Below are 144,179 nucleotides of genomic sequence, written 5' to 3'. Positions count from 1 at the left end.
CATCCGGTATTTTTCTTTTTCTTTCTGGCTTATTTCGCTGAGCATGATCCCTTCCAGCGCCATCCATGTTGCTGCAAATTGCATGTGTTTATCTTTTTTGAATGCCGAGTAATATTCCATGGTGTACATGTTCCACATCTTCTTGATCCAGTCATCAATTTTTGGGCATTTGGGCTCAATAATATCTTTTACAGGTCCAGGAATCAATCTAAGATCATGTCTTGCATTTAACTGTCATGTTTCTTTCATCGTCAATCTAGAATAGTTTCTTGATTTCTTCATTGTCTTCTTGACTTGAGAGTTTTGAAGAGTACAAGCTGATTACCTTTGAGTATATTCCTTAATTCTGGGGATTAGTCTGATATTTCTGTATAGTTTATGCATTTTGGCAAGAATATCACAGAATTCTAGTTCTGCCTAGTCTTTAGGCATCACATGAGGAGGTGCATGATGTGGATTTGTTCCATTAGTGGTAATGTAAATGTTTGTTAGTTAAGATGGCCAGCTTCTCCACTGTAAAATAATTAATAATTATTTAGTGGCAAGAATTTTTGAGATCATGTGAATATCTTATTTATCTTCAAATTTTTGCCACTTAGCATACATTAACCATTCTAACCTGAATAAATTATTACTGTGATGATTACCAAATGAGGATTTTCTAATCCTATCATCCCTTCCAGGCTTATTAGGAAAAATAGAGTTTTTTTCTCCCCTAATAAAGAAGCAGTATCAGTATGGATACTTCTCTTTTACTTCTCTTTTACTTACAAGGTTGCAATCTGTTATTATCATCATTTTTTAAAAAGATTTATTTATGCATACAAGAACTGGGGTACAGGCCAGAGGTTTGGGTGGTGAGAGGATTCTCCAGAGACAAAGTGGGGAATAGAACAGGCATACTGACTAAAATACACTGCTGAGCGGAGTAGCAGGTGAGACAGGAGAGGTCTGCTGTGCCATGTGGGTATCTCCCTGGCAGGGGATTGAACTCGTGCTTCAGTGGCTGCAGATAGCTTTATAGGTTGTGTCTTAACACCTTATGCCCCCAGGGAGGCCCCTATCATCATTTATTTTGATACTCAAATTATCCCAGATGTGGCCAATAGCATATATCTACATGTCTTGCAGATACAGCCCATCATTTGAGCACTTGTTGACTTTCTGGGTTCACAAACTGTTACACATCTTGTGTTTCCCCTATCAGGAAAATATAGTCTTGAAGTCAGTCATTTCATCAAGAGCTTGATTTCTTTTAGTGAGTAATAGTATTTAGAAACCAAGAGCTAAAAATGCTCATTGTCATCTGAATGCCATTGTTTCTAGACTTGTTCAGCGAACAGAGCTCACAAACACAGTCAACCTCCATATCTCTCTCTCTCTCTCTCTCTCTCTCTCTCTCTCTTTCTCTCCCCCCCCCCACTACAATTCAGGGTATATTGTAGACTTCATAGTTTTCGTTGTTGCAACTCCCTTCTCTGACAGTGAGAATCTATAAGTATTTATTTGCTTATTCCTTGGATACCAGCCTTTAGCCCTTATTGGGCACCAGTGGAAAGTTCAGTTCCAGTGAAGGGGTAAAGGAAGAGAAAAGGCTCTCCTCACACTAATGTGTCAGAAACATAAGCAATTTATATTATTAGCAAACATTTATGTGTGCTCAACTATTTTGACCATGTTGTTCACAGGCCACTCATTTTCTTAAATAAAAGATGAGTTAAGTTTGCTTAAAGCTCCACATATTACCATCAACAAAGATTTTTTCAGTGGCATCTCAAAGTGGGGAGACATACTAGACTGTGAGCTAAATGGAGCTGGGTTCAATTTCTGTCTTTAAGACTTAGTGGAGCAACCTTGGGTAAATTTCCTAGTATCTCTGAAGTAGTTTCTTCTTCTGTAAAGTGGTGATGAGTGAAAGATATTATTGTTTTTAGGATTAAATGAGACAATGAATGTGCAATGGATTATTTCCAGAGAAATTGGATTTTGAGATTTTAAAAAGTGGAATAAAAACTGTTACTTAAAAGTTACAAGTGGGTCCTTCTGGTTAAGAAGGGAAGATTGGGGCCTCCCCTGGTGGTGCAGGCAGTTGAGCACAGCACTGTGAAGCTGTCCGCAGCCTCTGCAGTGCCAGTTCAATCCTGGCCGGCCGGTGAGGGTCCCACATGGCACGGTAGACCTCTCCTGCCTCGCCTGCTGCTCCCCTCAGCAGTGTATCTCGTCAGTCTGCCTATTCTGTTTCCCACTCTGGTTCTGGTGAATCCTCTCACCCTCCCATGCATCTGGCCTGTACCCTGGTTCTTGTATAAATAAATAAGTAAATGTTTTTATTAAAAAAAGAAGGGAAGATTGGATACACAATGGGAATAGATTGCCCTCTGTTTTGGAAAAGTTGCCCCTTGGTTTTTAAGTTATGCAAATGTTTACAAAGAATCCACCTATTGTTCTTGGGAGAAAAATTGAATACACTAAACTAATTCAAATATAGTAGGTTTCAATCAAGAAATTTTTATGTGTTTGGTAATGTAAATTGAGTGTTTCTTTTAGTGACCCTGACCGGGAAACTGCTTGTTCCTCTATGAATTCAGGCTGCCTTATGGCTATAAATTATTGCTTATTTGGGGACACCTGGGTATCCGACCCCCTCCCTGACCCTGCCCTGCCATTTGCTGATGAGTAAGCCTTGAGAACTGCAGGCGTGAACTTCACCTCATGCTGGAGGAGGGATGGTACACTCTGACAGCTCTGGGCTATTACACAGTAGTTTTTAAGGCTGAATAATTCAGAATGTAAAGTGCAAATCTTCTAAAAAGTGCAATCAAGAGAACATAAAGCACATTAGAAGCTTATTAGGGAAAAAATGCCTGTGAGAGAAAACGGGGAGGGAACCATGAGAGCTGGGACAGCCATTTTCCATGCTGTGGATGAAAAAGCAAAGTAAGTCAGACTACGGAGGAAAGACGAGGAGGCAGGTGCCATGAAGAAGTTACAGAGACAGGGCCTCCACGGTGGCGCAGTGGTTGAGCGCTGGGTTGCGAAGCTGCCCGCGGCCTCTGCGGCGCCGGTTCGATCCCCGGCTGCTCCCCGGCCACCGGAGGAGGGTCCCACATGGTGCGCAGACCTCTCCTGCCGCCCGCTGCTCCCCTCAGCAGTGTACTTCGGTCCTTCTGCCTGCTCTGCTCCCCGCTCTGGCTCTGGTGAATTCTCTCACCCTCCCGCGCTTCTGACTGTACCCAGTGCATGTATAAAACAAACAAACAAACAAACTAAATAAGGCATGCCTCTATAAAAAAAAAATAATAAAAAATAAAAAAAAAAAAAAGAAGAAGTTACAGAGACAGACAGTATCTGCCAGCCTAATCCCTTTTGTTCTGTCTTTTATGAGGTTGGGCTATGCTCTGACTCCTAGATTCTGTGAGATTTTTTTTTTTAATCTATCCAATACATGGCTTTTAAATTTTTTCTTAATTTTTTGGTTTAAGTTTATTTGATTCCTAAGACTGCTACATGAGGAAGAGAGTAGCTAAGGAGAGAGTAACAGTTGCTTCCTGATGCCAGATCATTGGTCCCCAAGGAGGGAGCTGGTGGGGAGCAGAGGGATCCTCTGCAGTGGTGATCCCATCAGGGTCCCCGAGACTATGAGGTGGGGAGGCCAGAGCAGCAGAATGTTACTGACTTAGTTCTGATCCTCCAATAGACAACCCTTTCTTACTGGGTCACACTGAAGAGGTGACTTTTGTAATCAGAGGGATGAGAATTGAATATTTGTTTTAGTATTGATACACACATGGGTGAAATTTGTCATGCTAGCTTGGGGAGACTCAAGCATTTGGGTTACCTAGGTAAAATGATTGCTTCATGAAAGGACTACAATTAGAGTTAATTATTTCTCATCCACTTTCCAAGATTCTATGTAATTCTATAAAATACCATCTCCAGGGTCACTAATTTCTGGAGCAATCCCTCCCGTACATAAAGAGTAATACAAACCTCCCTTGCTTAGGAGAACAAATTGCATTTTAGGAATTTTTGCTCTGATGTGGCTCACATTCCTTCACTGATTTTCATTAAAAAATGATCAAACCAGAGGATTCTAAAACATGAAAATGAGTTCCCAAATAAAAGTACTAAATGTTATCTGATGTTGGAGGGTGTGTGTTAGGGGTGGTGAAAAAGGGCACCAATACCCTTCCTCTATGGGTGAAAAATACCTTCACCCAAGCTGGTGCAAGCCATTTATATTTCTTTCTTTTTCTCAGAGTAGGACATAGACAAGACTGGAGAATAGCAATGTATGTTAATCAGAACTTGCCTGACTGCAGATTGGAGAATCCTAATAACCTAGTAAAGTCAAAGGGCATTTTTTGGTTCCCACAGTTGGGTGGTTTAGGGCAGGCTCTGGCATTAAACATAACTGGATTCAGGGACACAAACAATGGGGCAAGTCTTTCTCCATCTTTGTGCCCTGATTCTTTCACTGGTTTGACCTCATTTTTTCCAACTCCAGATAGGCCTCTAGGGAAATGGGCCTCAACACCTCCAATTTCACATGTTTCAAGGTTAGTAACTAAAATTATTCTCTCTCAATACCCATATGTCAATTTCAGGGGAGGATTCTGATTGGCTCAGCTAGGGTTATATGTCCATTCTTGAATGGCTAACTATTATGGAAAAGGATAGATGAAGGATAGATGAAACATTATTTAAGTGTTAAAAGTTATAGCTCACAGAGGCTAAGAGGCAGCATTCAATCTAGATTTTTCTACCTTTGGTCTTCTCTACATCTGTTTCTTGGGCTAATAACCACAGCTTGTGTAAGCAGATGAGAATTTTTTTCTTTATTCCTAAGCTCATGATAACAATTCTTTTGTTTCTATTTCCAGCATTTGAACTTGCCAGACTTCTTTGCTTAGTAATATCTAATAACAAATCATTATCTTTGGACTGGAAGAGACAATAGCATCTACAGTTAATATCCAAAGTCTGTGAGAAATGAATTTGTTTTTAATTTTGAAGCCCTAATCGAGTTTCTTTAACTTTCCTAAGTAGCAGACGGTTTTAACCAAGGGCTATATGGGAAAGAAGAGAGAACAAAGATATTGATTTAGCATTGTCTTTTTTACTTTATCCTTCTTGACTTGGAAAACAGAAAAGAAATGGAAATGAAGAGGAAAAGTGGGCAATTTATTTGCTCTCGCTCTTTTGACTCTTTGTATTGATGAAGGAAAGGAGTGAGTGTTCCACAGATGGACCAAGAGTTCTGAACATATCTGGGCTAAAGGGAGGGTAATAGATAATAGGGTTTCTCATTCTGTAATTCTCAGGTAGAAGAGTCTAGAGAAGTTGCTCCATTTGGAGGTGGCTTGCTTGGATCTGTTATGAACTCAGTGGAGAGCATTGTTCATGAACAACAAATCTTGGATTGCGGTGGGTACCAGAATCATCTAGGGATATGTGAGGGTGTGTGTATCTGTCCTATTCCTCCAATGTGTCTGTGGGACACTCCTTTGTACTCTGGGACCTAGATAATCCTTACATTCTATGAGAGATCATTGTTATTTGGGTTTCATCTCAAGTCCAAACATATGCTTAACACTTGTAGTTAATACCTATGGCAGCACTATTATCTGGCTAACCCAACCACAATTCCTAACTAACTTTTCTCTTGCCTACTTCCCATTATAGAGGCTGTAAAAGCAAACGATTAACCTTCTGACCCCTCAATTCAGCTAGAAGACTCAAAGAAAGTGTCCCAAGAGGCTTCTAAAATTGTTTTCCTCTAACTGATAATGAATAGAAGTACTGTGAGAAAGGACCTCTTAGAGAAAGCAAACATAGAATGAGAAGTCCAAATATCAAGGATGGCAGAGTGAAAATTGAAAAGAGCTAGAATCTTTGAAGGCATCAGCTGAAAAAATCACCCTTTGACAATCTTAACCTTTTTGTTATATTAGAAAAATAAGTCCTTATTTATTTATACTTCTCCACACATTTACTATTTATACTACTCTTCATTCCTTTGTACAAATATCATTTTTCTTCTGTCTGTAAGATTTCCTTTAACCTTTCTTTATTTAAGAAAAAAATTTGTTTATTTATACAAGAACTGGGGTACAGTCAGAGGTGCTGGAGGGTGAGAGAATTCACCAGAGACAGAGTGGGGAGCAGAACAGGCAGACGGACTGAAGACACTGCTGAGGGGAGTAGTGGGCAAGGCAGGAGAGGTCTGCCGTGCCATGTGGGTTTCTCCCTGGCCGGCCGGAAATCGAACTGGCACTGCAGAGGCTGCCGACAGCTTCACAGCATGGCGCTCAACCCACTGCGCCACTGGGGAGGCTCTCCTTTAACCTTTCTAATAGGCATGTCTACTAGTAAGAAAGTTTTTCAACTTTCCATGTATGAAAAAGTATTTTACCATGATATCTGAAAGGTATTTTCACTGGGCGCAGAGAGTTTAAGACAGAATTTTTTTTTCAATGCTTTAAAAATCTTACTCTGCTAACTTCTGACTTTCATTGTTTTCAAAGAGAAATCTAATGTCATACTTATCTTTCTCCCTCTGGCTTCTTGCATAATTTTCTCTTACAGGTATTAAGCAGTAAGAGAGGTCTGCTGCACCATGTGGGTAGTTCCCTGGCCAGTTGGGGATGGAACTCGTGCTGCAGAGGCTGTGGATAACTTCACAATGCTGTGCTTAACCCCTTGTGCCACCAGGGAGGCCCTGGTAATTTTTTAATGGGATGTCAGGCATTGTATATTTTACCTTGTTTCCTGGATAATTTTGCTTTCCAAAAAAATTTTTCTTGAGCTTTGTTCTGGAATAAATTTAAGTTACTTTGAAAGAATTGAATCTTTTCAGGTGTTTCCTTAATTTTGTTAATAACTTAAGGTTGAGCAACCTTTAGTCTAAAGTTAATTTTGGCTCACCTTTTGAGGCAATACCTTTTGAGTATGCTCTTTAATGCCCCATGTATTGCAAGATTTTTCCGTTTTGACTGTTGGGAATATGAAGTATTCCCAATCCCCTGTGAGCTTTATGAATTCTTTCACCTGCTTCTTTCAGATGGCTCCTTCCTTTGTCTTGGATAGTCTTCTCACATGTATTTTCTTTTCTTTTTTTTTTTTTTAAAGATTTATTTTATTTTATGCATACAAGAGCTGGGGCACAGGCCAGAGGTGTGGAGGATTAGAGGATTCACCAGAGATAGAGCAGGGAACAGAACAGGCAGATTTACTGAAATACACAGCTGAGAGGAGCAGCAGGCGAGTCAGGAGAGGTCTGCTGCGCCATGTGGGTTGCTCCCTGGCTGGCTTGGGATCGAACTCGTGCTGCAGAAGCTGCGGATAGCTTCATAGGTTGTGTCTTAACCCCTTGCACCAGCAGGGAGGCCCCTCACATGTATTTTCTAAAGATTAACTATTTGAAAACTCAAAGGCAATCCTCTACAGATCTCCTGATCTCACTTTTATTGCAGCTGACTACTTTCTGGGATGGCAGCCTCATACTTTCCTATATTTGCAGCAAAACTCCCTCAAATCAAGGAGACTGTGGACACTTTGGGTTCCTCACCCATAAACTGGCAATGAGTGAAGGCAGCTGTAAATTCACATCATTTAGTTTCCCTTCTCTCGGGTTTGGATAATGTCATGTTCAATGTTCAAAACAGATTGTTTAATATATTTTGTCTTAGCTTTTCATTAGCTTTTAGGGAAAAGGGTAAATCTTGACTCTTTATTCTATCTTGGTCAAAATTAGATGTTAATTTCTTTTTTTATGCTAGTCATAGTTAGGTTTTTTGTTATTTGCAACTAAAACATTTGCATGAATACATGCAGTCATTTAGGTGGTTAATATATACCCTAACTAAAACATGATCTTTATTGTTTATCAGAACAAAGAGTAAAACAATTTAAATATCGATACACTAAAGTAATTATAATTAAAAAGATTATTATAATTATCACTATGTTTGACACATTGAAGGTTTGACATATTGATGCAATGAGATAAGAAAAATACATGGGAATGTATTAGAAATAAAGTGACAAAGCAAATTAGATTTTCATATGATATGATTGCACAACAAGAAAATCCAAGAGACTACCAACAATAAACTTGATTTATAATTAAGAGATTTATCTTATTGTAAATTTAAAAAATAGTTTTTCTTTAAATTGTAAGTAATTTCTGGGTAGGGTAATAGTTATCAGCAAACCACAAATACTTAAAAATAAATTTAATAAGCTAGATACATCTCTGTGTAAAAAAGCAATAAATTTTATTGAAGAAACACAGAACAAAATCTTTATAATCATCACACAAAAATTCACTCTTGGAAACAATTTCCAACCATTTTTGATTGTGGAACTTAAAGATGTTTTTTCTCAAAATCTACCTAACTGCAAAACTGATCAGCTAAAGTCTGAAAGTGATCTGTTAATAAGAAACTCGTGGGGCCTCCCCGGTGGCGCAGCGGTTGAGCGCTGGGTTGCGAAGCTGCCCGCGGCCTCTGTGGCACCGGTTCGATCCCCGGCTGCTCCCCGGCCACCGGAGGAGGGTCCCACATGGCGCGCAGACCTCTCCTGCCGCCCGCTGCTCCCCTCAGCAGTGTACTTTGGTCCTTCTGCCTGCTCTGCTCCCCGCTCTGGCTCTGGTGAATTCTCTCACCCTCCCGCGCTTCTGACCGTACCCAGTGCATGTATAAAACAAACAAACAAACAAACAAATAGATAAATAAATAAGACATGCCTCTAGAAAATTAAAAAAAAATATTTAAAAAGAAACTTGTACCTGGGTTCCCTCGATTTTGCTCTAGTGCACACCCAACATCCAACTGATGTCCTCATTAGCAGCTTTTAGCACGTGTGAATGATGGCCATTATGGCTGGCGAATGCTGAGTTGCTGGATGCTATGCAATCAAATTGTGTAACATACTTACAGTTAACGGTTTAGTTGGCAAACTGGACAAAATAGAAATTTAAAGAAGACACTAAGGTCTCCTAAATGAAGTAGGAAGTGGTTGACAGATCAATGGGTACTGTGCCTTGTGCAAACATTTTACTAAATTTATGAATTTCAGTATTTTTCTTAAGTGAATTTCTGAAAACATGGCATTCCTATACCAGCCAAGGAAGTTTTCTTTATAAAAACACAGACGTCAGGCCTCCCCTGGTGGCACAGCAGTTGAGCACTGGGTTGCGAGGCTGCCCCCAGCCTCTGCAGAGCAGTTCGATCCCTGGCCACCGGTGAGTGTCCCACCAAAAAAAACCCCCAAAAACCAAAAAAACACACAGACGTCCACACTATAGCAAGTATTGTTCTGTAGATGGAGTGGGTAGCTACCTAGGTTAGCATTCCAGATCTTGGATTGATTGCATCAGAAATTCAGATTCTTTGGCCCCATTACAGACTGAGATAGAGTGTTATGGGCAGTGCCTAGAAATTGCTACAACTTCTCTCAATTGCTTGTGAGATGCATGTGAGTTTTAGTACTGTCTGGAAGACTCCACGAGCCAAATATTTTTCCTGTTGTCCTACCATGCTGTCTGAAATTCTCATATTACCCTAAAGGTACTGAAGGTTATAATTAATGTGCAAATGTTAGCAATGTGTGTTAATCAGGAGTATTTCAGTTGCCAGTGACAGAAATCCAACTTAAGCAAACTGACCAACACAAATGAGGAGAAAATTTTCAGTCATGACTTGCTCCAGTGACACAATTGATGTCATCAGGGACTTTCCACATGTTACACAGCTTTCTCCACTTAATGGGCAAGAAAGCTGTTATCAGGCCACAGTTTATGATCAGGAGGGAGGGGAAAGAGATAGAAAGAGGGTAGCTATTCTAATAACTCAGCATGAGCTTTCCTTTCTTAAGAGTCTCTGGACAACCATGGATCTCATAATTATCATTGAATTGGAAAAGGGATGTGGTTACATGGAAAAAAGCTCACAATCACTTATCATCAGGGAAATTCAAAGTGAAATTGAAATACAATATTGAAATGCAATATTGCAAACCTGGGAGAAAGGCCTACAGCAAAATGACCAGAAACAGTAAGTGCCCACAAGAATGTGAAGAAAAAGGAACACTTGCACATTGTTGGTGGGAATATAGACTGGGCTTGGAAAGCAGTATGGAGATTTCTCAAAATTAAAAATATACCTACCATATGATCCAACAATTCTGCTCCTATCTACCTGAAGAATGCATACACACTAATTAAAGTGATAGATGCACTCCTATGTTCACTGCAGCATTATTTGTAATAGTCAAGTTATGGAAACAACCTAAGTGCCCAAGGACAGAGGAGTGGATTAGAAAATGTGGTAAATGTACACAAGGGGATACTACTCAGCTATAGAAAAATAAAAAAACATGAACTCTTGCCATTTGTGACAACATGCATAGAACTGGAGAAGATTATGCAAAGTGAAATAAGTCAGAAGGAGAAAAACAAATACCAGGTGGTTTCACATATCTATGGAATATAGAGAAACAAAACAATGGGTCAGAAAAAGCCAAACCAATACACACCCTGGAAAACTGACTGGAATCTAGGTTGCAAGAAGAGGAGGGGAGGAAACTCAATAAAAGGAGGCATAATGGAGTAAGAGGGAGGACTGTGGATGACTTGGTGGTAGGTGTGGTGTAAGGCTATGCATCTGAGGAGATGTAAGCCTATCCCTCTGAATCACATGCAGTATTATATACCAATGTAACCACAACAATAGAAAATAAAAAAATGCAAAAAAAAAAGGAAAAGAAAAAAGCATTGTGGTTAGCCTTTGAACATGTCAAATAGGTCCTCTTAGCAAAGAAGGATTTTTATCATCAAAGATGATACAGGTAAGTATCTGAGGAAGGCAATGGTCTGAAAGAGGCAAGGAAATAATCAACATGGATTAGTTGTTCTGAAAGTGGGCTAGATGTCCCTTCAAGTCCTTGAGACACTTTTTTTTTTTTTAAGATTTATTTATTTATTTATTTATTTATTTATTTATTTATTTATTTATACAAACACTGGGTACAGTCAGAAGCGCAGGAGGGTGAGGGAATTCACCAGAGCCAGAGCGGGGAGCAGAGCAGGCAGAAGGACCGAAGTACACTGCTGAGGGGAGCAGCGGACGGCAAGAGAGATCTGCGCGCCATGTGGGACCCTCCTCCGGTGGCCGGGGAGCAGCCGGGGATCGAACTGTCGCTGCATAGGCTGCGGGCAGCTTCGCAACCAGAGGCTGCGGGCAGCTTCGCAACCCAGAGCTCAACCGCTGTGCCACTGGGGAGGCCCCCCCTTGAGATACTTTTAAGGGGGCCACATTCCTTTTCATAAAAGTGTTATTATGTTATACATAATGGGATGCTGTTATTTTATTTTATTTTTTTAAAGATTTATTTATTTATACAAGAACTAGGGAGCAGGCCAGAGGTGTAGGAGGGTGAGAGAATTCACCAGAGACAGGGCGAGTGGCAGAACAGGCAGACGGACCAAAAAACTCTGCTGAGGGGAGCAGCGGGTGAGACAGGCAATGGCTGCTGCACCATGTGGGCTTGCCCTGGCCAGCTGGGAATCGAACCCACACTGCAGAGGCTGAGGACAGCTTCACAGCGCTGTGCTCAACCTGCTGCACCACATGGGAGGCCCAAGGGATGCTGTTATTTTAAAATGAATGAAGTTTTACCTAATTTTTAGAAGTAGTAAATATTGATAAATACAATTATATAAGCTAAGTTGTTTGGGCTCCTCAATAATTTCTTTTCTTTTTTTTTTTTTAAACCATGAGTTTTTTATTTTTATTTTTTAAAGATTTATTTATTTATTTATACAAGCACTGGGCACAGTCAGAAGCGCGGGAGGGTGAGAGAATTCACCAGAGCCAGAGCAGGGAGCAGAGCAGGCAGACAGACAAGTACACTGCTGAGGGGAGCAGCCCGCGGCAGGAGAGGTCTGCGCGCCACATGGGACCCTCCTCCATTGGCCGGGGAGCAGCCGGGGATCGAACCGGTGCTACAGAGGCTGCGGGCAGCTTTGCAACCCAGCGCTCAACCGCTGCGCCACCGGGGAGGCCCTCCTCAATAATTTCTAAGAGTATATAGGGATCCTCAGGAAAAAAAAAAAAAGAGAACTGCTGGCATATGCAAAAAAGTAGCTGTTCAACAATTTGTTATTCAGTATACATTTGGGTTAATATGGGGTTTGCAGAAATATTACTGACTAAAGTTCTCTGAACATGAAAATCTAGAAGGACTGGAAGTTACACTTGATTAATTAAGAAAACCCATGGAAATGATGAAGATAAGAGGAACTCACCTCTAAACAGCTTAGAAAAGATTATCCTCTGATTATTCCTTTACTGTTATAAGTACTCAAAATGTACAAATTAAAGTTTACTGGAAATGTTTATAAGATTGAATTTGCAATTATTTTCATAAGAATAGCAGGATAAGTTAATAAAATATCAGATTAAGCAGTAGCATGGGAAAGTTAGAAGAACTATTACATTAAAAATGGATTCCAAGAAAAACGAATTCATGTGACCAATCAAAATACATATAGAGAATTTATAAACTTTTATTTATATAGCCAATATTTGGAAAGAAATCAAATATCCACCAAAAGTAAAAAGGATTGTGTTATATTCATGAGATAAAATTGTAGCAATAACAAAGAATAGACTATTGTTAGACATGAACATATGAATGAATCTCACAAATATAATGATGAGTAGAAAAAGGCCACATTGACAATACTGTGTGATTCCATTTCTTTTAATTTTGAGACTAGGCAAAACTAATTTATGATGATGATAGAATTCACACTAATGGATACTTTTGGGGAAGGAGTTTATAAACTATCACCATGCAACAAATTACCCAAAATCTTAGCGGCATAAAACAACAAAAACATTTATTATCTCACATAAATATCTGTGGGCCAGGAATTGGAGAATAGTGTACCTAAGTGGTCTGCTTCCGAATCCACCTGAGGTTTGCAGTCAAGGTATCAGCCAGTCTACAGTCATCTGAATATTATTTTAAGTAATATTTTTCAAAAAAAAACAATGCCTCTCTTATACTTGGTGCTAGACTGGTCTGTCTGTCTTATTCACCTCTTCTGTGCACCTGGCAGAGTCTGGCAAACAGGAAGCATCCTGTGTCACCCTAGTCTCTTTTGGTTGCAAGTAAAAGAAAATCCAAATCAAACTGGTCCAGTACCACAAGAGGTATTAATTTGCTCAGTATGCTGGTTAATGTTGTACCAACTAGACTGTGCCATGGGATAACTAGATATTTGGTCAACATTATTCTGGGTGTTTCCTTGAGCGGGTATTGGCACAAGATTAACATTTAAATCAATAGAGTGAGTAAAGCAGAACTCCTCCTCACTGCCCCCAGCATGTCAATAGACCTGAATAGAACAGAAAAGATGACTCTCCCCTGAGTAAGAAAATTCTTTCCTGCCTGCCTGTCTTCCAACTGGGACAGCAGTTTTTTTCTTGCCCTCAGACTACAACTGAAACATGGGCTTTTCTTGGGGTTTGAGCCTGACGGTCTTTGGACGGGAGTTATACCGTCGGCTATTCTCAGACCTTTCGAATTGGATTGGAAATAAACCATTGCTCTCTTGGGCTTCCAGATTGCCAGTTCATCCTGCAGCTATTAGAAACTGCCCTCCCCCACAATGACAAGTCAATTCCTTATAATAAATGCCTTTGGTTCCTATTGGCTCCTATCTGTTTCTTAGGAGAATCCTGACTAATACACTGAATAACTGAAAAATTCTAGTATCAGTCTGTTTTCAGGTGAGGATTACGTTAATATAAAATTTACATTGAAAACACCTCTTTCCTGTCTGTCTCTCTCTCTCTCCTTCTCTCTCTCTTTCTCTCTATCCCTTTAATTTCAAGCTTCTTATGCTGTTCCCCTGAGTTCCAGATTTTACATCATGCATACAAAATGGCTATAGATGTTTCCCATTTTCACATCATACTTTCCTAAGGAAAAGAAAGCAAGTTTCTGGTAGCTCCTGTACTTGAGTGTCACTCTTTCTTAACCATGGACCAACTAGATTAATTTCTCATTCTTGAATCCATCACTATGACCAGGTGGAGAGACTATTGAATGGTTCACGCCTGTCAAAGACTACCCTTGGGGCTCTGTCCTTGTGTATCAGAAAGGGGCAAGTGCCTACATCAGGAAAGTAAAAGATTTCCTAGGGCTCTTAGTTTAGTTTCACAGGGCAGAATTTATCACCATCCTGCAAGGATCCTTGCAGGATCCTTGACCATCCCAGCTATGAGAGAGTATATTTTGTGTGGACAACCGGTACTTTTATACTAACAACAAAAGTGGAATTACTATACTTGGTTCCAACAATGTGTGGCTCATCATTTAAGTTTGAGTATGGGCTCACTTTTTTTGGTCATGTTTGCCTCCACTGGCAGTTATATTTTCTAAATATTACATGTGATATTTTCTAAATATCAATGTGACATTGACAGTTCTCCATCAAAAAGTGGGGGGCGGTGTCCATGCTTCCTTCCTGGAATCTGGACTGGTCTGTATATGACTTAGGTGGGAAGTGATATTTGTGAATTGCAAGGGTAGGTAAGGAAGGTGATACACTACCTAACTCCTGCTCTCTTGGGAGGTGTGCCTTTGGAGCTCTGAGCCCTGCATAAGAAGTCTGGTACTTTCGGCTGAACGTTGCCAAGATGGTATTTAGGTGCTTCATGGAGATCGGTCAGGTGGCCTGTGACTCCTTTGGGCCTCATGTTGGGAAACTGGTCACAATTGTAGATGTTATTGATCAGAATAGGGCTTTGGTTGATAAAGATTGGATGCAGGTTCAAATGTGTGAAGCTCACTGACTTCATTTTTAAGTTCCCAGACTGTGCCTACCAGAGGTGTATTTGACAAGCTTAGCAGGAAGCAGATATCAATTCCAAATGGGCTGCCCCAAGATGGGCCAAGAAGATTGAAACCAGAGAAAGGAAAGTAAAGACAACAGATTTTGATCATTACAAAATCATGAAGCTAAAGAAAATGAGGAACAGGGCCTCCCCTGGTGCCGCAGCGGTTGAGTGCTGGGCTGCGAAGAAGCTGCCCGCAGCCTCTGCAGTGCCGGTTCGATCCCCAGCCGCCGTCAAGGGTCCCACATGGTGTGCAGACCTCTCCTGCCATGCCTGCTGCTCCCCTCAGCAGTGTACTTCGTCAGTCTGCCTGTTCTGTTCCCCATTCTGGCTCTGGTGAATTCTCTCACCCGTCTGCACTTCTGACTGTACCCAGTGCTCGTATAAATAAACAAACAAACAAATAAATAAATCTTTAAAAGAAAGAAAATGAGGAACAGAATAAATGAGCTTGAACAAACTTTAAAAGGCACCTCTTCTGAAAGTTTCTTCCAAAAAGCACTTGTTGCTAAGGGTGCAGCTACAGCAGCTGCTGCAGTTTCCAGCTAAAAAAGATGACCACTGCAGCCAAGAAGGCTCCAGCCCAGCAGGTTTCTGCCCAGAAAGCTGCAGGCCAGAAGCAGTGCTTCCAAAAGCTCAGAGGGGGGGCCTCCCTGGTGGCCCAAGAGGTTAAGCCTCAGCACTACCAAGCAGCAGACTTGCCTCGACTGCTGCTCCATTCAGCAGTATATTTCAGTAGATCTGCCTGTTCTGTCCCCAACTCTGTCTCTGGTGAATCCTTTCACACACACCCTCCCCCCACCTCTGGCCTACACCCCAGCTCTTGTATGCATAAATAAATAAATCTTAAAACAAAACAAAAGTTGGGCCTCCCTGGTGGCGCAAGGGTGGTGCACCACACTGTAAAGCAATCTGCAGCCTCTGCAGCATGAATTTGATCCCCGGTCAGCCAGGGAGCAACCCACATGGCGCAGCAGACCCCCTCCTGACTCACCTGCTGCTCCCCTCAGCAGTGTGCTTCCGTCAATCTGCCTGTTCTGTTCCCCACTCTGTCTCTGGTGAGTCCTCTCACCCCATGCATCTCTGGCCTGTACCCTGGCTCTTGTATGCATAAATAAATAAATCTTAAAAAATAATAAAATAAATAAAACAAATCAAAAGCTCAGAGGGGTCAGAAAGCTCCAGCCCAGACACTACCTGTTATAAAGACATTTGGCAAGGAAGTGTAAGTGCACACCAGGCTATTATAAAGTAATAAGAGCCCCCGCCACCCCCACTCCCACCCCCACCCCCGTGGCGCAGCGGTTGAGCGCTGGGTTGCGAAGCTGCCTGCAGCCTCTGCAGCGCTGGCTCGATCCCCGGCCACCGGGTAAGAGTCCCATGGCGCGACCTCTCCTGCCGCCCGCTGCTCCCCTTAGCAGTGTACTTCGTCAGTCAGCCTGCTCTGCTTTCCCCTTTGGCTCTGGTGAATTCTCTCACCCTCCATGCTTCTGACTGTACCCAGTGCTTGTATAAATAAATAAATAAATCTTTAAAAAAAAAAAGTAATAAAGGTTTTTTTTTTTGGCACACTGGCTAATCTAAAAAAACAAAAAAGTCTGAGTCCCCTGAAACCACCATGCTTGAGAGACATCGGAGGAATTACATAGAAATATTATAGAGATGCCTGAGAGGCTCTGTCTCATTCAAGCCCCCAGCTTTTCAAGTGTTTCCAGCCCAGGTGTCAGATGTATGAGTGAGGAAGTTCTGAGAAGACACCAGCTGTCCTTACTATCAGACTGCATCCTCTTGAGAGATACTGAATTACACCTTCTGGCATAGTCACCCCTTCTGTGCCACTGAAAACGTGAAAGAAGAAAGGATTATTGTTTTTAGACTAATTTATATGCAGTAATAGAGACTAATATATATATCTCCATAATATTGGATTTGATAAGCTCAAGATGAAGGAGAGAGTGCCTACTAGGCAGGCAGCCAAAGGTGTTTGCCCCTCTCATAAGCAATAAATGTTTGAAAACAACAATTCAATGCCTATCAAAATAAAACTCCAAGGCTATTTTTCAAAGCATTATTTATAATAATGAAAAGGTGGAGACAGCTGAAATTTCTAATAATAAGGTGATGTTTAAATAAATTATTATTCTTACAAATTCAAATATTATATGGCTATAAACTGACTATAAAATCATGTATTGAAAACTATCCAATGCCATAATCATATATTCTTGATATAATACTCTTAGGTAAAAATAGCAGGTATTAAAGTAGAATACTATAAAAGGGCAAATTTTATGGCATGCAAATTATCTCAGTAAAAACTTATATGAGGAAAAAAACCACAAAAAAATATAAGTAGAAAAAAGACTGAAAGTGATAGATCAAAGTGTCATTAGTAGTTATCTCTGGGAACTAGAATTTTACATAGGTTTTAATAGTCTTTGTAGCTTTCTTACAAAATGTAGAATGTTGAAGTGCAATAAAAGGTGAGAAAATTGGAAAAAGTATAAAGCTGAAAATGATTTAAGTCCACGTCGAATTTTTAAAAAAACTGTTCCAAAATGGGGAAGAATAAGATGATATGGCAGTTATATTTTTAACTTTGTGAGGAACTCTTTACTGTTTTCCATAATGACTATCCATTTATATTCCCAACACTATATAAGGATTCACTTTTCTCCATCTTCTCACTGACAGTTGTAGTTTTTTTGAATTTTGATGACAAACAAGCCAACAGATGTGAGGCAATATTTCATCATGTTTTTGATTTGCATTTCCCTGATAATTAGTGATATTGAACACCATTTCATATACCTGTTGGTCATTGTACATCTTCTCTGGAAAATGCAGTTCCATTTCTAGGTATATATCCAAAGGAAATAAAAGCTAGCTCTCAAAGAGATATCTGTACTCCATGTTCATTGCAGCATTATCCACAATTGGCAAGGCATGGGGGAAAATCTAGGTGTTCACTGAAGGAGAAAGAAATGTGATACATACATGCACACACACACACACAATTTAACTTTTAAAAAAGAAGGAAAACCATTTTCAATAATGTAGATGAATCTAGAGGACATCATGCTAAATGAAATATGTCAGACACAAAACATAAATATTATATGATCTCACTTAGATGTGGAATCTAAAAATGTCAAACTCATACAAACAGAATAGAAGAGTGGTTACCAGGGGACCAAGAAGAGGAGAGGGTGATGGGAGAAATGTAGAGATGTTGGTAAAAGAGTACAATCTTTCAGTTATAAAATAAATAAATCCTGGACATGTAATGTACAACATGATGACTATTGTTAACAATAATGTATTGTAAATACAAAATTTTCTAAGGGAGTAGATGTTACGTCTTCTCACCACACACGCACACACAGGCACACCGTGATAACTATCTGAGGTGATGGATGTGTTGATTAGCTTGATTATGATAATTATTTCACAATGTATACAAATATATCAAAACATCACATTATAGACCTTATGTGCACAACTTTTATTTGTTAATTATACTTCTAGTAAGCTGGGGGAAAAAGAGAAGAGAAGAGGGGCCTCCCTGGTGGTGCAAGGGGTTAACCACCACATTATGAAGCTATCTGCAGTCACTGCAGCATGAGTTCAATCCCTGGCCAGGGAGATACCCACATGGCCAGTAGACCTCTCCGGACTCGCCTGCTGCTCCCCTCAGCAGTGTACTTCGGTTGTCTGCCTGTTCTGCTCCCCACTCTGTCTCTGGTGAATCCTCTCACTCCCTGTACCTCTGGTCTGTACTCCAGTTTCGTATGCATAAATAAATCAATCTTTTAAAAAAAAGAAAGAAAAGAGAAGAGCCAATTGTTTTCAAAGAGATGGGGGAAGTGGTTGTGGTTTTTGGTGGGGTGGAGTGTGGTATACTTGCAATGTTTGGGGAGAAGAAGGAAGGGCTATTCAGGGAGTCACTGTGTGATACTGATGTGGGGACCTGTGGGGAAGGGACTGGTGAGGTTGTCTAGATAGAGAAGGTGCATCTGTGGTGATTTGGGGATGCAATGTACGTGCAGAAGTAGTAGTTTCAGCCATGAAGTCATGAAGTGTTCAGAGTATACTGAGTTGTAAGTAAAACCTTAGACCAGCCCAAAAACTGATCAGGAGGAGAACACAGAAACCTGGAGTGAAACTGAGCATCCTAACTAGATGTGGAAGACTCAGGTTTTATAGCCAGGTCTGTCTTTGACTAAAATTTCCAAAAATTATAGTCACACTGACAGTTACTACTACATCTCTATTTTCCAGTCTGTGTAATAAAAGAGAGCTGTTCTTGTTTTCACCTACTTCAGGAAATTGCAAAGGATTTAAAAGAATCAAAAGTTTCCATATCATGGAACACTATATGAAATACCACCTTAAAAATCTCTTTCCCAATTATTTGAGAAATGCTAATTTTTTTAAAAGATTTATTTTTTATTTATACAATAGCCAGGGTACAGGCCAGAGGCGCGGAAGGTTGAGAGGATTCACCAGAGACAGAGTGGGGGGCAGAACAGGCAGATGGACTGAAAGCACTGCTGAGAGGAGCAGCGGGCACAGCAGGAGAGGTCTGCTGCGCCATGTGGGACTCTCCCTGGCCGGCTGGGAATCGAATCCGCACTGCAGAGGCTGCAGAAAGCTTCACAGCGCTGTGCTCAACCACTGTGCCACCAGGGAGACCCAAGAAATGCTAAATTTTTATATATCATATATCGTTCCTGTCATTCGTGTCCTTCAAACTAATTACAAGGCTAAGATTGTACTAGCCACAACCACAAGCAAATGTCACACAGTCCTTAACTGCTGTAGGTTATAATTTTGTGGAAATTTACCTTTTCCTTCTTATCTTTGAGTTGTATGAACCTTCACATTAGTCTGACTACACTAATCGCTGTCCTAGAACAAACTCCCAACCGCCATCCATGTCTTGCTTATTCTGGAATGTCTGCCTTCTTTTTCTTTCTTCCTTTTTTTAAATTTATTTATGCATATGAGAATTGGGGTACAGGGCAGAAGTGTGGAGGGTGAGAGGATTCATCAGAGACAGAGTGGGGAATAGAACAAATACACTGCTGAGGGGAGCAGCAGGCGAGACAGGAGAGGTCTGCTGTGCTATGTGGGCAGCTACCTGGCCAGGGATTGAACTCGTGCCACAGTGGTAGGTTGAGTCTTAAGCCCTTGTGCCACCAGGGAGGCCCTGGAATGTCTGCCTTCTAGCCTGCCTAGCCAAACATTATTCTTCCTCAGTTCTATTGTTCCATACACTCTTTCTTATCATCAGGCAAGTGATCTCCTCCTACTTGGAACTCAACCATATGGTCTTCACCACAACTTTGTAACTTAGTTTTATGATGGTTCTTAGTGCAGCTAGGAATTGACCCCTCTCTCCACTGGTAATGTTTTCTGAGTGCTTATTATGTGTTAAGTCCTTTGCAATCAGTGACATTGAAAACATTATTATCCATGCTTTAGAGATGCCAAATGTCAGATTGAAACCATGTGGCTAAGTGTCTAGCTATAGGTCTGGGGTTCTATTGCTTTGTAAGAATAGCAAAACAGCTATTGGGGGACATCTAGCAGCCTCTGCCATAGACAGGAGAGAAATATAAAATGGTCAATGCAATGAAAGGACAATTAGAAGTGCCGTGATGGAGAAAGGGTTGGTATAAACACCTTAGGCCAGGGTCATGTAGTGGGAAATCTCAAAGAAAGGACTAGAAGAAGTGGACCTTGTAAGTAGGCACATTATATTGTATTGCTTTGTGATAAATTACCACAAATGTATTATGTCACAATTGAATAGGTCAGAAGTCCTGAATGCTATGACTGGGTTCCCTGCGTAATACCATAAAGCTAAAATGAAGGTGTTGATTGGCTTGAGCTCTCATCTGGAGGCTCTAGGAAAAAATCTGCTTCCTATATCATTCTTTTTGGTAGAAATGAGCTCTTTTTTAAATAAATTAAATTTTTTTCTTACGTCAACATGGTCCCCATAGTTCAATGAGTTCTTGATGTTACTAAATGAGGTCACTGTTTTTCTTTGCTTTCAGTCAGTTTGGGGCCACTCTTAGCTTCCAGAGGCTGCCAGCATTCCTTGACGTGTGGCCTTCTTTTTTTTTAAAGATTTATTTATTTATTTATACAAGCACTGGGTACAGTCAGAAGCACGGGAGGGTAAGAGAATTCATCAGGGCCAGAGTAGGGAGCAGAACAGGCAGACTGACGAAATACACTGCTGAGGGGAGCAGCGGGCGGCAGGAGAGGTCTGCACGCCATGTGGGACCCTCTAGCAGCCAGGGATCGAACCGGCACTGTAGAGGCTGCAGGCAGCTTCGCAATCCAGCGCTCAACTGCTGCGCCACCGGGGAAGCCGGACATGTGGCCTCTTGCAACAACAACTCATCCAGCAACAACTCATCAAGTCCTTTTTGTGCTGTTAATTTTTAACTTCCTTTTCAGTGACCAACTGGAGAAAATTCTCTGCTTTCAAGGGGCTCACGTGATTCTATCAGGTCTACATGGATTTTCTTGTTACCTAAAGATCAATTGTGTGATACAACACCTAATCATGGAAGTGAAGTTCATTATATTTACAGTCCTTGGATAGTATGAAGGGTGTGAGATATAGGTGGACATCTTAGTATTTTACCTACCACAGTGGATAAACCTTAGACAAGCAGTGAGACCTTCCAGGTTGGAAAGAAACGTAGGTAAAGATCAAAAGCGAAATTCTACCAGAGATTTTTGAAGACTGTGAATATCTGTTTGTGAGAGTTTCAGTAATAATAACAATAATAATAGCTCCCCTTTACTGAAGATCTCTTGGGTGCTTTACCCAAATAGATTCACCAATACTACACCCATACTTTGAGGGAAGTATTATTCTACATTTACAAAGAAAAAAATTCAAGAAAGACTACTTGCCAGAGTTCTATACCAATCATGTTGCAAAGCTAGGGTATGGTTCCAAATATGTGCTCTTTGAACTGTTTAACCCATCTGTGTATGGGTCAGGGTGGGGACGTGGAAGGAGGTAGATTGATCCGGGCCAAGGCTGTTCAGGGCATTGATGTTAACATAAGTTAATGGATGTGATGGAAGATTTTAAAGGTAGAAAGCGGGGACAGAAGTGGATATATATGTGGTAGAGGGGAGCATGTGGACTGGATATCCAATGTGGTATTTTAGGAAGGTTAGCCTGACTAGTCAAGAGTAGCCTGGATTACAAGATTGGAGTCAGAGATGATGTGTTACAGCTAAAAGACTATTTATTGTATGATGAAGTTAATTTTCAGGAAATTCAAGGGACAGAAGAACATGTTAAACTGCATATAAGAATACAATTAGCAAAGTGGAGGCAGAGTGAGAATTGCAGGGCGAAATTATATATAGTTCCATCACCCAATGTTACTATTATTAGTATGAAATAATGAGCAGAGAAAACAGCTGTGGGAATCGTGGTAGGACTAGACAAAAAATGATGAGAGTCTCCATAAGGAATGGGAGTTTCTAGGGAGTTGTTTAGTAATTAAGAGGCAGTCATGGTCAGATCTTAGCTAACTGTGTAACTAGGGTCATGTTCATTCGTGATCAATCAGTGCAATCGTGTTGAGCCTGCACTAAGAAGAACTTCCCATTTAGGGTCTAACATTTTGCAGTCACTGACTTGATTCTTAATAACATTATCTTTGAGTGTGTATTTTTGTTAAAGATTTATTTATTTATGCATACAAGAACTGGGATACAGGCCAGAGGTGCAGGAGGTTGAGTGGATTCACAGGAGACAGAGCAGGGAGTGTAGCAGTGGGCAAGACAGGAGAGGCCTGCCTCCCCATGTGGGTATTTCCCTGGCCAGCTGGGGATCGAACCCATGCTACAGAGGCTGCGGACAGCTTCACAGCGCTGCCCTCAACCCTCTGCACCACCAGGGAGGCCCTGAGTGTGTATTTTATAGGAAAAATCTAAGGGAACAATGGGTCATGCACCAAAGGCTTAGGGTTTCGGTATTTGTATAGTTCTGCCTCCTATCACCTCCCTTGAATGGGTTCTCAGCTGTCTGCTGCTCCAACTTCTGGCCCCTAACCCTGCTCAGCCTTCCCATCCTTGCCCCTGTGGGAGTGACCACAGTTGCTCTCTGCTCCACTTTTGTGTGTGCTCCTCATGGTGTCAACAGATAAAGCAGGACCATGACAGTGCCAGAGCATGTTTGCAGTTGACTCAGTGGTGGTAGTCTCTTGCCTTCCCTTGATCGAATTATTGAGCGACTCTAAGTGCACAGGTTGCAAAAACCTTTTGAGGTTACCCATTTATGGGTTGGGGAAGGCAAGCCTGTGGAAAGGGCTTCTTGCCCCTAGTCAGTCCAGCAGCTGGCAGGAGGGGGCTCCAGTTAACTGGTAGGTTTCTGTTGGGGGTGGTCTGCATATCACCAAAGGATTTGTCCTGCCCAGGGAGTACAACATTAAATAGCAAAGAAAAAAATACTATGAAAGGTTGGCAACAAATTTTACATGTTATTACTTTTAAAAGCCCTTTTCCCTGCTTTTATGAACAGGGGAATTTGTGTTTTATTTTGCGCTGGGCTTGACAAATTGAGTATAATCTTAGACAAACTGCAGAACTTCAGTTTCTTGATCTGAAAAATGGGGGAGAATAAAATAGTATATACTGCATGTGACCAATTTAAATAAGAACTTTCATAGTGCCTGGATCTTAGAAAATACCAAATGTTAATGTAAAATAGAGAACTATAGAAATGCCTATAAGGAGATAAAAGTAGTAACAAAAAAAACTGACAATATTAAGAAAAGGAAAGATGCAGGATTTGGCAATATGCACAGAAGAAACGGGATATACATTGCTGGACAAAGTTAGCTTCAAAAATTGCATAGGGAAACACACATAGTAACTTCTTGCAAAATGTGGGATCTAGAAAAATATTTTCATTGACTTGGGCATCTAGTGCTTGAAGACATCAGTGAAAATGTTTTCTTCTTGAAATGGGGAAGCTTGATCAAAAGAGAATTTAAGGTGAATACATTTATAATATGCCTTCCACAAAGCATGCTGTGAGAGGATTTGGTAGTTTAGTATTATTTATGAAAATGTAAAATGTGGGCCTCCCTGGTGGTGCAAGGGGTTAAGCAGCGCACTATGAAAAAATCCACAGCCTCTGCAGCACAAGTTGGATCCCCAGCCCACAAGAGAGCAACCCACATGACGAAGCAGACCTCTCCTGTCTTGCCTGCTGCTCCCCTCAGCTGTGTATTTCAGTCAATCCATCTGTTCTGCTCCCCGCTCTGTGTCTGATGAATTCTCTCACCCCTTGCATCTTTGGCCTGTACCCCAGCTCTTGTATGCATAAATAAATAAATTAAAAAAAAAAAGAAAATGTAAAATGTATATACTTTTGCATTTTCACTTCCTATCTAAATACAGAGGTGCACAACACAGATGCAAGGACCTAATGTTCCTGCAGAATTGATTTTTAACAGTGGAACACAAAAACCTACATTGGATTTTGCAATGTAAATGTCCATTATTAGGAAAATGGCTCTATAAGTGTGAATGCATACCGTGGACTACCAGCAGCCATGAAAAAGGAGATCCACCTGTATTTTCTTTTTCTTTTTACACCTGTATTTTCTATAGTGAAAGATAACCAGGGAATTTTAAGGAGAAAATATAAAATTCCAGGAAAATGTTTAATCCCTTTTATCTAGAAAAGATATATGTACGGAAAATGGTTACTGTCACTGTGTCTCTCCCAGGAGAAATAGTGGAGCGCGTGTGAATGAATGGGAATTTCATGTTTCTCTATGCACTTGTTTGAATGTTTTATCAAAAACGTTTTGCTGGATCGCTCAGAGGAAACTGAAAAAGTATTTTGTGGGCCTTCTGTGAAGGCTAAAGTTGAGGAGGTGGGGAGACCTCCGGCCTCTCGGTCTCCTCAAACTCAGCGTTGCCAGAGGTGAGGAGACCCCGCCCCGCTGAGGTGATTCTGCGGAGGGGCGGAGCTCCGCCGGGGCGGGAGGCGGCCCCCGGGGGCGGGGCCACCGACTCCAACCGCACGCTCGCTCCCACCACCATGCCCTTATAAGGAGCGCCCGGCGTTGAGCTCGGGAATCCGGTCGCTATCCCTGCGGCGCAGCCCCAATCCCAGGCCCCTCCCTTGGGAATGGGGGCGGGGCGGGCTCTTGGCGGCGCGGCGGCGGGGGCGGGGCATATAGCACTAGGCCCAATAGGAGTGGTGCCCAGTGTCTCAGCGGCGCTGTCATTGGGCACGGCGAGGCGAGGAGGCGGGGCACCCTAGAGGCTCGTTACGCCAAGGGAAGCCCTGACTCGATAGTCTCTCTTGGAGTCTCTCAGCGGTTTGCCGGCCGCGCGGTTCCCTGTTCTGTGTAGCCCGCGGTTCGCCGCCCCGCTAGCCGCCGCGATGCCGGTGTTTCACACGCGCACCATCGAGAGCATCCTGGAGCCAGTGGCGCAGCAGATCTCGCACCTGGTGATCATGCACGAGGAGGGCGAGGTGGACGGCAAAGCCATTCCTGACCTCACCGCGCCCGTGGCCGCCGTGCAGGCAGCCGTCAGCAATCTCGTCCGGGTGAGTGCGCCGGGCCTGAGGTGTGGAGCGGGGGCGGAGACACCCCAGGGGTCCGGGGCCGCCACGTCGCGCCCCTTCACCCTCGGGCTGCCGGTGTCTTTGCGCGTGGGCTTCGGAGCCAGATGGCCAAGGGTTCAAATCCTGACTCCCTCGCTCGCACTGTGACCTTGAGCGGGCTCCTGAGACTCTCTGGGCCTCAGTTTCCTCACCTGTGAAGTGGGGGCAGTCATAACCATGCCTGCTTTGCGGGTCGTTGAGAAGATTCCGCGAGGTGGTAGTTGTGAAGTGCCTAGTGCAGTGCCTGGCCCACAGTAGGTGCTCAGTTAACCGCAGTTGTGGGGATGCGTGCTGCTCCTTCCCCTCAGCGTGCTGTCTGTCCACGTTGACAGCCTTGCTGTAGGCTCCTTTGCAGCTTTCCCGAGTCTGGCCAGTGAGCCGGCGGGCTCTCCGACTGATTCCTTTCAGGGATTTTTTATTTGAGCCACATTCTTCCTTCTAATACTTCTGCCCCCACACCCTGACACTTGCCTCACCCGTCAGCTCTCCCGCGTCAGGCCCTTCTGTCCGCTTGTCTAACTCGCCGGTCACTCGCCTGTCTGTCTCCTCCCTTCCTGGGCATTCTACTTCTGCTTACACCTCCGGCACCCTGAAACACTGGAGAATTTCTTTATGCTGTAATTCATGACGGCGAGTCCCTTTCCCGCTTTCCTTTAATCCCACTGCTGTTCATTTTCTTCCCTCTCGTGGAGATTGCCACCTGGCTTTACCTGCTGTCAAGCGGCTTCCTTCCACTGGGGTCTTTCCAGACTCTCGGGCCCTCCTCTTCAGCCCCTCCTCCTGGCAGGAAGCAAGATGGAGCTGCTGGGAGAGGCCTGTGGAATCTGGGACCCGCGGGCTCCTGCTGAAGGGAAAGATCTGGCGTCTTTTCCCCAATTCACAACTTTGCTGGGTGGCTAAGGGGCTCTGCAGATTCCTGTAACCCACAGCTGTGACTAATCACTGAGGTGGCTCCTGGAGGAGGCAGAGCCCACTTCTGAAATGGGAAAAATAGGTGCTGTGATCTATCTCCGAACGCCCCTGGCTAATATCACACATTTCTTTTCCGTCCTCGGTGGGTGACTCAGACTGCTGCTGCTTGTGAGGAGCAACTCTGGAAAAAGTTCATACTGCTCCCCCACAGAGCTGTGTAAATAGTGTCTGTCAGGGTTGTTGGGAGGCAACTGTAGATCTGGGTGGGGCTTGGGTTACTTATCTGATTAGAGCACTTGAATGCACTAGAGGCACTTGGGCAGCTGAAAGTCTTCCTTAGTCTTCAGGGACCTCTGAACTGTCTCAGGCAGTTCAGGAGACTGGTAGCTAGGAAAACAGGAAGACACTACTGACCAAATTCCAAATCTGCCTTCTCTATAGACTTAGTAAAAACCTATTCCCTAGGAATAATGATGTGTTCAAAATGTCTGGTTCCACATTGTTCTTGTTCTTTTTGTAATTCATTTAAATCTAAGACTCCAGAGTACATTCTTATGTAGTGTTGTCTAACATGGCTGCATTCCAGGCCTCCATTTCTCAACAAATAGGAAACAATGTAAAGAGACAAGGTAATAGTGTCCCTCCATGGAGTACTTCAGGAAATGAAGTCTTAAAACCACATGTTGCACTTGGAGCAGAACTAGCCTAGTTTAGGGATTGCTATCTGGGTAGGCTGTGTAGAGAAATGTTATTTATTAGCTTCAATGCCATGAATTAATAAGAATTGAATGTTTGCAGTATAGGGAGCTTTGCAGTAAGCTCCCTCAGCTTGGGGTGTTGTTCTCAGCTTGGGGTGTGCATCAGAATCAACAGTGGGACATTTTAGAAATAAAGACGTTCAGCCCCCACGCTGAAGTTGCTGAGGAGCTCTCCTGGGGTCTTTGTATTTTTAATAATCCCCACAGGTGATTGTGATATGCACTCTCAGGAAGCACTCTGACAGACTCTGTGAGACAAAAACTAAAGAAATAAGTCCACTCAGAAGCCGATAATAATACATATAGTTACATACCAGTACCAACAAAGTAAGAGACTAAATTGGTGGTAGATATGAATTAGCAGAAAGAAAGTTGTTGGGTTTGTGCTCATAGATAGCCAGTTATGAACAAAATTACCCATGAATAAGTTACTTCCAGGTTACAGCAAGATTGTGTTGATTAGCTTGGGAAGCAAGTTGGAGAGAAATTGGAGATGCTGTAGTCAGCACATGAGATGGGCAGTTTAACCCTAGGTTTTAGTCAGTAAGATGAACGAAGAGTATAGGAAGAAAAGGGTGAGAATAGTGTGTGAGGGACTGTATAGGCTGTGTTTTGGGACGCCTTACCCATTGCTTAGAATTCTCAATGACATTTGAGGCCCTTGTATATATGCTGCTGAGTATTGTGATGAATCATATACATGTGTCAAATTCCCAACTAAGTTGTGCCTGGAGAACAGGCCTTGTTTGATATTTATTTATATACTCCCCAGTTCCTACCCTCACCATTGCCACACAGTATGACAATTGTTGAACAAAAGAAGGAGTTATGAGAAGGGAGGTGAATTAGCAGACTTAAAATTGGTTGCGCATAAAGAAAATGCAGGCTTAGACTTTGGGTATGGCAGGAAAATGAAGAAACCATGAATTAGAAATATAGTAGGATTATTAGAACTTCTTAATAGAACACTTAGTTTTGCTAGGATAATATAGTGTTACTATAACAAAACTGATTTTTGAACAAATACTCTGAAATTTTTATAGTTTTCTTTCAATATCCTTGGGAGGTTCTGTCTTTATCCTTGTGCTTTGAGAATTTCTTTCAGATTATGTATGTCAAAAATCTTGTTTTATTTTGGTCAAGTAAATTTGATCTCAGTGAGCATTCATTAGCCTTCATAATTTTTGTACCACTCTTGAGTCCAAATGACTTTTGGATATTTCCAAAATTAAAATTTGCCAAATGAAAAGAAAATTCTCAATTGTTCAGCAGTCATCCTCCTATCAAATAGGTATTTCCTGAGAGCTCCCCTTAACTATCAAAGCAATAAGTGTGATGCTGGGCAGTATATGTATAATATTGGGTTAAAAGTTCTAAGTGGCCCCAGGAAGTGAACTGCTATGAAAGTTCAGAAGAAAGTGAGATTACCTTTGATGGGAGCATTGGGAAGACTTCATGGAAAATGTAACATTTGAGCTGACCTTAAAAACAGATGGGATTTGGAAGATGTAGTAAGAAAGATATTACAAGAGTAAAGAACTACCCAGACAATGGCTCAGAATTAGGAGAATCTGAGGACTAAGTTTTGACTTAGGGTATCATAGGGTAACTACTTTTTGGGAGGCAACACTCATCTGGATGTGTCATTTCACAGATATCATTAAACAAAAGTAATTTGATCATTTTATACACATATAACTGAGTCATCACTTTTACTCCATGCTGGGGGGCCAGAAGGGAGGTATAGAATGAGAATAGTTACTTACATGTCCTTTTTTAAGTTTGGGATTCTCAGTAAGAGCATTAAAAATAAAACAGCTTTGTTGAGATATAACTCACATGCCATACAATTTATGCATGTAAAGTATACAATTCAGTGGTGTTTTTTTTTTTAGCATGTTGACAGAATTGTGCAATCACCATTGTGATGTAAATTGAGGACATTTTTGTGCCTTCAAAAAGACTCCTATACCCATTAGCAGTCATTGATTTTTCTCCCATCCCCTACCTTCCCAGCCCTAGGCAACCAGCAATCTATTTTCTGTCTTTTGCGTTTGCCTATTGTGGACTTTTCATCTACATGGAAGCATAAAATGTGTTTTTTGTGTGTGTCTGATTTGTTTCACTTATCATGTTTGCAGAGTTCATCCACGAGGTATTAGCTGTATTCTCAATTGTATCAGAACTTTAATCCTTTTTATTGTTGAATAATATCCCATTGTATTCCAATAGTAAAACAAAGAGGTAGGCTAAGATAGAGGAGGGTGAGAAAGGGAAAAATAAAGGAGGGGTTTAGAAGTTCCAGGGATGGGACTCAGTGAGCAGTGTCGCAGAGTGAGAAGTTTTAGTCTCCCTGTCTTGTACCATGGTTTATAAATTTTCCTTTTTTAACATTGAAATGGTTCATAGAAATCTGTCAGTCTTTGATGTCACTATACTGCCTTGCCGGTTTTATTAATGGGGTTTCAGGCACTTTACCATCTCTATTGCTTCTGAGGGCATATGTTGTAACTACTCCTTGGGCTCATGAAATATTTATTTTGGGAGATTTTATGGCCATGACTTTTATGAACCTTACCCATTTATCATACCAGCTGTGGGACAAATAACAGTGTTGTCTTCATGCTGATAGATGGGAAAGACTGTTCTGCTCTTAAGAGATCAGCAATTAATTTTGTCATTTGTAAATTTTCAGTATAAACATCAGAAATCATTTTTGCTTTAATTTTGGTTGATGTTAGACTTATTTCAGCTAAAATAAGTTAATTTGTGTAATAGGCCCATGGGTGAATTTTTTCTTCTTAATATTTTTATATATTTTTGAATCTTTAAAATGAACATATAGTTAAGGAACAATAAAGTAAGTAATACAACATATAATCCTTTATAGTTTATAAAATACTTTCAGTATATATCCTTTTAACAATGCTTTAAGGTAGGTATTTGCTGTAGTCCCAAATGTACAAATGAGGATACTATAGAGCCGAGAAATTAAGTCACCTGCCTGCAGTGTCACACAGCTTGTCACAACTTGCTGTGACACACAGCTTGGTGGAGGTTGACTCAAACACTATTTTTCTTACTCTGGATCCTCTGCTTTTTACTCCACCATTCTATGTCTACTTAGAGCAGAGTTGATAAATATCAGTGGAAATTTTCCACTTAGAAACAGCAAGAATTCTGTTAGTCATATAGTTTCTATTTGTCCTAGACCTGGCAAGACAATATGTTTAAAGCCTGGTTTTGGCATGACCTGCATTAAGGGCTTAAATGAAAAGAATAATGTGGAGGTAGGGTTGGGTTTTATAGTCTTACTCGTTTTTGCAGCTTTTCCTTTTTAGAAAACATTAAGATTAGGCACTGATAAGCACAGAAAGTATGTATGCCTGCAAAACAGATAAAGACTTTTTATAGGATATATGGCCATTTACCTTGAGGGCTAATAGAACTGAACAGTGTTTAAAGCAGGGTTGTAGGATTTCTGTATTTAAATAGTATTTAAAGTAGATTTTTAGATTCTTTAGAGAACCATGAAGTTTCATTTGAAAAATTTTGTCTATAGATCAAAAGAGATTTGAAGAATGAGTCATGTGAACTTTGTTCCAATAATGCTTAACATTTACTCATGGCAATCAGAAGATTTTTGGAGATTGTATGTTTCTACAACTGTTTAAAATTTTAGTGGAGTCCCAGTTTAATATTTGTTTATAACTATGTTTACATAGTGGAAAATTAGGCTTTTCTAAAGCTATTTTATAAATAGCACTGGTTTAGTTCTAAGTGGACTTAAGAAAAGTTAGAGTAAACGTCTGTGATGTCAACCATTACATAGGTGATTTCTTTTATTACAGTCCAGAAGGATAGCATTCAGGCAACTACTTTTTTAGGAATAGGACTTATTTAGACTTAAATATTTTAGGTCAGTTTATTTTAAAAAGTAGTTTAGTCATTATATACTCTTAATTACTGGCCATTTGCAGATACATATATACAATGCTTATGTTTTATATATATTACAACTGAGAAGGTCATTACTTTTAAAATCTGACAATTCCCTAGCCTTTTACTGTACACATCAGATGGGGGGAGGATGGGAGTAGTATGGGAATATTATTATCTTCAGGCTACAGTCCAACATAGTACATATGTGCACTCTTGTGGCAGTCTTAATACTTGGCCAACGTTGTTTTTTTTTTTTTTAAAGATTTATTTATTTATGCATACAAGAGCTGGCGTACAGGCCAGAGATGCCAGGCGGGGCCGGGGTTGAGGGGGAGCTGGTGAGAGGATTCACCAGAGACAGAGTGGGGAACAGAACAGGCAGTCTGAGTGAAATACATTGCTGGGGGGAACAGCAGGCGAGTCAAGAGAGGTCTGCTGCATTAATACTTGGCGAGTGTTGTAGTTTTCAATAGCAGGGATCATGTCTTCTGTGTTCACCCATTTATAGTATCAGACTGGTTATAGGTGTGCAATGTAACTTTTTTTTAACTACATGAACATATACATAGAATTCACTTTTTAATGTACAAAATATTATAGTAGGAATTTTTGTGCAATGATTATTTTCCCAGTCCTATCTTCCAGTTGTCTGGTACAGCCAAATGTGAACAGTCTCATCAAATTTATAATGGATTTTATCTGAAAGAAGTAGAATATATGCTAAGAAGGAGGAATGAATGGCTAACCGCCCATTGGTTGAGATAACAAAAGTGTTCAGGCTATTTTGGGTTGTGGTACTCTGTTTCGGAGTCATTTCAACTATGCAGGCCACTTACTAAATTCATAACATGAGAATATATTGCTTCCTATCTGAAAGTGACATTGGATTTTGCATTCTTTTAAAATTAGGAATGTTTTTTTTTTTTTTTTTTTTTAAAGATTTGTTTATGTGTGCAAGAACTGGGATACAGGCCAGAGGTGCAGGGGTTGAGAGGATTCACCAGAGACAGAGTGGGGAGCAGAACTTGGCGGATTGGCTGAAATATACTGCTGAGGGGAACAGTAAGCGAGATAGGTCTGGAGCGCCATGTGGGTCACCTCCCTGGCCAGGGGATTGAATTTGTGCCACAGTTGCGGATAGCTTCATAGTGCTGCATCTTAACCCCTTGTGTCGAGAGGGAGGCCCCCAGGAGTGTTGTTTTTTTTTTTTTTAACAGTTTAGACCAGGTGTTGATACATTATTTTGAGCTCTGCTGGTTACTGGGTAGTATCATACTATGACTCATGCATTCCTCATTAACAAATCTTTATTTCCTTGAACCATATAGCAGGAGACAAAGATATGATAAAGTTGATATACTGCTTTTTTTGTTTTTGCCTAATGTGGATCCAACCTTTTCATTGAACCTTATGTCATGGTGGTGACAATGAGGTATGTTTTTACATAATAAATCAGCATTAGGGCAGAATCAGAAGAAGTTGCAGTCCTTAATGAGCAGATGTAAGAGATGAGCTGGTATTACAGCAAGGATTCTCTCTAGAATAATGCCATGTGCTCAGGACTTTTTCGACGAGCTCATACTGTTTTAACACAGTTTGCACATATAGAAGAAAATTGTTTTAAGACAATTTGCACATATAGAAGAAAACTTAAATTTCTGACTTAGCTTTTTAAAGTTTCAACAGTCTTAGTGCTATGTAGTATACATACTTCATTGTGCGCTTTAAGGAGTAAAGTTCAAATCTGTAATAAGACTGAGACATCCAGAGAAGAAAGTTGATAGACTGAAGGAAGGAACTCTTATTAGAGGCTTTCATCTATTCCTTGTACACTGGACCTGTAGAACTCTTATTATACATGTTTAGGTATATTGGGCCACATAGTTAAGTTTAGATAACGTAAGTTTTGAATTATATATGTGGCTGCGTCTTTGTTTTTCTTCAGTAAATTCAGCACTTACTCAGTTTCCATTAGAATTGGTTATGGAGCAGAAGGTTGCCTTCCCTGTTTTTTCTTAACTATTTACAAAAAGGTTTATTAGGGAAGGAAGTTGAGATTCATTTGTGTATTTATCATAAAGTATTTTATCCTTCATGTAACTCTGAAAATAATAACATTAAATAGTATACTATTAGCAATAATTTTGTTTGCTCATGCTGACTCTTTATATTGTCTTTGAAAAAGAACAGTTTTTCTGGTTGAAATTTCTGTTGAAATTTTTAAAAATCTATGTTTAGTCACAATTTTCTCTCAGTGGTTCACAAACTTTCAACTGTTTGAACTTGATTTGTCTTTTACTCTCTTTATCAAACACAAACTTGTGGTCTTCTTGAGAGAAATACAAATTTAACTATATATTGGTGTACTAATTCTCATCTTCTTTCATCTTAAAAAAAAATCTTTAGTTCATCTTCCTGCTCTGCTCAAAAGTTTCAAAGAAAAGTGAGGAAACTTGGTGCTAAATTATCACACCCCTGGGCCTCCCTGGTGGCGCAGCGGCTGAGCGCTGGGCTGTGAAGCTGCCCGCAGCCTCTGCAGCGCCGGTTCGATCCCCGGCCACCAGGCGAAGGTCCCACATGGCCTGCAGACCTCTCCTACTGCACCCGCTACTCCCCTCAACAGTGTACTTCCTTGATCTGGCTATTCTGCTCCCTGCTCTGGCTCTGGTGAATTCTCTCACCCTCCTGCGCTTCTGACTACCCAGTGCTTGTATAAAAAAAAAAAAAAAAGATCAAGCCACGTTTCTTTATTAAAAAAAAGTAAAATAAATTATCATACCCCAAGTTTTTCTCTGTCATGTGTTGCTAGGAAGCCATACTCTACTTAGTAAAAGTGTTGTTTTGTTAAGTGCAGAATGAAATAACTTCAAAATAATGGGCTAGATCCTGAAAGAACTTTTAATCCCAGCAGATCTGGGATCTTTAAATTGATTAAAACTATTTAAGAATATGCATTATGTGCAGACAAAGGATAGTGTATGATGGAGTAATGAAACAAGGGGGCTGGTATAGTTAGACATAGGAAATTGGTGATTCATTGCCTTCTTTCTAATTCCTTGGTAAAAAAAATTTGTAGGTTTTATGTCCTTCATGCTGGTTCACCTCTCTTTAGATGATTCATCTGATTGTTTTGATTTCCTTTTCCCTCCTTCTCAACTTCTCTAGGGTGTCTCTCTTTAGATTGCTGGGTTTTGAAGGGTAAGAACTTATTTTTTTTATTCTTTATATTCTTGGTGTTGTGCTTATTGCATTCCCTTGCTGATGGTATTCTTTTGATAAGTGTATTGTTCTTTGGTAATTGCTGTATCACCTAGTCATCTTAGGCTATTTCATTGTGGTGAGAATAGCTGACTATTTCTTGCCTTCCTTGAAAGGTGTGATGTTCTTTTCCTGTCTTCATGTGTGGCTATTTACAAATGCCTGTGTAACCAAAGAGAGAACCAAAGGTTGATAAATGACATTATAGTGTGTTAGTTACTCATTGAGACTGTTTTAGATCCCCCCAAATTCCCTCACGTCTATCAAAATTCAGCTCATTGGATTGGTATTAGTGTGTGTGGGGGGTGTGTATACAGGATGAGAGGCAGTGAATCTTAGAACTAAAAATGTTTTGCAAATATTGTAAAGTTGCATAAAATAGAGTCTTTTTGGCCCTCTGAGAGAATTTCCTACTGGTAAAATTTACAGCTGAATGACTTTTAAAGGGAAAGTGGTTGCATTTCACTGTAGCTCTTACCACAGCTGGCAACAATCCAAGTCAAAGTCATTCCTTCTTTTGAAATAAGCTTAACTTATTCCCAAGAGTAAACTTTCAGTGAAGAAAGAGAAATGGCACATTTGTTCTTAAGAGTTGAGAGTTGAGTGACCTGTATAATCTAGTTTCCTTATATTTTTTAGTCTTCTATCTGCCTCTACCCATTCCTTGAGCTTGGGAAGTGTTTCCTTTTCTTAAGTTTTGGGTAAGAGTTTGAAAAGAATAGATATTAAATTTTCTGTTAATGTTTGGTAGACCCGCCATTGAAACTGTCTAGTCTGTACTTCTATTTTTTTGGTAGATTTTTGATTACTTATTCAATCTCTTTAGTAGTAACTAGTCTAGTCACATTTTGTATTTCTTCATGATTCATTCTTGAAAGATTGTATGTTTATATATTTCTTCTAGTTTGTTCGGTTTGTTGAGGTATAGTTGTTCTTAGTAGTCTTTCACAATCCTTTGTATTTCTGTGTATCACTTGTAACTTCTCTTTTATTTCTGATTTTTTTTAAATTTGAGCCCTCTTTTATTCTTGGTGAGTTTAGCTAAGTGTTTTTTTTTCAATCTTATTTATGTTTTCAAAGAACCATTTCTTAGTTTCATTGCTCTTTCCTATTGTCTTTTTAGTATCTATTTCTGCTTTGATCTTTATCATTTCCTTCTTTCTATTAACTTTGGGCTTTGTTCTTCTTTCTCTGGTTCATTTATGTATGAAGTTAGGTTGTTTATTTGAAAATTTTTCTTGAAGTATATGTGTATCACTAAGAACTTCCTCTTAGAACTGCTTTTATCACCTCCCATAGATTTTGGGTTGTTGAATTTCCATCTTCATATGAATTTCCATTTTCATTTGCTTAAGGTATTTCTTTTATGGTTTCCTTTATTTCAGTAGTGTGTTGTACTCTCACATAATTGTGATCCCCCCCCCAATTTTATTCTTCCTTTTTTTTTTTAAAGATTTATTTATTTATATAAGCACTGGGTACAGTCAGAAGCACAGGAGGGTGACAGAATTCACCAGAGCCAGAGGGGAGAGCAGAGCAGGCAGACTGATGAAGTACACTGCTGAGGGGAGCAGGGGGCGGCAGGAGAGGTCTGTGTGCCATGTGGGACCCTCACCGGGTGGTCGGGGATCTGACCGGTGCTGCAGAGGCTGCTGGCAGCTTTGCAACCCAGCGCTCAACTGCTGTGCCACCAGGGAGGCCCCCCCAATTTTATTCTTTTTTTTTTTTTTTTAAAGATTTATTTATTTATTTATATAAGCACTGGGTACAGTCAGAAGTGCGGAGGGTGAGAGAATTCACCAGAGCTAGAGCTGGGAGCAGAGCAGGCAGAAGGACCGAAGTACACTGCTGAGGGGAGCAGCGGGCGGCAGGAGAGGTCTACGCGCCATGTGGGACCCTCCTCTGGTGGCCAGGGAGCAGCCGGGGATCAAATTGGCGCTGCAGAGGCTGCGGGCAGCTTTGCAACCCAGCGCTCAACCACTGCGCCACTGGGGAGGCCCCCCCAATTTTATTCTTATAATTGATTTCTAGTTTCATACTATTATGGTCAGAAAAGATTATTGCTATGATTTCAATCTTGAGTTTCTTGAGAATTATTTCATGGCCTAACATATGCCCTATCATGGACAATGTTCCATGTGCACTTGAGAAGAATGTGTATATAGATGGATAGAATGTTCTCTGTATATCTATTAATTTCTCTTGGTCTAATATGTCATTTAAGACTTATGGTTCCTTGTTCATTTCCTGTCTGGATGATCGATCTGCCCAGGTGTAAGTGTGGTATCAACATCTCCTACTATTATTGTATTACTGTCTTTTTCTCCCTGAAGTCTGTTAATGTTTGCTATATATGTTTAGGCTCTCCTATGTTGGGTACATAAAATTTTACAGCTATTATATTCTCTTTTATTGACCCCTTTATCATTATGTAATGTCCTTCTTTGTCTTTTATTGCAGTCATAACTTTTTTTTGTTTGATGTAAGTATTCTATTCAAGCTTTTTAAAATTACATTTGCACAGAATGTTTTTTCACCTCTTCATTTTTAGCCTGTGTATCTTTATCTGAAGTAAGTCTTTTGTAGGCAACATATGAATGAGTCATACACACACACACATGCACACACACACACATTCAGCCATTCTGGAGTTAACTGGAAATTTTAGTTCATTTACAATTAAGGCAATTATTGGTAGATATGTATGAATTAACATTTTGTTAATTGTTTTCTGGTGTGTTTTTTTTTTAGTACCTTTTTTCTTCTCTTGCTCTTTTTCGTTGTGGTTTGATGAGTTTCTTTAGTGTTACTTTTAGATTCCCTTTTTATTATTTTTGTGTATCTACTATAGGTTTTTGCTTTGTGTGCCTTTGTCTCCTGTCTATGAAGTGTCCTGGGGGTGGAGCTTGCCAATAACACCTTTTGCAGTTGTTACAGTCCCATGGGCCCAGGAACACAAAACCCCTCATCAGGGCCAAGCAATTAAAAATTCAGTTATGCTACATGCAAACATAGGGGACAGGGCATGACCAGGCTTTAATGTGGCTTTTCCTGCCACTAGCCTCAGCTCCTCCCCCCTCCTGCCTGTCTCAGCAGGTTCAGCATTGGAGTGCCACTTTTCTGCAGGTGTACTTACCAGCAACGTGGGGTGGGGGGGAATGGGGGAGTGTGAAGAGAATGGTACCACCAGTGTCTCTGTCCCCAGAGAAGGTGCCAACTGACCCCTGCCCCATGGCAGTTATTCTAGGATGAGCAAATGAATTTCTTTCACACAGCCCTGACACTTTTCAAACTGCTGCCTCTGCTGGATCCTGGGATGAGTGAGTCTGTATTTGGGCACTTTCCTCCCCAGTGGCGCAGCGGTTGAGCGCTGGGTTGCGAAGCTGCCCGCAGCCTCTGAGGCGCCGGTTCGATCCCCGGCTGCTCCCCGGCCACCGGATGAGGGTCCCACATGGTGCGCAGACCTCTCCTGCCACCCGCTGCTCCCCTCAGCAGTGTACTTCGGTCCTTCTACCTGCTCTGCTCTCCGCTGTGGCTCTGGTGAATTCTCTCACCCTCCCGCGCTTCTGACTGTACCCAGTGCATGTATAAACAAAAACAAACGAATAAATAACTAAAAACACATGCCTCTTTATAAAAAGAGTTTCTTAGTTCCTCACAGCCCATTGATCCCTGGGTGTACATATACCACCTTGGTTTTCAAAGCCAGATGTTTCAGGGCCTACATCTCTCCGGTGTAGGTTCCAAGAGGTGGAATATGGGTCACAAACTCCTTACTCTTTGGGGAATAGTTCAGGGCTTGTGAGATCCTTTTCTTCTGTGGGTTAAGACACCGGACTGAGGTGGGGATGGAGTGAGGGGAGTGTGATTCTTGGTAAGACTGTGTCTCTGCCTTTCTTACCTACCTGATGTGGCCCTTCTTCCCTTTGTTGTAGAGGAACTATGTAGCTAGTACAAGAATTCTTTTTTGGAAGGAAATGTTCCACATGTAGTTGTGTATTTGGTGTCATAGGAGGAGAGACATTAAAGTATTTCTTTGCCGCTATCTTACCTCTGGATTTCTGGTAGAGATTGTATCTATGTAACATTGGGGAAATTATTCTATTTCTCATGGTTGTCCTCTGTAACACAGAGCTAACCATAGTATCTGCTCACAGTGTATTATTTATTATGTGGATTAAGAAGTTTATAAAAATGTTTCAAATTATGCCTAACACATGACTAAGCACTCAGTGAGTGTCAGATATATTAATATAGTTTTCTGTGATTTTTTAAGTTGTATTTTAAACGTTAGTCTAATGAAAAGGCAGTGTTGTTTTTTTTAAAAAATGTCTAGGCATAACATCTTTTACTCAACAAGGCAAAGTGCCAGGGAAAGCTTTCAGTAGAATTCCATATGTTATGGAATATACAGTTTTACCAACTGTCGGGAAAATATCACTTACAGTTTAGCTACTTAAGCCTTTGATTGCCAGTTTCCCCTGATTAAAATCAGACATCTGAATTTTTAATTGATATGTCTTTTGTTTGGAACAACAGTGAGTGGAAAAGAATATTTTTTTTCTTCCAATTTAGAAGCCAGAATTGGGCCTTAGAATTTGGGAATTTATCCCAAACATTTAAAAAGAAAAAAACTGAAGGGACAATCAGGCCCCCCGCTAAACTAATAAGATGAAATCAACTTTCCAGGTAGAGTTGAGAAGTATGATGCATTTGTGAAATAGAATTCATCTAATTTTGGAAAAGTCAAATTAATTTAACAATTATTTAATGACCACATGGCATGCCAGACAGTGGGTGAGCTTAGTACCTCTTGCCTGAAAGGAGACCTACAATCTCATTCAGATGTCCTCCTGAGTAAAATAAAAATCATAAAATACTTCTAATTCCATTTTTTCCTTACATATAGTTGTCAAAGATTTTGTTACTACTTCTTTTTTCACTCCACAAATTAGAAACCATTGTTGTCTTATACTCCCCGCCCCCCAACCATTTCCCCACATGTTTACACTTTCTCTGAGAGGTAAGAGAAGTGATGAAAAGATCTTCCTTCTAGGCACATTTCCCTTCTTCTTTTACTAGTATTTTTGGTGGGGTCTTTGGCAGGACACTCTTAAGTTTTTATTTGTCAGAAAATATCTTTGTCTTTTTCTTTTGAAAGATAATTTCATTCAAAGATAATACAGTGGGCCTCCCCTGGTGGCACAGCAGTTGAGCGCTGGGTTGCGAAGCTGCCCGCAGCCTCTGCAGCACCGGTTCAATCCCCAGCCGCCGGGCGAGGGTCCCACATGGTGCGCAGACCTCTCCTGCCGCCCGCTGCTCCCCTCAGCAGTGTACTTCGTCGGTCTGCCTGTACTGTTCCCTGCTCTGGCTCTGGTGAATTCTCTCACCCTCCCGCGCTTCTGACTGTACCCAGTGCTTGTACAAATAAATAAATAAATCTTAAAAAAAAAAAAGATATTAAAAAAAATAATACAGTAATTTTTTCTCAGCCCTTTAAAAACATTATTTGTGTTTTCTACATTCAAATCAGCTATTAATTTTGATGTAGGTTTTGACTTTTGGTGTTTTTTTTTTTAACTTAGGGTTTTTTGCTTCTCTGATTTCAAAGGTTAATTTCTTTTATCAGACCTATTTTTAAGATATTATTTCTTTGAAGTTTTGCCTTTCCCCTCATTTTATTATTTCCTTTTGGAACTATAAACTGTGGACTTTTTCACTCTATCCTCCAACTCTTAACAGTTCATATTTCCATTTGATAATATCTTCAGCTCTTCCAGTTTGTTATTCTCAGGCAGCTGTGTCTGATGTCATTTAATACATTCCTCCATCCAGAGGTTTCAATTTAAATGACAGCATATTTTTACTTCTAGAATTATGTTTGTATCTTTTTCAAAATCTTAGCAGCTTTAATAGTTTCTTCTTTCATCATACTTCTTTTTTAAGATTTATTTATTCATGCATACAAGAACTGGGGTACAGGCCAGAGGTGTGGGGGGTGAGAGGGCCCACCAGAGACAGAGTGGGGAACAGAACAGGCGGAGTATTGAAATACACTGCTGAGGGGGGAGCAGTGGATGAGTCAGGAGAGGTCTGCTGTGCCATGTGGGTAGCTCCCTGGCCAGCCAGGGATTGAACTCGTGCGGCAGTGGCTGCGGATAGCTTCATAGGCTGCGTCTTAACTCCTTGCACCACTAGGGAGGACCTCATCATACTTAAAGTATTTTTTTTTTAAGATTTATTTTATTTTATGCATACAAGAACCGGGGTACAGACCAGATGTGCGGGAGGGTGAGAGGATTCACCAGAGACACAGTGGGGAACAGAACAGGCAGACTGACTGAAATACACTGCTGAGGGGAGCAGCCGGCGAAACCGGAGAGGTCTGCCACTCCATGTGGGTACCTCCCCGGGTGGCCGGGATTGAACCTGGGCTGCAGAGGTTGTACAACTTCACAGCGCTGCGCTCAATCCGCTGCACCACGAGGGAGGCCCAAGTATTTTTTTGATCCTCATTTTTGTTGGTTTGCTCAAAAACATCTTGGAATGTGGAAACTATAATTTTAGTATCAGGGTGAGAATAGAAAGGCACTTTTAAAATCTGGTGAAATGCCAGGATAATATTAAGTGTCTTGGGACTAGGAGTTTCTGAGAATTATCGTTTTGTTTCTTTTTTGAGATTTATTTTATTTATACAAGAACTGGGGTACAGGCCAGATGTGCGGGAGGGTGAGAGAATTCACCAGAGACAGAGCAGGGAACAGAATAGGCAGACTGACTGAAGTACACTGCTGAGGGGAGCAGCGGGTGAGATAGGAGAGGTGTGCAGTGCTATTGCTCCGCAACCAGCGGGGATCGGGTCAGCCGGGACAGAACCGGCACTGCAGAGGCTACGGACAGCTTCACAGTGCTGTGTTCAACCGCCTGCACCACCAGGGAGGCCCAATTACCATTTTTTTGTTTTGTTTTTAATTGTGGTGTTATATATAACGTAAAATTTACTATTTTAACTATACCTAAGTATACAGTTTATGGTATTGAATATATTCACTTTGTTGTGCAACCATTCCTGTTGAACCTCCAGAAACTTTTGATTTTCCCCAACTAAAACTGTATTAATTAAATATTAACTTTTCACTTCTTCCTCTCCTGAGCCCCTAGAAACTGGTATTCTACTTTCTATGAATTTGACTTCTCTAGATACTACATATAAGTGAAATCAGACTATTTGTCCCTTTGGGATTGGCTTATTTCAATAAGTATAATGTCTTTAAGTTTTATCTGTGTTGTAGCCTGTGTCAGAATTTCCTTCTTTTTAAAGGCTGAGTAATAATGCAATAATAATATTGTATGCATAGGTCACATTTTGTTTATCCATTTTCTGTGAGTGGACCATTAGGTTGCTTCCACCTTTTGGCTATTGTGATTAATGCTGCTATTTTATCATACTTTCAATGCCTGCTGTGGCCTGGACTCTGCCCCTGAGGGGTAGAAGCTTCTGGTGAATTAATGTAGGACTATGAACCCAGCCTCTGATGTCAGGGAGCAAACATGTAACCAACGTAGGCCATAGTCTCTTTGCAGAATATGGTGGGAAGACCGTACAGGGAGTTTATTCTGTCTTACAGAGGCAGTATTTGAAGCATGAGAAAGTATGCCATCCAGAGAAAAAATAGCAAAGTTTTCTGTGCAGAGTGACTGCAAAGATACAAGGGTGATGAATATGTAATTAAGGATTGGGGAAACTTTAGAATGACTGCTAAGGTTGATTGTGCTACTTGTGAAGAGACTTACATGCCATATTAATCAATCAAAAAAAGTCAACTTGAATTTTTGAGTAAGTAAAAAGATTACTAGTTCAAAATGGAAAAGGTTCAATAAGGCACATAGTGATTAGTGTTTCTCCCATCCTGAACTCCATTTTTTCACAGTTACATAATAGACCATAGATGATTGTAACATAATTTAACTAGCTTCTTATAGAAGAACTTTAGGTTATTTGTGATCTCTTGCCATTTCAGACCATGTGACAATGAATGCACAGGTATGTCATTTTATGCATGTGCAAGTGCATTTAGGATAATTCTCAAAAAGCAGAACATTCTAAGTAGAGGATGCTAGACAGTTTAAAACAGAAGTTTTAAACTGAGGCATAATATAGATGGTGTTAGGTTTTGGTAAGATGACCCTGGTGGTAGTGAGGAAGATAAATTGGAGAATGAGCCACAGGAGTTGTCAAATCATCCATCCATGAGATTTAGTGAAGGCTGCCTTCAAGCTGGGGAAGTGGTACAGATAAAGGACAGCCTCTTTGTTACTTAATTTACATTTGGGTTTATAGTGTTCTCAATTTCAAAAATAGTATAACAAAAGAGATTTGAAAATTACTAATTTTTTTTTAACCCTCAGGGCAACGCTAATGTTGTTATTAATCCCATTTTACAGGTGAGGAAAGAAGAGTCCTGAACTAGTAAGTGACAGGACCAGAGCTCAAGCATTTTAAATATGTAGATGATTCACTCTGAAACGTAAGATAGAAAACCTATAATTGTTATCATATCTAAAGAGTTGTCAACAATCATTTTATTGAAGTTATATATTACGTAAATCATGCCCATATCTTTTTGAGCTCATGTGGAAGAAAGAGAAATTGAATACAGTGACTATTAATGCAGATCTGCTTATAAAGATCTTGGAAGAAAACAGAAAGAAAAGGTCAAGTTTCTAGGGAGGTCTTTAAGGGAAGGGTTAAAATTGCCCTTGAACTCATGTATACCAGTGTTTTTTTTAAACACTCCAAAATCTATTCCTGCCTAGCATGGGCAGATATGCTGCTAAGATGTTATGTAAAAAACAGTAGGGTGATACAACACTAATGATAAAGGACTGATCACAAAAATCTACAAAGAGCTGATGAGACTCAACAAAAACAAAGAAAATAATACAGTCAAAAAATGGGCAAAAGAGCTAAAAAGAAACTTCTCTGAAGAGGAAATGCAAATGGCCAACAGGCATATGAAAAAATGTTCAACATCACTTGTAATCAGGGAAATGCAAATCAAAACTACAATGAAATACCATCTCACACCAGTGAGAATGGCACATATTAAAAAAACCAGCAACAACAAATGTTGGCGAGGAAAGGAACTCTCCTGCACTGTTGGTGGGAGTGCAAACTGGTCCAACCACTATGGAGAGCTGTGTGGAGATTTCTGGACCTACTAAACATAGAGCTTCCATATGATCCAGCAATTCCACTCCTAGGTATTTACCCAGAGGGCACAGAAACATAAATTCCAAAGAGCACCTGCACCCCTATGTTTATAACAGCACTATTTACAATAGCTAAGCTTTGGAAGCAACCCAAATGCCCAAAAATAGATGACTGGATCAGGAAGATGTGGTATATATACACAATGGAATATTACACAGCATTCAAAAAAGATAAACACATGCAATTTGCAGCAACATGGATGGCGCTGGAAGGGATCATGCTCAGCGAAATAAGCCAGAAAGAAAAAGAAAAATACCGGATGGTCTCACTCATAGCAGGAATCTAGAAAACTTAAATAAGGGACCAGGAAAAAAGAATAACCGTAAGAAAGAAAATATCAAAATCAACAAGCAACTATGAACCAGAGACACTCTATGGGGGGTAGAGGGAGGGGAAAGGAGGGCTTGGGGTCAAAATAGGGGGGTTGTAATTGTATGGGGAATATAAAAATAAAATTTAAATAAAGAAAAAAAAAACAGTAGTGATAGATTTAGAATGATTCCATTTTGTATAGTTCTGTAAGTAGAAGACCATCTACCGAAATGTGGTGGGATTTTAGGTTTAAATTTTTTGTTCTTCTTGCCATAATTCATCTTTTGCCCCTAATAATGAACATTTATCACTTTTGAAGTAAAATAGGTCCAATATTTTCCACATCATTTTGTTGTTATGCTTGTCTTACTACCTGGAATTACCCTTCCTCTCTGGTTAAAATGGGCCCAGCACTGATGTCACTTTCTCTGTGAAGCCCCTTCCAGGCTTCTTAGTTGAAATTAATTAATTTCTCCCATTACTGTGTATGCATAACATTTGCTTATGTTTCTTATCGGACATTGTGAATCAGAACTACTGTGTGCACATGTCTGATTGTACCCCTTCTTTCTTCAGCCCCACTCAGCTTCCAAATTTGAGTTCAAGAAAGCCTGTAGTGCTCCCCTAGTGTGGGATTACTCACACTTGGTAGATACTCTTATGTTGAATCTGTTGTATTTGCAGCACAGCAGTTTAGACAAGGTAGATATAAATTCTGAGTCACAGCAGAATGATTTAACATTCTGAGACCAGTGATATATCTGTGTACATCAGATGAATACTCTTTCCTAATTTGAGAAGGTTGCTGAAAATGTTATGGAGTCAAAGGGGCCATAAATAAATAAACATCATCTCTAAAACTGCCATATCTGTTGCATCTCTAAAATCAAAATATGAATGCTGCCTTTTACCTACTATATGCTGGAAAATTCTTGTCTTTGATTTGGAAGCTACAACTTGGACTATTCATTCTAAAACTTCCATGAAAAGGCAAATTCCTCAATTAGTTTACTACAGTCTGATGGCACTAAGGAATGGGATTGTAAAATCTCCTTTCCCCCTTTTTCTTGTCTGGAAATTGACCTCTTACTTTGTTTGCCAGATAAACCCTTTTCTCTTACTTACTTTTTTCAAACAATGTTGTGTTTATCTTTCCTTCCATATTTTTTATTCTTTCTCAAAGCTACCAGTCTAGATTACATTTTTATATTTTCTATCTAATCTGTTGATGGTTATCTGCTAAACTCACTCCTACACATTATTGCCAAGTAAATCTAAGTACAGCTTTAATCTCAACACTTTGCTCAGAAATCTTTGCCTTCTTCCATTGTCTTCTAAATTAATCTAAATTCCTTTTTCTAGTTCTTGTGGGCTACTACCCTTTCTGTTCTTATTTCTCTGTTGGAGTGGATAAGTTAGCAAGCTACTGCCTGTGGGCCAAATTTTGTACTGTCTAGGTATGAATAATATTGTTTACCTTTTTCAATGTTTGGGGCAAAAATCAAAAGAAAAAGAACATCTTGTGCCTCATGAAATTATGTAAAATTAAAGTTTCAATATCCATAAAAGAGCTTTATTGGGATACAATCATGTGCATTTATTTACATATTTTCTATCACTGCTTTCATACTACAGTAGTGTTGACAGGGTTTTTTCACCTATCTGTACATCTTGCTCATTTTAGTCTGGAGAAGTTAGGACAGACCACATGGCCTACAAAATCTAAAATATTTACTGTCTGGCCCTTGATAGTAAAAGTTGCCAACCCCCAACTTAGAGTCATTTAATTGGAAATAGCCTTCAGAGATGTTCTAATCCAACTCTTTCATTTTTAAAATGACAAATTATACTTTCAGACATAATCAACAATGTTCTAAGGGAATACCTTTGGCAGTGAAAAAGATAAAATCAGAATACATTTCTGGTCCTATGCCACTATATGGCCCCTCTCACAAATCCTGTATTAGCCTAACAAGACTCTCAGTGTCTCATGGGCAGTTTTCAGCCCTCACTTCTGTTTTTATGTACATTCTGCATTTCCTTCCATCTGAGATAACCTCTTCCATCTGAGATAACCTCTTCCCTCCAGAAATTGTATCTTTATGTTAAGGGTCAGCTTAGATACTGAATGAAGACTGCCCTAATCTCAACAACTGGTTGAGCTTTCTGTCTGCCAACTCCCAGAAGTGCTGTTATATCTCTCTCTGGGCACTTACCGGAATCATCTGTATAGTCCTGATGCTATTCCAGGTCGTGTGCTCCCTAAATGTGCATATTTGTGTGACCTGAAATATTACCTGTATATTGTCTTACACATAAAATTCTCCAGGACATCATAAAGATTGAATAGTAAGATGTCAGGATGAAGAGATACCTCCAGTATCTCTAATTTACTTTTATTAAAAAAGAAAGAAAATACTGAACACCACTGAACAAGTTTTTGATGGATCTGCTATACAGAAGAGTTTGTAGTTAGTTTACTTACCCCATATCCACCCACCAGTTGATGAAGTACATACACCCTGGGGCGAGAACTTGGGTTTCTCTCAAATAATTGATGATTATTTAAACTTTTAGTGTATTAATATTAAGTTTATAGAAACTTAACTGCTCAGTTTGGGACTTTCTCCCAAAACTCTCAGTTGGGAAAGTTTTCATTTATGAACCAAATATAGACTTGTGCTGCTCTGTAATGAACTATTAGGAGTCAACTTGATATTTAATAAAAACTGAAGAGGAAAGGATAATAGGACCAGTAATGTATTCTGATTTTATCTTTTCCACTGCCAAAGGTATTCCCTTAGAACATTGTTGATTATGTATGAAAGTATAATTTGTCATTTTAAAAATGAAAGAGTTGGATTAGAACATCTCTGAAAAAAAGTATAGATATTTTGCCAGCATTGTGTTTAACACAGCCTCTAAAATAACAGTAACAATTACTCTTGACTTAGACCAAAGCTATGTCTAATCTATTAATGTTATAGGAACAGCAGCGATGAAATACAGTCTGCAAAAGGCACAAATACAAGTAGTATTGCTGGGAATGGTTGACAGGCTTTATCCCCCTATCTGCACATCTTGGTCATTTTAGTCTGGATGTATTGCAGCTGTTCTCTTATTTCACTTTTCAGACTGAATTTGTGCTCAGTCTGTATGTAGTCACATGAAATTAGGTTTCTAGTGGTTGAGGAAAAAAAAGATAAAAACATTAAGGAGAAAGTCTAAAGGTAACCTTGGAGATTTATTTAGTATAGATACCATGAAAGAAGAGTCTTTTTTATGAGGATTTTTTTTTTTAAGATTTTTCTATTTATTTATACAAGCACTGGGGTACAGGCCAGAGGCGCTGGAGGGTTAGAGATGGAGCAGGGAGCAGAACAGGCAGAAGGATTGAAATACACGGCTGAGGGGAGCAGCGGGTGAGACAGGAAGGTCTGCCACGCCTACGAGGATTTTTTAATGGCAGCCTTAACCATTTGACAGAGCAGTATTATAAAACATTGAATTTCCAGTTCTGGCTATTTGTAAGAAATGTGTTTGTAGCTTGAGCTAAGAAACAGAGTAATTTTGCTTATGGCCCTAATTTAATAGGTCAGAATGTTTATTATAGCCTGGAGTGAAATTCAATTGCTATATTATAAAAGTGACTGAATAATAGCAGGATGGCTCATAACATTAGTAAAGATACTTAAAGACTTTGTTGCTATTTCAAGTTCGACTCCAACTATAATATTAAAAAAAAAAAAAGTTCCAGCCAGTCCTGGCTCTATCTTAAAAAGTTAATTGTGGCCAGGTTGATTCAGTTGATCATTCCTAAGCTAATAATAGTTAAGGGAGCGGAAGCAGCAGAAAACCTAGTAAGCTTAACTGACCTTAGTTGTGGAAACTTTATAGCTTCTGGAAAGGAAACCAGAATAGTAATTTGTATATCACTTGGTCAGAGACTGCATCCTGATGGTTTACATTTGTCTATTGTGAACTTGAAGTTTTTCTTGTTCTTGCTATTTGATAGAGCCATAGAGTTATAGAGTCATGTAGCATAATAGCTGAAATCATTTGATATCTTTGAATCCCTCTTCTGTTTTTCAAAACATGAAATACATAGTGGTTTAGAATTAGAGGTTGTATGTGCTGAAGGCAATACCTCTACCTGATTTTTCAAAAAAAGATTTATTTAATTATACAGACACTGGGTACAGTCAGAAGTGTGGGAGGGTGAGAGAATTCACCAGAGCCAGAGCGGGGAACAGAACAGGCAGACTGATGAAGAAGTACACTGCTGAGGGGAGCAGTGGGTGCTGCCGGCTAGGTCTGTGCTCCACGTGGGACCCTCGCCCTGCGGCCGGGGATCTATCCGGCTCTTTGCAGCCCAGTGCTCAACCACTGCGCCACCAGGGAGGCACCAACCTCTATCTGATTTTAAGCAATCAGTGCAACTTCTCTTTACTTCTGTTCTTCTGTACAATGAGATAGTAATGGTACCTACCTGTAGGGTTGTTACAAGGGTTTAATGACCTATAGCAATTGCCCAATTAAAAAAATATTGAAGGGAAAATGGAAGTCATAAATACTGCAATGACAGAGAGAAAGAAAAAGGGACTAATGTTTATTTAGTAATCGTTATCTTCCAGGCCCTGTTCTAGGCGATTCACAGATGTATTAGCCTTGAGAGAGATTTTACTTTTACCATTTACTGATACAGAGGCCTAAAGAGGTTGTTATTTGCCCAAGGACACAGCGTTAATAATAGCAGAACAAAGCGAGATTCATTCCAAAGCTCTAATTCTTTTCTTACCACTGGTACCTTTCTGCTTGGGGGCTAGTTTTACTAACATAAAAATGGGTTGCATTTTAAAAATTCATTTACAAATTGGTTTGGAGTTATTTTTCCATAGGGATAATGTTACAAATGGTGGCTACATACTCAGGCTTATCTGCAAAAGCTACAGTATAACTAAAATAGTTTTAAAAAAGCACCTGCAATTCTAGCTATTAAAGCAGAAAAACAATTATAATTCTGTGGAATGATAGTACTTTGAGAAAAGCAGATTTGGTTAGAGGCCAATGAGGAATAAGATGCTGGGAGCCTCTAAGGCACTTTACAGAACTAAACATTTGTAGCACAGAGACATTATTTACATTGCTACAGTTGTAGCACAGAGACATTATTAGAATACTTTGATAGTGTACAAAATACATCCACTTATAGTATTTCCTTATTACTGGCTGAGACAGATAGGATAGGTGGTAAAGTCGACTTAATTTCCCTTGCAACATTTAACTTACTTTTTTTTTCATGTTTTTGACCATGATATTTTAAATGACTTGCTAGTCACCTTAAAAAGGTCATAGTGAATTAATTTACAGGTATATTGAAGAAAGAATGAAAATGAAAGAACAAAAATTTGCTGAGTTAATTGCACAAGAATAGAAGGAATCAGAAGGTGGTTGAAGAGTATATGTGTGCAGATATCAAAGTGGCAGAATTATATGTTACTCTGTTTTGTTGGTTATCTTTCTCAATCACTTTTTTGATTTGAGTTGACACTTACTTTCTGAGCACTTATGTGGCAGTCGTTGTGTGTCATGGCTGTGAGGGAAAAACAGTGTTGACCCTACCCCTAAGGAATTTGTTCTCTATTTGAAGCACCTACTAAAGGTTACATTCAGATCATGCAGTAATGTTTTCCTTCCCACCAGTATTTTTGAATATGTGGTAGTTATTATAAAACTAGTGAGACTAATACTGAGTTCCCAGTTAAGTAGTATCTTAGTATTTGCTTCCACCCCCCAAAGGAAAAACTAAGGGGGATTAAGTGAAAACCAGTTATTTTATTTTCCCATAATAATTTCTTAATTTCCTGTCACTAGAGGCAGAACTAAAGGGTAAGAATTAGGGGAACTTTATGTTACATAGCATTTACTTATGTATGTTTGAAACAAAAATGGAATTGGAGTGTAGAAAATAGTGTTGTCATTTAACGTCTTGCTTGCAAATTAGAAAGCGCCCTTTAGATACAGAAAATGAGCCAAATGACTTGGATGCAAATTCAAGTCTGCAATTTTTTAAGAGGACTAATCTCTGAGCCTCATTCCTAAAGTGAAGACTTTGGTTTAGATTGCCAAATTCTTTTTCACTTTTTCTTTCTATTAAGTGAATGGAGGGGCCTCCCCGGTGGCGCAGCGGTTGAGCGCTGGGTTGCGAAACTGCGCGCGGCCTCTGCGGCGCCGGTTCGATCCCCGGCTGCTCCCCGGCCACCGGAGGAGGGTCCCACATGGCGCGCAGACCTCTCCTGCTGCCCGCTGCTCCCCTCAGCAGTGTACTTCGGTCCTTCTGCCTGCTCTGCTCCCCGCTCTGGCTCTGGTGAATTCTCTCACCCTCCTGCAATTCTGACTGTACCCAGTGCATGTATAAACAAAAACAAAACAAACAAACCAGCAAACAAATAAATAAAGCATGCCTCTATTAAAAAAAAAATAAAGTGAATGGAAGGAGCTTATCTTGTATTTTGAGAGTTGAGGAGAAAGTGGGAGGTGGGGAGAAGTTCCCATGCTGATGACCTGCTTTATTGTTAAACTGATGTCTATCCGGAGCACAAGTGTAAAAGTGTGTGATGTCTACAGAAGAATCCCAGGTTAGGGGGAGAATGAAGTATTTGCACATTGGAAGCTTGCCCATAGTATCTTCACAAATACTGATCTGGTGAGCAAGGCTGCTCTGCTAACATTTATCTAGCCTTAATTGATACACTCAGTCTCATGTTGGGTTAGAATAAACAGCAGCTGCCAGGGCAGCTTAGCACTAGTTCTGAGGAAAGTATATTCATCAAATGAACTTGCTTGACATTAAAACTTGCCACCTACATGATTTATATGCTGTGTAACCCATTTGGTTGTGTTCTCATAGATGCACATTTAAATTAAGTTTTTGGCAGTTGGTCAAAATTTGAATCTTTTAGGACTTGCAGTTTCCTTTTACTTTATAGGTTGTTACTGACCAAGAATATTGTTGATACATTTTTATAATTTCAGTCTATTTTTCTCATTATGAAGGTAATATATTTTTTTAAATCTGGAAAGTACAGGAAAAGATTAATAAAGAAAAAAATCTGAAATTCTGCCTTTCATGTTGTGTTTTCTTTTAGTCATATATATGTAGGAGGAGAGTAGGATTTTTCATTATTAATGATACGGCTGGGACATAAATAAAATATCACATGACACTCATGATATTAGGAACCTTGACTAATGCATTATGCTGAAGAAGGAGCCCCCCCCTTTTTTTTGTAAAATCAGGGGCACAAACTCAGATGCCTGCGGGGCCAAAAAGATAATATGTGGATTAAGCTGTAACAGGACATAGGGGAGTGCTAGGGACTGTGGTAAACTGAAAAAAAAAGTGCATGCCCTGGTTGAAGAAAGCTGTACCTGTCTTTAGCTTATTTTGCCATATGGAAAGAGGGCTTCGTGTTACAAGATCTTTCTGACTTTCATTAAAATCTGGAATCTGTGTTTATTTTTGATGTGAAATTTCCCATTTGAAAAAATTACTGAGCAGGCCAAACAAAACAGGTTTGTGGGTTACACTTGGCCCATACACTGCCATTTTGTCATTCCTGACATAAATGCTTCTCAATATTTCTCATAGTTCTCACAAGAAGAGCACCTCTATAACGAAAATATTTAGAGAGGGGTTGAATAATGAATTTCTAAGGTGGCTTTAGAAACTTTTCACTCTCTATACATAATGAGAGATTTTCCTATTGTAGGAATGATAAATACCACGAGGACTAGGGGTGACATAAATGAGTGAAAAGGCCTGGGTGTTAAAATTATAAGGAATGATGTGGAGAGTATAGTCTCCATATAGGACACTTAGTTCTCAGCAAACTGTTTCCTACTGGAATGCAGATCTAATGTAAACAAATCTTTTAATATTTCATAAGATGATCAGAAATTTGGATCTTTGTGAAATGTCTTGATTTATTCATTTATTTTTCTTAAAGATTTATGTATTTATGCATACAAGAACTGGGGTATAAGCCAGAGGTGCAGCGGAAGGGGATGGTGAGAGGATTCATCGGAGAGAATGGGGAGCAGAACAGGCACATCCACCAAAATACACTGCTGAGGGGAGTAACCAGCGAGACAGAAGAGGTCCTGGCTGTCCCAGAATGGAACTCATGCTGCAGTGGCTGGCGATAGCTTGATAGTGCTATCTTTAACCCCTGTGCCACCAGGGAGGCTCCTGAAATGTCTTGATTTAACACAAATATATGAACCAAACAAAAACACCATGGTCCAAATTCTTCACAAAGGCCAGCAGTTTGCAATTCATAGTCTTGAGCACTATTTCCCAAAGTATGTTCTACAAATCCTAATTCCATCATAGGTTAATAGATATTAAGAATTAAAAAATTCTCCGTCAAAGGAATTTGGAAAATGGTGGATTAAACAAAAACAGACTTCCTAACTGAAGGTTTTAAATATACTAGTATACTTGTAAATTCTTAAGATGAAAACTATAGACCCCACAGTTTAGTTGTATCTGTGTCTCCATTTATTACTCCACCATCCTTCTCTCTCTGAGGAAGAAGTGGTCTTCCTCCTGCTAACGATTACTTTCTCTACTTGGTCTCCAGCATCTATACCTGCCTTGAAGAGGTATAGATGTTGCTTCTTATCAGTTAGTCTATCAATATGTTAGATTCTTATCCTTCAGTCTATCAATATGTTAGATTTTCTCCTATCTACACAAAGTAATAACCCTTTCCTGACACCATATAAAAAATTAACTCTAAATGGATCATGGACTGAAATGTAGAAACTAAAACTGAAAAATTCTTGGAATAAAAAAGGAATAATTACATTAGTTAGGAGTACTAGTCAGATAATATAGTACAAGTGCAAACAACAAAGAAAAATAGATAAATTCAACTATCAAAATTAAAAATTTGTGTTGCAGAGAAATTCACCAAGAAAATGAAAAGCCATCGCACAGAATGGGAGAAAATATTTGCCAAAGACATATAATATAATTAAAACATAGGTAAGGGATAAGAATAGACATTTCTACAAAGAAAATATACAAGTGATCAGTAAACAAAAAGATGTTCAGCATCATTAGCGATGAGGCATATACAAATCAAAACCACAACCAGATCCCAGTATACTAGTGTGGATTCCTATGAGCTGGCTATGAGCTGGCTACTAACCCATCACTCATGGGCAACTGTGACCTCTTTGCTATCTACAAATCAGAGCAGAGCATTCCTTGACTACATATGGAGTATAGCCCGTATCTCAAGGCAGACCCGGGAATGCCTAGGCTGCTGTTGATCTGATTACGTGACTATCTCCGTGGTGGTCTTGGAATAACTCTGCCTGTGATAATACTTTGCTGACGCAAATATCTCTTGACACATAATCATGATATCCCCTTCTCTGTTCCTCGTAAAACTTTGTCCCTCATTCCAATCCCACCCTCCAGACTTATTTCTCATACCATTGTCTCATGGTCAGCTTTTACTAGCCTGTCTGCTTCCAATAAATGGCACAAGAGCTGCTCAGGTAGCAGAATTCTTGCCTTGCGAACCTGCTCCACGACTGCTGTGTCCCTCATCGCATTCCAGCCGCAAAGGGGCAACAAAGTTCCTGTCACAACACATCAGGGTGGCTATTATAAAAAAGACAGTAACAAGTATTGCCAAGAATGTGGAGAAATTGGAACCCTAATACATTGCTGGTGGGAAAGTTAAAATGTGCAGCCTCCATGGAAAATAGTGTGCCATTTCCTCAAGTGGTCAAACAGAGTTACCATATTATCCAGCAATTCTACCCTTAGATACAGACTCAAGAGAAATGAAAACATATGTCCATAAAAAACATCTACATTATTTATAATAACTGAGAAGTGGAAACAATCACCATATCCATCAACTGATGTATGATAAAATGTGGTAAAACGGTACATTAGACTATTATTTGGAATATTATTTGACAATAAAAAGAAATGAAATACTGATGCATGCTACAGCTTAAAAGAGGATAGTCAAGATCATATATATTCAATTTATATCAGATATCCAAAATAGGCCAATCTATAGAGGCAGAAAGTTGATTAATGTTGCCTAAAGCTGGATAGGAATGGGAAGAGTTGGGAATAAATGAGGGGGGATGAGAGCCAATGGGTTTCTTTCTGAGGAGATGAAAATATTTAAAAACTGACTGTGGTGATGTTGCACCACTATGAATATACCAGAAACTATTAACCCCTCTGTGGTAGTTGACACTACTGACTGTTCTTTCACTGTCTTGAAACTCTGTTCTTTTGCTTTACCTGACATAGTTCTATTTCCCTCCCTGCCCGCCTTACAGACGTTTCCTTTTCAGTTCTTTTTACTGCTTGCTCTTCCTTTAGCCATTTATCCATTGGTGGCATTGTTCTCCAGTTCATTCATTTTCTATGACTTTTAGAACTACTTTATTGCTTGTTACTTTCTATTGTAATCTAATCTATAATTTCTTCAGCCCAGACAAGTAAACTAAGGAAACATCTTTTCAGTTTATTGAAGATCAGCCTGTCTCCATATGAACATCCCATAAATGTTAACTAGATACCCTCCAGTTTTTCTTCCTGTATATTACCTGTATTAGCAAGTCACTTGATCCAGAAGACTAGGAGCTACCTAGATTCCTCCTTTACCCTGAGCATGGAGTGTAGTGTCATGTAGATGTATCTCTAACATCTATCCTCAAAGCCTTCCAAACTGCCCCTTAAGTTCAGTTTTAGTTTAGCTTTCAGTAAGACTCTAAGCTCCATGAGATCAGGGGCATTTTTTCCCCATCATTTTCCACAGTACTTGGCTTGTGGTATGTTATATAAATATTTGCTGACTGGATAAATGAACTAACACATAAACTTGTCTTCCTAGTTTTCTTTGTTCTGGCTCATATTTGTGCCTGAATCTTTCTAGTTGAAATGCAAGTCTAGTGATATCTTTTGCTTAGAACAGTTAAACAGTTTGCATTACATAGAGAATAAATCTAAATTTACTGTATTAAAAGGCTTTCCATGATGTGACACCTTTCTGCATCGCCAACTTCCTGTCTCTCTCATTAATACCTATTATTCCAATCATATTGATCTGTATTCCCCCAACTGTCCTTGCTATCACATATGCTGTACCACTAAATGGAAAGCTCTCCTTTCTTTGAATCTCATTACTCCCAGAGAAGTCTTGGTACCCTTCCTAGAATTATCTTTTCCTCTGGGAAACTTCCCCTACTTCACTAACATAGCTGATGTGGATGTAACTCTTTTAGAACATTATTAGTAATGATTTCTTTAAATGTTTGCCTTGTTTTTGAATCACAAGGCCTGAGTCTCACTTTTGTATCCCTATTACACACAGTGTTGTACATAGTTTCTGCAACATAGGGAGTAATCAGTAAATGCTTGATTAAATGAATGAGTTAATTAGAAATCTGGTTAGAGGCTACTAGTTTTCCAGGATACAATGCTTTTTATTTTTTTAAAAAGATTTATTTATTTATGCATACAAGAGCTGGGGTACAGGACAGAGATGTGAGGGTTGAGGGTGGGGGTGAGAGGATTCACCAGAGACAGAGTGGGGAACAGAACAGGCAGACTGACTGAAATACACTGCTAAGGGGAGCAGCGGGAGAGACAGGAGAGGTCTGTTGCGCAATGTGGGTTGCTCCCTGGCCAGCCGGAGATGGAACTGGTGCTGCAGAGGCTTCGGATTGCTTCATAATGCAGTGTTTAACCCCTTGCGCCACCAGGGAGGCCCTATAATGCTTTTTAAACATGACTCTGATATGAATATACAAAAGGTAGCAATGTGGGGGCGGATAGATAGCAAAGCCATCAACAGTGCAGGAAGACTGTCAAAAATTTTGCGGTAGTGGATCTTATACATTATCTTTGTATGGCCCAGTTTGGGTAGTGGACACAATTACCTATCAGAATGTCTGTTCACTATAATGAATTGATCAGCCTAATACTTATGCCATAAGAAACATTGATTTGAGCCAAATTAAGGCAAATTGCTACATATTCCCTTGTCTTGTAACTATCAATTAGTAGCTTGGCCCACCATAATCTTTTTTTTTTTTAAAGATCTATTTTTATTTATTTATTCATATAAGAACTTGCGTGCAGGCCAGAGGTGTGGAGGATAAGAGGATTTACCAGAGATGGAGTGGGGACCAGAACAGGGGGATTTACTGAAATACACTGCTGAGTGGAGCAGTGGGTAAGACAGGAGAGGTCTGCTGTGCCATGTGGGTTAGCTCCCTGGCCAGGGGTCAAACTCATACACTGGCTGGCAATAGCTTGATAATGCTGAGACTTTAACCCCTGCACTACCAGGGAAGCCCACCCACCATAATCTTAACTGTAAATTAAACTTATATTTTCATCATCTGTATCTTAAATACATTAACAATTTTTGTTGATTACCACCTCTCTACCACCTTTTAAATATAATGCTCTACAGTGACCATTTGCAGTGTGCAAATCAGTAACACAAATCCTCATTGTCTTTTGTCTTTTTGTTTTCTTATTCTGAGATTAGCTAAGGGAGACATCTATATTAACATATTTTTTAGTCTAGGTAGTGACTTGTATCAGCCAAGCCCTTTTATTTGCTGGAAAGAAACCAAATGCCTCTACATTACTGAGCCAAATCAAGTAGATTGTGATAAAAGGAGTAATAATAACAACAGCAGAAGACAAAAGACCCCTCACACAGAATTTTGAACTTAAGTCACATATTGCACAAAAGATATTTAAATTAACTACTGAACAAAGTAAAAGCTGTTCAAAAGAAACTGGGCTTTCTGCCAAGCCCCTTAAACAAGCCCCCAGGCTTCCTACTCTTTCACTACCATTATTTCTGTTTATATGGCTAAGGATGCTTTCTTCCTTACTCTCTTCTCACCACCTAGCGGACACATAGTTGACACTTCCTGTTTATTGAATTAAATGGAAATTGGAGTTAGAGAACTAGAGACAATTCTCTGAAGCAGAAAATAAATAAGAAATAATTTTAGTAGTGAATATAACCAACAAATCAGAATTTCAGAATTGGAATGGTTTGGAAGCAATAAAATATATTTACTATAAAATTAGATTACAGCAATAACATCATTTTGCTCAATGGCATTTTGTTATAACTTTAATGAGAAAATTGATTCCTGGTTAGGATGACTGTCTGTGTAGATTTTGCCATTCTTCCCATTCTGCATGGATTTTTTCCTGGTTACTCTTGGTTTCTTCTCACATCCAAATGATGTGTTGATTGGGTTCATTGGCCTATCTAAATTGTCCCGATCTGAGTGAGTGTGGTTGTGTGTGAGTGCACCCTATGAAGGAAGGGCATCATTTCTGGCCATTTGAGATCCTGAACTGGACTAAATGGGCTAGAAAATGAATGAATGAACGCAGGTGAATGTTTACTATTAGAGGTGTTTTGGGTCTTTATTTAGAAGTTTTATTGATATTTTTGTCACCAGAAACATGCTTATAGGAGCTTAACGCTTGTTTACATCAACTAGTTTATGATAAAATTGATTTTTAGTATGTCTTTTCACTTAACATCACAGTTTCTAAGAACCTGTGTGTGAACCTTTAATGAGTACTTTGAGTTTTTTTAAATGCTAATGTGTAAAAACTTCTCAGAATCTAGACTATTGCTTAAACTTATTTGTCATTCCTTCCTCTGCATTTGTTAAACCCTTTAACATCCGTGTAGTTTTTTTAGAAAGGCATATAATTTATTTTAAGATGAAAAAATTAGATATCTACTTTAGTTGAACCTCATAATCATAAAACATGTAGCTAAATATACAGGAAATGAGAGCTTTTAAATTTTAATTATTAATCATTGTATTCTTTGTCTTGTTCCCCAAAAGAATTTGAGGTAGTAAATGAGATCTTAAGATAGAAAAGATAAATTTAAAGATAAGTTTTCTGTATTAGCTGAAAATGAGTTTTGTCAACCCACAGGAGACTAGTAAGGAAACACTTAAATAGGATTGCATAGTGATAGAAGAAATATTTAATAATTAAATGACATTTTGAAGCTACATAGCCATTCATTAGCTAACCTGGAGCTGGAAATCAAGTCACAAGTTCCTGTGCATGAGCTGTTAACATGTATATGGTAAAAACAGTTTTAGTAAGCCATGTGTTTTGATGGTATGGTGCTGCACAGGTTTGAAAAAGATTTATTAAGACTATTACTCATCTGCCTGCTTTTGTAGCCTATATTAGGAATCACATGCTTTTCCATTCTATACTAAGACTGACTTGAAGGAAAGTTTTTCTACAAGCCATAAAGATTCCTACAAGTTAACAAAGAGTATTTTGTGAATTAATTCCTTTCTTAATTGTTCTGCTCTATTTTTATTTGGAAAAGATGGGTGCTATAGAAACTTTGTTTTGATGGTGTGGGGAGAGGGAGGAAAGTAGAGGAAAGTCCATTTCCTGTCATCTGGTTGAGGGCTTAAAAACACAAAGCTATTGTCTTTGGTTCTCCTAGATAGGATTTGCCAGTTGTTCATAAATAGGAGATGCCTTTCTAGTCCTGTATCTCTTTAGAAGCTGGCCTCTTTGTACATTCTTGACTAGATACTTAAGTGATAGAATCCTGAATTAGAAAGACCTAGAAAAGAGAATAACAACCTTTGAATAAATGGGCAGATTAGGTTACATAATCCTCTATGTCTTCACTTGGCAATCAGTACCCTTCCCAGGCTGACATGAGCTTTCTTTTCTAACCTTATTTGATTCCTTTGCTGAAGCCATACCAGCCTGGTTAACCATGTGCTGAAACATTTGGAACCTGAGCCCTTTTGACTTGGACTGTATGATTCTTCTTTCTCTCTGCTTGGCAACTTTTGTTTCTCCAGGTCCCAGGTTCCTTCTGCTGTGAAGAGATCACATAGTAAAGACAAAAATTGAAGATTGATCTAACAGTTATAAGAATAGTGATTGAGACTAGAAAAGTCTGAAGGCAGGAAGGACAGTTTTAGGAGACAATTAAAGTTCCATAGACCTGACCTGTCCAATATGGTAGCCACTAGCCACATGTAGCAATTTAAATTAAAATTAATTGCAGGAAACCAATCTGAAAAGGCTAGATACTATTTGAATCCAACTATATGACATTCTGGGAAAGGTAAAACTATGAATCCAAGAAAAAAATAGGTGGCTGCCAGGGGCTTGGGGGGTGGGGTGGGATGAACAGGGAAGAGAGATGAATAAACGAGCACAGTATTTTTAGGGCAGTCCTCTGTATGATACTATATTATACTCTGGTTTCTCTTCAGATCCCATATATCTTTCGCCTTTTACTCTGTATGATACTATAATGATGGATATATGTCATTATATATTTGTCCAAACACATAGATTGTGAAACAACAAGAATGAATAGTAATATAAACTATATAGACTTTGGAAGATAATGGTGTGCTCTTGTAGGTTTATCATTTGTAACAAATGTACCATTCTGGTGGGGGATGTTTATAATGAGGGAGGCTGTAGTATGTGGGGGTGGGGTAGAAAGTTATGGGAAATCTGTCTGCCCCTCAATTTTGCTATGAATTTAAAACTGTTCTAAAATTGTCTTAATAAAAAATTTAAATCAAATAAAAGTAATCATTCAAATCTGAAGTTGTATTAGCCTTGTTTCAAGTACTTAATAACCACGTGGGCTAATGGCTGTAGTACTGGGAAGCAAAGATTACATAGAATATAAATAGATTATTTTCATTACATAATAGTCTATTGGAAAACATTGTCAAAAGTCAGTTCCTCAAGTAAAAATGGCATTCATTCTATATAATGTTTGTATCGTGCCTTAAAAACAGGACCATTTCATTATACCTGATTCTAGGCTGAATGTATTGAAGATCTGTGTAATTGTGAATACTATCATTGCAAGCATGAATGCAACTTAGAATAATGAAATCAGACTTAGTGCCTATCACTTAAATACTTTAAAATAGCTTTTGAGTAAGTAGTGAGAGAGAGAGAGAGAGAGAGAAAGAGAGAGAAAGAGAGACTATTTCTCTTTTCCCTACCTTACAAAAGAGACATAAATAAAATAATTTTTTAGTAATTACCTGTACTGCAGTTAGAATGTTTGCTATTTGCAAAACTGCTTTAATGGTTTTGCTTGGTGTATTCTTGATTATTTTATTTTCTGATGGTAGATCGTTGCCATATATCAGCATTGAGGTCTTTGAAGACATTTCACTTAATTGATATAGAAGTCATTTTTTATTTGCATTTTTTCTTTGCTTCAGTTAACTACCCATCTCCCGCCCTACACAATCCAACAATAAGTCCTGGTAGTTCTTCGAAAAGAACTAACTCTCCATTTCCACTCCTATATCTTGTTTTAAGTCATTGCCATCTTTCCCTGGAATACTGCAGAAACCTCCTAACTAATCACCCTGCTTCCTCTTGCCCCCTGCAAACACTTTTCCATGTAGCAGACAAAGTGAACTTTTGAAAAAGATGATCTCTTCATGTCATTATATTGTTTATCTCTCCTTCTTCCCATTATACCTAGAAAAGATATCAAATACCCTAAACTGACCAAAAAGATGCTTTGTGTTCTTGCCCTTACAACTTCATCCCAACCACATCACCCACACCTTACCCCCTTCACTGAGCTCCAGCCACTCTGACCTTCTCAAGTTTCCTTGAATATACCCATGCTTTCCTTAGAGCATCTTACTTGCTTCTCCTGAATCATTCAGCTTTACATGAATGGTCCTTCTTACCCTTGATTCCGGTGTGATGTCCTCAGAGGTCTTGTTTGTCTGTTTCTATAAGTAAGCTTCTTCTGCTTCCTCTTATTATTACTCTTTATATCATCACTTTTATCATTATATGGAGTGACCTTGTTCATTTAGTTACTTGTGTACTCTGTATTCCTACTAGAATATAAGCTCCAGGACAGAAGGAAACTTATTTTTTTTTCCCCTGCTCTATCCCAGGACCTAAAACAGTGCCTGGTGCATGTTATTGTACTGAATAAATGTTCAGTTACACCAAATAGCTGAAGTATTTTCCCTCTCTGCTCTCTCTTCCCATATATGTCTATTAGGAATCTCCATTTGTCTAAATGTGACTGTCCTTCTAGGCCCTTCTTACTTAGTATGAATTAGTGACTTTGTTGCTGAAATTCATCTTCATGAAATCGTGGCCCACAACTTTTTGAATGGTTGATTTTAGTTGGAAAATAGAGTGAACAATACATCTGGAAATATTCTGTCATGTTTTGATCTGAGAAACTCTAGGGAACCAGCTGCTGATTTGAAAGCCTTTTATTATGATACAGACAGTCTATTGTCTAAAAAGCTCTGGCCATTATACAGTTGTGTATGTGTGTTGCTTTTTTTCTACACTATTAACTTGAGAGAAAAGACTTGTATTCATAATTTATGCATAACTTGTCTTTCCTGCAAATAGTTTATTGTATTATTTTTTTAAGCTGGTTTACTGTGCGTTTAGAGATTTTTTTTGCCTTGTTTTTCTTCTTTAAACTCAATCAAAAGTTAAACAAACAGCAGGATTGAGATGCTTTCTGCTCTGAGTTTTGAAAATTTCACACATTTCTGAACTAAATGTGGCTTAGAGATATGAATTAATATAGTAACTTTATATTAATAAAATAGGTGAATTTCACCACTCACTATATTAAAGCTTACTTTATATTAAAGCTTACTTTAATATATTACTATATTATAGTATTTCTTTTACTTTTTTATTTTTTTAATTATTTTTAAAAAAGATTTATTTATTTATTCATACAAGCACTAGGTACAGTCAGAAGCCCGGGAGGGTGAGAGAATTCACCAGAGCCAGAGTGGGGAGCAGAACAGGCAGAAGGACCGAAGTACACTGCTGAGGGGGAGCAGCAGGCGTGGCAGGAGAGGTCTGTCGCGCCATGTGGGACCCTCGCCGGCGGCTGGGGATCGAACCGGTGCCACAGAGGCTGTGCTCAACCGCTGCGCCACCAGGGGAGGCCCTATATTATAGTGTTTCTGTACTATGTGATGTAATGAAAGAAAAATTGAAATCAAAGTTCTTCATAAGGATGGTTTTGAAGAAAGTGAGTATATGTATCATTTATGGTATAAACATACACAAGCTGGTTAATGTTGTTATATGGCGCGAAGGAAACTTGGACACCAGGGCTAACAAGAAGCAGTTTTGTTGCACTGGTGCTGACTCAGCAAATTTGCATACAAAGACTGAACCCCATTTGCAGGAAATCAGGTGCTTATATACACTTTTAGTTTCTACAAGGTTCTGGGTGGGTTTGTATTGGCAACTGTACATGGTCAGATATGATGTGGCTACATACCAAGAAGTGAGGTGTATGGTTACATACCAAGGAGTGAGTGAGTAAAGGGTCAGTACTCGTTGCCCCCTCCCCACCCAGGTCCATCGTGCTGAATGATTATCATCTGACAAGATTCCTAACAGGGACTAAGTTGCATACCAGGAACTGAGCAAAAGGTGATCACTCAAGACCCCCACGCTACTTACCTCATGTCACCATGCTTCAGTGTGACTAAAACTTTTCACCATTACTATTTGGAAGACATATAAAATGAAAAATAGTTACTAAAATTGTAGGTAGGAAATAATTGTACCTAAATAACCCAAAGTAATTTTTTAATATTGCTTTTAAAATTATAAATATTGTGTATTCTCACATCAGAAAATACAAACCCCAAATTTTGCAAGCATTAATATAACAGCTGTTAACATTTTGTCTTTCAGTTTTGTCTTATACACATAAATTTTTTTGTTTGTTGTAATCATAGAATAGTGTGTTTATTATTATTTTATTCCTCCATCAAATAAAATGTGCTGTGATACATTTCTCCATAGTTCTGAATTTCTATAACTATTGTTTTAACAGCCCCATAGTACTCAATCTAAAGGTATCTCTTAATTTATTAAATTGTTCCTCATTGCTGCATGTTATTTTAAAATTTTTCTGCTTTTATAAATGCTCACGATGCAGCGTATTTTTGTGAATCTTGTTATTACCGCATTTGGTATTATTGCTTATTGGTATATTTTCATACGTGAAATTCCTAGATATATTTTTGAGCACATACCAGCAAATGATTTTCAAAGAGTATACCAGTTTACACTGACACCAGAATGGAATAAAATTATTCTGTTGTAGTGTTCAGAATTATGTATTATTTCTTTTTAGGTTGCTTCATAATTAGGGGAGGAAATCATGTTTTAATGTGAATCTATTTGATTACTTACTAGAGTAGTTGTATTTATGTTTGACTTCTAGTTTCTGAGTCATAATTGTTTCAAATATATTTTACCCAGATCCAATAAAATCTTTTTTTTTTTCATTTAGACATTTTATCCTACCTAATTTGATTCAGTTCTTGGACTCTTTTGGATACATAGTAGTTTGTTACTTAAAAACACATATACATATATTCTCAGTCATGAATAGAAGTTTGATTCCTTATGTTTAATTACTCTGAAATTTATATTTTGGAAAGTATATGTTTCAAATATGCTTAAGAATACTTTCTAATAGTCTGAGAGTCTGTATTTGAATTGTGGCTTTTCCCCCCCCCATAGGTTGGTAAAGAGACTGTTCAAACCACTGAGGATCAGATCTTGAAGAGAGATATGCCACCAGCATTTATTAAGTGAGTAATTAAAGCATTTCACTATTGTTAAGCATAATTGTACTCTTGTTAGGAAAGAAAAGTAACTGATTGCAGGAGCAGCTTATTTTTTTCAAATGTAAAACCTGATTTGAAATTTCAGCTGTTCATATTTCAACACTCATGTTTCCTACTGTTCATTTTATTTATTGCTATTAGGCATTTTTGGCATAATAATTTTTAATGAAATCATGACTTTGAATTTTTATTTTTCAGAATAAGAAGCTTTCAGAAACACATTCTGACCTTAGTGTATGTGAATCTGAATTGTATATACCAAATACTTTTGTTTGAACATAAGGGGATAACAGTAGATTTGAATTAAAAAAAAATAACATTTAAGTAGCATTTTAAATTTGTTTTATTTACATATTGCCTAATACTCCTAAAAATAATGTCTAGGCACTTTGGCCTTCCTGCATAAAAGCAAGCAGAGATAATAACATTTAATTAGTGAAAGCACCTAAGGTTCTTGATTACATTATCTTTCATTAATAGCTTTGTTCTATATGTCAGTCTAGCCCTAAGTAAAAGTAAAGACTGAGGCAGAAGACAGTAAAAAAGTTACTGTCTATACATCTCAGGAAAAATAAGTCTATTCAGTTAAAAAAAAGAAAACTGGCAAAGATTTGATTTAGCCCTTCAACCAAAAGGATATTTAAATGGCCAATAAACCTATGAAAGATACCTTTCTCATCAGAGAAGTGCAAATTATTTTAATATAAACCCCTCAATTAAGAAATCTGATAGCATCCATTGTTAATGCAGATGAAGAACAATTGGAACTGTCATACACTTTGATAGAACCACTTTGCAAAAACAGTTTGGTATTAGGCAAGCAGAAGATAGGTGATCCCATTCCCAGGTGTGTTCCCAAGCGAAATTTATGCCTATGTATATAGGATCCATATACAAAAATATTGATATCAGCATTGTGCATGTTGACTCCACTGTTCTATCTAAAGTGGAATAGATAACAACAATCATGGTAGAGTCAGTCAGTAATATAAAGGGATGACAGTTTTTCACAGTAAGATGTTTCATTTTGTGTCATGTGAATTTCATGTCAATTAAAAAAAATGAATTTTTGACATAATCGAGGGAATTGAATGATAGATTTAGAGATTCCATTTATTTAAAGTTCATAAGCATGTAGAAATAAATGATATTGTTTAGGAATGCCCATTTTTATAGCAGAAAGATGAAGGTAGATAAGGAAGTAAGTGGTACCTGTGGGAGAAAGGAAGATCATTGTCTCAGGGAGAGGCATGTAAAGCTTCCAAAGTGCTGATATGTTCTATTTTTTGATATAAGTATTGAGTTACATGGGTTGTTATTTTGTAATTATTCATTATGTTGTAAGTTTGGGCAATTTTCTGTGTTAATGTTCTGTATCACCATTTTAAATAAAGCAAGAAGTGTCCTGTATTTTAATCCTCCTTATAGTCTAATTTTCATTGAAGAGAGGCAAAATTTCCACCATTTGATGTCTTCTTATTTCCATCTTCTTGAGGGGGTGCTTCTATAAACTATGTTTCTATTCTACAAAATGTTCTTGTGTTAGGGGAACAAGGTACAGAATCATCTGTTTTTTTGCAGGGACTGTTTTTGTGGTCTTAATCCTTAGTTTGGTCTTCTGGGCATGGAGCTTTCCTTTCCCCAGAACTTTGTAGTAGCCCAGTTACACCACATCAGTGATACAGCAGCTCCAGTCTTTTTTTTTTTGGCAGCATTTACCTGAGTCTGTTCACTCTCCACAGTCCACAGTTTATCAAGATTGACAGTGGGCAGATTCTTCTTTAAGTGATAATACTTCACACCAACTTTCCCCAAGTAACTTGGGTGATATTTGTCAAAGTTGATCCTGTGGTGATGCATGCCACCAGCATTATCGGCTTCCTGGGTGCTTCTGGTGTTTGCCAATGAGGCCATGGCTGTGGCTCATGTGGTCCTGAAGTGACCCCAAAGTTTCCAGATCTTCCTCAGTCTGGATGGCGTGATGGCAGCCAGAATAAAAGAGTGTTGTTGACTGAATTGTTTTGGGGTGTGTGACTCTATAGACATGCATGTAATGGAATATTATTCAGCCATAAAACAGAAGGAAATCATGTCACTTGCAGCAGTATGAATGGATCTTGAGGGCATTATGCTAAGTGAATTAAGTCAGACAGAGAATCATAAATGCTTTGTGAGCTCATTTAAATGTGGAATCTTTAAAAAAACACAAAAAACTGAATCGATACAGAGGATAGGTGGTACCAGAGGTAGATGTTGGGATGGGCAAATGGGTAGAGGTGAAAGAAAAACATCCAGTTATAAGATGTTCTGTATTGTATGATTAATCAGTTAACAATAGTGTTAACTATATATTTGAAAGTTTCGTATACTTCTTGTGTATGTGAAAGTTACTAAGAAACTAAACCTACTAGCCTTAGTTGTTGAAGGGAATTCTAAACAAATGTGGAATTAATGAAAGAACTAGAAACTTGTCACTGTACAACTCTTAATGAAACAGTCGATTTAGGTAAGGATCATCAATGGGTGAAACCATTCAGAAATTTTAAACTTTACCATAAAATAGGGAAAATGCTTTATCTTCACCAGGAATCAGGGGAAACGTCTTATGATCAACTGAGAAAATGTACTCAGCAATGTTTAAAAAATATGTAATTTAAAATGATATACTCTGAAATGTTACTTAAAATAGCTTAGCATACAAAGACAATATGGCTGTGGTTTTCAGCAGATTTGGGGGCAAATAAGTTGTTCTGCAAGTTAAGGCATGAGGGCTCTGTATGTTTTTCTTTAGAATATAAAATGAAGCAAAACATAACTTTAATAGATGCCTTGACTTGAAGCAGGAGAGAACATAAAGGGAAACAGATGGAAGCAATTAATGACATCCTTGGAACTATTGAGTAGGACATTCTTTTGGGCTGTTTGGTTGATGTTTGGAAGTTTCCAGGACATGGTAAACTGAAGAATTCTTTTGTCATCTACTTTTACAAGGATTTCTAAATAGTGTCTACTTAGGCAATACTAAAGAATAAAATGTATTTAAACATTTTTATTTTTAGATCAATCTCTATTTGTAGAATGTTAGATTGTCAGTACTAGGATGAAGAGAAGGCTCTTGGCCTGCAGATAGATTTATAACTAAGCAATCTGATATATATCTAAAGATTTTTCAGGGAAGAATGTGACATTTTCAGGATTTGGGGAGATCTCAGAATCAAGTCATGGTCTATTTGTGCAATTGGCAATTAAAAGAATGGGTTTAACATAAGTTAAAGATTATATATTTGAGTTGTAACTGTCTATAAGGGACTTCTAATATCCAGGTAATTCCTTATTGTGAAAGTGAGACCCTTTTTAATATAGAGCAAGATTTGCATTATCACAGGAAGACTTTCTCTTGGGTAGAGCTAAGTTATCTGACCCTTAACTGTCCTGTCAGATAGAAACAACGTACAATTTGCTAATTTTACCCAAGATTGCATTGTAGACACACTGTTGCATAAGAGGTATATGATTGCATGACTGCCTTACAAACTGCCACCCTCTTCATAAGCCTCAGGAGTGCAACAGCTATGTTAAAATAGGTTTAGGCAAACTCCACAAGAAGTCATTTGTTCTTTTAGGGAATGTCAGCAGGAGTCATCTTCTGTAATCCATGTTTATATTTTTTGCATCACCTTTGTCAGTCATCACCAGGCAGTTGCTGCAGTAATATTTATGTATAGCTGATTGATTATTGGGCTAGACACACTTCTGTATCTAGCATCCTAAGTGCTATATAGAATAAGTTCTTAGAGTGTAGTATGAATGATAATTTGTAAGATGTACGTTTCCAATGCTTGGAAATGCTTTCTTTTTTGAAAAAAGTAAGTTGAAATATTCAAGGTTACATTTATAATAACATCCCTCTCATTCTCACTCAGTAGGTATTTTTTTTTATTTGTCTTTTATTGAAGTATAATATTTTCATTTGCTGCTTCTTATGCTTTCTTTAGTGAGGGAGAAATTAGTGGAATTGTAACTATTATGGCTGGAAACTGCATAACCCCAAGTATAACCATCGCAGTATGTCATATATGTGGGTTTAATTTTTCTGTATATCAAGGGGCAAAACTGTTGCTACAGCAAAGATTTCTCAAAATGCTTTAAGAAGTTTCAAATTAAAAGCTATAATACAGACTAACTTTAACTATAATAGTAATCCAGAGAAAGTAATTCCGTTATAGGTAGGAATAGTAGAAAGAAACTTTGTGTGGTAAGTGGGATTTGGGAGGATGGATTAGGGGTAAAGGAAAGTACTTTGGATGAAGTGAATGACATGAGCAAGTCATGGGGGCTGTGAAGGGAGAAGTCATGTTGGGAGTAGTAGGAACTATACTTAGGAAGATAGGTTGGGCCAGGTGATGAACACCCTTGAAAGCCAGGCAGAGGGATTTTAAGTTGGACAGCAGAGAAGCTTTGCAGATCTTGAGCAGCAGAATGACAAGATGAACGTGGTTTTTCAAGAAGATTCATAGCTAAATACAGAATGACTAATAAGTCCTAGTGAAGGAGAATAAGCTGTATGTCAAACCAACCATTCATTTTCTGTCAGTGTGGATTTGCTTTAAATTGATTCCTTATAGGTGGAAAATGTTTCTGGCAAACTTTTATTTGCCTTGGAAAATTGGCTTTTGCAGTAGACAGTGGCATTTCATTCTTATTTTTGCAGTGGAGCAGCAATAATAAAGAAGGCAGTTCTTGAACCTTATCCAAAGGTGTTAAGTATCTAAACATATCAAAAGGTGTTACTTGTGATGTATGAACTCCTTAGAAAGGACATAATGCACATTGTCTATTAGCAGGTGAATGAATGACAGATTCATTCAGAAAGCATTGCCGCTTTCTGCTTCAGTGTTGCTCTTAAAAATCAGCAAAACTTGGATTGATTCACCACCTTAAACTATTTTTGAAACATAGTGTAATGTCTAGGCCTATCGAATAAAAATGTGTTCCAAAAATAATATGTGAAAGGGTGTATGTACTATTGCTGCATGCTTGCCGTTAATCATATTTCCTGTTTGTCATTAGTAATCATATTTCCTTTGAAACTGCCTTGTTTTAATTCTTAAACTTTGTTAAGCACGATTACAGTATATATTTATATTATTTTATCTTAATTGATATTCACATAAAGAAGAAATTTGGAAAGGATTACAACATGCTTACAATTAATTTAGATCGCTATTGGCATTAAGTAGTAGCATTATATTCTTACATCTCCAGTCCTTATACTTAACTTTTTCTTTACTTATGATCTTGACCACTCAAATATAATTTGTGGCCAAATTTGTATTGTTAAACACTTGTCAGTGAAAGTGCCCAGAATATCTTTTTTTTAAGATTAATTTTTTGATTATACCTTGTAATGTACTTTTAAGGCTGTGTGATTCTGCTTTTTTTTTAAAATTAAAATATTTTGTAATCCTTTCCATTGCTATTATAAGAAAAGATATTTGTTTCTTAACATAGATGACCATGTTTCTGTGAGATAATCATTCACATCTGCCAACTCACTTGCTGCATTTTCTAACCCAGAGCAAGCACTCACCTTTTCACATTAAACATAATTGGATACTACTGCTTTTACAGATTTTTTTCTAACAAAAATTATTTGTGATGTTTTGAATCTTTTCAATCCTGAGCTACAAGTCATTTTATTATCTTGGAGAAGAATTCTGGACACACTGGTATGGATTTAATCCTTGATTTATATACCCTTCATGATTAAGAAATAAACATCTTTAAATTTGTAATACTGTGATTTCCATTGTCTGCAGAGTAATCAAAACCACATGACTGAAGGAAACTCAAGGGACCAAAGGGAACTCACATTTATCGAGTAGCTATTCTTGGCCTAGCTACTTACATATTTTTATTTTCTCATGTAATTCTGAGAAAAAAGGGAAAAGAAGATATCATGTTATATGACTTTGAACTATAGTATAAAGCAACGGTACTAAAAAGAATGTGATATTGGCATAAAAATAGATACATGGATCAATGGGACAGAAACAAAAACCCAGAAATATATCCACATTCATGTTGACACTTAATTTATGATCACCATACAATGGGTGCTGGAAAGCCACATGTAAAAGAGTAAAGTTGGTTCACTAACTCCATGCACAAAACTAAATTCTAAATGGATTAAGATTCTAGATATAAGACCTGCAACAACAGAATTTATAGAAGAAAATATTGGTTATATGTTCTGTGACAACAATAAAAAAGATGTCTTTGGAGATCCAACCCCCATGGCAAGGGAAATAAAAGCAAAAGTAAACAGTTGGAATTACCTCAAGTTAAAAAGCTTTTACACAGCAAAAGAAAATACGGAATGGAGAAAATATTTACACAGTATATAACTGACATGGGGTTTATATAAAAAACTTGTAGAATTCAAGAGTGGAAAACAATTCAGTAAGTGGGAAGCGGATCTGAACGGGCATTTTACCAAAGATGATATCCCGAAGGCCAGTAGATACCTGGAAACATATTTTTCATTGTTCCTAGTAAGAGAGATGCAGGTTGAATCTGCACTGAGGTACCAACTCACACCCTGAGAATGGAAGATGTTAAAAACACCCCAACAACAAGTGCTGGAGAAGATGTGGAGAAAGAGAAACCCTATTGCACTGTTTGTGGGAATATAAACTGGTACAGCCTTTATGTAAATCTATCTGGATTTACCTTTAAGAAATAAAAAGGAGAAATCCCAGCAATCCTATTCTTGAGCATCTATCCAAAGAGTATGAAACTATCAATCCAAAACAACTATATGTGCTACAATATTTATTGCATTGCTATTTACAACAGCTAGGGCATGGAAACAACTTAAGTGCCCACTGATAGAGGACTAGATCAAGAAGATATGCTATATCTATGCTATGCTGTCATTTATAACAAAATGAAAGGGGTTCAAAGGAGTTAATTATCATAGAACAAACCAGAATGACAAAAAGACATATTGAACATTTACATTGTGGACAGCTTGACAAAGTAAAATACTTATATAAAAACTAGTAGACATTGATTAAAGGAAATGAGGTTTCTGAGGTTAAAAGGAAGGCCAGAGGAAGAAAGGGTCAAGGGGACATAAGTGATGGTGGCGCAGAAAAAAAAAAAGAGGTACAAGGATCTTTTAAGAAGACATCTGTGCTGGTGTCCATACTATGATGTATTACATATGGATGATTTTTTTTAAGTAATTCACTGTAATAATATATTGAACACCAAATATCCAATATCAATGGAAGCTTATTACTTCACTTACATTTTTTTCTTTTTTTGTGTGTTTAAGGGCATGAATTTTATTTTTTTATATTACTTTTTTAAATTTTTTATATCATTGTTCATTTTTAAACAATATTTGCTTCCCACCACCCCCTCAGGTGTAGTCCCCATAGAGTTTCCTTCACCAGTGCACCTGAGCACCATCACCTCCATCCCCTGTGTTCCTCCCTCCCTCCCTCTGATCCCTCTCCCTCCTCCTCCCCTGCAGGATGTCTCTGATTTATAATTGTCCGTTTTTGCTTTCTTGTGTTTTGTACTGTTACTGGTTTTTTTACACTGATGTCATTTTGGGTTCCCCTATATTCCTGCTGTAAGTGAAACCATCCGATATTTTTCTGTTTCCTTCGGGCTTGTTTCACTGAGCATAATTCCTTCTAGTTCCAACCACGTTGCTGCGAATGTTATGAGTTTATCTTTTTTGATTGCTGAATAATATTCCATTGTGTATATATGCCACATTTTCTTGATCCAGTCATCTATTTTTGGGCATTTGGGTTGTTTCCAGATTTTACCCATTGTAGATAGTGCTGCAATAAACATAGGTGTACAGGTGTTCTTTTGAATCAATGGTTTTGTGTCCTTTGGGTAGATCCCTAGGAGTGGAATTGCTGGGTCATATGGTAGCTCCTACATATGGATGATTTTAAAGTGATAGGCCTGATGTGAAAAAGAAGAAAAGGAAAGGAAACAGGTTTTACAAACTTCAGTTCACACAAGGTTACAGTTAGCAAGTGGCAGGACAAGTTTTTGATTGGTGATTTTTTTTTTTTTTTTTTTTTTTTGTGGGACCCTTGCCAGCGGCCAGGGAACTGGCGCTGCGGAGGTTGCAGGCAGCCTCACAGCCCAGCGCTCAACTGCTGCGCCACCAGGGGAGGCCCTTGATTGGTGATCTTAAAGCTTTCAAATTCATGTTCTTTCTAAATATAAATCAGTCATATCATTGCTCTTTTTTCAGGTAATGGACTAACTTTATACTACTCTTACATAATAACAATTTACAGTTTTCCTCTGTATTTCCAAGGAAGGACTATTACAGATGTAATTTGTGATGTACTTTAGTGTCTTGCACTTTAGTGTCTTCTTAAGCCTTTAAGAAATTAAAGTCCTGGCACGTAGACCTCTCCCGCTGCCCGCTGCCCCCCTCAGCAGTGTACTTCGATCCTTCTGCCTGTTCTGCTTCCTGCTCTGGCTCTTGTGAATTTTCTCACCCTCCGTGCTTCTGACTGTACTCAGTGCTTGTATAAATAAATAAATAAATAAATAAATCTAAAAATAAAGAAAAGAAATTAAAGTCCTAACATTTTAAAGTTAAAAGGAATCATAGGAATTATTTAATCTGTTTTATTTTATAGGTGAATTGAAGTTATTTGTTACCCCAACTATAACATACGTTTTAAAACCAAACAGAAACACTAAAAGCAATTAGGCACAAATATTCCCTTAGTTATAACTTTTTTTTTTTTTTTTAAGATTTATTTATACAAGCATTGGGTACAGTCAGAAGCGCGGGAGGGTAAGAGAATTCACCAGAGCTCAGAGCAGGGAGCAGAGCAGGCAGAAGGATCTAAGTACACTACTGAGGGGAGCAGCGGGCGGCAGGAGAGGTCTGCGCGCCATGTGGGACCCTCCTCCGGTGGCCGGTGAGCAGCCGGGGATCTAATAGGCGCTGCAAAAGCTTTGCATACCAAGTTAAGAAGTTCTCAAGGTTTAAATTTTTTTCACAGCTATTTAAGATTATTTTTAAAATCCTTAGTGGAAACAAAGGAATTTTAGAAGAATAACTCCATTCTTGAATAACTTCCATGCGTTGGGTATTTTAAGTTACATGTTTAATTTGCTTCATCTCACAGATCAGGAAACTGAGACCCAGAGAAGTTCAATAAAAGCCTGCTTAAAGTTTTCCTTACATAAATGGCAGAGGTAGAGATTCAGACCCTGAATTCTCTGATTCCAGGGCTGCTTCATTCCAGTTTTGCTAAAATTTCCACCTCACACTTCATTATGAGAATCTCTTCTTGTAATGTAATAGTAATAGGCTTAAAAGATTGAGATAATATATGTGAAAACACCTGGGGGGGAAAAAGACATTTAGTGGTCATTAGTTTCCTTCCTTAATTTCTCAACCTTTTTTCTCAATAATTTTCTTCAAATACAGTCAGTTACTCTTTAAACTTTCCTCAGAAAATTTCCCTTAAATTATTTCCTATAGTGAAACTTCAAAAAACAAAGTCATGATTGCTTTTTTTATTGAATGCCTTTTCTGTTTCTATTGAGATAATCACACAGTTTTTATCCCTTACTCTGTAAGAATTTGTCTGGTCTACTACATGAATATAGATTTTCTGATCATGAGTTATCTTTGGATTTCTATGATAAACCCTACCTGGTTATGATTTTAAAAAGAAAATACAGTACTAAATGCAATTTACTAATACTTTTGAAGGAATCTGCTTCATTTCTGAGGGCTCTTGATCTGTACTTTTACTTTCTTGTCCTGTTCTAGAGTATTTTTGCTATCAAAGTTATTTTAGCTTCATAAAATGAGATCTTTTCCCTAGTCTTGGAGACAGCTTACATAAGATAAAAATCATCTGTTCTTAAGTGTTTGGCAAAACTTACATCTAAAACTCTCTGGGTCTGGTATCTTTGGAAGAGGAGACTTGATTACCTATTCAATTTCCTATTACCTAATTCAGCTTTAAAATTCACTGAGTACCCATCAACCCTTGCATGTACCGTCTTCCCTCTTGACCTCCGCACTGATTCCAGGGGTGGCAGCAGTCTCCCATTCGGGGTAATGGATGTCCTTTGGCCCTGCAGGAAGCCCAAGATGGTCAAAAAGAGGACCAAGAAGTTAATTCGTCACTAGTCAGACCGATGTGTCAAAATTAAGGTAATTGGATGTACAGAAGTTTCAAGGGCCAGATCAAACTTTTTATAGCCTTTTTAAATTTCTAGTGAAGTACCATTGTTTTATCCCTGTTAATTTTCGACAGTGTAGAATTTCTTCCCCAAGTGTGGTCACCATAGTTGTCCACCATAGTCCATTGTGCCCACCACCCCAACCCACATAGCCTGTTTTCTTTGAACTGTCAGTTTATGATGATTGAGTTATGTTGAAATCTATAATTATTATAAATTAGTCAATTTTTTAAGTTTTAGCTTAATATACTTCAAAGCAGTGTTGCTAGGTGTACAAGTGTATGATTCTTCTGGGTCCTGAATTCTGTTATTTTGTTGTTTATTACCCCCTTTTTTGTATTATTGTTAAGCCATATTCTATTTTTTTCGTCAGTTTTCTTCATAAGTGAAAATATTCTCTTATTGTACCTATTTTACTTCATTCTGTTTTCAAGTATTTATATCTCTAGCTCATTACATTCTTCTGTAGAATGGTAGTGTCGGCTTTTTTCAGCATAAAGACCTTCCAAAAATAATAGACTTTTTAAAATTATAAGTTGATTAATCAATTAAATTATAGGTTGATACACAAGATTCAAAGATACAATGAATTTGTAATATTTTAAAATAAATTTTTATTAGAATAACATCAACATACTTTTGGAAACCATTAGCATTTGTAAGACACTTACATGTGCATTTATTCTGCTACAACTTTAGCATGGGACAGAGTAACTGATGGATCTGTAGGTAGCAGAATTCTTGATTGTACCTTGCAACCTCAGAATCTCCCCTCCCTTCACAGATGTCACATTTGAACAGAGGGTGAAGAAAGTAGGGAAAAGTGTAGGACTAGTTATTCAAGCTTTAAAGAATATGTGACTCATAGTCTACCTTTTAAATAAGCTGCCTACCAAGATTTAAGGAGCTCGTGGCTAGGGTAGCAGTATTACCTTGAATCTCTTATTCCCAACATGCTGTCTCTCCTTCAGTTCTCTCTTGGTTTAGGTAGAATCCTGTTTTGTTTGAAGGTGAAGTTGAAACTAGTTGCATATCTTCCTAATCTCATCTGAAACAAAAAAAATCTAGTGAGCTTGTGGTGTTTATATTACACATTTTAACAAAAAGAGTGGTATTGCCCTTACAGGGCTTTGGATGTTTTCAGTATGACTCATTGTGGTTTTTAGTCTGGTTTTGGGTATACACAGGTAGTGGACTTTGCTATCCCTGAGTTAGGACAGGGAGAGGATGAGTCTTGTAAAAACTGGGAGCTCTGGGTTGGAATAGCATATTTTAGTGTTATCACACAGTGTACACATGGGTGAGTCCGTGCTGTTCACTTGCTACTTGAACAAGATTAAAGCTTGTCATTGTACTCTGTGTTCCTGACTCCCTCCTAAAAACTGTAACTATGTTTGTAGCCTTCACTCAGGTTTCTAGATGACTAATGGCTGAGGATCCTTGACCTTTCTCAAAATGGCAACACTAGCAGCAAAGCATATTGGCTACTACTTGGATGCCAAACAATGAATCCCCTTTTACTATTTTAAACTAAAATTTGTGTCAAACGACTAGCATATAAAAGAAAGTGTGATTTGCAACGCTTTCTGAGTCTTTCAAACTCCTCATATTTATTATTTAAAAAAAATCATATATGGACACAAAAAGGTCTGAGGATGGAATGAGTTGATTGTAGAGGCCATGATTCCTATTTCAGGGATAGTAGAAAGGCTAAATTTTTAATTATTGATGCCTGAAATTTCATTGTTAGCTCAGGTTAAAATTTAAATACTTAAATACTTAGTGAAGGGAGAATTTTTGAGTCCTAAGCAGTCGTTTTCACTCATCAGTCCTTTGGCTGAAGATAGACCGTAAATATTGGAAAGTAGAGAATTTGAGGGCCTTCCCCTATCCTCTGCCCTCTCATTCAGTCCTTTTATTTATGAAGGGCCTGGACTTTAAAATTATCTTCAACTGATACCAATATGTAGTCATAGAGAAAAAGAGAGTGTCTTAAAAGATATTTGTCATGTAATTAAAATTATTAAATGTAAACCCTTAAATATACCATTATTTTAGTACTCTTGGCATTTCTTCATTTTAAAATATGGTAGGCTACTCAACCATGGAAATTGATCTGGGCCTTTCTTGATCTCTGAGAGACTGTACCCACATGGGAAGGAAAGGTAAGATAACAATATTGCCTGCCAGATAATCATGCCTGGGCCAGCATGGTTGAAAATGGACTTGCTGGTTGCAGTGACCACAGTGGGAAAGTCCCACTCACCTGCAGATTGTGTTCTCTTCCTTCCTTGCACCTGTTTCTTTCCCATCTCCCAAATGTTGTCTGGACTCTGTGTGGTCAGTTGCACTTGTGGTCTGACCAACTTTCTTGAAAGGAGAGGCCCCTAGACGCTAACACTTGTTTCATTGGGTATGTTCCAGAAGAACTCAACTTCTGTGAAATCAGATTTTCCATTATTAGCAAACAGAAACAGAGACAGATAGACAAAGGGAGAGGATTAATCCATCAGAAAAACAACTCAGAGAGATGCTTCGAAGAGAATCATCTTTGTAAGTAGGGCAGAGCTTCTGAGGGCAGATGCTGTGTTGTCTTTACCTTCGCCATCACACCTTACCCAGTCTCTCAAGTAAAAATGACGACTCCCACTTTTACATCCCCTTATGAATCTGTTTTCCTCTTATTAATTTTCTTAAATAAAAAAACTTTAGTATAAGCTTAAATGGTTTTGATTAGAAATAATTGAAATCACATGGAACTGAGTAGTTTGGAACATTTATATCTTTGACACTGTGTGAAGTTTTATGGTGTAGTTCTGGGAAGAATAGATTAGTGGGGGGCCTCCCCAGTGGCGCAGCAATTGAGTGCTGGGTTGTAAAGCTGCCTGCAGCCTCTGCAGCGCAGGTTCGATCCCCGGCCCCCAGGTGAGGGGGTCCCACATGGCGCGCAGACCTCTCCTGCCCCCGCAGCTCCCCTCAGCAGTGTACTTCGTCATTCTGCTTGTTCTGCTCTCTGCTCTGGCTCTGGTGAATTCTCTCACCCTCCCGCACTTCTGACTGTACCCAGTGCTTGTATAAATAAATAAATAAATCTTAAAAAAAAAAGAATGGATTAGTGGGTTATGAATGGGCATACTTAAGGTTCTGTGAAACTATTGTTGGTCCATTGATCTAAAACGTAAAACAAATTAAGTTTGGTTGAATACTTAAAGGCAAAAAGAAGCCTTCGTCTGTGCTAGTGGGTTGATCTAAAGTATCTCAATCAATATTACAATTATACAATACATACAGTTATTTAGAAAACAGACCTTATCCCTACTTTCATTCTCTAAACAGGTTTTTTAAAAATTCAGATTTGTATTAAAAAGTAGAAGATAACTTTAAGAAACCACGCAGCCTGAATCTTTAAATAAAATCTCATTTTCTACGGACAAGACAGACTCTTTCCTGTTTCTGACCACTGGTTAGTCATGGTGAAATTTATTTGACTTTTAAGAATGCCATTAAACTTTAATGTACATATCAGATATCTTAATGTAGAAAAGTATGATGCAGTGTTTGTTTTGGCCTTATTTTACCATACAAGGGAATCATTAGTGGAGAATCAAATTGATTCTTGTAAAGCTTTTTTCCATATCATTTTTTTTTCATGTTTCCTTTCTTCATGATGGTCATTCCAACTACCATTGTTTTGTAGTTTTCCAAATTTGGAAATACTTTTGCAGTAAGTGGGTCCTTGCGAACAGTATTACACAGCACTTGCATTCTGTAAAGTTTATGTGTGTTTGCTATCATTTTGTCAAGCTTCATGTAACCTAGAAATAAAGTCAAAATTGTGACTTTATGAAGTTAATGATTTTTATCGACCAGATGATTTCATTATTACCTGTATTTGGTGGACATCAATTCATTCAGTAAATATTTATTGCAGATTAATTTTGTGTCAGACAGTCTACGTTGTGTATACATTGGTGAACAAGATAGACAAGATTCTTGGCCTAGCTGTGCTTATAATTTTGTGGGTGATAGGGAAAACTAAATTGAGAGTGTGGTGCGTCTCATGGGAACACAAAAGTTGAGGTACTCAGATTTGGGATAGTTTCCTGAAGAAAGAGTGATTTAAAAGTGCATCTAAGAGAACAAGTAGAGTTAGCTAAGCTGACAGAGGGGAGGAGAGAGGTACTTCACCCAGAGGGAATAGCTGTGAAAAACCTTAAGGCGAGAGGTCAATGTTCTTGAATTGGTGGTCTTCAACGAGTGGTTGGCTGTCCCTAAAGGACTTTGGAAATACTTCTCTTAAATATTTTAAAGGTTTCACTTAAGCATTTTAATATATTTTTAGTTGCAAGGCATATATTTTAATCATATTATACATTATATACATGTCTTAAATATATTTCCTTGTTAAATTGAGTATTTTGGACGTGGGATTTTATAGTTTTCATTAAGTTTGAAAAAATTGTTAATTGGAAGTAGAATGAGTTAATAAAATTTGGTATATTCATAGAGTAGAATGTGATATAGTAGCTATACTTACCAATACAGTGAATCTCAAAATCATAATAATGAAAGAAGACATCATAGATGCATCCTTAACAGTATGGTTCCACCTATTTAAGGTTCTAATATAGGTAAAATGAAGTAATATATATTGCTTAGGTATGTATACATACATAGATAATAAAAGTATGAAGAAAATTAAGGGAATAATTAACACAAAATGCAGGATAATGATTACTTCTAAAAAATGATTATTTGGTTAGTATGGAACTTCTAGAATACTTGGTAATATTTGATTTCTGAAATAAGATTATTGGATACATGGTATTTGTTTGAACATAAAAGTCATACAGTCATTTGTAAGTGTGATATTTATTTTTCAATTTAAAAGTTTGAAAGACCCTTAACCTCATTCAGAATAAGAGGAATACAAATCAAAGTGTATTACATGAAAAGAACCTATATGAAAAATATTTACAAGTTATGTATTTGACAAGGATTCTTACAGTTCAACAAAAAAAAGATAGACATCCCAATTAAAACATAAAGAGCTTGAGGAAGGTTTTCTCCAAAAAAGATATACAAATGGCCTACAAGCATATGTAAAGATGTTCATCATTAGTCATTAGGAAATCAAACCAGAACCACAATGAGATACCACTTCATATCCACTAGGATAGTTTTAGCAAAAAAAAAAAAAAAAAAAAAAAAAAAAAAACAAAAACAAAAACCCAAAGCAAAAACAAAAACACCAAACAAACAAATCAAAAACACACAAGTATCGGTGAGGATATGAAAAAATAGGCACTTTTACACATTGTTGGTGAAATGTAAAGTGGTGCAACTGCCATGGAAAATAGTTTGAAAATTCCTCAAAAAGTTAATATAGAATCCCACTCCTAGGTATATACCCTAGAGAAATGGAAACATGTATCAACATATAATAATTGTATATGAATGAATGTTTGTAGCACAATTATAAGTGCCAAAAGGTGGAATCAATCGAGGTGTCCATTAGTTAATGGATGGCTAAACAAATTTCCCCATTCTTGTATTTACTTACAATGGAATATTATTCAGCTATAAACAGGAACAAACTACTGACACATAATGCAACTTCAAGGAACCTGGAATAGTATGCTCAGTGAAAATAGCCTCATAAAAAAGTCATATTGCACATAGTTCCTTTTATATTATATATCCAGAATAGGTAAATTCATAGATACAGAAAGTAGATTAGTGGTTACCCAGCAGATGGGGAAAGAGGGGAAATGAGGAGTGATTACTTGATTGGTACAAAGTGTTTTTCTGAGGTGACGAAAAGTTTTGACATAAGAGAGGTAGTGGTTGCTCAATGAAATGCCACTGATGGTTGTGTGATGGTTGTGTCCTTTAAATGGCTAATTGTTATGTGAATTCATCTCAGTTTAAAAAATCTATACAGACATCCAGTTTTGGGCTCTCATATTTGTGAAGATACGTAAGTTTGATTACACACTGAGTTGTTGAAAGGGTGAGGACACAGGCACTTTGATCCATTGTGGTGGGAACGCAAATCGGTAACCTTTGTTGATGGTAATATGGCATCATTTGTCAAAATGATAACCATCCTTAACTTTCACTCAGCAACTCCTTTTCTAGACTGTATCCTATAGATATATACCTTAAAAATATGTATTCAAGGTGATTCATTGCAGCAGGCTGATAAATTATGAGCTAGTTATTTGGCTGTATAAAGGAATGAGCAGACTATGTACTTTTATTAGGACATCTCCAAGCCAAATTAAATAAAAAAAGTAGAATACAGAAAGTATGCATAGTATAATCCTGATTATGTAAAAGAAGGTGGAAGCTGGGTTTTTTGTTTCTGTATGCAGTGTCTTTTTCTTTTTTCTTTTAAAAGAATATGGAGATAATACACTGGTTACAAGTATATAGAATCTGAATGCCTGTATATATACTTGTTATGTCCATTGGCCAATGCTTTTACCTAGTTGAAATTCATGTTAGATTAATTTTATTGATGAAAAACATAGCACTGCCTTTTATTTGTGGAGTTTTACATTTCATATGATCCTCAAAACAACCCTTTGAGGTGGGCTTTTATTTACATATGATGTTTTCTGTATTTTTAAATAAAGTATGTAACTTGGGCTAAGTGTTTTAACTTTAAATAATTTTATTCCGTACTTTTACATGTTGTTCAGTGCTAATGTGGATTTATTGAATATGAAATTAGAGAAGGTTCTCTATTAGATTCTTTTCAGTTCTATATAGATGAATAACTGAATGAATATATTTAGAAGACCAAGTAGCATAGTTGGTTTATGTATTTTAGGTTCTTCTTTTTAATGACAACCTCCCCCCCCCCACCAAATTCTTGACTAATTAGGTCTTCATTATATTAAGCTATAGTAATATCAGACCATTAATAATTGATTTTTATTAATGGCAGTGATGTTGTAATTGATAACAGTATTATAGGCTTGTTTTCAAACAGTCTAATGGATTTATCAAACAGATCCACTTAGATATAGTAGCAGTTTATTTATTTCCTCATGGTTTTTTGTTTCTTCCTGTTTCTTTGGTTTGTCTGAGTATTAAATTTCACTTAATACAGTGCTTGGACGTCTTATTTCCAGATTTTGAATCTGAAAATGATGTCAAGGACTTAATTTCTTTTTGCATTATTTATTTATTCACATATTTATTAACATGTTTATTGAGGTAAAGTAGATTTACATTGTTGTATTGGCCTTGGGGATTATAGATTTAAACCTTTGCAAATGTATATTTTGATACCCTGCCCAAAACCAGTGCTCCAATAATCCTCCACCCATGTTCTGTTGGGCCTCTTCTCTCCCCAGTTCTGACCATCCTCTCTGTCTGGTTGACTCAGTTTTGTGTCTTTTAATGGCAGTATATATAGAATGAGGACTAAGGAATCAAAGAGATCTAACAACCTAAAGTAAAAGGTCTAAAACATTTTTTCATTGCCAGGAAATAATGAAGACCAAGAACTTAGAGTTATGCGTGAATGAATGAATGAACGTGCTATTATGAAAAGTTGAAAACTGTTTCTATTTTAAATTGGTCTTCATTATTTTCCATGTAGGGAAAAAATGTGAATTTATATCCTTTTATGTTTTTGTATGTACAGCTGATATTCTTCAGCTTGATTCCACCAGTGAGTTGACTTCATGTTACTCCCCACAGGGTTGAGAATGCTTGCACCAAGCTTGTCCAGGCAGCCCAGATGCTTCAGTCAGACCCTTACTCAGTGCCTGCTCGAGATTATCTAATCGATGGGTCAAGGGGTATCCTCTCCGGCACATCAGACCTACTCCTCACCTTCGATGAGGCTGAGGTAGGCAAACTGAGATCCATACAGCAATCTTTTAGACCAAAATGTCTAGCCTTAAAGACTAATGAGGATTATTGATTATTGAGAATGTGAAAATGTTGAGTAACTCACATATACATTGCCATTTTTTCTACTTATTGTTTACTCTCTTGACTGAATACTCTGAAATATATTTTCAGGTTCGGAAAATTATTCGAGTTTGCAAAGGAATTTTGGAATATCTTACAGTGGCAGAGGTGGTAGAAACTATGGAAGATTTGGTCACTTACACAAAGAATCTTGGACCAGGTTAGTTGTATACAGTTTTTATAATAAAAAATTGTATGCGTTGTCTATGTGTGATTATGAGGAGAGGGGCACTCACCCTTACTTTTTGCAGAAGCTAGGTAATGCTACATTGGACTTTTACGGGTTCCTGTTAATGGTGCTGATTACTGTTTATACTGAGGAGATATCATTGTCTTTGAAAGCTGAATTTACTTTCTACAAGTCCTGGCCTTGTCTAATGAATTAAACTGGACATTGCAAATATTGCTGGAGAATGTAGGAAATACTTTTCTATTACTGTAATGCTTAACACCACCCAGAATTCTGACCTCTTTATTCCATGTTATACAGCATTCCTTCACTCTCTGCCAGCTGGCCTGTAGCTCTTTATGACCTCTTAGCTTGCTAATTAGCCCGCCTACTATTATGGATTCATGCCCTACCACAAAGCTGCATAATGTCATCAAACCTAGAAGGAGAGAAGCCTGCTGTAGCTAAATTTCATTTTGAAATGATTGTTTAGTCATCTGAGAGTTGAGTATTCAAAGTACAGAACATATACCAGCTTTTGATGTTATAGACCTATAACATGGATTTAAATGTCAAAGTATTAATGAGACCAATAATAAGATATATCAGATGTTTAACTTGTCAGTATTAAAGATCACATACCACCTTATAAAATTTTTTTGTCTAACATGAAATAATTTTTACTTATAAGTATTTTTATGAAGTTCTGGTGCAATCATTATATAAATTTAGGGCAATTAAAAATTTCTAAGAGCCATCATTGAAGATGAATGGGAAATAGGATTAGAAAAGTATTAAACTATTTCCTAGCACTGGATACAAAAATTATTTCCTTAAATGAAATCTTATGGAGAATTCCAACATATAAAAGACAGAAATGGGACTACTCTGGGTGAAGCAAGAGGAGCCCCACTTTTCCACCTACCTTTGATATCTCGTGATGATTTGTGAAACTACTTGCGAAATCTCAAGAGCATTTTGAAAATCAAAGCTTTAGGGAATCACATAGCACCTTTGAATAATAACCAAAGTAAACAAAAAGTGCTAACAAGCTGATTCCAAAACGCCAGATGCTTTCAAATGCTGTCATTGCTGTAATCATTTTTTTTTATTTCTCTTTGTTTCTAATTATAAAAGTACATGCTTATTTTGGACAAATTGGAAAGTACAAAAAAATAAAGATGAAAGCAAAACACATTATTATAATTCTTAAGATTTTTTTCAACTATTAGATCTCTGCCAGGTTGCTAGGTTCATAGGAGATTCTTTTTTTAATTATCTTTTTAATTGTGATTACATTGGTTTATACCACTGTGTATGATTTAGGGGTATAGCAATAGTCAGTATCCCAGGTACACAGCATGAAACCTCATGCAGGGTAACAAGGCAAAATATTTAAAAATATATATATTTTTTGCAAATATATATTTTAATTTTTAATGTATGTGTGAAGTATTTATCAACTTATAAAAATTATGTCACATTTTAGTATTTACATTTAAATTTCTGTTAATGAAAAGAATTAAAGATGTTATGAAGAATGGTCCTGAAAAATTTTGTATCATAAATGTTACTGATGGGCAGTCAGTTCAGACGTTCATAATAATTTGTAATGTATTTAGGCTGAGAAAGCTAGACTCTAAATTGTTTCACTACTCATCCTGCATAATTTTTTCCTTAATCCCCAGGAATGACTAAGATGGCCAAAATGATTGATGAGAGACAGCAGGAATTGACGCACCAGGAGCACCGAGTAATGTTGGTAAACTCAATGAATACTGTGAAAGAGTTACTGCCAGTTCTCATTTCAGGTATTTCTTTTACCTGTACTTTATCTTACAGGAAAAAAAAAAACTAACGTTCTAAACTCTGACACTCATTTTCTTTTTCTGCTCAGTTACATGTCCTTCAGCTTGGGTGAATATGAGATCTGATTGAGCATTACATGATGCTTGCAACTGATTGGCTAAGAACCAGTATTCATATTTGCTAATGTTCTACTTTTCCTGCTTTTTGTTTGAAACTGCCTGTCCTGTTGCCTACTTCTGTTTTCCTGAAACACTAATAGACTTTTCTCTGTGAGGTGGGATCTTCTTTATAAACTAGGAAATAGACATTTTTACATCCTTTTTGTCTTATGGGAAAAAAAATGAGCAGGTGGAATGGAAATATAAAATACCATATGATAAAGCCTTTTGTTGTATTAACTCAGTTTTTCATGAAAGATAATTTAGAGCTGGTGGTCTGCATCAACTAGGTCACCTCCCTGTTTGATAGCTCAGAAATGGAAACATAGAGGCTGCTCTCTCAACTAGCAGAGAGGAGTTGCACTTAATGAGTATCTAGTATTAACGGACATCTCATGGTTTACATAAGTTATCTTTCTAGCCAAGTTGTGGGTCAGTTAGTTTAACTATCAAAGGACAGCTGTATTTCAAAATCCTATGAGTCATATCACTCTACTCCCCCACTACTGCTTTCTGCTTTGGGATTTCACATAGTAGCTAAGAAAGGAGATGTTAGTAGAAGAGTTCTGAAAGCCATCCAACGAAATAGAAAACAAAAATTTATAAATAGGTTTTATAATTTCTATGAGAAATATATTTTTGAAGCTAACTATTCTGTGTGGCAGAAAGCTTGCTGAGGTTATTTCTTATTAATCTGAGTAATGCAATAAAATCTTAATCCTTGTTTTGAATTTTTAAATTATTTTATGGTGAAATATTCTCTTTCTCTAATGATTCATACAATTATTTTTTTCCCTTCACTTTTAGGGGTTAGAAAGCTCGTGCTACATCTTGAGGGAAATCCTAAATATAAAATCAAACATTTCACATTCTTTCATTAGGATTGGGGGTAGCAGGATACAAAGTCACGGTTTTACTGACTTTTTTCATCTTGTCTTAATAAGGTTTGTGCTTGATAGGGAAACAGTGTTAGGGTTGAGATAACTGACTTGAAGGATATTGGATATTTTTAGATTGTGGGTCATCAGTATATGGACGCTAAATTAGTTCCCAGGTCATGTTGTGGCGATGTTTTGTACCTTGAGTTTTATTTTACAGTAGATATTGCTGATATTGGAATTCTATTGGCAGACTTGCAGTGTTTGTTTTTATGTTCTTTTTAAGACCTTAAAAAGCCAAAACATGTTCAAAGTGTGGAACATCTTGTGTGAACATTGTTATACAACAAAGCTAAATTCCAAACTTAATTTCTGATCTTTTGTTTATTTTTACAGCTATGAAGATTTTTGTAACAACTAAAAACTCAAAAAACCAAGGAATAGAAGAAGCTTTGAAAAATCGAAATTTTACTGTAGAAAAGATGAGTGCTGAAATTAATGAGATCATTCGTGTATTACAACTTACTTCTTGGGATGAAGATGCCTGGGCCAGCAAAGTAAGTGTTACTGGAAGAGAATATGAGAAATCTTGTATTTTCCCCTGCTTGGGGTTTGATTGTTTCACGTTTTATCTTACAATTGTGTGTAGTTAAAGATTGCTCAGATATTAGAAAAATATTTATTTCACTTTTGTTTTATGGGTTACTTGTTTATCCTGCTAATTTCCTTTGATCTAAGGTAATAACTAAATAGTATGTAAGGTGAATGTTGGTTTAAGGTGAGATGTGTAGCTTTTCCTTCAGGTTTGAGTTTCATTGATTAGGCTGGTGGAGGAATTATGGCATGGTATAGTCTCCTCTAGGTGGGAGCTCTACCTTTTATGTGGGCAGTTATTAAGTGACTGAGTAAGATACAGAATATAAAATTCAGAATGGGAACGAATTTTATAGAAATGTTTTCTTTAGCTACCCTTTGGCATAGAGAAATGTACAGAGGAAACCTTTAATAATACTAGGTGTATCCCCTCTTGTTCATTTTCCCTAATGAAAATTGAAAAGTTTTATTGAAATATTAGTTTTCACATTTGTCAACTAGTTTGACACCCTTTGACTTGAATTTCTCCTTGGACTCTGGAAGAGTTGGCTGAATCTTCCTAGCTAGCACCCAGCAGCACTGGTTTTGTGTTGCTGAGGGTTTGGTTTGCTTCTTCCTGTCTAGTAACTGTCTGGGGAAACAGAGCATTTGGATTTATATTCTCCTTGTAGAAGCCTAAGATGCAGGCAGTGGGGGAGCACACTATCTCTAGGATGCAGATTCCCAACTTGTGACCCAAATGTCTCCAGTTCTTCCTAGAACACTGGGTGTAGAATAAAGAGGGGATTTTGTAGTATGACTTCCATTGGGTGCCCAGTAGAGCTATGCTTGTCCTCCAGGACATCTTAAGGTAAAGTCAAAGTTGGTGCTAAAATCACCAGACCTTTTTCTGTAGTTTAAAATCACCAGCCTTGGGACCTCGCTGTTAGCATGGTTAAAGTCTCAGTGCTATCAGGCTGTTGCCAGCCACTGCACCATGAGTTCAATACCTGGCTAGGAATTGAACTAACCCACATGGTGCAGCAGACCTCTCCTGTCTCACCCACTGCTTCCCCTCAGCAGTGTATTTCAGTAGATCTGCCTGTTCTGCTCCCCACTCTGTCTCTGGTGAATCTACTCACCCCCTGCACCTCTGGCCTACACCCCAGTTTGTCTATGCAAAAATAAATAAAAGTAAATCTTTAAAAAAAGTAAAATCACCAGCCTTCTCTCTTGTTGCATGAAAACTGAATCTACATAAACAAAAGAAATTAGTCAGCTGATCTTAGCTATGGATTTACAGAGGCACAAAGTTCTTGAACAAGTTCTCAGACTGTATTTTAAATCTATATGGTAAGAACATTTTAGGTCTTTGATATTTTACTTTTGCTTATTTGACAATTCACTTTCCTATTATGACTTCTTTATGCATTTTTTTTGTTCTCTTGTTTGTTTTATTCTTTTTCTCACGTTTAGAAGGTAAGCTTTCTCTTGCCCTTTAGCTTCTTTGCTTAAAAAGAGAAAAAGCATGTCTGTGAGGTTTTCTTGTGTTGTGTGCCATGCCTTATTCTGTGTGCAGGTGTGTAACACTGTGCTCGAATATACATTAGAATGTGAATATGGAACTCTGGGGCTGGGCTGGGAAGACTGTTGGATTCTGGCTCATGTTGAGCTGTTTGTTTGGGATAAGCAGAAAAAAAGACATTATGGGATGTCAGGCTTTCTCACTTTGAGTCATCTCTTTAAGTCAGCTTCTGAGAACTGTTTTGGCCTAGTCGTTCCTACTGATTTCATTTGAGGGACAGTTTCCCCAGGTGGCAGAGGGATCTCTAAGTTACCTGTGGACCCTGTTCTCATGCAAGGAAATTTCTAGTGAATGCTGTCTTTGTAGTTGCCTTTTCTACAAATTTCCTTTACAGGTTTTAGAATTTTTTGGGGGGAGGTATATCATTGAGGTTTTAAGTCATAATGAAAATGGGTAGGTTAGAAAGTTAAACAGGGCACCTGTCCTTCATAATAATGTTGGCCTTCATAATCAAAGGGAAAAAACTAAGCCATGTCTAAAGTTTTTCCTGCGTCAATCCATGGCTCATTGCATGTTCTTCTGCTATCTAAACTGTCAGCCTTAATTTTCCTTGATCTCATGTTCCCTAACCTAATCCCATTCCTATTCTCTCTCCTTTCCTTCTAGTAGACAAGTAGTAAAAGTAGTAGTATTAAGGAGGATTGCGAGTTGCAACCTTAATGTTTCTCTATTTTCAGAGGGGAAAAGTCACTCGTCACTTAATTATTACTGAATAAGTGTTACTGAACTTTGTATAAGTGCCATAGAAAGCTGTTGCTTAAAAAATGTGGCTAGTTGAGATTTTCTGAACAAGTATCAGGCACTAGTGGAGGAGGGGATACACAGGGAAATAGATCTGGTCCCCACTGTGTACAGTCTTGTAGCTATCTTGGTTTGATGCTGATCTGGAAGGAACCAGACTGTCAGGATGCTACAAAAATATCAGAATAAAAGAAAGTAAATAAAATTATTCCAGCCACAAGAAGCTCAAGTACACAATGACATCAGAATGAGCAAAAAAATACTTGTTTTTTAACCCAAATTTGATTTTGTTTTATACATTTACCTGGATTAAATAACAAAATGCTATAAAAAGATACACATGACAAATCTCATTCCCAACCTTGTCCCTATCCATTTGCTCTTCCCTTGCTTCCTAAGAGTAGTAATCATGTTTATTAGCTGCAAGAATATTTAGAAAAAACAAATTATCTTGAAAATGGAACTAGGTAGCTAGAATTTTGGTTAGTTTTCAGTTTCGTATAGCATTCTGCATCTTTCATTACTCAACTGTATGCAGTGAATTAATCAGACTTTGTTTCTGCCTGTGACCAACATTCTATTTAATACATATGGCAGCTTTCACCTCCTCTTTCCCCTACCAACAAAGATTAACTTTGTCTAACCATACTTGTTTCATGCTTCCCCACTGGTGCAGTTTTCTCCTGGAAAGTGATGGTTCCTCTAGAAAAGTTGGGGAAGAAAGTAAGTGAAAAAAATTCTTGGTAAAAATGCATCTTGCCATGTAAGTTAAAATTTTAAAGAGGCAATGCAGTAATGATTATTTTATCTTTTATACCTACAAATTGCAGATTTATAAATTGAAATCTACTTTAACTTTGAACACTTCACTTTATTTTGAAAACAGAAATTTCCTCCTCCTGAAATCAGCAGTCAGTGATTATTAAAAATGAATCTAGCATTTTCCTGGGACTGCATTATGCAACAAAAGAATCGATGAGTTAAACACAATTCTAATTCTACCCTTTGTAAATTTAGAATCTGTAATTTTTTTTTGTATTTATATTACTTGTTATCTGTATACATACTGAGAACTAAGAGGAAGTGAGAAAAACTTAAAAAGCATTTCATGGTAAGAAACTTTGAACCCTGTATAAGCACTCCAACAAGTGCACCTTGAGTCCGTTAGATACTATTTTTCAGAACTGGTTCCTGTTGTGGGTCTTCTCCTACTGTGGGCCTTAGCTGATGATGAGTAAGTGTAGTGACTGACTCAGAGGTTACTGTACTTTACCAAAGAAGGAAATATTGTTCAGAACATGAAATCCTTTAACACTTGCCTTTAATTTGCAAACCACTGAGATTTAAGGGTTGATTTTAATTTCAATCCTTTTGAAAAACAAGGTAGAGTATTTTATTTCAGCAGCTAATACCATGAAAGGTTTATCTCTTGGAGTTTAAGATAGTTAATTCTAAGCATTTATGATATTTTGTCTCTAACCCTCCTCCCTCCAAAAAAAAAAAAAAAGAGAGAGATAACCCCAAAATGTTAAAGAAGCTGATGTTTCCCTGGTAATTTTTAGTTGGTATATCTGCTTGTGCCCTTAGAGGTGGTATAGAATTTAGAGCTGGAAATGTATTCTTGGAGTTGAGGAACAGAGCTCCAGGGGAGGATAACTTCCCTGAAGTCTCAGGGTGAGACGACAGTTTCTCATTGCTTGAATGTAGTTTGTGAGAGTTTGTTCTACTGCCCAATCCATCTTTGTTTAAAACATTGATTTGGGGGCGGAAACGTGGTCAGGAATGAAATGGACTGGCAAGGATGGGAAAGGGAGGTATTAGTGGTAAAAGGAAGGTAGGTTGGGCAGTGAACAAGAGGGTCCTTATTCCTATATTTTTCAAATTATAATTTGAAAATTATAATTTTCAAAAGCCTGGGATTTCAAGACCTCACGTTTTCAGCTGCAGTTACCCTTGATTGTAGGAGGGACTCAATGGTTCTCAGTATGATTCAGTAGTCTAAGTCTAACTCTGTTAAATTTCAGGAGTGTTTCAGTTCTTAGGAAAGTATTTAAAATAATTTCTTTTAAGTTATCCTTTCACCTTTTGGTATCTTGGGGAGTCTGCCAAGGCACTGTGCTTTGTTTTTTTTCCCCCTTGTCATTTAAAACCTGAGTTTTATGGTAAAAGGGACCCAAAAGGGAGGGAACCAGATCCTTGCCGACTATCCCCAAAGCTTAATTAGTGGACTGGTCTTTTTCATGTCCACTTAAAAAAAAAAAAAGGTAAAGAACAAAAACACCCAGTGGATAGATTGATAGAGACTTCTCTCTTTCCCAAATTTGAGATTTTATAGAGATTAGTACTGAAATGACGGTACAGTTTTTCTGTCTTTCATACTTAGAGTGTATTCTGGGTACTTAAGATTCATATGCCGAGGTTTAACTAGAGGTTTTGTGATAGTGTGATTGACCACAGGGATTATGATTATGATTATTTTAAAATATAAAATGTGATTGTTATAAATATATCTCAAAATTGACTTCTGGTTCTAGTTGTTCAGAGACTTTGTTTATGTAATATTCATTGTTAATATATGTGTATGTATGTTGCTCATGACAGAGTGAGCAAAGAAATCCTTCCAAAGAAATATGTATGAGAGTCTCAGGAAACCAAAATATTCGTTCCCATAGATATTTTTGTTTTTAATAAATATGACATTAAAATGTATTTTAATGATAGTTACAACTTGTCCTACTTCCAGAAAGAATTTAAAACAGCCCATTCATTTACCATTTTCAATTTTCAAATTTGTCTAAAATTCATCATCCCTTACCATCAGGAAAATGCATTTCAAAGACACAGTGAGATATTACCTCCCTCCCACAAGGATGGCCCACATCAGAAAACGCCAATAACAAAAAGTATTGGTGAGGTATAAAAGGAACCCTCATACACTGTTGATGGGAATGTAGACTGGTCCAATCCCTGTGGAAAACAGTATAGAGGTTCCTTAAAATATTAAAAATGGATTTGTCACATGATTGAGCAAGTCTCCTTCATGATATTTATGCAAAGAATACAAAAACACTTATTTGAGGATATATTCACTCCTATGTTCATTGCAGCAATACTTAAGATAGTCAAGTTATGAAACAACCCAAGTGCTCACCCACAGAGCAGTGGACTAAGATGTGGTGTATATACACACGATAGTGTGTGTATATATATATATACACACTATTTAGCTATAAAAAGAGAAGAAATCCTGCCATTTGTAACAACATGGATGAAACTGGAGGGCATTATGCTAAGCTGTTATTATGCTAAGTTGCTAAATGAGGTAAGTCAGAAGGAGAAAGAAAAATACTGGATGATTTCACTGAAAACAAAGAAGCAGACAAAACTTAATCAAAACAAACCCTAGAAATACAGTTGCTGAACTGAGGCTACTAGAGGAGTGTGGGGGTGGGGAAAAAAGTGGGGAGAGGACCCAGTGGTTTATGGTGAAATAAGACTGGATGTTTTGGTGGTGGGTATGGTGTAGTAACATACATCTGAAGAAGTATGACTGTATTCCCCTAAATCATATACAGTATTACAAACCGTTGTTACCTCAATTAAAAAACCACTAAAACTCACACTATTAAGAACTTTTGTAACTAATTGAATTTCCCAGTTGAAAAATGCAGCTGCATTCCATATTTGCCATTGATTCTTCCTAGTAGAAAACGAGCACCTCCCATTTATGAGTAAATTATTCACTACTTGAGAATTTGATTCTTTTCATGAAATGTGATGGACATTCAAACTTTGTTAAGAATTTCAAAAGCAGGGCCTCCCCTGTTGGCGCAGGTGGTTGAGCACAGCGCTGTGAAGCTGTCTGCAGCCTCTGCAGTGCTGATTTGATCCTGGCTGGCCGGCGAGGGTCCCACATGGCGCAGCAGACCTCTCCTGTTGCGCCCACTGCTCCCCTCAGCAGTGTATTTTGTCGGTCTGCTTGTTCTGTTCCCCGCTCTGTCTCTGGTGAATCCTCTTACCCTCCTGTGCATCTGGCCTATACCCCGGTTCTTGTATAAATAAATAAATAAATCTTTAAAAAGAAAAAGAATTTAAAAAGCAGTGATTTTTGAGGATACTGAATGGGACAAATCCTGTTTTTCTATTGTGTCTTACATCATTTTGGGGCAGTGAAGAATAAAAACAGCCATTTAGGTTAATGTGGGTCATGAAATTTGATTTCTAGAGCTTATTTTCTGGGGAGTATTACCTAAAGCCAAAATCAACAAGGCAGAAATTTGCTGATTTATTATAGAAAGTTAGTGGAATCTTTAGCAACTCTTTGGTAAAAGAAAACAACTTGAGATTAATCAAATATAAAGTAATAGGTTTGGTGTCAACAAATCTAAGATCAAAATGTGTTTCTTGCACTGAACCCCTGTTTCTTAATTCATAAAATTAAATTAGATTTAAATTTGAGGTCAAGTGAAATAGGGGGAAAATGTAGGAAATGGTCAGAGTTTCCTAAATAGTAGCCTTTAGTGCTAAAAAATTTGTGATTCTTGTTTCTCCTTGAATTTGATTTTTGAAATATAGTCAATATCAGTTTTTTCACTGAAAATATGTTAGAGAAATGGTTATTAATATATTTAAAACAAAGTATTTTTACAAGGATATAATTTCTCTTCAGAGTGTATTCATACTCCCTTGGTCAGTTTGAATTAAAAACTAACATCAGGGGCCTCCCTGGTGGCGCAGCAGTTGAGCGCTGGGTTGCGAAGCTGCCCGTGGCCTCTGTGGCGCCGGTTCTATCCCCGGCTGCTCCCTGCCACCGGAGGAGGGTCCCGCATGGCGCGCAGACCTCTCCTGCCGCCCGCTGCTCCCCTCAGCAGTGTACTTTGGTCCTTCTGCCTGCTCTGCTCCCCGCTCTGGCTCTGGTGAATTCTCTCACCCTCCCGCGCTTCTGACTGTACCCAGTGCTTGTATAAACAAAACAAACAAACAAACAAACAAATAAAACATGCCTCTATTTAAAAAAAAAATAAAAAAATAAAAAAAAATAAAAACTAACATCAGTACCTAGATAAAGTCCTATAACTTGTGGCAGAAGCTAAAGGCTATCTAACTCTCTTAGGTTAGGAGTTGCCTGAGACTCTTTTAAAAAAGATACTGATTTGGAATTATAGGTCAATGTTGACTTTTGTATTATTTTTGAAGGTAAGGTTTTTTTGTCCAGATGAATGTAGAAGAAGATGGAGGAGGAGCAGATAGTTAAACCATTTGAGCTTGAGAATCAAAACACTTAAAAAATACTACTTGTCTACTCGTACTACTTACAAGTAGATTTTGAAATAGAGCTGCCTGTGACTCTGCTTTTTATTGATAGGTACCATAATTTCATATAGCTTGATAATACAAATATTTTATTTCCTTTTTTCCCAATAATTTAGTTTATTTCTCTTTAAATGCAGGGGCTTAGAATTTGCATTTGGAGCAGTGCAGAGCCAAGGTTACAACAGAACATTCTGTATCTGTTTAAATAGTACAGAATCCTAAAGCTGAGAGTGCTATAATTTGAAAAGTTACTTTAGAAAAACTGGGATCAGGTTGCTGACATTCGGTCTTACTGTGAGTGCTCCCAGCTGCCTTGTGATTATGCTGGGTCTTTTTTAGTTGGATATGAGGGTGAGGGGTGGAGGGAGTGATGCTCCTGGTGCCCCCATGTGGAAGCGTGGTGGTATAACACCTTTAAATCCCCTGGTTCGCAGGACTGGAAATTGAAAAAAGTTAGGGATTTAGAATATTGCCTAGAATTTCAGAGGCTTACTCTGTGTTTTAATGGACAGACTCTGTAAGACTTAGTTTCCTAGAGGGCCTCCCTGGTGGCATAAGGGGTTAAGTCTCAGCATTATGAAGCTATCTAAAGCCACTGCAGCACAAGTTCAGTCCTGGCCAGTCAGGGAGCTAACCCACATGGCACAGCAGACCTCTCCTGTTTCACCAGCCGCTCCCTTCAGCAGTGTATTTCAGTAGATCTGCCTGTTCTGCTCCTGACTCTGTGTCTGGTGAATCCTCTCACTGCCCCTCTGCACGTCTAGCCTACACCCCACCTCTTGTATGCATAAATCAATAAAATAAAAATCTTTAAAAAAAAAAGTTTCCTAGAGTCAAAGAGGGTTAGATCATCTTCAAGGTATTAAATAGAGACTTAAGAGATGGCCATTCTGTCAGCTATGAGGATGGATCCATGGGTTTGGTTATATTCTGTGCTTTTCTATTTCTAGATATGTGCAATTAAAAAATTTAGTTTGTTGTTCCAGCCTCTCTTTCTATAACTTGGGAAATTTTATCCTAGTTTTACAATTTTATCTTACTTCTTCTGGAAGAGAGATAGTAAAGGAATTAAAGATGAAGAATGGCAGGAAGGCCAGAAAAACATATATTACATTTTAGTGATTTATGTGCAGAATTAAAACTGAATTACTAGATTAACATTTTCAATTTTTGTTCAGCCAGTAATTTCAAGTTTTTCAGATGAATTGTAATGAAACATCACCCAGTGTATTGCAAAACAAGATGTAAAAACCTGTGATTTGTGTTACCACATGCTAATGAGTCTTCCCTGAAGCCTGGAGAACTTTGGCAGGGCTGCAGTAGATGAATGTTTACTAGTAGAAAGGCTGATAATGAGGCATGTGACAACAGGGCTTTTTCCTGCTGAAGACACTAAAAATCTTTTGGCTTGAGTGGTTTTACCATTCTTCACAGTTTAGCAATAGGGAAACCAGGAAAAAGAATGGAATTAACTGAAGATTTGCATGAGATGCTGCATTTTGACAGAAATAAGCATTATAGTGTGATGAGATTTTTTAAGGCTCTCACAGGACTACTTTAGCAATTGTATGCTAATGCTATAACTTTTCTGTCTTAGTTTGTATATGGTATCTCAGTTTTTGCAAAGAAAATAAATGTGGTATTTCTCTTCAAAAGGATACCGAAGCCATGAAGAGAGCATTGGCGTCCATAGACTCTAAATTGAACCAGGCCAAAGGTTGGCTCCGTGACCCCAATGCCACTCCAGGTAACCCCCTCTGATTCTACTTAAAGATCTAACAAAAAGCTTAAAAAAGCAAAAACAAAACAGGGCCTTCCCGGTGGTGAAAGGGGTTAAGTATCAACACTATGAGGCTATCCACAGCCATTGTGAGGTTGATTCCTGGCCAGGGAGGTGACCCACATGGCGCAGCAGACCTCTCCTGTCTCACCCGCTGCTCCCCTCAGCAGTGTATTTCAGCCAGTCTGCCTGTTCTGTTCCCCATTCTGTCTATGGTGAATCCTCTTACTCCCCCGCACCTCTCGCCTGAACCCCAGGTCTTGGATACGTAAATAAATAAATCTTTAAAAAAAAAAAAAACCCAAGCAAAAGAAAGAAATATTTGCATTATCTTTTAATCCTGAGATAACTATGGCGACATTTAGGGATATAGCCTATTCTCTAATAAAATTTTAACTAATTGAAGCATTAAAAGTCCTTAAAAAGTTGAAGGTATAGGTCATTAACCTCTCATCATGGAGTAATAAACAATGCTGAACTGAGCATTCTTTGCCCAATTATTGGTTGACCCCTTCCTCGGTAGTTATTTTGAACAAAAGCTCTTCTCTTTTAGTTCCCGTTGGATAGATTTCATTTTCGTCAGCAGAGTGCTTAATTAAGCAGATTAAATGATGATGCCAATAAGAATTATAAAGTAGACTTATATAAAGATAAGACCCAAATAGGTTAAGGAGGTAGGGTTTATGGATTTTCAAATCTAATATTTACTCAGTTTTGCTTAGCCTAGTGGAAGTTAGAGGTGCTAAGTAACTGTAAAATTGTTGGAACCTATTTTCATCATCCATTTTCATACCTCAAGCTGCTTATTATCTCCAGATGGCTCCTAGTATCTTTTTTAGCAATATCTGTGGTTGAAACCTCACCCCATGGTTGTAAGGGCACTCCTTGATCGTTGGCTCTCAGGTATATTGCCTTCTATTCACTTGTTGTTTAGAGTCATCCATTCCTTCGTGAATGAAATGATTTGTAAAACATCCTCTCTAAATAATTAATGTATGAACACTGAAGATATTGAGTATCTTTTTATTTTAGGGGATGCTGGTGAGCAGGCCATCAGGCAGATATTAGATGAAGCAGGAAAAGTTGGTGAACTCTGTGCAGGCAAAGAACGCAGGGAGATCCTGGGAACCTGCAAAATGCTGGGGCAGATGACTGATCAAGTGGCTGACCTGCGAGCCAGGTAAAGTTCCTCTCCTCTTACCAGAGCATTAATAAGTAACAAAAACATAGGCTTTCATTCCTGATGAAGTGATCCAGAAAGCAAGTCTCTGCTGATTTTACTGAGTTCTCTTTGGCTAATAGATAGTATAAATATTATGTTCTATTAGTTCTTTTGAGGTTGAAATAAACTTTCCTTTTGCTGAACTTTCAAAATATGTAGATGCATTATAATACAGTTGAAGAAGAATATATATATATTTTTAGTTTCTAGCCATAGGCTTATGAAAAGTAAGGGGTAGTGTATAGATATCTTTTATGAATTATGGGTAGAAAATAGCAAAGAGTGGAAAAACATTGGAATTATTTCACATCATTGAAAAGATGAATTAAATAGTTATCCTCTAAGTTGGACATCTTTTGAGCTTTTATTACGTCATTATTCTTTCTGTTTCATATCTTTTTTTCACCTACTTTCAATTTTGACTTTCAGACTTTCCTCCCTTTCATTAAATACATATAGTTTGATATTTAGAAAATTTAATACAATATAAGTATCTTTGGAAATCATCCACCGAGTTAATGAAATTCTAAGTGATCCCCATTTTTATGGAATCTTATAGTATGGATATTAAACAAAATTGATGTATGATGAGACACTAGTGTAGATGAAGTTTAACTTTGCTTTGAGAATGTCTTGAAACATCTTGATGTAATTGCAGTATAGAGCATCTCCATACAAATAGCCTGAGTAACACTCCTTGATGTGTTGCCCACCATTATACCTGGCCTCAAATGGATTAACATAATAGATTTAAGTTCTTAGATTGCAGTTCTTAAAGTAGTGGCCCTTAGCCTTTTTTGGGGATAGGTTACTTTTGTAATCTGATAAAAATCTAAAAAGATGCATATAAACTTGCCCTAGCCCTGGAAGCACCAGAGGCTTCAGGTTAAGAGTCTCTTCCTTGAAGGGGAGAAGTAGCAACTTAAATAAATGTGATCCTATTGAGCTCAGTGAGCCTATTTCTCCTGCTGTGAAGCAGTCTCCCCCATCCTGAGCATGACAAGAACTTTAGAGAAAGGACAAAAAGAAGTTCTGTTCCCGTTGGGAGAAATGCCAGTGCAGTTTGACAAGATTCTTGGCTCTCCTAATTTCTCACTGCTGGCCCTTTTGTCCACAGCCTTTTCACAGTGTGGTAGACAGTTTTCACTTGGAATTCTCAAATACACAGTTGTATGTGTTTAGAGAAAGATGAATTTGAGCAAGAGAATGAGGTAGTTGCTGTATGGGAGCCACCATTAATCTATAGAGAAAAGAACTATAGTGAACAACTATGGACCTGTTTCACAGTAGGGCCTTTCACAGTGAAAGATGAGAAAGCTATTTAATCTAAAGGATAAAAAGCTATCTCCCTGTTTATCCTTTCTTAAATATGCCCAACTCTTTAACATTTTAGTTGCTGAAACTAAATTACTATTTCCTCATTGATAGTCTTCTGTTCAATTACCTAGGATTTCTAGGTTGCAAGTATATATTACCCACCCATCCCCCACTATGAGACTCAATAAACTTTTAATGAAAAATTATGTAGTCCATAAATATTTTTATTTTTTCACAGTTTGACTCATCATTTACTAGATTTGAAGAAAAAAAGCAAAATAAAATATAAACAGTATGCTTTTCTACAAGTCCTTCACTCCTCTGCAATGTAACAGGAAAGTCTCAAGTTCAAGTAACAGAGTATCAATGAATAAATGACAGATTCATACTATTATGAAGAAAAGCAAAGATATTTTGGAATTCATCCTAAAATCAGAAGGATGACCAGCCATGTGATCCTACCAAATGATAAAATTGTCACTCCTGTAACTGTGTTTATCAGGTTGCCTGGAATAGAAAATCTGAGATTATTAAAGAAAGTAACAGATCATATTTTGTTATGACTTAGAAAGTCACAAAAGGAAAATAAGTTTCTATTAAATTTCTTACAGTAGTAGCATTCCACTTCTAAGAGAGGAAAATAGAGAAATTAGTTCTTTAGGAACTTGATGGGAAACAATGGTTTCCTGTCACCATTCGTTTTTTATTTCCCTCAGTATTAACTGGTTTTGATATTTATAGATTGCATATGAGTGGATGCTACTCATTTAAGATTATCATTAAGTTTATCATAAAATAATAATAACAATCATAATAATAATTCAATAATAATAGTAGTTATGTAGGTGGACTGCTTTATTGCCAATGAGTTTTCAAGTACATCCTTCTACTTCAAGCCACACTGTTCGGTAAATAGGGCACGTATTATTACCTGCCCATCCTGCATTTTGTAAATTAGAAAACTGAAACCCAAGGAAGCCGAACGTAGTAAACAGGGTTGCACAGATCCCAGGAGCCTGAATTGGAACACAGATCTGCTTAGTGTCAGTGTGGTATGCTTTTAATAATACTTTGTGTGCTGCCTCCTGCAACATTTCTAATGTATGTTTGCCTATAAATAAGACAGTCTGATGGGCTGATTATTTCTAAAGTACACATTATTATGATAACAGAACTCTCACAACATATTTCCCTTCTGAAGTTTAGATTTTTTTAATGTAATTATCGCCAAGAAGAAAATCATTATTATTAAAATTTGCAGGCATAGATTAAAGTGGTTATGTGATTCCATAAAGGCAATGTGTATTTTTAAAGTAAAGGAGGAAGTAGATGGTTTGTGTGTTTTGCTTTGATTTCCTGTTTTCTTGTGCTATCCAAGATTTACCTGGGAAAAGGAAAAAGACAAAAACATAACAAAAACAATTTATTTGCACTTTTAAGTATTAAGTATGAGGAATACAATGACACATCTGTCTGTTTTGTGTAGAGGACAAGGAGCCTCAACCATGGCCATGCAGAAAGCCCAGCAGGTATCTCAGGGTCTGGATGTGCTCACAGCAAAAGTGGAAAATGCTGCCCGGAAGCTGGAAGCCATGACAAACTCAAAGCAGAGTATTGCGAAGAAGATTGATGCTGCTCAGGTAGTAATAGTGATTTCCATGAGGGAAGGGAGATAAAAGAGAAAGAGAAATGGTCCATAAATAAATAAATATTTTCTGCCCTACCCCCTTTTCCCCCTGTCTTCCTTCTACCCTTCCTTCCTCTCATTCACTGTAGGTGGATAACCAGTGTTCTAAATCATGATCTATTCCCAGCAGTTACCATTGTTAACCTTCCCTCCCACCACAGATTTAGACTAATGTTTATCTATATTTTGAAATAGAAACCCTTATTTTGAATACTTCAGTTACTTGAAAGTCAGTACTCTTGAGTACCAAGAGAATCCTAGTTCCTGATATTGATAATAGTTTATCAAAACTGTTCTTCAACTTGAATTGTCAACTTTATTTGGTTATAGCAATGTTAGAGGGTTGAAGTTTTCTGATACTACTCTACTATAACATTATTTTCAAGCATTTCATAAAGAAGCAAATGTTTTAGAAACTGAAGAGTTAAAAAGGTATGATTTATTCAAAAATGAGATAAGGGCCTCCCCAGTGGCACAGTGGTTGAGCGCTGGGTTGCGAAGCTGCCCTCGGCATCTGCAGAGGCGGTTCTATCCCCGGCTGATCACCGGCCCCTGGAGGCGGGTCCCACATGGCGTGCAGACCTCTTCTGCCACCCTCAGCAGTGTACTTCGGTCCTTCTGCCTGCTCTGCTCCCCGCTCTGGCTCTGGTGAATTCTCTCACCCTCCTTAGCTTCTGACTGTACCCAGTGCTTGTATAAATAAATCAATCTTAAACAAAAACAAACAAACAAACAAAAAACAAAACAAAGATGAGATGAAATTTGTGATACTGTATTCTAATGGGGATAAAAAAATTTATTTTTAAAAAGATGAGGGATTGATTTGATTTTACCTGAACTAAGAATCTAAGTGAAACAGTAAGGATCAGCATTATAAAAATCAATTACTGGTGTGCCTTATGGTTGCTTTTGAAATATTTCTGGTGGCCTTGTTAAGTTAATAACATGTGGTTCATGAGTATATCACAGCGTGCTTCTTTGCAATTTATATGTATGTAGAATTGGCTTGCAGACCCAAATGGTGGACCAGAAGGAGAAGAACAGATTCGAGGGGCTTTGGCTGAAGCTCGGAAAATAGCAGAATTATGTGAGGATCCTAAAGAGAGAGATGACATTCTGCGTTCTCTTGGAGAAATATCTGCTTTGACTAATAAATTAGCAGACCTACGAAGACAGTATGTATTTAATCCCTCAAATTTAATCTCTCTTTCTTCCCCTAAATTCCATATAAATGCATGTATGATGCTCTTTCATTGTATTTTCATTGATTTTGTGTAACATGGCTAGGTCAGCTATCACTGTTCTGCCATTAACATAACTGAAGTTTAATGACTTATTACTAGCCACATAATTTTTAGTTGATAAATTTGACATTGCTAAACCTTCTTTTTTGAGATTTATGTTTTTAATTTCTAAGCTAGGACTTTCCCTGCTATATCATGTTTAGGGTATATCTTTTATGACATATCTGTGTTCCAGGCATATGACCGATAATGATAATCAAGTGTTCCAGGCATACAAGGAAAATGCTTATTTGGTTAACTATAGAAAAGGAGTGTGTGTGTGGTAGGGGGTGTGGTGGTGGGTTCGGTGGGTTGAAGCATAAGAAGATGGCTTTATCCTTGCTCAGCAATGTTATTTCTAAATTAGCAATTATAAAAATCCTAAGTACAATATCCTCACCATAGCTTCTCTTCATGGCATTTACTTTGACTACATGGAAAAGAGTCACAGCTTTCTTTTCTAAATAGATTTTTCTCTTAGTAAACACTGCAGCACATGCTTAAAGAGCATTAAGAAACTTTACAAGGGGGCCTCCCTGGTGGCGCAGGGGTTTAAGTCTCAGTGCTATCAAGCTATTGCCAGCCACTGGGGCATGAGCTTGATCCCCTGCCAGGGAGCTAACCAACAGGCACAGCAGACCTCTCCTGTCTCACCCGCTGCTCCCGGCAGCAGTGTATTTCGGTAGTCCACCTGTTCTGCTCCCCGCTTTGTCTCTGGTGAATCCTCTCACCTTCCTGCACCTCTGACTTATACCCCAGTTCTTATATGCATGAATAAATAAAAATATTTTTTTTTTTTAAAAGAAAGGTTACAATGCCAAAACTGAAAGTTGCTTTTTCTCCATTTCAGTTCTGTACCCACTTCTCCAGGGATAACCATAATCAAGTAGCTTATAAAATCCAACTCTTCATTTAACTTGTATATTTCACTTCCTGTTCTTCTGTGGGAACATGCCTAGTCTTTTTCCAATGAGAGATAATTTAGAATTCCAAGCTTAATTATTTAGGAATCACTGTTTTATGCCCCAAATCTCAAGTAATTTAGGGAGGGAAAACATATAATCTGACAATTGCAAAATATGTCTGTGCAGTTAGGTGAATGTTCGTTAATATAAGCTCATTAATATTACCTATTTACATTCTTATTAGATTTTAAAATACTCGAAGGCAGAGACTTTTGTATTCTCAGGACACTAATACAGTATATTTACATTAGCAAGTACTTGTTTTTTCATAGTGAGGGACTTGATGGTAAGAGTGATAATAATAGATGTTCATGTGTAGTCATTCACACCATTACTAATTACTGTAATGTATCTACATCCATATACTCAACCTCCTGGCATCAGGATTAACCATGAGCAAACCTTGGAAAATACTTTTTGTCCAACTTTACAATGGAGAAAATCTAGAAATTTATAATCATAAAGGAGTTTTAAAGGAGCATCTAAATTAGTCATCCTGGCAGATAGAATAATATTTTCATTTTTACAGGTGAGATAGGTGAGATTAATCTAAAGTTTAATTTTCTGTGACTAAGGAGACTGATACATAAAATGGGTCTGACTCTATATGTTCATAATGGTTAGAATCTGAGGTCTTTGAAATAAGGTTTGGGGGCGGTTATCTCCATTTGTGATATAATTGTGGTTGTCTCTACTTCTGTGTTGATGTTCTTGTTGAAGTTTTTTGGTTGCAAGGAACTAACGCAAGTAAAAAAAAGGAGAGGTTTATTGAAAATAAATGGAGACATCTAATCGAACCTGTCAGCTTAAAATATGGACAGATCTTATGACAGCTGAAAACCGCTCTTTCTGTCTTCTGTCTCTTCTATGTCTGTTTCACTCTGTGTGTTGACTTTGGTAGGGTTTTCCATCTTGCCTTGACCTATCATGTCCCAGGTTTAGTATGACTTTCCAGCTCCATATTCCACCACTGCTTGACTCTAGTGTTTTTGAAGTGGATTAAAGACCACCTATCTCAGAATCACCTGGGAAGGTTATGAAAAATATGCACTCCTGGGCTTTACCCTAAACATACTTAATCAGAATGTCTTTTGATGGTGGTTTGACAATATGCATTCGAAAATAATATCCCAGGTGACTTATTCGCACAGCGTTTTGACAACCATCAGAAATGAATTGGGGGTCTTGCCTGACTGTGGGTGTGTTGTGTTTGTGTTAAGTAACCACTCAGTTCAGTCGGTTATAGCAAGAGTTGGGAATTATTTGATACCAATGTAAGGCAATACAATATAGTATCTACGTGAGGACTCTTAACATCAGATAGAATTCTAGGTTTGAATCCTGACTACACCAGAGAAATGATGGAAACTTGGGTAGGTTATCCAAACCTTTTGTGCTTCAGTATTGTGTTTTGAATAAAAATGGGGATAATACTGCTATGTATCCCATAGGGTTGTTGTAAGGATTAAATCATTTAGGAAGTGTTTATTATACCACCTGGCAGAGTTAGGACTCAAAAGATTGAACTATTACTAGTTCTACTACAACTATTCAGTTGCTACTATACAACATAGCTACTTGGGCCACTTACTACCCAAGGGAGAAACTGTTTTCAGGAATGTCAGGCTGAGGGGTCAGCTAACCTCTAGATGACCTATTGAGCTCAGCTTATCAAATGGTTAAACTTGCTTGAGCTAGACCGAGCTGGACTCATATTTAATGTCTTAAGTTAGGCAAAACAATTTGAATTTATATTATTACTTTCTTATTTGAGGGTCAAATAGATCAACTATTCTCTTTTCAACCCAAGTTAATAATAATCATTAGCAATTTATCATCTCATTAGCATTAGCATTTAGGTCCTCTCAATATAAATGCTGTATGTGTGTGACAGGATGGATGTTTTCTTCTCTGCAGGGGGAAAGGAGATTCCCCAGAGGCCCGAGCATTAGCCAAACAAGTAGCCACAGCCCTGCAGAACTTGCAGACTAAAACCAATAGGGCTGTGGCCAACAGCAGACCCACCAAAGCAGCAGTCCACCTTGAGGGGAAGATTGAGCAAGCACAGCGATGGATTGATAATCCCACAGTGGATGACCGGGGAGTTGGTAAGGCCATCAGTATTCTTAAACCTCATTAAACTGGTCTCAGTGAAAATAAGAAAATTGTTGTTAGAGATTCTGTATCATCTGTAATTAGGTGCAGAAGGGGTTCTTCAGCCACTGATGAGTAAGTTATTCTACACTGTGACTCCATTTCCAAATGGAGCCAGTAAGAGTCATGTGATCTAAATGATTTTTGCCTGGGGCATCATACCATTACCTGTAGAAAACCTGAAATTTTGATTTGGGGGGATTCTAGAAATGAATCAGTAAGAATTTAGGTCATAATATGATAGAAAGTCTGCAGAAGCTGAGAGATCTATTTACTTCATTTGCTGTGTTTGTTGGATAAAAAGATAAGCTTATTAATCAATGATTGCCTGTGTTAGGAAATCAGACAGATGTATAATTTCCTGGGTGAGGAATAAATTGGTACAGATTTTCTGAGTAGCAATTTGGTGTCATATGTCGAGATTTTAAAAAGTTCATACTCACTGACTCAGCAATTTGACTTACAAGGATTTGTTATAAGGAGTTACATCCAAGAATGTATATAAGCAATGTAAATGTTTAATAAAAAGTGGCCAACATTATGGTTAATACTACAACATTGTACATAGGCTTTAGATCGTTATCTTGAAGAATATTTAATGATGTGGAAAAATGCTTGCATTAAAGATGAAGAAGCAATGAATAAAAATTAATGTATAATAAGATCCCAGTTTTATAAAATTGAAATATATGTGTGTATGAGAGCATGCAGTGCATTAAAAAAGACTGAAGGAAATGTTCAACTGTTATGATTATGGATGATTTAATCTATTTTTATGTATAGATTTCTGCATTTTTTATTGTTAGAAAAATCTACTAAATGCTATTATTTACCTTCTGTACTGTTACTGCAGTTGCCTTCTTCAGGTCTATTTGATTTCCATGTTTTCCTTTTGATCCAGGTCAGGCTGCCATCCGGGGGCTTGTGGCTGAAGGGCATCGTCTGGCTAATGTTATGATGGGGCCTTATCGCCAAGATCTTCTTGCAAAGTGTGACATAGTGGATCAGCTGACAGCACAACTGGCTGATCTGGCTGCCAGAGGGGAAGGGGAGAGCCCTCAGGCGAGAGTACTTGCATCTAAGCTCCAAGACTCTTTAAAGGTAGAACTCAGGAACACATATTTTTATACCTGCTATTATTGAAAAACGTGGGTAGGAGAATTTTAAAAAAATACATAATTTCTTGATTCTAGGTAAAGTGAAAAGAGTGTAACCAAAGATATGAGGAAATCTAGAGCTGTGTTAGGAAAAAACTCACCAGTGTGTGTTATAGCAACTAGTTATGTTTCCCAGGTTAACTCAATTAAGAGTACTTTCATACATTTGCTTTATACATGTATTGCCTGTACTTTTATTTAGTTGGTTTTTCTTATTTTGTAAATTTCAGTAAATTTATTTAAAAGAAAACTTCATAGTAATCTTGAAATCATGAGCTTGATGACCAAGTTGTATTTTTTTCTATTATTCTTTAAAAGACATAATTATTAAAGTAAAGGCATATATCTGTATAACAATTAAAATCATCTCAGGTATCACCAGCTAGTACATGGCACCCACCTTGAGAAACAATGGGGTTATTAAGATTTCTTTGTTTTAATCCAAAAACTAAGGATGCTAACTATAAAAAAAAGAAAGCTAGGGCTTCCCCTGGTGGCGCAGCGGTTGAGCGCTGGGCTGTGAGGCTGCCCGCAGCCTCTGCAGCACCAGTTCATTCCCTGGCCGCCGGCGAGGGTCCCACCAAAAAAAAAAAAAAAAAAAAAGAAGGCTTTTTTATGACTTCTCAGAATCTTTGTTAGGCTCATATTAAGAAATGGATATATGGGGGCCTCCCTGGTGGCGCAAGGGGTTAAGTCTCAGCACTATCAAGCTATCAGCAGCCACTACAGCATGAGGTCAATTCCCACCCAGGGAGCTAACCCACATGGTGCAGCATACCACTCCTGTCTCACCCACTGCTCCCCTCAGCAGTGTATTTCAGTAGATCCACCTGTTCTGCTCCCCACTGTGTCTCTGGTGAATCCTCTCACCCCACATACCCCAATTGGCCTATACCCCAGTTCTTGTATGCATAAATAAAAACAATTCTTTTGAAAAAAAAGGATACATGTATTGGTAATTAAGTTTTTCTAGAAATTCAGTTGAAAAAATCATGTATCAAAAAAAATTCCCATTCTTGATTTCTTTCCTCTCTATATAAGAAAGTGTTTAGAAATTTGGCTTTGCATTGACCAAACAATCCTTAAAGTTTTCTGTGGACATTATCAGGTCCCTTCAGCACTGGGAATTATAAGGAACTCTCTCTTGTTTCAGGACTTTCTTTGGGCTGCCTCCATGACTCTCAGTGTCATTTCTTAGAGAACATCAAGAAAGAAAGCAAAGATTTCTTAATTGGATGAAACAATCTCTGAGGAAATGTGGGACAGGTTTTACTTCTACTAGGCACTAATGTCTTAGAGGGCATTATTGATATCTTAAACTTGTTATATTCTAACTAGTGCTTTTGTACATAGTTAACACCCATTTTTATATGAATAAATGTGTTAGTAAAGTAACATTGGTGAGTTTATGATTTTTGGATGTTTCTGAAGATTTTCACTTGTAAAATTTTCACTTTCTTTTAAGGATCTGAAGGCCCGGATGCAGGAAGCCATGACTCAGGAGGTGTCAGATGTTTTCAGTGATACCACAACTCCCATCAAGCTGTTGGCAGTGGCAGCCACTGCACCTCCCGATGCACCTAATAGGGAAGAGGTGAGTTTTTGAGTTTTTCTGTTAGTCAGCCATACATGTAAATATACAGAAACACATAGATACACATGCATATGCATATACATTGATTAACTATTTAATGCAAAATGTGATTACAGTGTACCTTCGGGACAGTGGTTGGACAAAGAAGATGGATTCTGTCAGGCAGTACCTGATGTGCACTGTTTAGTACAAACCTGATCCAGTTTTGTTTGGAATACCTTGCTGTATATAGCTTTGCATAATATCCCTGTTGAATAAAACAAACTTTTTTTTTTTAATTTGAGAGCTGAATAAATGATTCAGTAGATGGTTTTGCATTTGGGGGTAATAGAAGTCAACCCTCCTTTTCTTTGTGTCAGGCCTGAGTGTGAGCTCCTGTGGCTTTTCACATGAAGGTCAGGGGCAGAATTTTTATATTAATGGTAATAAGATATGTGAAGAGTGCTATCCTGAGGAGACTAGAAATCAGTTTAGGAATCTGTATTCCAATTCTGTGGTCTGTGATTCTTGGCTTTTAATGCATCCAGCCACCTACACTGAATCCTGAGTAGGCATGTCTGTCTTCTTTAAACTAGAGAATAAGCCTTTTGGGAATTCTTCACATTCTGTGAACTCCTATTGCAGACTACTGTACTTAGATCTGTATGTCCTGTTTGTACTTGGTAAGCACTGGTTCAATTGAAATTCAAGGGTGTATGCTTGTACATGGTACTTATGGCCAAACCTCTGAGGAGATACAGGAGAGCCAAGACTTGGATTTTGACTGTTGTCTTATTAACTAGGGTTTGAAGTCAATTCTGAGGTCTCTGCGGTTGCCCCTGCTTAAGGAGATGCTTTTTCTTAGGCTGCATGACTGAAATAAATTTTCTTACTGTCTTTGTTCTCCTTAAGGTATTTGATGAGAGGGCAGCTAACTTTGAAAACCATTCAGGAAGGCTTGGTGCCACAGCAGAGAAGGCAGCTGCTGTTGGAACTGCTAATAAGTCAACAGTGGAAGGCATCCAGGCATCAGTGAAGACAGCCCGAGAACTCACACCCCAGGTTGGGTTGCTCATTTTTCATTATTTCAATATCTATAATATAGTATTTAATAGAGAAGGCTAATTATAGAAAAAAATTAATATATTTTTGAATAGTTGCTATAAAATATTATTTAAAAATATTCATAATATCAAATTTATTTTTGTATCATTTGAATTTCTTACAGTGACCATAGGTTTAGTTTTAAAAGTAGAAAAACCTTATAGAGCAAATGCTCCATTCCCATATATATAATTAGGGAAATATTTGGATAATCATGAAAGTTTATTTTTTATTTTATTGCTTATGCTTTTTACCACATCTTTTTGAGGGTATTTTTTAAAAATTCACTTGTGTCCATAATTTGTTTCCTTTTTCTGCTTAATTGGATAACCAAGATAAAGCTAGTATGCTGTCAACAGTATATTGGAAGAGCAGGAATTGCAGTTCTAATAGGCAATAGATGTTCTTAAAAATATCAGTTCAGGGGCCTCCCTGGTGGTGCAGGGGTTGAGCGCTGGGTTGCGAAGCTGCCCACAGCCTCTGCTGTGCCGGTTCGATCCCCGGCTGTTCCCCGGCCACCGGAGGAGGGTCCCACTTGGCGCGCAGACCTCTCCTGCCGCCCGCTGCTCCCCTCAGCAGTGTACTTCGGTCCTTCTGCCTGCTCTGCTCCCCGCTCTGGCTCTGGTGAATTCTCTCACCCTCCCGCGCTTCTGACTGTACCCAGTGCTTGTATAAAAAAAAAAAAAAAAAAAAAATATCAGTTCAACACATTCAGTACAATGTTTTCTTCTAATCAAATTATAGAAAGTTTATTATTTTTTATTATTTACTCAGTAAATATATATTGCATATATGTAATACATTAGGAACTGTGCTAAACTTTTTACAAATCTTTACAAATCTGTGATACTGGCTCTGATAGCAACTTGTGGGGAGAGTTAGGGGAAATAAGTGTATCTCCTAATTGTTCAACTTTTGCTCTGAAGATGATATGTTAACAAGTTAGGTTCTCTGAAAAGTCACACTTGCTCAATTAAAAAAAAACTTCCATAAAATATGAACATGTCTAACATTCTTTAATAATTTCCATTAAAAATAAAGCATCAAAACAGGATTTCTGTTATAAAATAGATTTTTCATAAAAAAGAAAAAAAGCTAGACTTAATACACCAACTATGGAAAGAACAAGGACTTCAGAGATGGATCTGGATTTGAATTCTCTGTGACATTAGAGATAATTCCTTTTTTTTTTTTTTTTTTTTTTTTTTGTTGGACCTTCTCCCGTAGCTGGGGAAGGAACTGGAGCTGCAGAGGCTGTGGGCAGCCTCGCAGCCCAGTGCTCAACCGCTGGGCCACTAGGGGAGGCCTGAGATAATTCCTTCTTAATGGATTGTTTTGAAGATTAAGAGAATGTGTGTATGGCTTACACCATATACTCAGTAAATATTAGCACCTTCTCTAAGTGCTGTAACTAACTAACTGGGAGGTCTTGAGCAAGTCACTTAAATTTTCTGAGTCTTGGTTTTTGCATCTGTAAAGTGATTGATTACCTGTCCTGTCTCTTTCATAGGGTTATTGTGAGACTGATATAGTAAGATAATGTGAAAACACTTTGTTGACTGTAGACAGTTATTTTTTAAATAAATCTCCATAAATGAGTTTTGAGTAATTTGTACAATTTTTTTATGGTGCTTTATTAAGATAGATGACTTGATACCCAGGGCTTAAAAAAGGTTTGTTTTAGTATGATCCTGAACTATCATGTAAACATTCACTTCTTTTGTTACTTTTTTACCTTCTTAAAATCAGACTGTGACCAAAAAGCCTTTTGCTAGGGCTCATTGGAGCAACTGTTTTTAAGACCCAAACTAATGTGGTCTGAAAAGAAACTTGCCTATTTTTGGCTTTACAGTGCCATCTGTAGGTGAAGAGGAGGAAGCTTCGTTGAAGATTTGTCTTTGCGTGGGAGGGTGCTCCAGAGTTTAAAGGTGGTTTTATCATTGCCAGGTCGTCTCAGCTGCCCGCATCTTACTTAGGAATCCTGGAAATCAAGCTGCTTATGAACATTTTGAGACAATGAAGAATCAGTGGATCGACAATGTTGAAAAAATGACAGGTAGAGTTGTGTGCAAAGTTCTTATTGTCTAATCCATGAGGAATGAGTTCGGAGAAACTCGAGTAGGACTGGTTATATTACTCAGCTGTAACTGGATAATGGGACCGTCATGTGCTCGGCAGTGTATGTGGCCCTGATTAAGGCTGCTGAGCAGCGGTGGCTTCTCATTCAAGCCTTGCAACTTTGTCTGAAGAGAGACTCTGTGAGTCTCTTTTATTTTAGTGCTGCCCTCCCAGTGTGATGTTTATTGTTACAGCTCCTGTCTTCTCTTTGAATAGTGTCTTTGCTCAGTTTGAGCCCAGAGTTTGGTTTCAGAGGCTGGGAGGCGGTGTTTGTGGATACAGTAAGTGTTCCTGTCATTTTCAGTGGGCTCACATTTCAAGGAACTACAATAGCTACCATTTAATCCAGCTTGTCTCAGCGTTTCCTCCAACATATCAACTACGTAGTTTTTTTTTTTTTTTTTTTCCTAAAAAAGGAGAAACCAACCACCAACAAACCTCTGTCTGTGCAATTGAAGTAGCACCTCTGAATCTTATTCTTTCTCTGTGAAGGGAGGGCTAGGATTAGAGGGAAGAAATAAGGAATGTAAGCTCTTTGACTTCCCTGCAGAACCTGCAGTGACAGGGATCCATAGCAGCCGGAGATGAAAGTGGAGTTACGAAAGTGTCTGAAGAGAGGTAACAGAAACAAGAAACAGGCCTTTAGGGTTATTGGAATCCTCTGTGTGGCTCATCTTGGACATTACAAGTAGCCAAAAAAGCAACAGATGGTTGGGGAGTGAGATGGGAGGGGAGAAAATGTTATTAACAGATAATGATGCAGTGAAGGTTTCAGACATAATCCTTGTTTCCTCCCGATGTCGCATTTCTGGTTGTCTGTTATAGATACAAGAAGGCCAGTGACCACAGTTGGGATAAATGCTGTGAGTGTATCTGGCCTCCTGGGTTATATCCTCATATTTTTTTACTATAGTATTGACCTAAAAGCTTTTGTTTGCATAAGAAGGGCTTTGAACTAAAGCGAATTCTGGGTGTTGTACTTTCACATGAAGAACTTGAGTGAACAAGAGTTTGGAGTCTCTCTCCCTCTAAAATAGAAATTAAATTCCATTTTTGTTCTCCCCACAGGGCTGGTGGACGAAGCCATTGATACCAAATCTCTGTTGGATGCTTCTGAAGAAGCAATTAAAAAAGACCTGGACAAGTGTAAAGTAGCCATGGCCAACATTCAGCCTCAGATGCTGGTGGCTGGAGCAACCAGCATTGCTCGTCGGGCCAACCGAATCTTGCTGGTGGCTAAGAGGGAGGTGGAGAACTCTGAGGATCCCAAGTTCCGTGAGGCTGTGAAAGCTGCTTCTGATGAATTGAGCAAAACCATTTCTCCAATGGTGATGGATGCAAAGGCTGTGGCTGGAAACATTTCCGACCCTGGTAAGCAGTGCATGGTGTGGCTCACCTTAGTTGAGAGGTTAACTCAGGAAACTAAGAGGATAGGGAGAGAATATGTATCCCAAAATCACCACATACAAAATTTAGAAGCAAAAACCACAGCTGCTTCAAGTTTAAGAATGAAAGATTAATCTTTCACCATCACCCGAAAATCGGGTAGAATATTTTCTGCAATATAGCCAGATTTAAGTTTCTCTGTCTAGCTTCTCTGTTTGCTTGCTTGCTTTCCTTTTTTTCTTCTTTTTCAGTTGATTACTATTAGTTTATCTCTCTGCTTTCTTTATGTTGTCTAAACAGCTCTTCATCCTTTTTTGTCATTATTTTAGAAATTTCTCAAAAGATACACAGTAACTAGTTTACCAACTATTTAACTTCTGTAACTGGCAGAACTCCTATTCTGCTTTTTAAAAGTGATTTTCTTTATGAGATGGTCTCTGTTTCTGTCAAATCTAGAAGTGTTTAAATTGACCAGTGGGCCTCCTAGGTGGTTATCCTGGTCCTATACCAAAGAATCTGGACTTTTATTAGCCGAATAATGATCTAGTTTTCAGTACTATTAAAGATGTTGCTTGGAAACATCTGTATTCCTTCCTATTCTGAGCATCCAATGTTTCTTGTCTTATTTTATGAGTAGAATCCACTCAATATATTGAGTGGAAGAAGGAGATGCATCCACGACCCAGGCAGAATCTTGTTAGCATTTATCAGCACTAAGAATATTCTCGGTTTCCTAATTGGAGTTTCTAATAATTTGAGGAGATTCCTGTATTCTAGGTGGCTAGAAACCGTAGCAGCATTTAAACGTAAGGGTTAATATGTTGAATGCCAAGTAGAGCAGAGTAGGGAGAAAGGTGAGAAGCATTCAGGGAATGTATGCTTGATCTGAAACTAACATCTGTCCTTTTGGGCAGGCTTATCTGTTGACTGCTTCATCATAGGAGAGGTGATGAAGACCTATCTGTATCCAAGTGTTCATACTCAGGGAATGTCCTGAGTACTTGTTATTGTATAGGCAAGGAGCCACCCTGAGCACTACAAGAAAACAGCTGGTTTGTAGCCTCAGGGTATCTGCCCTGTCTTTACCTTCGCTCCCCTTTAATCACTACCTGTGAAGCTTACTGGCAGCTTCACATCCAGCTTTTGTTAATGGAACCAGTTCTTCTGCTGGACAGAGAGTGCGCCAGGGCAGTAAGCTGCCCAACTGAAAGTGAGGGTGTCTTGTGTTTAGGCCTGCAGAAGAGCTTCCTGGACTCTGGATATCGGATCCTCGGAGCTGTGGCTAAGGTCAGAGAAGCCTTCCAACCTCAGGAACCTGACTTCCCGCCTCCTCCACCAGACATTGATCAGCTCCGTGTAAGTAAATTCAGAGAGATGGTGAGAACTGAGTAGCGCGTTGCTGGGACTGTAGAAAGAGAGAGGTAGGCTTTTGCTTGAAGCTTAGTCGTAATTACAACTTGATTTTCACTCATGAATGTAGCATAATCCTAACTCACTGCTTTTGCATGGAGTGGACTGGGTAGGTGTTGACTTGCTGTAATGGGGAGTGGCTGGAGCAGAGATTTAAAAAGTAGAATCAAGATCAAAATCATTTGGTCTAGCTACCTCTCATGGTCAGATGAGGAACCTGAGGCCCAGGGGAGAAGTTACTTGCCTAGACAGTTACCTTCTCATCAGAATCAGGAGCAGAACTTGGGTCTGTGGGAATCTCCTTTGAGAATCTTTGATTTGGTTGTGCTATGCATGACTTCCTGGGATATGACCAAAACAGTAGCTGCTAGCTCTTAGAGAAAGAGGAAGAAAATATGCTTCTGTTGAGATTAAAGTAGTTGGTCCTTGTGCTCAGCATGGGTGGTCTTACATGGAGTGAATGTGGGTGGCTTTCTGGGGAAGTTTTTTAGAGGAAAGGAATGAATTCCAAGGGGAAGTTTTTCCTAGAGCTTTACTTAAAACCTGATATTCATTCCTAGTTGACGGATGAGCTTGCTCCTCCCAAGCCACCTCTGCCTGAGGGTGAGGTCCCTCCACCCAGGCCTCCACCACCAGAAGAGAAGGATGAAGAATTCCCTGAGCAGAAAGCTGGGGAGGTGATTAACCAGCCAATGATGATGGCTGCCAGGCAGCTCCATGATGAAGCTCGCAAATGGTCCAGCAAGGTAAGTAATGAAGCTTTTCTTGCTGAGAAAGGATGAACCATGCACCTAGCTAAGAAAGAAGGGATCTCCTCATTGCTTTGATTCTATTGTTGCCAATAGCATGATCCCCTTCCTTCTTGTTAGTTTAACGAGAAGTTTCTGGTGCTTGATGGTTTCTCCTGCTGGCAGCGAAAGTGAGCACTAGGATGCCTGTGGTTGGGGAGGAGGGTTCCTTTCCTCTGTCCATTAGCCTCCCTGACTCTGGACATTTGGAGTCTTAGAAATTGCTTTTCTCTCGGGATTGCTGACCGTTTTTTGATGCTCTCTTGCTAATTATCAGCACTCTAAACTTGAAACTGTCTTCTGTGGGCTCTGCTACAGCTAGATGAAATGTTTGCATCTTCCTGTTTTTTTCATAGAAGCTGTGTGCTTTGTCCTTTTCTGAGAATCATCCTCTCCCTCAACTCAAGATAACTCCAGTATAACTCCAACTCAACAAGTCTCAAACTTTAAAATTAATGTGGTTGGTGAAAATTTGGATGCTGTAGCAGTCATGCCCTGTGAATGACTTTGGCCTGTTTTCCCCTAAATGATGCAAAGTGAATGGTAGCTCTTTTTAGATAAGAGTTAAATGTTAATACTAACTTTGCAATGAAATGTAGTTCCAGCTCATTTCTAAACTTTCAAATATGACCTTTAATCTTTATTCCCACTATTTGCCTTTGTTCTTTTCACAGATTCAGAGGTCTCAGTCTCTTGTAGTGAATGCAGTTTCCCAGGGATCTCCTGTACATGCAGCTGATTTGGGAACTTTTCAGGCTGGGAAATTGACCTTGGTTTTTTAACTGTGTTTTTTTGTTTTTTTTTTTGAGCCATTTACTGTAAGCCCAGGTTCTAAAAAGGAATGATGTTGGATTTGACTGTGGAATTACTTGTAATCATATCTTTCCAACGGGGGCGTGCACATCCCTAGGACCATTAGCAGAGTCCCATGGGGAGTGGAGTAGGAATGAGAATGAAGGTTAAATTTAAAGGTAATTTAAATTTCATTATGATAAATGTGGCTCCATTATGCAGAATAGAAAGCATATATGAATTATAAAGATAAAACTTAAGAGGCTGACAGCATTGGCCTATTTATTTACTCCACCCTGCCATTTGTGGCCAGAATGTTTAGGTTTGGTTGTCTCTGGAAGTTGGGAGCATCACAGGACACTGAAGTCAGGAGCTACTTGAACCATGTGTATGTGGGGGTTGGGAGGTGGCGGCGGTGGTATGTGTTTGTGTATCTCTCAGTCAGTTTGTCTTTGAACAGTTTGGGGGTCTGAATCCCAACACCAGTGAGCTGGCCTTTCCTCTAATCGGATGAGTCCTGGTTGAAAGAGTTTAGGTGAAAGGATTTGGATGGTACCTGTATCCCTTATTGGCCCTGAATCCTCCAACTTCTCTTTGGAGACTGGCTTCCTGTGCAGGATAAACTCTTAAGGAATGATGGCAATCTCAAATAAAATTCCACACAAATTCCTGCTGCTTCTTGGTTAGTGATATATTTGATGTAAAGAACTTGTGTTCACTTGCCTTATATAAGTAGTTTGGTTTCATTGAGGTAACTTTTATTTGCTTTGGTTGTTTTCAGCAGCTAACCCCTACCTCCCACCCCTCACTGGCTCTTGTCCTGGCCTTTTAGAATCTCTATCCCATGTATTAAATTCTCTCCCCTTAGTGAACCTGTTCTCTCACGGGCACTTATTTTGGGTATCTCTGAGCTCAGCTCAGTCAGTTGCCAAGTTCATGTGTTATCTGTGAATTATTTAAGTTTGGGGTAAGTGAGAATTTTATTTTGCAATGGAAGAAACTAGAGTGTACACAATGACAGCTTCTTGAGCCTGTATTAGCAATGGATGTAATATCAGGTTGTAGAAGTATTGTTTTTGCAGACCTTGATGGGCTAGAGAGAGCTGGTATTATTTTTTCCTAAAAGGTAAACAGGTTTAGGTGTCTTTTGGAAATGGGTTATTGGGGAGTACTTGATAAGTCCTCTTCACCCACAATTGTGTTTGGTATCTGTTACCTCCATGTATTAAATTCTGGGTTTTTCAACTCCCAAAGGAAATGATAATGTGCATCTACAGAACTGATCTAAGTCACTTCCTGTCTCCAGGAAGATGTAGAATAGTGTCCATATGAACCAGCAGGGTGTTCATTTTGTTATATTCAAAACAAACTCTGTTGGTTGCATTAGCTTTTCCCCAGTGGACGCCTTTTAAAGGTAACCAGCTACTATTATTTGGTTGTTTGGCTCCTCAAAAATGTTGTCATAAAAATTACTCTTGGCGGGGCCTCCCCAGTGGCGCAGCGGTTGAGCGCTGGGTTGCGAAGCTGCCCGCGGCCTCTGCGGCGCCGGTTCGATCCCCGGCTGCTCCCCGGCCACCGGAGGAGGGTCCCACATGGCGCGCAGGCCTCTCCTGCCGCCCGCTGCTCCCCTCAGCAGTGTACTTTGGTCCTTCTGCCTGTTCTGCTCCCCGCTCTGGCTCTGGTGAATTCTCTCACCCTCCCGCGCTTCTGACTGTACCCAGTGCATGTATAAACAAAACAAACAAACAAATAAATAAATAAAACATGCCTCTATAAAAAAAAAAAAAGTTTAAAAAAAAATTACTCTTGGCAAGCTTAACTTTGGTAGTAAGTGTATAAAAAAAAATGAATGTCACTTGCTTTCTTGGTATAAATGTTTCTCCAGAAAATCTTTTTTAATGGGAAGTCTCTTTTCTTCACTTGCTGTGAATGGGGTGACTTGGGCTGGAGGCTGAGAAACCCTTTTACGGAGTTTGGTTCATCTGGCTCCTGGAGAATATGTCATTTTCTTTCCTATTCTAGACAAGCTTTGGTTACTAAAACAGCTGACGCTCAGTTTCGCAATTCCTACTGCTCTTACTAACACTATCCCTGTTTCTCATCCTTCCCGCCATCGACAAAGCCGGGTATTCCAGCCGCTGAGGTGGGTATAGGTGTTGTGGCAGAGGCAGATGCGGCCGATGGTGTTGGGTTCCCTGTCCCCCCTGACATGGAAGACGATTACGAACCTGAGCTGCTGTTAATGCCATCCAATCAGCCGGTCAACCAGCCCATTCTGGCCGCGGCTCAGTCATTGCATCGGGAAGCCACCAAATGGTCTAGTAAGGTACTGATTAGCACCCTTGATTGGGGCTGCTCCAAATGCATCCGGCCATGTGCAGCCTTGACACGTTGCATCACTCATGATCTGTGCGGGTCCTGTGAGTCTGAGCAGGGCGGGCATCTGTCTGCACCTTGTTGTTAGGACTGGCTTCACAAGTTTAATAGGTCTGCTAATGCCAGATTAATTGAATTGCATTTCTGTTTGAGACTAGAAAAGGATGGGGGCACTTTTTGAAAGGAATCCTTTTCTTGCCAACCTTGTAGCCATTGTTGGAACCTTAAACCCCTTGGGAAGCTGTGGATGCATCTCTCAATGACTTTCAGGTCAGGAACATTGTAGACCATTATTAGGTCACCTGGCCTGACCATTGAGCTTTGCTTGCCCCCCTGCTCCCCTGTTGACTTCTCTGATGGCTCAGGCAGAGTTGATCAGGGTGAGAAGCAGCTTTATATAGAAGGGTCTCTAGGAAAGAACTGCTTGCTGCCCTGCACTTGGCTGTGTGGCAGATGCTGCTGGCCTTTATGGGAGCCCACAGGGAAGGGAGCTTCACTGGCTGCTTGTCCAGGTGTTTCAGTGGGAGGGAGTGGGGGGACCACTCAAGGCTGCAAGACAGGTAACAACAGCGCTTTGGCCTTGGGGACTGAGCCAAGGCTAGTTTCAGGAGTGGAAGATGGGTGATCACTTGTTTCCCTGTTGAAGATGGCATGTTACAAGAAGGGTTTCAAGAGTGATGGGTGATACTAACCCAGGCACTATACCGTCTTCTAACCAAGGTCCTAAAGTCCTGGAAGAGGTGGGCCCAGATGGCCTTGTCTAATATACCTTTTGCCTCATGACTCCTTCCCAAACCTGTGTTCTGTCTGGTCTCCAACGATTGCCTGAGATGTTACATGCCTTCCAGCATAAACCATCAGCCACTTCACGGTGCCTGTGGAGGTCTCTCACAGAGCACCCTGCAGCGGCATGGTCTGTGTATGCCTCACTGCATCGTACAGAAATTAAAAAGCATGAGGGGAAAAATGAGTAGGATCCGATCTTTTAAATAGTTTTGAACATTTCAGTTATCTTTGGTTATTATCAGTCCAAAGATGAGCCTTTTTTAAGGCATAATGTTAAATTATGACTTTATTATGAGGGTTTTAATGAACCAAAATGCCTAATCTCAGGTAAACTGATGTTAATTGGCTTGGGAGTTTCATTTACAGCTCGACTCATGATTTTTTGTTTTCCTGATACCTCCTCTGGTATCTTCTTAGCTAGAGATTCCTTTATTTGAAGGAAAAGCTTAAAGGACAGAAGAATTAATTCTTGGCCTTTTTAAAATGTGAAAAATTAACATAGCATGTTCCTTTAGGGTGACAGGACAAACAAGAGGCGGTAGAGGGAGGATGGGAGTAGTGTATGTTAGACAATGTTTTTCTCACCGAGCCTGATAATAATTATTTGGAGTTTTAAATTCTAGTTCAGCAGTGACAGTGCTTGGTTCCTATTTGTAACAAGGGTTAGGATGAAGATGATGATTTCAGCATCTGGAAAGTCTCCTCTGTATTTTTCCCCTCAGGCCAGCTCTACTGCCTTGTCCATATAAAAAGGAAAATGCCTATTTAACTAACTTCTTGGCCTTGTCCTCACTTTATTGAATGATTAACCTGGAGATGCTTAAATGCTTGTTCAGTGCTGTGACTGGCGTGCACATGTTGACTGATCTTCCTTTTTTCAGGTGATCTCTGGGGGCAAGTACCCTGTCTCATTCTTCTCTCCTGTGCTGTCTGTATCACTTAAGAACAGTCCTTTTATCCTCTTCTCATCCTTCTAGAAGGCTACTAGATCAGCAGGCTCCTTCCCTTCTTTGCTATACTTCTACTTCCTCCCCTAAGCTGTCCAGAGCGTGGGCTGAGCTCTCACTGTATCTTTGCTTTTCTCTAGGGCAATGACATCATTGCAGCAGCCAAGCGTATGGCTTTATTGATGGCTGAGATGTCTCGGCTGGTAAGAGGGGGCAGTGGCACCAAGAGAGCACTGATTCAGTGTGCCAAGGACATCGCCAAGGCCTCAGATGAAGTGACTCGGTTGGCCAAGGAAGTTGCAAAGCAGTGCACAGATAAGCGGATTAGAACCAACCTCTTACAGGTACTCAGATATGTGTGTGTGTGTGTGTGTGTGTGTGTGCGAGAGAGAGACAGACAGAAGAGCAGGAGACAGAAAACTGGGTGATCAAAGATGTATTTCTAATGGGAAGAAATAGCAGATAAAGACAATACATGTGTATTTTGGAAAGACAATTCAGGAATGTTTATTTCCTAAGCATATGAAATAAATTTAGTGCTTCCACTCTTGGACAAAGGGACTATACTAGCCCTGAGGAAAAGCGGGTGGAATCCTGATGTTAGGGAGTGCCTTCTGCATGCCAGAATACTGTATTCCCAGAGCATTGGGAACACAGAGGTGGGTAAGTCTTGTGTTCAAGAGACTTGTGGGCAAGAAAAACTGAAGCATCCTAAATTAAAATTTCTCTGTAGGTATGTGAGCGGATCCCAACCATTAGCACCCAGCTCAAAATTCTGTCCACAGTAAAGGCCACCATGCTGGGTCGGACCAACATCAGTGATGAGGAGTCTGAGCAGGTATGTGTCTGTTGCTACTTGCTTTCGAACAGGCAACTTCTGTGCTACTTTATAGCAATTTAATTCAACTTTGAGGAAATTTTACCTGTAAACTGAGTATTCTATATGTGAGATAGATTCAGGGGAGTAACTGTGGAGAAACACATCAGAGATTTGGAAGAGGGGAATAAAGGTCTTGTGTAACTTTTGTCATTTTACAGATAGGAAATTGAGGCTCAGGGAAGTTAAAGGCCTTAACCAGTAGCAGTTAGGACTTCATTTGAAATAGGTGTTGCTGTCTCGAGGTATCCAGTGCCTGTTCACTCCTACCCACTCTTTCTTTTTGGCTACAGGGAATTTTTGCCTCATAATTCTCTGGTGTATCAGAGAGAATGAACAGTGCAGGCTTTTCAGGGGAATGAGGTAGTTAAGCTTGTGCTAAATGACCACTCAAAGCAGGTGCTTTCCTTTTGGTTACTTTGACAAAGATTGAGAGGGTAGTGGGAAGGTTCTCTGAAGTGAAGCTTCTTGTTTGTACCTTGGTAACCACTTCTTGGAGTTTGTCCTTCCTCTCCTCCTGGAAACATGGCCCAGTTCTTTCTGAAAACACTCATTTAAGCACACGTTTCCTCTTATCTCCTCTGTAGTAGATCCTGCTGAACTAGACTACCAATTTCTTTTTAGGTAGGTAGCACATTTTTTTTTGTGGCTCTATCCAGACAGGGCTCATTATAAATGAGGGGTGTATGTAGCACTGTACTAGGTTTTAGGCAGGTTAAAAAGCCATGATCCTCCCACCCACCACCCTGGGAACTTGCATAGTTTGTGAGACCATTTCTGATGGCTAGGCCAGGAGGCAGAGGGACACTTCAGAGGAGATAGGATAGTGCCCTTCTGGGTGCCTGAAGTAGTGCTGCTTTTACTACCATGTTTTAATCCAATAGCTTTCACCCCTTACTCTCGCTTCTCTTAAACCAAACTAAGATTTTTACCCCCAACTTGCATGTATTACAGGCAGGGTTTAGGTGTGGGCTATTTTCTGTCATGTGACTCTTTCTGCCCAAAGAAAAGGAGGTAGAAAAAACATGGAAGATGTCAGAGTTTTGGGTCTTATCGTTTAGTTAACCAATTAACCAACAAAAGTGTATCCTTGGAATATATACTATGTTCCATTAAATATTCCAGTGAGGCCTCCCTGGGGTTAAGACACAGAGCTATGAAGCTATCCACAGCCACTGCAACACAAGTTTGATCCCTGGCCAGGGAGGTGACCCACATGACACAGCAGACCTCTCCTGACTCGCCTGCTGCTTCCCTCAGCAGTGTGTTTCAGTCAGTCTCCCTATTCTGTTCCCCACTCTGTCTGGTGAATCCTCTCATCCTCCACACCTCTGGCCTGTACCCTAGTTTTTGCATGCATAAATCTTTTAAAATAAATATTCCAGTTTAAAAAAGGTAGAAATTGACAGCTGTTAGAGTGGGGAAAAATAGGACTGCAAGTCAGAGTACCAGTGTGATCCCTGGTGTGTTGGTTTGTATGTTTAGAATATTTACTTATTTAGATTCTCATGGACTTATAAGGTCATTAGTTTATTTGGCTATTTTTTTGTCAGTTGGTTAACTAATTAATTACCTCCTATGTGCCAGGTTCAATCTTAACAGTAGGGTGCAATAGTGAACACAACTGAGAAAACTATCTGCCCTGTGGAATGTAAACTTTAGATAAAATCTTTATAAAACATATGGTACATCAGTTAGTAATTATGGTAAGGGGTAAGCAATGGGATACCCTGGGGAAAAGCATTCCAGGAACAGCAAGAGCCCAAGGCAAGAGCTTGTTTGAAGACAAAGAAAGAATATGCTAGAGGCCATCTAAGGGCACAGTGTACAATCAGTGATGGTTTAGTTTGGGATTCTTTTTGGTGATCCAGCTAAGCCACCAATGATGTGATAAGAGCAAAGGATGCCGGATGCAAGAAAGGTAAAATGGTTCAAGCCTTTTTTGGAGGCACGGTTGCTTCAGGGACCACGAGTAACAGAGAATTCCTCTTTCCTTGCAGGCCACAGAGATGCTGGTTCACAACGCCCAGAACCTCATGCAGTCTGTGAAGGAGACTGTTCGTGAAGCAGAAGCAGCTTCAATCAAAATTCGAACAGATGCTGGATTTACACTGCGCTGGGTTAGAAAGACTCCCTGGTATCAATAGGCACCTGGTTGAAACTAGCTGGCACACAAATCCCACTAAATGGAATGAAAATGATCTGAGTTCTAGGAGCCTCCCAGAATCGCTGGGGGGTCAAAAGCCATATCCTGGCTTGACCTAACAGAAAGGAAAGGAGCCTCTTCACATTAGAAAACATGTATACTCGTCATAGACACTTTGAAATGTGTCTTGGTATAAAGCCTGTATTCTCAAACACAGTTATACTCATGCACACTTTGTCCCAACAGGCAGACTGGGTTTCTAGCCTATGAAGACTTCCTATAAGCTCAGAATCCAAGAGTGAACACTAGTCAGACACCCCGCTCTGCACTTGTTCCTAGGGGACAGTTTCTGCTCTGCTTCCTTTTCCCTGCTTCCCATTCTCTCTTCTAGGCTCCCAAGACCCAGGGCCCAGGCAAGTCAATTAAGAAGGAAATCACTGTGCCTCCAAAATTTGTTTTGGGCTTTCCATGTTGCTGCTGACCTGGCCTGCCCTCCCTGGCTGCTACCTGGGTCCTTTTCAGGAGTGAGCTTTGCTGCTGTAGGGGAAGGTGGCCTCTGGGACTCCCAGCATATGGGGCCTGGATTAACTTCCTGTCCTCTCCCAATTTAATTCCATACTACAAAACCAAATTTAACTCTGTTAGGAGAATAGTCACAGAATCACGTGATTCTTTCTTTACCAGAGGGAAACTTCTTATCCCATATATCTCACCTCAGCCTGCCAAGGTAGCCATCCCATGAACACACTGTGTCCAGGTGCTCTCTGCCACTGGAGGGGCAGAGTAGCCCAGGTGTGGCCTTGCCCATTCTCCCAGCAGGGTCACCCCCAGGCGCTCCATGCTTTGTCACTGCCTGTAGAGGTCTGTGCTGAGGCCTTATCATTCATTCTTAGCTCTTATTGTTCCTTCTGAGCTGAAATGCTGCATTTAATTTTTAACCAAATCATGTCTCCTTATCCTGGCTTTTGTATTCTCCCCTACCAGCCCTCCTAAATAAGATTTTAAAGATGTGTTTTCTCATCTGTAATTTTGAAAGATCCTTTTTATCTTTTTGAAACTCAGAAATAAGAATTGGTGCTTGCCCCCCATGAGTGTTTGTTTAATGCAACGGCAATCCTGTCAGGAAATGCCTACTTAAGGGAGAGGGACAGTTGCATACTGGAATTCTGGTACTGTAGGGGATGAGTCAGTCCCCTAAGAAACAGTCCTCAGTAATTCCTGCCCTCCTCAATCAGCTATAACCAATCCCTTGCAATCCTCTCCTCCCTCCCAAATATGTTTAAGAGAATTTGGTATAAGAATTAGTTATCACCATAAAGTCCCTATTAGCAAAGTGAGAGAGAAGACAAGTTTTCCTTTTTTGCACTTGTCACTGCTGTCTAAGCATTCCCCAGCACATGAAACCATATTTTTTCCTAAAGCCAGAACTGGATGAGTAAAGGAGTAAGAACACTTGCCTGAATGTCTTTCCTTCCTTCCCACCTCCAATATGTGTGTTAGATCCCAACTTCAAATGTGTAAAATTTGTCTTAAGTTGGTATTGTACACTCAGGCTTCCTCTATTTCCTTTTAATTAACTGATAAAGATTGTTTTTAAGGCCCTCAGCATATTTATATAGTTGCTTACCTGATATAAATGCAATATTAATGCCTTTAAAGTATGAATCTATGCCAAAGATCACCTTTTGTTTTACTAAAGATTACTTAGAGGAAATAAGAAAAATCACGTTTGCTCTCCAAGTTCTTCCAGTGCTTTGACACTGGTTTATACTTTATGCCAATGTGCTTTTCTCTAATATCAGTGCTCAAGACACAGTGAAGCAAAAAAAAAATCCCTGAATGATGATTAGAGACATCACCACTAAAAGTCTACATTTATTATCTAGTATTTGTTATATGCAAATATTTTCTGCCTCTTCATTTGTTCTGTTTAAAACAATAAAGTGCATTTGTATAAATAATGCTTTAAATGGATATGTTATTAGAGCAGGTTTTTTCTTAATTTTGGAATAGCAATGCAACTAATCCTCAAGATCTGGAAACTAAAAATTTTTATTTAATCAGTCTGGACGAAGTGAGAAACAGCTATAGTGTATTTACTTAACAAGGATTTGTGTAATAAACTACAACTTTGGGGCTTATATACTAGAAAGAGCAGAAGTGACAAACAGGAGGAGTAAATTAGCAGGTGATGTGACTCATTCCCCAGTTGAAGAAGTCTAAATCTTAGAAGATTCTAGCTGTTTGTGTATCCTCTAAGAGGATGAAACTGTTACATGTGCAGGAATACCATAGGTCTATTTTTCATATTCCAAATCCCAATATAGAACAACAGGGTAATGAGGCAGAGCTAGCTTTGTGGGGGGGGGGGGGGGGGGCGTAGCCCAGTTCTTGCATGAGGAAGCACTAACTAGAAGAGTAGAAGGTTCTTGGAGTAGAGCTGGGTTATCACTATTTTTGCCTGTTTTTCTAGATCTGAAACGGTGATAGTGTTGCTGATTACATTTGTTACTGTTGTAACTTAGGAAAGATGCTGACTAGGGAGTCAGATTCCAGTCTGCTGAGTTACAGAAAATGTCCAACGCTACTGAATTAACTCAGCAATATCTGAAAAAAGAAATCTATGGTCTCATTTTTGCTACTCACCATATGATCAATGGCACTGCCTTTCTGCTACATTATAGTTTTCTCAAATCAGATGACTCTAAGGGTTCTTATGTAGAGCGCCACTTAAGGGATCACATGAATTTCCTTTGAATAAGATGGTAGTTTCCTTATATAGGATTTTTAAACAATGGGTTATTTTAGGATTAGCTGGAATTCTGTGCTTGAAAAATAGTCCACTACTACTAAATTTTCATAGTGAGTAATGATAATGGTGGTAGGAAGAATAGCTTTGATCACTGATTACTATCTGTGGCCAGCAGTCAAACTAAAATAATCAACTATTGCTTCATCTTTTTATTGACAGTATAGCCAGAGCTAGAGAAAGGATTCAGTTCCTTTTGGATTCAATCATATCAATAAATGGAATAATTTAATTGAAAAAGTAAACAGTCTACTTAAAAGTCTTAGCAGAAATTGCTAGAGGGGTTCTTGGTATACAATCTGCTTGTATATTAAGTGAAGACAACAGAAAAAAAATTGGATAGTCTAGATATGACTGGTAGAGATGAGGATTCTCCAGGAAAAAAGCAAAATACTGATTATTCTTTTGAGGTATGAACTCTGATGAGTAAGACATTAAAAATGAAAAGCAGCTGAACTAGGTGACCAACCTTAGGCAAAGGGGGTAAATATTTGGCAACATTTTAATTTTAGTTGCGAAGCTAACTGATAATGGTGACTCTAGAAATACCAAAATTACAAAACTTCTTTCCTGGTAGATGAAAGGGAGGCTGGATACCCTAGACAGGCAAAGGTAAGAATGCTGCTGCATAGTGGAACCCCTGTACAACTAAACATTGGCCCTTGGTAGCAGAATGAGATGAATTTTTAAGGGCTATCCTTAGATGATAAGGTAAGAATGATAATCTTAGCGGAATGAAAAGAAAGCAGTCCCAAGGATGAAAAAGCTAATAGCATAAGAAAGAACAAGAAGGAAACCTAAGAACAAACATTTATAACCTAACTTTCAGCCTTTTTCCATTCTTCATGTCTAATGAGGCAAAATAAGCAAGGATTTCTAAGCTAATGAAGCTGAGTGAAATGATACAACTGTAGCGTAACTTGCCAACCATGATGGTCAATATAGTTTCATACAAGTTTGTTTCTGCCCCAGTATTATATACTTCCATACACCTTGTCAGTATAGTAGAGACATTTAAGTATTCCAATGACAATTATAAGTTTCAGGAAGGAATCTATTGACTATAGATTTGGAAAGCATACAGTATGAAAAGGGAATTCCCCCTATTGACAAGAGCTGCAGGCAAATTTAAGTCCTTAAGAACAACAAAAAAGATAAAAGATCCTACCCCCTCCGACCCCCCAACTGTCAACAATAGTGAGGCAGGTACATTTTCTTCCTTTATCTGAACTAGGGCATGAGGCCTTTAGGCTAACTATGGTTTAAGTGGTGTTGGATAAACTTTATAAAATATGAAGATGGCAATGGTTCACTTAAGCTTCTCTTTTACTATAACTTGCTTAAAATCTCAAATGCTTGTGCTTGCAATAATTTCCTAAAAGCAGAAGTAGTGTTCCCTTTTATTATCTTAATAAAGCATTCACCCCTTTGATACAAATGATTTTTACTGTGCTAACAGCAGAACCAGTGGCACAAAACTGAGATGGTACTTAATCCAGCAAGATCCCTGTAAATCAAAATCTGAGCTTTACATAAAAATCTTATTTATAAAAAATACAATACCAAATACCAAGTACAGTGAGAATGGAGCATAGAGCAGCAGTGCTCCCTGCCAGGGCCATGTGGAAGTGGCTTCTGCTACAGTGCTTGCTTAATGGCACAAGTGAAAAGCTGAATAAGGCAAACACTTGAAGAGGCAGTTTTCTGTAAACTTCTTGGGGTGGGGGAATTTCCTCTGTTGGGACATATGCCATTAGGGATGGCTAAGATCAGGTGTGACACTTGGGTGCACCTGATACATCACACTACAGATTAAGACAGCTCCTGCTGGCTGAGACCAGTTTACTTCTTTTAGGAGACAGGTTATCACTGTAGACTTCTGCCTTTACTGTTAAAATGTGCAGCCTCCAGCTGGTGCCCCCTTATGGAGGAAATTACCTCTAAAATCGTCCTAAGTTGAAAAGATATAAAATAAGCTAAGTTATTCAAAATTTTCCTTAGCTTAAAAGCTCCTTTAGGATCCTACATTGATTACTAAGCAACTTTGTTAGCGGTGTGTGGCTTGACAAAAATGCTTTAACTAGAATATGTATCCCACCCACTTGGTACCTAATAGTAATAAACTGTAATGACAGTTGGAAAACAAACAGATCTTGAAGAATTTTGGCCTCTTCTCATGTCCTCACTTGGAACTTTCCAGCTTTTGTGACATACTTGACTCCTTTAAATGGCTTATATTTCTCCCCATACATGTCCAAGCGGTTTACTTTTAAGCCTGTGTCAAAAAGAATAGGTAAGGAAAGGAATAAATTATTATCCTAGTCACGTCAAATACAGTATTTGTTTAGCATTTGAGCACTACACAGTAAATCTGACATTAACCAATGTATCTTCTAACATTTGGTAGCAATGTCCCTTCTACTATTCACAAATCATAGCATGTGGAGATAAGATTTTTAGTTTGAATTCTCATTGTGGGGAAAGAATATCTTTTAAGGATAATTCTACTTTCTGTGAGAGTGAATGACTCCTCCTTTGGTTTCTGAATGAGGGTGAGGGTGAAGGAAAGCTGTGTGAGATAAGGTGCTTTCCAAAATCATTGTACCCAAGATGCTGGCCTCATACACAGAGTGAAAGGCTCTTTCTAGAGAGAGAATGTTTAGTTACCCATCTAGTCAACACCTCCCAAACTCAGTTACCCTTAAACACAAATCAAACTTATCCTGACCTGAAATAGCAAGCTGCTGAATCTTGAACTGTATGTTGAGGCTTGGATTCTCTTCTGGCTTGGGTGCTCCAGCTTGTAAATTTACCAGTCCTTTAAGACTTGGAAGCTTTTGTGGAGTAATTTTCCCCACATCCCATGTCAAGACCTTCAAAAGATATTAAAAACAACAGTCTGAGCCATTTATTAAAGGCAAATGTTCAAAGACAACATGAAACTTTGTACAAAATGAAGCACAGTGTCTTGGAAACAAACTGGAATCCTCACTGAATTTTACCACTAATTAGGTCCATGATTTTGAAAGGGGAATGTCGGTAGAGAACCAACATTTGTTGAGCACTGTTATGTTCTATCATAGAAGCCTGTAATGTAGATTTTATCTTTTACAAATGAGGAAACTAGGTTTAGAAGGCAAAAAACTTACTCAAGGTCTACACAGCTAGTTAGAGACAAGAATGGGATTTGAACCCATGGAGATCTTATTTCAAATGTTCTTTCCACTAGCCCACCTTCACTGTTTTCTCTCTTTTTTTTTTTCCAGTAAAATGAGAAGGTTGACTGTGAATTGGTATTTTTAAACTTTTAGCTATAGAACCCTTTCTCAAATTTTAGTATGAAAACTCAGTAACAGATGAAAAATTAAAGCTGTTACAATGTCAGGGTGAAGGGCCAGGGATGTAGAACACTCCCAAAGTGTTCTGCTGTTGAAAATAATCTTATTTATTCAAGCAGGAAGCTGAGATAAAACCATCTTTTACAGTTTCTCTGAAAACCCTGTTTTTAGAAGCGTTTTTTTGTAGGGTGAAGAAGCAGCTTTCCTAGTCAACATACCCTGTGGAAGAGTTTGAAACACTGCTTTTAAATTAAAAGAGAGGTCTTAATGATCAATTTCTACACAAAATTGAACAATTAATAGGCTAAATAATATGTTCTTATATCCATGTAATGCTTTTCTGTTTTTATATCTTCTTTACTCATTAGTCTCTGGATCATCAATGGGTGATTAAAGGCACACACTCTGAAGAATAGAATGCCTCTGTTCATCTACTCAGAAGCAGGTACACGATCCCCTCCACAGTCAGTATGGCCTCTAGGTTTTGACAGGAACTTTATTATTAACCAAGACACTAAACCCTACCATCTTCCCCCCGCCCCCACCAAGTCAAAGATTCTCAAAGATTGCAGAAAAACTTGTTCATTCTCAATTTGAGGTGGCTGTACCTTGGTAACTGGATCAAACGTATAGCTGCCTTGTGTTGATGTCAGGTTCATGTTCAGCACAACTTTTGGCATATGAACTGTCACTGTGATTCCTTCAACAGTTTTTCCCATATTCTGCTTTGGTCCAATTGTAATATCAAATCTGCCACAAGAACTATTTTCCTTAAAGCTGATGCTGTGTTTCACATACACTGGTATTGCCACTAGACTAAAAAGAGAACACACAAAAGCACATACACGCACAATGAATGGGGTGAGACCGTTCCAGAGTGGGCTTGAAAAACCTCAGCCAAGGGTATTCCACCCTGTCTCTGGCTCCAAAATAGGGCGCTCTGGGGAGGTTCTTCAAATCCTTAGGATTGGATTAGATGATCTTTAACTTTCTATGATCTTATTTAAAAAACAAGCCTTTTTCATAATTTTTCAGGCAGCTCAATGAATCTATTGTGGAAAAGAATAGTATTTTTTTACCCAAGCGAGAAGCTAAGAGAAAATCATCTACCTATATCCCTGGAACTGCAGGTTCAGATCTGCATCAGGGGGATTTGAGTACAGCACAGTGTTCTGGTAAACTGTGCTAGGAACTACATAATTTCTGAGCAACAAGTATACAAATCTAGATATAAATCTAAAAGATTTATACTCATAGAAAGGCCACTTAAAATTTTACAAACTAAATAAAACCGTTTCTGTGTGGCAAAAGCCAAGAAACAGTTTTTCTGCTTTTAAGTCCTGTCCTGATGTTACCCAAATACTTTTTGCCTTAAAGGGACAAGTCAGCTACACATCACTAAATCATTCATTTAAACCTTATTATCATGGGTTGTTCTCAAGTATAGATTTTACTATAGTCTCATTTACCACTACTCTATACTCTCATATTTAAGGTGCACTGATAACTTTAGACATATATTTTCCACCATTTCTTCCTGTGTCTTCTGATGAGCATGGCTAAAGGGAGCCATGATGAATTCAATTTTCCAACTGTCAGAGTAAAACAGGGATAGCAAATTATCCCATCTTCACTAAATCTGTTGTTGTACTTGCTACCAGTGTCTGTTGAGCCAGGAAGACCAGAATGAAAAGAAGGCACATGACATGTCTGCTTTCCAGAGGCCCAGCAGTGAATTATGACTTTGAGTATTCTTTCCAGGAGCATCTACAGAGTTTCCAAATCAGTTCTGTTTCCTGTCTCATTTCAGAGTCATCTTCTCTACCTTTTTATTGATTCTAAATCTCTGAAAACCTTCCAATAAATACCCTTCTGCTTAAGTTAAAAATAACTAAAGAATGAAACAGGGAAAGTTGAGGTCTTCCCAGAACACTGACATATGAAGGCAGATTCTGGCTGACGCATCAACATACTTTTGTGAGCTGACACGGTATGATATGAGTCGGAAATTTCCATCTGGAGGAATAAATGACAAAACTCTTTCAGATTCCCAACGCTTGAACCGGATACAGGGGTGGAAACTGACATCATCTAGAAGCCTTGGGTTCTAGCAGGAAAAGAAAAGGTAAACATATTCATAGATTATAGTGAATATGGCAACTCTACTCCAATATTAAATTAATATATTCTTAAAAATAGTTTATTATTATGACCACATCAACACAGCCTTATATATTTTCACAATGCTTTAAAGTTTGTATTTTATGAAAACCATTTTATTTGAAATTCAATAACTCTGAGGTAGAAAATGTTAGTACAATCATTTCCATTTCATAGAGGAAAGGCTGACCCCATTTCGTAGAGGAAAGGCTGAGGCTCAGTGAAATCAAAGTCAAGAAAGTTAATGGAAGAGATCAGTACCAGACTCCGTGCTCTTGATTATTCTTCATAGTATGTCATGCTGATCAATACTCTCATCAGCAAAGCAAATAATTCAATAAAAATGATAATGCAGATTTGCAGAGGCCAGCCAGCTATTTAAGCCACTTCTAGCACACTAGGCAATTACCTGTCCTCAGCCTTTCTATGAAAGTCATTCTCATTATGTAAACTACTGTCTTGGAAATTTCTCAGGTGATCCTTTCCAATCTAAGATACAAACTTGTCTCAGTATCATTTTACTTAGTAGTTTATATACATTAGCCATGGAAGGAGCTACATAACAAGAAAACAAAACTTACCATAAAAGAAAGGGAAAGGTCAGGCATTCCAGATAACTTAATGCAAGCATCAATAACCCCCTGAATTTCTGCAAAGACTGTAGATCCTAAGGAAAGAAACAGAAAGGGTGGTAACATCAAAAGAATCTGCATCTTCACTAGAGCTATCCATATCTCTGAAGTAATGGCTCCTGGATGTCAGACATAGTGAAGCTTTCGCCCATCTATTACCAGGTCAGTGGACAAAGGATTCATTACACCAATTCAGACAGCTTCTAATGAAAATCAAACCTATCTTTATAGAGTTAGTCTTCTAAGAATGTTAGATATAAAGTTAAATATACTTAATAGAATTTTTTAAATGAGGCAAGCTTCCCATGGAATGGACTGACCTACCTATTCTTTTTAAGAAACAGGAGCCATTACTCTGTAATACAGCTATTATTTGTACAATGGAATTATAAATGAAAAGGGCACTCACCAAAGAAAAGATATTGATTATAATTCACAGTAACTGATTATCACATGCCAACTAGATATGTGTGACCTTGACCAGATCACTTACTCTTCTGAGCCTTAGTTTCCTTACGTATAAAATGTGAGAGTTGGACTAGATGTTTTTAATAAAATGTAATGATTCTAATAGAGTACTATTGTTTTTTTTCTGGGGTCTTTACTAGAAATACTGCTCATAAAGTGGTAGTAAAAGTATGGTGTATAGTAGATATACAATAACTGTTAGGATGAATAAGTGACAGGGAGAGGTATACAAGGTAATAATTAAATTAAGATAGCATTAGATCTATTTATAAAAGTTTGGCATATTTCAACTAGTGATTATAAAAATTATATGTAATCCTCTGGGCAAGACAAAAAAAACCACCCAGATTTTTAACCATTAGAAAATAAATGTTTTTCCACTGATACCACACTGCCAAGGGATTTTAATTTTCTATCCAGTACATATCAGCTGAACTGTTTTTCTCTCAAATATAAAATCACAGGTACACAATTACCTGATTTATCTATAATTGCATCTATTTCTTCAACGACATCAAAATAGGCTTCATTGTTTGTATACTTTACCCCTGCTCGGCGCCATGGGATATTGGAGAGCTGCCCAGTAGGGAGTGTGTCCCCAACATTACTACTGCCTAAAAACCGGAAAAGGAAAGAGCAAAGTCAATTCATAAAATGGCTATCAAAAAAGCTACTAATGGGGGAAAAAAAGAGAATGTTTTAGCTGCTTCTGGAATGTTTAAGTTTTCTTTCATTGAAGTTGTGAATGGTTCCTAGAATTTCTGAAAATATATCTATACCAACAACATCAAATTTCTAAAAGATAGAAATAGGTCATGAGGTTCTATTTGCCAAACCTGGTTAAATTCATTTGTTACTCTTTTGTATGCTGTGTGTTAATAGTAACCGAAACTAATTCGAGTGGTTCCACAGTAAAATCTCATATTGCTGCCCCACTGATTTAAAAAAAAAAAAAAAGGCTAGTTGTTGCAAAACCTTCAATAAAATATCTCCACTGAGAATACAAAGTGATAACTAGTACCTTTGGTAGTGAGTTGAAATTCTAATGAGGTGCTGCCAGGCAGTCCTCAGTGAAATAACTTGATAAAGAAAATACTCTGGTCTTTTCCCATTTTAAGGTCAGCACACTTATTTGGCTGCAATATGGCTAACTTTCTGGCTAATTTGGCTAATTTTCTGGCTAATCTGGCTAATTTTCTGATAAACTCACATAGATCTGAAAATAAGCCAGGTTGTACAAAAAACACATCCTTGAGCTGTGACATATTTAACGTTTTGGTTAATTTACATTTCAATTCAAAACTAGTACATGCTTAACAACAAAACATGGAAATTTACCTTCCTGTTATAAAATACTACTAATATGAACGTCTTGGTTTATTTCTTTAAAAATTTCCCCCATAAGTAGGCTGTACTTTTTTCCCCTGTTTTTGGTAATTTTTCTTTTTTGATTACTTTTTAAAAAGTAGCAATCATATATACAATTTTGTAGTCTAATTATGGTTGGTAGTCCTGTCTTCAACCTACTGTTTTCCAGAATTTTCTAAAAACACTACTTTAATCTTCCTGTTGTATATTTCCCCACTGACTTTATTATAAAAGTTAAATATTTAGCCCAGTATTCAAGGACTTCCTCAATGTTAAAATTTTACCTTTCACTACTCAACTAAAGAACAGCTCCCCCTTCTGTTAAAGAGGTTAATACAACTTCAGGCTTTTCACTTTGTGTATGTTTTTCTCATACAGTTCCATCTATGAAAATGTCCTTATTTCTTCCCCTGTTCCTAAATTCTATTGCTATTCTAGGATCCTGCCCTAGGGCCACCCACTATAGTTCAGGAGGGTTTACTTCATCTACTGAACCATTCTCCTGAACTTTATAATGTAGTACCTTGATAATGTTGTATATTTTTTCATTTTTTATTAACTTTGGAAATTAGAAAGTAGAAAGCAAAAAAAAAGGTATTATGTAGTTCTTTAGCTGGAGATGATCACTTTTTTGTCTATGTGAATATGCAAAACTATAAGAAAATTTTTATGATTTTTGTGCTGGGTTCCCCGCCCCCCCCTTAAATTATCACATGTACTTTTCAGGGCCTCTACAATGTCTAAAGTATGGAATTGCTTTCAAAATCTGATACTGTTATTTATGTGTTTTAGTTTTTTTCCAGTTTCCAACCCAGAGTGTAACTTTTAGGAGCCAGATTCTATCTTATTATTCCTTGATTTTTCCTGACACTCAGCCTTGCATACAAGGATGACTAAAGGGCTGCTAAATGATCACTTTCTTTTTTTAAAAAAAGATTTATTTATTTATGCATACAAGACCTAGGGTAAAGGCCAAAGGTGCGGGGGGTGAGAGGATCCCCAGAGACAGAGTGGAGAACAGAACAGGCAGATTGACTGAAATACACTGCTGAGGGGAGCAGCAGGTGAGACAGGAGAGGTCTGCTTCACCATGTGGGTCGGCTCCCTGGCTGGGGATCGAACTCATGCTGTAGTGGCTGCTGATAGCTTCATAGTGCTGAGACTTAACACCTTGCACCACTGGGAAGCCCTTGATCACTTTCTTACAGATCTCTCTTGCCCCATTTTTTAGATCTCATACTTGGAAAGGAATTTATAATAGTTGTCAGTATAGTTGGGCTGGCATATAACATTTCAGGTAATTCTTTCTCTAGAAGATTTTAATACTTTCAAAAGAGGAATCATCAGGAGGTACCTAATTGCTAGTCCTACTCAAGAATTAGACCAAAATTGGAAGGTTCTACACAAGTACAAGACCCAAGCTTGTAACACAAGCACACAATCTCATAAGCAGACCTACTTCCTATCTCTGGAGGAGACAATATGACGAACCTTAAAGGTTCTTATACTCTACTGATTATAGGACAGTAGCATAATGCCAGTTCTATAATGCTTGTTATTTGCATTTTCCCCCAGTTTTACTGCAATACAAGTGTATTAAGCGTAAGATGTTAAGATGTGTTGATTTGATACACTTATATATTGCAAAATGATAAGTAGAACTGGCTAATGCCTGTATCACCTCACATAAGAGAATGCTACTTTAAATATTATAATGCCTATCTATAAATAAAGGGCTCTGGTAAGGAGCCTCATTGACTTTTTCTTTTCATTTCTACCAATTTTATTGAAATATAATTGCCACATAGTATTTTAAGATATATATTACAATGATTTGATATATGTATATACTGCAAAATAACCACAATAAAGTAGTTAACATTCATCATTATATTGGCGACTTTAGGATTTACCTGGACACTTTATTCAGTCTTATTACCTACCGTTAAATAATAGCAATAAAGTTGTGGCCATGTAGCAAAACCTGTAGTAAGTGCCTCCCTGGTGGCCTAGGGGTTAAATCTCTGCACTATCACCACTATGGCCTGAGTTCAATCCCTGGCCAGGGAGCTAACCCACATGGTGCAGCAGACCTCTCCTGTCTTGCCCGCTGCTCCCCTTAGCTGTGTATTTCAGTAAATCTGCCTGTTCTGCTCCCCACTGTCTCTGGTGAATGCTCTCATGCCCCTGTACCTCTGGCTTGTACCCCAGTTCTATGCAAAAATTAAAAAGAAGAAAAACCTGTACTAAAAGTATAAAACCAATTCTTTAAGACCTAGCCTCTTTCCATAAAGGAAATATACATCTGTTATATCTTTACCACTAACTTATTCTGGCCAAACTGGACTACCCCAATAATTTGCAAAATCATAAGCAACAATGAAATATAAATCAAGTTTAATTGCTTGGTTCCTAATAGAGTATGTTTTCACTTACCTGTAATCGAGTTGACAACAGAACGTAGAATTGTTGGTGGTTTAATCAGTTCTTTCAAAATGTTAGATTCAGTAGCCAGTGGAAATCCATTGTCTAACATTTCTTCCAAGAGCTCATAAACTATGACCACATTATCCTTAATTGCAGCCTCTGAACACTCACCAAAGTAGTCCTAGCAAAATGTAGATAATATTGCATAATGGAAGGCATGAAGAAAGTCTTGCTAAATACTTCTTGTTTCTGAAGGAAGACTTTCCACTAGAATAATTCATTGTTTAAGATGCTGAAAATATGGAAAATGGGGAAAAACTCTCTAAAGTATTATACACTATTCCTCAATATTTTCTTAATATTTTTAAATTGAACTGACTTCCTATTACATATTATGCCAGATAAGTCATTTGACCAGAATGCAAACTATAAATTTTATTTGTTCTGATTAGATAACCTGAAACATACAGATAAGTTTTAAATTATTTGGTATATTTAGCAAAACCAAAGAAAACCAATAAAATGTAAATATTGGAAAATTTCAGTATAAACCTTGGAGCCATACAGAAAACTATGTAGAAGGTACTATTATTTCTTGAAGACATAATTTGTAATATATATTAAAAATATGCCTCCATGAACATGAAATTGTTCTGCTCTCCAAAAATAGTGAAAGGCGTAGCCATGTGTACTATTGTACACCCTATAAGAAAATGTTTATGAACTTATGCTTAGTTAAAAAGAAGAGAGAGAAGGAAGCAGACAGACTACACATCAAAAACTAAAATATTCTTTAATTTAAAAAATTTAATTAAATTCTTTAATTTTTTAAATTAAAGAATATAATCATGTATTCCACCTCCAAATAACTTGGTTAATTTGAGTTTAGAAGATTTGATGACCAACCTGAAAAGTATCAGCAACTCGATGTAGGAACTCAATTACAAAGAGAGGTGGCACTTCAGTCTGTATGACAGACACAAAGAAGAGCTTATCCCGGTAGATACTGATGAGGTAGTGGTGAGGTGTTGAAATGACAGGTGGTACATTTTCAACATCAGCAGCTTTCTCTTGAGCTTCAAAGAAATAATCACAGACAGACTGGCTCACAACGCTTTTCCAGTGCTTCTCTAGAAATATGTCACCGGAACAGTTAATGAGAAATAGGCTGTGGATCATTTTCTGAGGAAAAAAAAAAAAGTTTAAATTTACTATACATCAAATACTGTGTTGTATTATCCTGACACCAAACCAGACACGCTACAAGAAATGACAGACCAACATCATTTAAGATTATAGATGCAAAAATCCTCAATGAGATAATCGCAAACTGAATTCAGGAACATAAAAATTCCATTAAAAAAATCAAAAAGATTAAAATACTTAATATTTAATTTGACAAAAGAAGTGTAACATTAATACTGAATATTAGAGTATCGTTGAATAGATATTAAAATGACCTAAAAAACAGATATGTCATATTTATGGTTTAGAAGATTATGGGCCTCCCCTGGTGGCGCAGCGGTTGAGCGCTGGGCTGCGAAGCTGCCCGCAGCCTCTGCAGCGCTGGTTCGATCCCTGGTCGCTGGGCAAGGGTCCCACATGGCGCACAGACCTCTCCTGCCGCCCGCTGCTCTCCTCAGTAGTTTATTTCGTCGGTCTCCCTGTTCTGTTCCCCGCTCTGGCTCTGGTGAATTCTCTCACCCTCCCGCACTTCTGACTGTACCCAGTGCTTGTATAAATAAATAAATAAATCTTAAAAAAAGTATTAATATTATTAAGATGTAATACTCCCTCAATTAGTGTACAGATTCAACACTGTCCTTATTACAATGCTGGCTGCTCTTTTTTGTGTGTGTAAAACTAACAGATGGATTCTAAAATTCATATGGAAATGAAAGAGAGCAAAAACAACCAAAAATATCTGGAAAAAAGAACAAATTTGGTGGACTCACTCTTCCTGATTCAAAAGGTACTGTGCAGTACTGGGATAGGAAGAGACATAACGATCAATGGAGTAAAATTAAGAGTTTGAAATTAATCCTTACATAATACGGTCAACTGATTTTTGATGAGTGCCAACACTTTTCAATGGGGGAGAGAAGTCTTTTCAACAATTGGTGCTGGGAAAATTGTATTTCCACAGGGTAAGGAACAAAGTTAGGTTACTCTTCTATACTATATATAAAAATTAACACATAATGTATCAAAGACCTAAATGTAAGTGCAAAAACTATAAAACTTCTAGGAAAAAAAGTGTATAAATATTTATGACCCTGAATTAGATAGTTTTGTTTTTTGTTTTAGCTATGACACCAAAAGCTCAAGCAACACAAGTAAAAACAGATAACCTGAACTTATATTAGAATTTAAAACTTTGGTGCTTCAAAGGGCATTATCAAGAAAATAAAAACAAAAATAGTGAAAAATGACAGAATGAGAAAATATTTGCAAGTCATATATCTTAACAATGGACTATTATCCGGAATATACAAATAACTCAAACTCTCTAAGCACACAAAAAGACACTTACCATCTTTTTAAAATGGAAATCAAAATCACAATGAGATAACATTTCATACTTAGTAGGCTAGCTATTGATATAATCAAAAGGCACATGATATAAAAAGTGTTGACAAGAATGTGGAGAAACCGGAACCTTCAAACATCATTGTCTGTAAATGGAAAATTGAGCTGCTATGAAAAACAGTTTGAGCTTTTAAAAAAGTTAAACATAGGGTCATTAAATGACCCAACAATTTTTCTCCTGTCCATACAAAAACCCCTACGCTAATGTTTTAAACCCCTACAACTATTATTTATAATAGCTCAAAAGTAGAAACACCCTAAATGTTTACCAACTGATGAATGGATAAATATCTAATCAATGGAATATGATTCAGCCATAAAAACGACTGAAGTACTAACACATACAACATGGATGAACTCATTATGCTAAGGGAAAGAAGCCAGATAACAAAGGTGACATACTGTATTATTCCAATTGCATGAAATGTCCAGAATAGGCAAAGACTTAGAGACAGAGTGTAGATTAGTGGCTGCCAGGGGCTGGATGATAGGAGAGGATTGGGGAGTCACCGGTTATGGGTTTGGCATTTCTTCTTGAGGTGATAAAAATCTCATTTAGATAGAGATGATGGTTATAGAACTTTGTGACTACACTAAATACTACTGAACTGTACACCTCAAAATAGTGAGTTTTATGTGAATTATAGGTATGTAAATTATATCTCAATTTAAAAAGTATTCTTAATAGTTGATGACACATAAACATACTCTTAGGTAGATTAAACAGAAGCATGTACAAGTGTGCACCAAAAACATGTATAAAAATATTTGTGATAACAACCTATAACTCAAATATTCATAGTACAATGGAAAATAAAGTGTAGCATATTATAAAATGAAATAAATACAACAATGAAAATGAACAAATTATTGCTACGTGAAACAAATGTGGATGAATTTTACAAACATAATATTGAACAAAGCCAGACACAAAAGCATGCATAATGTTTGACTTATCTACATTAAGTTTTGGAACAGGCCAAACTGATCTATAATTTGAGAAATCAAATTGTTTCTTTTATAGAGAAGAATGGGGTTAGTGACTGAGATTAGCATGGGGGCAATCTTTTAAGGCACTGACAATGTTTTATTTCTTGATCTAGATGATGGCTACAAGTTGTATTCATTTTGTGATTACTCACTGGATATTATGACTTGTGTACTTTTCTGAGTGTTAGCTATGCTTTAAAGAAAAAGTTTATTGTCTTTGCAATATAGGAGGTAATGGAAAAGGTCTAACTTGTTCCTTTCTTTTACATGAATAACATCAGTGGTACAATCAATTAAAATTAAAGTACTGTATTATAAATACAACCTAAGGAGAAATAATTTAAAAATCTATGAATATAGTTAGTATATATGAAGATAAACTGCAGAAAGGAAAGGAAATTTTTTCAAAACAGATTCATTCAAGTTTGTTGACACAGAAAACAATGACATCAGTCTGACCAGTATTCTTAGAGGAAGTCATTTATTTTATGTAAGCAGCTGACATTTAAAGATTATCTGCTAATGATTTCCACTTCCCATCTGACACATGTTCAATGGTTATCAAGTGAATAATACTAATAACTAATATGTTTTAGTAATTATATTAATAAAGAACAAATGCTGTTGATAATTTAAAGTTCCCACTTATTACAAACAAAAACTATTTCTTTGTTGAAAGTCATCTCTAATCAAGCAATCAATCTGAACTGGCAGCAATAAACCATGATACCTGGGACTTTGGACCTACTAACCCTCTCCAAATTAATATCTGAAACCTGCTAAATTCTTCTACTTTATCTACGCAGATGCTTAGATTAGTATGGCTGCCTTGTGTCAGTCTTATATTTCTAGTTGTGTATTAAAATAGTGTCACTGAGGTACACAGACTAGGTATGCAGACCCAATGATTTTACAACCTCTACTGATACACTTTTCTTTTTATAAATGAAACAGATCTATCTGCAAATAAGATCTGCAACTAAATTTGTATTGATACCTTTTCTTGAAAAAAATTGTCATCTGAAATACAAAGTGTGGGGTTTTTAAAAAGATTTATTTATTTACACATCAAGAACTAGGGTGCAGGACAGAGAGCATTCACTAGAGACAGAGTGGGGAGCAGAACTGGCAGATCTACTGAAATACACTGCTGAGGGGAGCAGTGGACGAGACAAGAGAGGTTTGCTGTACCATGTGTGTTGGCTCCCTGACTGGGGATGGAACTCATGCTGCAGAGGCTAGCTGTAGCTTGACAGCACTGACACTTTAACCTATCAGCTCCATTCAAAATGTTTTAATTTAAGGAAAAATTAATTAACAGTATCAAACACGTATTGCACGCTTACTGTGGGCCAGATTCTATGCTAAGCCCTTTAGCTCTATTTTGTACCATTTATCATTTAACCTTCTCAACTCAATCCTATAAATACTGTTCTTTCTCCATTTTACAAGTAAGTCGATCTAAGTCTCAGAAATGTTAAGTCAATTATCTAAGGTCATACAATAATATGAAAGCTAAGATTCAAAGTCCAGTTCACCTGAATCATGAGTTTCTGTTCTTTCCTGACTCTTAGAGACTATTATAATAGAAAAACGTTCTGATGCCGCACTCTATACAGTAGGATTTCCTGCTATGATGTCATGTCCTATATCTGTGCTAGCCAACAGAGCCACCAGTTAGTCACCTGTGGATAATGCAACTCATATATTGAGGTTTTAATTTTAATTAAAATAACCACATGTAGCTAGTGTATTGCTCAGCAAATGTGCTGTTTGAGTTTATAATTTAAGTGTCAAGAGTTGAAGGACATGCTTCTTGTTTAGCAAGAAGTTAAAGTGTGTTCTAATAAATTATTTAGAGAAGTAATTATATTTAAAAGAGCTGACACAGGTTATCTTCTTACACCACTCATCCTACAGAAAGTAGCGTTCACATGGATTTCTCACACTCAGTTACCACAAAACACCATAAAAATACTGCTGTTCTTAAAGCAAATGACTTTGTAGTTTATTTTGGGGACCAGATTCCTACTCATCCTCATGCTGGTGAAAAATTCTTTCCAGGAAAGTTTCTACCAAAGTTGTTTTTATTGGCAGTAGTTCAGATCTCAGAAGAATACAGCAAGTTAAACCAGCCATCTGGATTTATTGTTGTTAAGCTTAGTGCTGAGATGAAAGCATAACACTTATAGTTTAAAGCTAAGCTTTAAAACTTAGCTTAACCTCCTATTATAGGAAAAGAGAGCTTATTTCTTCTATTCATGTTATGACCAAGGGCCTAATGCATATAACAATTAAATAAATACCACAGAGTGCAGTATAAATTTGCAGTCAGTTCTTTCATAATTCTGATAAACTCTCTGGAAAAGCTCCATTCTTAGCACCACTAGAAACATCTTTTTTGTTACTGGTGACTTGAATTAGCAAACAGAATTCACCCAGTTAATTTTAAATTACTTGAGAAACTATTTAGAGGAAGTTCCATCAGAGTTTTGACTGCAGCTTAAACGCTTCATAAATTTTCTTTATACATGTTGAACACACTCATCCTGATGATTCATAAGCAATGCAATTACAATAGTCAAAATTTCCTTGGAAGACAGCGTCTAAAAAAGAAAATGTATCCCTTTTATCAACAGAATCAAGAAATAAAAGGACCAATATACAAGGTAAGAGAATGAGAACAGAGAAGAATCTAAGCCCTGATTCTCATTTAATATTTTGACCATGACTCACTCATTAAACAAGTAGTTAAAAAAAAATTTTTTTAGGGCCTCCCCGGTGGCGCAGCGGTAGAGCGCTGGGTTGTGAAGCTGCCCGCGGCCTCTGCTGCGCCGGTTCAATCCCCGGCTGCTCCCCGGCCACCGGAGGAGGGTCCCACATGGTGCGCAGACCTCTCCTGCCGCCCGCTGCTCCCCTCAGCAGTGTACTTCGGTCCTTCTGCCTGCTCTGCTCCCCGCTCTGGCTCTGGTGAATTCTCTCACCCTCCCGCGCCTCTGACTGTACCCAGTGCATGTATAAACAAAACAAAAACAAACAAGCAAACAAATAAAGAAAAACATGCCTCTATTAAAAAAAAAAAAAAAAAAAAAAAAAAAACAATGTTACCTCAAAAAAAAAAAAAAAAAAAAAAAAAAAAAAAAAAAAAAAAAAAAAAAAAAAATTTTTTTATATATTAAGCAATGGGGACACAAGGTGACCAAAATAGAGTTCCTGAGCTCAGTGTCTAGAGTTGAACTAAGAAGGCAAAAACTAAGTACACTAAGATGTAAATCCTATTATGATAGGGGAAATAGAGTGTGCTATTGAACTCCACAAGGCTTCCAGAACACAAGAGAAAGAACACAAGACAAAGGAATTCAGCATAAATGTAGCAACTTTAGTAGGTGTGGGTAAGTGGTGAGATAAGACTGGAGAAGGCAATAAGCAGAGAGTGGTTCAGTTACTCCCAGCACAATGAAAAATTATTTTTAAATGGTTCTAGAAAGAGGGGATTCCTACAATTTGATTTACAGTTTTTAGAGAGAATGCATTGTGGAAACTGGATGACAGGACAACTGGATATTGTGACACCAGTTGGGGATGAATTATGGTGGTGGCCTGGACTAGAGATTTCACAGAAGGAATGGAGTTTTCATTTTAATGAAAAGATAAGAGCAACATTTAGGTGTGAGCAAAGATTAGGTGTGTGTTGGGGGGGGGAGGGAGGAAAGGCTGGTGGAGAGGGAAAAATGAGGAGGCATTTAGCCTGGTCCTGTGTAATCTCACTTTATTCTGGATATATTTGATGCAAGTGGATATATTCAAAAGACAACTGTATATATAGGCCTTGTGGTTCAGGGAAAAACCTAGATGGAAACAGATTTGTAATTACGATTTTTTGTTAATGGAAATTACAACTATTAGGAGAATAATCCTCAAAGAGTGTGTATAATAATGAGAGTCTAAAGAGGGAACTCTACCATTTGAGCAGAAGGTGGGGACTCAGTCATTTTAATAGGAGGTATGCCTATTAAAAAACCCAAAAGATGTGGCTGAAGAGGAGATAAGGAGGGGAAAAAAGGGGGGGTGGGGAATGGTTTTTAGTAACTAGCGTGTTCACAGAAGAATGGAGCAGTAAACATTTTAAATGGCACAAAGAGGTCAAGCTACAAGAACAACTAAAAATGTTGATTTAACAGTATTTCTCAATTTTCTTCTCATTGCATAAGGCGTCTTTTTCAGACTCCCCCTATCAAGTTCCTCCCTCATAAATTTTTTTTTTAAATTTTTTTTTTTTAAGATTTATTTATCCATCCACACAAGAACTGGGGCAGTCAGAAGCGCGGGAGGGTGAGAGAATTCACCAGAGCCAGAGCGGGGAACAGAACAGGCAGACTGATGAAACAGACTGCTGCGGGGAGCAGCGGGCACAGCAGGAGAGGTCTGCCGTGCCATATGGGACCCTCGCAGGCGCGGCGGTGGGGGATCAAAACTGCGCTGCAGATGCTGCGGGCAGCTTCGCAGCCCAGCGCTCAACCGCAGCGCCATCAGGGGAGACCCCCTCATAAAATTTTTATACCACTAAATATATATCTGTATATCTCTGTATGTACTGTAAATATATATGCGAATTAAGAGTATAATTTTGCCTCACAAGCAGCATTTTTAATCCCCACTGAGAATGTATGATTTCATACCTAGAGGACATTGATGATCTTAGTAAAAGCAGTTTCAGTGGGAGTTTGCTGAATGTTGGCAACAAGGACCGGGCTAAGAAATAAATATTAGAAAGTAAGCAACAGATATGAAGAGTAGACGATACAGCTATGAAGGGACTGAAAATATAGGAAAGTAATTGAATGCACTTAGTAAAGTTAAGGCAGAATATTTTTAAGTGCTGAAGGAAAGTGAGGGGAAAGGCTGATGATGTACATAGGCGGGAATAACTGGGGAAAAAAAGGACCCTGAGAAGGTAGAAGAGGCTCATATTGGGAAACAAAGTGAAGAGACTTGTCTTCCCAAAGAAGGGCCACTTTTCACCTTTTAAACAAAAGGAAAGAAGGTTTGTAAATTTGGTTCTAGGAAGATGATAACTTCTATTTAAAAATATTCAGTCTGCAAAGAATTCCAATAGTACACTGAATAGTAAATATTCAGACGCACTGTAAAAATCCTACGATTCAGTAAGAAAAGCTAATCTTATTGCAAAGAGTGCTTTCCTGCTGAAGATAAAGTTTCGGGTAGTTCATCATTCCTCCACTTTTCCTAGGTCTGTTCAATGAAAATGTCCTTTTGTTTCAAAAGTAATCCTTCCACTTGTAATTTTGATCCCATTACCTTCTTATTCTACCTACGGCTTATTTCCTCTCTTGAATCTTTAAACACTGGTTATTTTTCTTCTCCCTGAAAACATAACATGCCATTTTCTTTAACACAAACCAACCCCAAACCTTCTGGGACCTTGCCACCCTCAACGATCTTTTCCTTCATTCTCCAAATGAAGGATTAGTCCACAATTGCAGTCTCTCCTCTCAGTAATTGACTCTAAGAGTGGCTCTCTCAAATGGCCCAATGACTTCTTAATCATCAAATCCAACAAGTATTCTCAGACCCCTTTAATCCTTGCAGCATTCCATGTCATTGATAACTTTCCCAAAAGAAAACAAATACTTCTTACTCCGTTACATGAAAATTCACCTATTTTGGGTCTCACTTGAAAGTTTCCAGTTTACTTTTCGAGTCCCCTCCCCCCTTTTATGTTTCTACCATCTGCATCCATGACAGTTTCAAACTCCATACATCCCAAGTTCCATGATATTCCTCCTCCTCCAACTAGGGCACTTCCTCAATCATAACCACGTAGGCTATAAGCTTCAATTCAACTCCCATCAGCCACAAGGCTCACTGTTCCACCGCTAACTCCTCAGTGTGGGTTCCCGTCTCCTTTCTTAAGAACTGCAACATCCTTATCACTGTCTTCCCCACACCAGGTTAATCCAGGAGCTAACAAGAAGTCCACTCTGGTCAGTTAGGGGTTTTGTCCTCCGAAGTCGGTGCTGGGGCTTAGGTTTCAGTCGTCGGTACTCCAGCTAGCTGTGGGTGACAAGACCATTTTCCCACATCGGAGAACAGTGGGGACACGCCAATGAGCTTCAAGTTCTCAGACCTGGAGCCAGAGAACACCGGGCTGCAGGTGCACCGCTCCCTTCAGGCCCTGCTGGCAAGAAAGCCCGGAAGGCCGGGAGCGAGGCGCG

General features: G+C 38.2%; 2 protein-coding genes across 4 annotated transcripts; one reads left to right on the top strand and one right to left on the bottom strand.

The window, feature by feature from the left end:
• Positions 1–25,359: 25,359 nt before the first annotated feature.
• VCL (vinculin) lies at positions 25,360–121,163 on the top strand (the record flags this gene model as incomplete). 2 transcript variants are annotated; one of them, XM_084245794.1, is made up of 22 exons in its annotated part: positions 25,360–25,527; positions 63,713–63,783; positions 81,793–81,943; positions 82,120–82,228; positions 83,926–84,048; positions 85,479–85,639; positions 94,951–95,041; positions 96,107–96,254; positions 99,100–99,253; positions 100,300–100,475; positions 103,466–103,656; positions 104,604–104,803; positions 106,325–106,453; positions 107,345–107,494; positions 109,484–109,592; positions 110,723–111,025; positions 112,272–112,396; positions 113,011–113,196; positions 116,153–116,356; positions 118,280–118,483; positions 118,873–118,977; positions 121,017–121,163. In XM_084245794.1, the coding sequence occupies 22 exons, from the start codon at positions 25,360–25,362 to the stop codon at positions 121,161–121,163; spliced, it is 3,405 nt and encodes a 1,134-aa protein (XP_084101920.1). The 2 variants fall into 2 exon arrangements, with proteins under 2 accessions (XP_084101920.1, XP_084101921.1); XM_084245795.1 differs by lacking the exon at positions 116,153–116,356.
• Positions 121,164–126,098: 4,935 nt separating this feature from the next.
• On the bottom strand, positions 126,099–135,625 carry AP3M1 (adaptor related protein complex 3 subunit mu 1). 2 transcript variants are annotated; one of them, XM_084246278.1, is made up of 8 exons: positions 135,271–135,625; positions 134,370–134,545; positions 131,046–131,179; positions 130,051–130,136; positions 129,283–129,416; positions 127,918–128,125; positions 126,700–126,844; positions 126,099–126,246 (listed from the first exon to the last, which is right to left on the bottom strand). In XM_084246278.1, the coding sequence occupies exons 1-8, from the start codon at positions 135,541–135,543 to the stop codon at positions 126,146–126,148; spliced, it is 1,257 nt and encodes a 418-aa protein (XP_084102404.1). In that variant the 5' UTR covers positions 135,544–135,625; the 3' UTR covers positions 126,099–126,145. The 2 variants fall into 2 exon arrangements, with proteins under 2 accessions (XP_084102404.1, XP_084102405.1); XM_084246279.1 differs by having other exon boundaries at positions 134,532–134,545.
• Between the last annotated feature and the right edge of the window lie 8,554 nt (positions 135,626–144,179).

The sequence above is a fragment of the Talpa europaea genome, assembly GCF_964194135.1.
Source record: "Talpa europaea genome assembly, chromosome: 10".
Lineage (NCBI taxonomy): Eukaryota > Metazoa > Chordata > Mammalia > Eulipotyphla > Talpidae > Talpa > Talpa europaea.
This window is presented reverse-complemented; position numbering and strand designations above follow the sequence as displayed.

Coding starts and splice junctions, on each gene's coding strand:
- AP3M1 (XM_084246278.1), bottom strand. CDS start 135,543: ATGATCCACAGCCTATTTCTCATTAACTGTTCCGGTGACATATTTCTA. Junction 134,546..135,270: donor GAGTTGCTGATACTTTTCAG/GTTGGTCATCAA, acceptor ACATTTTGCTAG/GACTACTTTGGTGAGTGTTC. Junction 128,126..129,282: donor TACCGTGTCAGCTCACAAAA/GTATGTTGATGC, acceptor TTCTCTTTTTAG/TCTAGTGGCAATACCAGTGT.